Below are 130,957 nucleotides of genomic sequence, written 5' to 3'. Positions count from 1 at the left end.
GGCAGCTGCAGGTCATTATTTTTGGGCCTATTTTCTCCACTTCTCATGGGAACAGTGCAGTGGCAAGGCAGGCTGTTCCCAGGAGATGGGAGACATTCAGAGGATGGTTGATGGGCCTCAGGCTGGGGCCCAGAATCTGGCAGGGCAACACTGAGTCTCTTTCCCGGTATCCTTGTGCCATATAAAGGTAACGCTTGAACTGGTAGCATCAAGGTGTCTCCTCCAGACCCGTTACTTGCTGGGTCTTCTTGGGGCGTTGATCTTGGCTGCTGCAGTTCTTGGTGCTTCTTTCTCCACTTGGAATATAGTAAAATGAGTGGTGAAAAATGGCCATTGACATGGATGGGTTCCCTCAAATGGGCACATCAATGCAGGAGAATTCTGTGCATTGCCCTGTGGAAGGCAGGAACTTGTGGAATTCAATGGCTGTTCTCTGCTATCCTTTGTTGCCTGCCAGCTCTAGAAGGACATCAGAAGAGCCCTGCTAGACCAGGCCAAGGACCCATCTAGTCCAGCTTCCTGTAGACCTGTATCCTGCGACCACATTTTTGCACCTGGCATTTAGAGATATGATTTGCATTTGCTTCTGCCCCGGTTGAGCAGGTGCCATGAAGCTCTTCCAGCTGTGTGCACCGCATGCTCCGCACCATCTGTGGGCAGGTGCATACTATCAGTGGCGTAGCTAGAGGGGGTGCAAAACACGATGTTTTGCAGACGCCTGAACACGCCGTGCAAGCAGCTTCTCTGCCTTCCCCTTTGGAGCCATTCTGGGTGGTGGTAGCAAAACAGAGGAGTAAGTTCAGAAGGCCTCCCTGGAACGCTCCCAGAAAGTGTATACCTGTTTTGCTCCACCCAGGTGCCTGCAAAGCTTAGTACTCCCCCCCCCTTCTAGCTATGCAACTGTCACTGGGGGCTCTTCCAGGGAGGGTGTTGAGTCTGGCATTGGGTTCAGGCACTCACACGACCGGGTCACCCCTCCTGGGCTGTGGGGACCCTTCTACCTGCCTTGTTCCAGCAGGGTCCTCAGAAGCCCCCCACGTCTGAGCCTCCTCCAGGCTGCAGCTGGTGCTCGGGAGTCTGCGAGGAGGAGGAGGCACTGTCCTCACCAAGGACCCCATGGCACCTGGCCTCTCTCCATCTAAAGGGCCCGAGGAACACCCTACCACTGCGAATGGCCAGCGGGACCGGGAGCCCTGCCAGTTATGTCATCCGCCTGCTGCCTCTGGATGCGCTCAGCTCTGTGGCTCTTTCATCCCATGGAGGTCAGCCCTCGAGGTCCCCCCCAATGCTACAGAGCAGGGGGGCAACAGCAATGCTCCAGATGGAGAAGTTCATCGTGCTGGAACAGCAGTAGTGGGCCCTGCCCCAGCTATGCTATTGTGGAACAGGAATGCTCATTCCCCCCCCCCAGTGCTGCTGCGTTTTTGTCCCTCCCAGGACAGAGGGACCACCCTGGTCTAGCAAGAGAGCAACTATGATGCCACCTGCCTTTGCTCAGTTTTCCAGTTACAGAACTCCTATCTCTGTGCGTTAGAACATAAGAACATAAGAACAGCCCCACTGGATCAGGCCATAGGCCCATCTAGTCCAGCTTCCTGTATCTCACAGCGGCCCACCAAATGCCCCAGGGAGCACACCAGATAACAAGAGACCACATCCTGGTGCCCTCCCCTACATCTGACATTCTGACTTAACCCATTCCTAAAATCAGGAGGTTGCGCATACACATCATGGCTTGTACCCCATAATGGATTTTTCCTCCAGAAACTTGTCCAATCCCCTTTTAAAGGCGTCTAGGCTAGACGCCATCACCACATCCTGTGGCAAGGAGTTCCACAGACCGACCACACGCTGAGTAAAGAAATATTTTCTTTTGTCTGTCCTAACCTGCCCAACACTCAATTTTAGTGGATGTCCCCTGGTTCTGGTATCATGTGAGAGTGTAAAGAGCATCTCCCTATCCACTCTGTCCATTCCCTGCATAACTTTGTATGTCTCAATCATGTCCCCCCTCAAGCGTCTCTTTTCTAGGCTGAAGAGGCCCAAACGCCGTAGCCTTTCCTCATAAGGAAGGTGCCCCAGCCCCGTAATCATCTTAGTCACTCTCTTTTGCACCTTTTCCATTTCCACTATGTCTTTTTTGAGATGCGGCGACCAGAACTGGACACAATACTCCAGGTGTGGCCTTACCATCGATTTGTACAACGGCATTATAATACTAGCCGTTTTGTTCTCAATACCCTTCCTAATGATCCCAAGCATAGAATTGGCCTTCTTCACTGCCGCCGCACATTGGGTTGACACTTTCATCGACCTGTCCACCACCACCCCAAGATCTCTCTCCTGATCTGTCACAGACAGCTCAGAACCCATCAGCCTATATCTAAAGTTTTGATTTTTTGCCCCAATGTGCATGACTTTACACTTACTGACATTGAAGCGCATCTGCCATTTTGCTGCCCATTCTGCCAGTCTGGAGAGATCCTTCTGGAGCTCCTCACAATCACTTCTGGTCTTTACCACTCGGAAAAGTTTGGTGTCGTCTGCAAACTTAGCCACTTCACTGCTCAACCCTGTCTCCAGGTCATTTATGAAGAGGTTGAAAAGCACCGGTCCCAGGACAGATCCTTGGGGCACACCGCTTTTCACCTCTCTCCATTGTGAAAATTGCCCATTGACACCCACTCTCTGCTTCCTGGCCTCCAACCAGTTCTCAATCCACGAGCGGACCTGTCCTCTAATTCCCTGATTGTGGAGTTTTTTCAGTAGCCTTTGGTGAGGGACCGTGTCAAACGCCTTCTGAAAGTCCAGATATATAATGTCCACGGGTTCTCCCGCATCCACATGCCTGTTGACCTTTTCAAAGAATTCTATAAGGTTTGTGAGGCAAGACTTACCCTTACAGAAGCCATGCTGACTCTCCCTCAGCAAGGCCTGTTCGTCTATGTGTTTTGAGATCCTATCTTTGATGAGGCATTCCACCATCTTACCCGGTATGGATGTTAGGCTGACCGGCCTATAGTTTCCCGGGTCCCCCCTCTTTCCCTTTTTAAAAATAGGCGTGACATTTGCTATCCTCCAATCTTCTGGCACCGTGGCCGTTTTGAGGGACAAGTTGCATACCTTAGTCAAGAGATCTGCAACTTCATTCTTCAATTCCTTAATAACCCTTGGGTGGATGCCATCAGGGCCCGGTGACTTATTGATCTTTAATTTATCAATGAGGTCTGAAACATCTTCTCTTTTAACCTCTATCTGACTTAACTCCTCGGTTAGGAGGGGCCGTTCAGGCAGCGGTATCTGCCCGAGGTCTTCTGCCGTGAAGCCAGATGCAAAGAACTCATTTAATTTCTCTGCCATCTCTAAGTCTCCTTTTATCTCCCCTTTCCCTCCCTCACCATCCAGAGGGCCAACCGCTTCTCTGGCGGGTTTCCTGCTTCTAACATATTTGAAGAAGCTTTTATTGTTCCCCTTAATGTTGCTGGCCATGGGTTCCTCATAGTCTCGCTTGGCCTCCCATATCACCTTCTTACATTTCTTTTGCCACAGTTTATGTTCCTTTTTATTCTCCTCATTAGGGCAAGACTTCCATTTACGGAAGGAAGCTTCCTTGCCCTTCACAGCCTCTCTAACTTGGCTGGTTAGCCATGCGGGCACCCTCCTGGATTTAGTGGAACCCTTCTTTCTTTGCGGTATACACCTCTGCTGGGCCTCTATTACTGTTGTTTTAAGCAGCCTCCATGCACTCTGGAGAGATTGGACTCTTTTTACCCTCCCTTTCAACCTCCTTCTAACCAGCCTCCTCATTTGAGGGAAGTCCGCCCGTCGGAAGTCAAGGGTTTTTGTTAGAGATTTGCCTGGTATTCTTCCCCCAACGTGCAAGTCAAAACGGATCGCGTTGCAGTGGTTCCCAAACTTTTAGCACCAGGACCCACTTTTTAGAATGAGAATCTGTAAGGAACCACCAAAAATGATGTCATACTGGAAGTGACATCATCAAGCAGGACAATTTTTAACAATCCTAGGCTGCAATCCTACCCACACTTACCCAGGAGTAAGTCCCATTGACTATCATTGTTAAAAGCATATACAGAGTAGCCTGTTACTTTTACTGTTACTGTTACAGAGATCTGTACTTTTTACAGACCTGTAACATTTCCTCAGTTCAGTCACATGTCATAGTAGCAGCAAGTCAAATAGATGAAAAATAAAATATTGAAATGAATAGGCTTGCGACCTGAAATTGGCTCACGACCCACCTAGTGGGTCCTGACCCACAGTTTGAGAACACACTGCTTTAGGAAGAATGGCACCCACAACAGCCCCAGGCTTACTCCCAGGTAAGTGTGGGCTTACTCCCAGGTAAGTGGACAGGATTGTGGCCTGAGAATGAATGAGCAGTACAAGTTCTCTCTTGTGCGCATGCGCCGAGGCTGACGACTGACAGGCAGAGTCTCTCTTGTGCGCATGCGCCGAGGCTGCACTTGCTGTTGCGGTGAGAAGCGTCCCGGCGGCCGAAGTGGTCTTGTGACGTCATCCCCTGCGCCGCGTGCGGGCGCCTTTGTTTGTCGTGGCGTAATGGCCGACTTGATGGCCGGAATGCCCGTCGGTCGGAGGAAGGTCGGTGAGGGGCTGCTCGTCGGTGTGGGAGGGCCGGGAGAAGGCAGCCCTGCGTGGTGGTGGGGCCGCGGCCCCTTTGAGGTGGTAGACACGCCCTGTTGTGTTGGGAGCTCCCTGAGGTTCCTAGGGGGCCCTGGGAGATGCAGGGAGCTGGCTGGGTGGTCCTCTGGCCCCGCCCGCAAGGAGGGAAGCAACTCCTTACTCAGCTGTGGTTACTCTGTGGAACTCCCTGCCACTGGATGTGTGATGGTGCCTAGCCTGGTGCCTTTCAAAGGGGGTTGGGACAGTTTATGGCGGGAGGGTCCATCCCAGGTTACAAGTCTGTGGAACTCCCTTCAACTGGATGTGGTGATGGCGTCTGGCCTGGGTGCCTTTCACAGGGAGATTGGACACACTTATGGAGGAAAAGTCCATCGCAGGGTACAAGTCTGTGGAACCCCCTGCCACTGGATGTTGGACAGATTTCTGGAGGAAAAGCCCATCACGGTTACAAGCCACAAAGGCTATATACAACCTCCTGGTTTTAGATGGTTTCTCCTGGGGGCTGGAGAAAAGAATAGGCCCTCAGTTTGGCTGCACTTGTCGTAAGAGGCGACTAAACAGCCACCGGGTAGATGGGACTCGTCAGCCTGGGAAGGCAGCTCATCTGAGAGAAGGAAAACTCTGATCCCAAACCTCCCCTGCCTTGTGGCTACATCCAGTTATGGGAAAGGCTTCAGGAGTCAACCTCGAGGCAAAATCCAGAGCTGGAGTCCCTGAGGCAGTTCATGGCTGAACACAGTCATGTTCTGGCAACTCCTGTGACGCTGCTGGAACCAACCATATTGGCTTCTGCCTTTGGACCATTTCAGCAACATGGAGAGGGGGGATTTGCTGCATGGGAAACAGTCTATCCTCCATATCTACCTTAACCAGGCTTCGTGCACTGGAGAGGGCACTGTTCCGGAACCACTATTCAGAGCGCGATACCATAGTCTTCCGAGACTGAAGGATGCCAACACACACATGGTTTTAGATGGGGCCTGATCCTGTGGGGCTCTTCCTAAGTTCCTGTGTAATTAGTGTGTGGAACTCCTTGCCACAGGATGTGGTAATGCTGTCTAGGGAACAGCATTTAAAAGGGAACTATCTATCATTGCAGATTGCAAGCCGTGATGTGTCTGTGAAACCTCCTGATGTTAGAAATAGGTGCCCTCAGAATGCCAGGTGCAGGGGAGTAGCAACACGATGCAGGTCTCTTGCTTCTCTGTGTGCTTCCAGAGGCATCTGGTGGGCCACTGTGAGATGCAGGATGCTAGACTGAATGGGCCTTGGGCCCAGTCCTGCAGGGCTCTTCTGATATTCTTATGGGAGAAGAGGGGAGTGGAATGCTGAGAAAAGAGATTCAAGGGAAATAGGGGGGAACAGCTGGAGCCCCCTGAACAACAAGGGGGACTGTTCCACTTCTCCTTCCTGTATAAGGGAATTGGACAGATTGATGGAGGAAAGGTCCATCACAGGTTACAGGCAGTGATGGGTATGTGCAACCTCCTGATTTTAGAAATAGGCTACCTCTGAATGTCAGGTGTGAGGGCAAGAGAATGCAGGTGTCTTGTGTGCTCCCTGAAGCATCTGGTGGGCCAGTGTGAGGAAGCTGGGCTAGATGGTCCCCTTTTTGCCTGATCCATTCATCTAGCTGGATGAGGCTGCACCTCCAGTATCTGGCTTTGTTCTTTATAACATACCCTACTAATGTTAACTCTTTCCATCCTATTAGATCCTCTTTCTGCTGCGCAACACACTGCGAATGTTTGCTTCCCAGACAGATGGAGAAGCAAGAGTGGCACAGGTCCTAAAAGAGAAGTTTCCCCATGCTGCTGCTATCAAAGTAGTTGATATATCAGGTGATGGCTCTTCTTAAGTAATTTTTATTAAGAAGTGTTAAGCAATTGTTTTTACTTTTTACTGAAAATTGTTTTTACTTTTTATTAAAAAGTGCTAAGTAATTGTTATTTAAAAGTGTCTACAGTGCCTTTTTCTCTTTGAGGGACTTGAGGTGACTCACAGTATCAATTTAAAACAAATGATACCAAAATATACTAAAAACACTCAGCAGCAAACTGAGCAAAATCACAAGGAGAGATGCCTAATTAATAAAGCCAAGTTTGGTCCTTGGCTCTGTCAGAACAACTGCAACTTTGAGGGTCACACTGCATGTTACATTAAGGATACGATCCTACCCCCAATTAACAAGGAATGGACTCTTTTTGTGAAAAAGCATTGAGAGACTGGATTGGGTCCATGATTTTTCATTGAGATCAGGTGAAAGTACATGAATGACTGTTAAACTGAAGCAACTGAAAACACTTGTAACAAATGAATATCTAGATATATCAATTGGTGGCAAAATCCAGTTATCTCTTTTCAAGGTGGCTGTGGAGCAATGTATGAGATTCATATAGAATCTGAAGAGTTTAAGGAAAAGAGAACAGTACAGCAACATCAGATGGTCAATCAGGTAAGCAGGCTGACACATTCTGAGATAGAGACTTGCGTGCAAATCTTAGGTACCTCTGTTAAGGCTGCTGTTATCACTTATTCTAGGACTATGATAATTAGAAGTACTTATGGCAAAACCATGGAAGGAATTTCCACCCCCAGTTCCATTCTGGTCTTGCTCCAGGGAACAGAGCTGGATGATGGTCTTACAAATCTACTGCCATTCTTGTTAATTATTGATTAACAATCTACTACCATTCTTGTTAATTATTAACGGCTTGTTAATAAGCCAGCCTTATTTCTGCACTTTGTGAGTTTTTTTTTTAGTTTTTTTTTTGCTACAGTTGAGCCTGGAACCACTGGGCTCAGATTCTCTGCCAATGCTGGCTTTAATCCAAACACGCTGATGCAGAGGATCATCCTTGTGGCACTTGAGTGGAAGTAGGGCCAATTTCAGCCACAGGTACTGCTCCGTTGGCAGACAAGGGAACCAATAACCCTGGCAAAGGCTCTCCCAGCACTTTTGAGGCCAGTCTTAACACCATTCTCTCCAGGGCTCCACCATTCATCCATCTGGACAAGGCTCCAGTATCTGGAGCAAAACCTACCCAACCTGGTGTATCAAACCACCCATAGGGAACATAGCCTGCCTCAGCCAGCAAGGCCCTTCTCTGCTCAGAAGTACAGAGAATCAAAAAGGACAGAGGGGAGCTAGTGGACCACAGTGCTGGACCCGGTGGGCCTTTGCCCTGCTCCAGCAGTACTTTTTTTATGATGCCAGAACTGCATTTAATTAAAGCACCCCAGGATTTCTCAGGGCTCAGCAAGGAGGTGGCAGAAAAGATCTCGTTACCAAAGCGCTCTGCTTCTAGGCCAACCTTCACCACTACATCTATAGTAGGAGAAGATTCTAGATTTTTGTGTGCTATGGAATCTGCTTGATTGATCCAGTCTGTTCTTTCAGGGGTGTGTGTGTGTTTTGCATTGTTGCATTTTGTGCATTCTTCTTCTAGGCTCTAAGTGAGGAAATTAAAACAATGCACGGGCTACGGATATTCACTTCTGTTCCCAAGCGTGGAAGCTAGAACTGGCTGATAGCAGGCAAAACTTCAGAATTTCTGAAACCAATGAAGCTTGCAGAGGAGGATGCCTGCTGGTATGTGACGAAAGCTGGAAGCCCATCCTCTCCACCCTGGCCTCCTGGATCGTCCTGCAAACAAAATCCACATGCTGCAGGTGTGAAAACAAGGAAAGAGACCCATAAAGCTGGTTTCGGAAGCAGCGTTTATTTCAAGTGTAAAATTTGGCTCTCTTGATTTTATTGAAAATTCCTTCCCCTCTCCCCCCAGGAACCTGGAGTCAAGTTTATAATGTCTCTCTCTCTCTCTCTCATATAAAAACCCACCCATCTGCACGAGAGCCAAGATGCTAATAAAACTCCACTCACATGAAGTATGTTATGGATAAAAGAAATTACTGACAGGCTTGTCTTGCTCCCCATTGTAATGCAAAATCTATCACTGTTCTAGAAAAAATCATAGATAAAATGGAATGTGTGTTTCTGTGGCATTTGTTGCTAGGAGGCTTATGATAATGGAGGACAAAAATGAAAGACCTTTAAGCCTGAGATATGATATACTCCAACTGCCTTTCCCCCCCATAAATTTGTTTGAAAGAAACTGTTGTATATAGCCTGGTTTGTGAAGGTTTGTCTATTAATGTTAACTCTGAGTAGCAGGGCCTGCTTTTTCACCCGTGTTGCTCTGAAGGGGTGTCATCACTTGTTTCAGTTAAGCTTTGTTCCTGAAATGTTGAGTAAGGTGTACTTTTAATGAAGAGCGTTGTTGGAAGTAGTGAAAACAGAAATGTGAACTACAGATGGGAGAAATAAAAAATGAAAGGCTTGTTCCACTGTAATTTGAAAATTTGGTGTACTGCAGGTTTCTCTGGCTCTTCCGTCAGGAGGTCAGTATTGTACAGTCCTACCCTGGACTGCAGGAATGACTTATCCAACTGCAGATATAGTTTAGCTGTGAACTCTCATTGTGGTCTGTGGAGAAGAATATGACAGACACAGTGCACCCTAGCACAGGGGTGTCAAACATAAGGCCCGGGGGCCGGATGCGGCTCCCGGAAGCTTTTTAACCGGCTCTCAGCTGCTGAGGTGTTACAGCTGAAATGGCAGCCCACATGAAAATTGGGCTTTCCCAAATCTTGAAATACGATCAAGATTTGCATACTTTCTCTTCTATTATTTGTAGTTAATGAGTTTCTATGAGAACAGGTTCTGATTTCTGGCCATTAGCTGCTTAATGATGTCACTTTCTGCTTAATGACATCACTTCCGGTCCTTGGCTGGAGCCCTGAATGCTAACTTCAGCCCTCTATATGAGACGAGTTTGACACCTCACCTCTGTGACCCACTGCAGTGTAACCGCCAGTAAATGATGTGTGGCAAAGGTCCTTGCAGGTTGGGAGATAAGAATTCCTTGTAGCATAAATACTATAAGACTGTATATTTATGTATTTTGTTAGCCACTTTGTTACCCACAGTGTGGGAGAAAGGCAGGGATAATTGCATTAAATAAATAAATGCACTTAGCATGCAGACAACCGTCCTTTTGTCAAGAACTCAGAGGTGAGGATGTGGACTTTTCTAGCACACCATCCACTAGCTCCCTAATTAACATAATGTGCTGTTTTCAGAGTCTCTTGGTACAGTGGACTTAACAGCACAAGCCTATGCATGTCTGCTTGGAATTAAGCATCACTGAATTCAAGTGGAAAGTGTGTGTAGGTTTGCAGCTGTTGTTGGTGTCCTTTATTCTCTTCAACCAGTGTAGAGGGTTGCACTTTTTATTTTTCAGAAAGGGAGCTATCTTTTGAAAATTAGTCAAAGTTTATTAAATGGGATCAAATGTTGAATGCATTGTTTCTTTAGAATACAAGCATTTGAGAGCAAAAAAGGTCTTTAAAACAAAAATGCCATGTAGCTCTCAAGTCTTAATGGTTCAATTAGGTCATGAGAATGAACAGGCCCCCCACAAGCAGCCTTTGAAAATACTCACTTAAAACCTGTCTGTTAGTACTCTGTGGTTCTCAAAGTTTTAGCACCAGGACCCACTTTTTAGAATGAGAATCTGTCAGGACCCACTGGAAGAGATGCCATGACCAGAAGTGACATCATCAAGCAGGAAGTTTTTAACAATCCTAGCCTGCAATCCTACCCACACTTACCCAGTCTCATTGTACTATCATATTCTCATTGACTATCATTGTTCAAAGCATATACAACACTGAATAGAGTAAAGGATGGCAGCAGTAAGTGACAAATATTACAAAACTGCTGTTGAGGATGATGGGGGAGGTGCAGTAATGGTGCTTAGTGGTTTGTGCCCCTTGTCTAAACACATCTTGTTGCTGGAGTTGCAGTCATGCCAGCTGCATAAATTTTACTACCTTGAATGCTTAATGCTATAAAACAATTTTTTAAATATTAAATGGGGTCTTAAAGTATAGCAGTTTGCATCTTTTATCAGAGAAAAATAAGAGCCTCCTTCAAATGAAGTATATAATCCCACTTCTTTGCTGAAATGTTTAAGGGTTGTAGTGAAGCTTCTCAAAAGAGTATTTTGCTGAAATGGTACCTGAATATTCCTAATAGTAATCAGAGAGCCATGAACTCAGAATTTTATTCTGATGAGTCTTGCTCACTTCTACGATTGTGGAACCAGTGGGTACTGAGAAGACTGGTCTGCTGAGGGAAAAGCTGGGCTGCCCCTGCAGTGAAGGCACGGAAGGATGCAAGGGGCAGTGCACAACCTATGCCCACAAGGGGGAGGAGCCAAATTGGAGAGACTGCTTGGAGTTGGGCCAAGTCTGGCTCCCCTCGATGTTCAGATAAGATGAATGGCATAAGCAGAAAAGCCCCCTGACTTGCCCTCTCTTCTTCTGCCCCCTCAGTTGTGCTTTTCTCACTTTCCCCTTGCCATTGCATTACACTTCTTCCCCTCATGTGATGCTGTTCTCTGAAGGGAAGAAGATGGCTGGTGGTCAAGTCAAACTGGCCCTCTGGCAAAACACCTGTGAATAGAATAGTGGCAGTAACACCTGGTTAGCAGGGCTAACAACCAGAGGTGTAACATTCCTGGAACTCTTCAGTCTGTGGAAGAAGAAATTAAAATAGGCCAGTTTTGACAGGGATTTGTGCCAAGGCCAGTTCTGTGGTTATCCTCCATGTCTTGGATGCAAGGAGTAGCTGACAGGTCAGTTGATCAGTGTGCCACTCCTCTTGTCCTCAGATGAACTTGTTTAATGGGAGCTGTCCTGAAGCTGTTTTTAGGCTCTCATGCAAGCAAGGGAGAGGGACCAAGGACTTGGCGAAGAATCCAGTGTTCCCATAAGCACACTAACACCCTGTCATGTGTAACGTAATCCTTGGTAGCTTCTTAGAGGTCAGTGCCTGTGAGATTTTTAGTGGGTGCTGCTTTGTTTAGCAGGGCCCCTTTATTTGGTGGGGCAGTTCAGAGATACAGGTGTGTGTCTTGTTATGCCAATACAGTATCAAAAGAGGCTTCATACAATCAGAGACAACTTTTCTGTATAAATCTCCCTCCATCCCAATCCAGATACAATATATTTAGATCAGCCAGACAGGTTCTGAATAGGTGAAGACATCAGGCAAGAGTTGGCCAGTGATACTTTCTGGAATCTGCCCTCTCCAGGAGGGACTTAAACCACTACAAAACTGTGTCCCTCAATCCCATCCCTGTCAGGTGGTCCAGAAAGCTGCTGAGAAGACTGGCAGAACCAACAGGGACACCCCCCCCCCCAGTTTAGTGTAGGGTAATCACTAAGGTGACCAAAGCTGGGCCTTTCATAAGTAGCTTGAAAGGGGTGAAGGTAGTCAGTTTCATCTAGGAATCTCTGAAGTTAGGCAGCCTCGGCCAAGAATGGTAAGTGGAATACTGGTTGTCAGTTCTTCAACAGGGCAGTTTCAGTAGAGGGTGCATGGTGCCCTTGTCTCTGCCTCCCCCTTCTGCTGTTTCCCCCACAGGCTCTTTTCAGAACTTTATTTGGTCAAAGTTGTATAAGCCAGCATTTGTCAAACTGGGTCAGGACCCACTAGGTGGATCGTGAGCCAATTTCAGGTGGGTCCCCATTAATTTCAATATGTATTTTATTTTTAATACATTAGACTTGATGCTATTATGGTATGTGCATTTGGAGAAATGTTGCAGATGTTTACTTTTCACAGGTTACTACATATGTGCTTTAAACAATGATAGTCAATGGGGCTTACCCCTGGGTAAGTGTGGATAGAATTGCAGCCTTTGGAATGTTTTGGGAATTTTTTTAAAACAGACCAACATCTGCTTGGAATGGTTAGGAGGGTTCTTCCTTATTTTAAATACATTTTTAAACTAATGGAAAAGTTTTGATTTAATATTAAGGTAAAAAAGGTAACGGTTAAGGTTTCCCCTGAACCTTAATATGTCTGACTCTACTTAATATTACCTGTTATTAATATAGTAATATAATTAATATACTTAATTAATTTAAGTAAAAATCAGTATATAAATACTGTTAATAATTTGATGTCATATGAGGTGTTAAAAAGTTTCCTGCTTGGTGATGTTACTGCCGGGCATGACATCACATCCATGTGAATGACATCACTGCTGGTGGGTCCTGAACAGATGATCACGTTTCCTGGTGTTAAAATGGAGGAAAAGCTCATGACGGGTTACAAGTCATAGTAGGTATGTGCAAGTTCTTGGTTTTAGAGGCAAGTTGCCTCTGATTGCCAGATGAAGGGGAGGGCACCGGGATGCAGGTTGTGTCTGTTGTTTTGTGTATTCCCTGGGCATTTGGTGGGCCACTGTGAGATACAGGAAGCTGGACTAGATGGGCCTATGGCCTGATCCAGCGGGGCTGTTCTTATGTTCAGACAGGTGCCCTCTGCCTGAAAACACCCAATGAAGTGTTTGGGTGAAGTGCAATGAAGTGCACAGAGCAGGACTGTTTCAGTGCCAGGCAGCTCTTGCAGTCAGGATGTTCTTTCTCATGTATACCTAAAATCTGCAGAGCACGTGGGTTTTGAGTGCTTCCCACCTTGAAGGACTCCGGTGGGGAGGCTCTGCCTCACCTGCCCCCCCCCCCGTTTTATAGCTCAATCTTGTGCATGTCTACTCAGAAGTAACTCCTATTGCAACCAATGGGGCTTGCTCCCAAATAAATTGTAGCCTCTGTGGAACCTCCCTGTGCAGAAGCAGTCTATCTGCGACTGCAGGCTTGAAGATGGAGGGCTGCCTGGAGCCACCAAAGCAGCTTCAGCCCACCAAGGCTCGGCTGGCGCTCAGCCCCGCCCATCCTTTTCCATATAAGGACATCTTCCGGCTGCTCACCCCCCCACTCTGGGGTTGTTTTACCCCCTCCCTCGCAGCTGGACCAATCAACACACGCTTTCTCTCAGTCTCCACCAATCAGCGTTCCCTCCTGGTGCTTAGGCCCGCCCTCGCCGACACTCCCTGACGTCAATCTTGCCTCTACCTCGCCCGACCCCGCCCGCGCGGGGGCGTCACCCTCGGCCCATCTCCGCCCAATCACGTTCGCCCGGCGTGTCCCGCCAGCCAATGACGCGGCGGCCGGCTTGGGGCGAGGGGGCGGGGGTTGCTCGGAGCTTTCAAAAGGCCCTGCCGGCGCGGTCCCCTACCAGTCCCGCTTCACTCGCGCGCGCGTTGTCATGGCAGCTGCTCGTTCTGCGCTCTCGCCTCTCCGCGTCCTGAGCCGTGCCGTCCTGCCGCCCGGCGGGGGCTGCGGCTGTCGGCACCACCTCCCTGGCGGCGCCCGCCGGCTCCATCTCAGCGGGCTCAGGTACGGTGGGGGGGAGTAGAGCCCCCCTCGGCGGGAGCAGTCTACCTGTGGGGGGCGGCGGCGGAGGTGCCTCCGAGAGCTCGGCGGGGGCGCCCCAGGCCTCCCCCTGCTCCTCCGGCGCGGCGAGCGGCTCCCCCCGGGGCCAGCGGGAGGCTCGTCTCGGCCGCCCCCAGCGGTGGCTTCCGCGCCTGCAGGCTGATGAAATCTCCCGGGCTGCTTGCATGGGGTGCGCGCCTCTTCCGCAGGCTGATGTTCCACCCCTGGGGAGGGGGGCGCGACTAGGCTGGCTGGCTGAGGCTGGGCGTCGAGGACCGGAGGGGTCTGGGGCGGGGGGGGGCTTTGGGGGAGTGAGGGGGCTCCCCATCGGCTGGGGGGCCTGGAAAGAAAAGTGGGGCTGGGGCCATCAGCTGGGGAAATCTGTCCCTTGGGGGTTGAGCTTCAGTATTTGGGGGACACGACTAGGCTGGCTGGATGAGGCTGGGCATCGAGGAGACAGAGATGGGTCCTGAAGTCTGGGGGTGGGGAAGGGAGAGAGGCTTGCCATCTGTGGGAAGAGTCCTAGAAAGAAAAGTGGGGCTGGGGAAATCTGGAAATCCACTGCCTGGGCTTCAGGTGGAGATAGTTGGGACAGTGGAGGGTACAATGGATGGGCTGGCTGGGTGAACATTGAGGAGACCCAGAGGAGTCCTGATGTTTGGAGGCTGGGGATGGGGGGCTTTTGGGGAAGGGAGAGAGACTCCCCATCTGCTGGGGGGCCTGGAAAGAAAAATGGGACTGGAAGGGCACCAGCTGAGGAAATCTGGAAATCCACCCCTTGGGGGTTCAGCTGGAATATTTGAGAGGGGCAGGCTGGCTGGATGAGGCTAGGTGTTGATGGATCCTGAGGTCTGAAGGTACGGGCTTTGGGGAAGTGGGAGGGGCTTACCATCAGCTGGGTGGTGCCCTGGAAAGCAAAGTGGGGCTGGAGGGGCATTAGCTGGGGAAATCTGGAAATCCACCCTCTGGGGGTCAGGTATAGATATTTGGGGTGGGGGACATGACTAGGCTGTCTGGATGAGGCTGTGCATCAAGGAGACCCAGAGGGGTCCTGAGGTCTGGAGGCAGCTTTGGGGAAGTGAGAGGGTCTAGAAGAAAAGTGGGGCTGGGGAAGCCTGGGAAAGGCAGTCGGAGAAGCTGAGGAAGACCCTCCTGGAGGCAGGGATGGCAGGTGGTTGTTTTGAAACACACCAGAGCTGTTGCACAGAGCTGTTAGTGAGACCAAACCAGGAAGATCCATTCTGAAATGTTGTTGGTTCTTGAAAGGGAGAACCTCTATGATTGTAAAAATCCCCTTGAAGGATTGAGGAATGCCTGCCTATGTAAGTCCTTGAATAAAGTCAGAGGAGTAATCCGATGACCAGAAAGGCGGTATATAAATACCTAATGATGATGATGTTGATGATGATTGCACATCTGGCCACATTTCAGGTTCTTGAGCCTTGCCAGAACAGGGGCCACTTGAGTGCTGCACCTGGTGCTGCATGTCTGAGAGGGCAGATGAAACTGCTCTGGCTGCTAAATTATTGCTGTTTGTGTTAAGTGTGTGTTATCTTGCTCTTTGCTATTCAGTCCCAGAGCAACCCGCAGTACAGTGTTATAAAAGAGCAGCAGAGCTGGGCTTTCAGCTACTCCTCCGCCCAAACCTCTGGGTGACCTTCCCAGCAGTTCCATGTAGAAAATTGCAGTCCTTGTGCGAGTGGCTGTTTGCTTGGGCAAACTGTGAGAATGGGAATATTGTTGCTTAAGGGGGGGGCAGCAAGTGGGACATGCTGCTCCTGCCTTGGATTTTCAGGTTGGGAGCAAAGCAAGAACGCTGAAAGGAATGTGAAAGGAGGAGGCTGCAGAATGGGCTCTGCAGTGTGTTCCCTCTTATCTCCTCTTGCCCTGCTGTGCCCTTATCGCAGCAAGGAGCAACATCCTGCAGTTCTGAATCCAAGTTGCAGTTTTTTGCTTTCCAAAAAGCTTTGGAAATTTTAGTCGTGCAGTGAAATAAATAGGCAAAACTAGCAGCGTTTCATAGAAGTAGGTAGGAACCCATTGATTCTGCCAACAGCAGCAGCAAGATGTTTACCGCATAATACAGTGGCCAGTCTTGTGCATTGAAAAGCTCTGGTAAAGCCGCTGGGCTTGATTATATTCCATTGGATATGATCAAGGCAGCGCCTCAGTGATGGGCTTGAAATTATTCAATTGGATTGATAAAATTGGCCTTATGCCATCAAAATGGACACAGTCACTGATTGTGCCAATTTTCAAAAAAGGGGATAGGAATTCACCCTCAGATTATCACCCTATAAGCCTCCTTTCCCTACCTGGGAAACGATATGGTTCTCTTTTATTTAATAGATTGAGCTCTTGGATGGCAGATAATGACATCCTTGGGGATGAGCAAGCAGGCTTTCGAGCTGGTAAATCTGAATTGAAACTATAGATACTACTAACAATTGAAAAAAGGTTAAAACCAATGGCGGATTTTTTATATGAGATTTTAACCAAACGTAAAATGGAGGGAAATCCTATATAATCTACATTTATTTCTGTAATGATGACCTGCTTGAATGCAACTTCTTGTATAAGCTGCTCAGACAACTGTTAAGTTTTATGCCTAATAAAGGTCGATTGTGATTGTGATTGAAAAGCTCTGGTGTGCTTTGCTACGTAATACTTGATGGGTTTTTGCAGCTGCTTGCAACCTCTGGTGAACTCTCAAAAGCAGCACCCTCCCAAGAGTACTTCTCCCTATGGGCTGCTTCACCCACAGATGAGAGCCCTGTAGGGAGCTTACATTTTTTCCCACTGTGGCCCTGAATTAAGGCAGGAACTGGAAGCAACTGGGAAGCTCACAGCACTGTGGGGGGCTGTCTCTGCAGTGCATTTGGAAGATCTCAGGTTCGATCTTGGCAGCATCTCCAAACTGAGCAGAAAATTTCCTGCCTGAGACACTGTAGGAGCTGCTGCCACATGTGTGTTGATGATGCTGAGCTGGATGGACCAAGGGCCTGGCTTGGCAGTAGAAGGGCAGCGTCTGGTGTTTTCTGCAAAATTTCTAAGCATGTTCCTGTGTCTGGAAATTCAGTCTTGGCAGACCTGACTGACTGAGGCTCCCTGATGCATGGATCCAGATCCATATGAGTGCATATGAATGCCCATCAGCAGTCTAAGAAGTCAGCACTGCATTACCAGGTGGGGGTTATTGGGAGTGACAGACTCCTCTTTCATGTATGAAGGAGGCCCTTGCTTCCAGGCATGTTTGTCTTCTGCTGGGAAAACTCTGGATTGCACAAAGATAATGCTAAGTTAGGTATTAAAGAAACCAAATACCTTCATGCAGTTAAATTTAAATATTGTGCTTGTGTTGAGGTTATGTCAAGTTGTCCTGCTGGTGCTTCTGTGACAGTTGCATGAAGAACCTGGTCGCTGCCTCCAAGTGGAGGCAAAATGCCTCGTCTGCTGGGGAGGAGCAGGGGCTTGGCACTCTTCTGGGCTTTTGTTCCAAATGCAGGGCTGCTTTAAGTCAGTACATCGTGTCATTTCTCTTGGTGACCAAAAGTTTTTGACCTCATGGAGGATCCTTGCTGCAGGCTGGGGGACTGAGAACTTGCTTGGGACTACCCTGGGGCTACCCACCATCGTGTTTCCTTCCTAAACTCACAGGGTGCTACCCACTAGCTGCCTCTTCTTCTCAGCTACCTCGGGCAGCGCCATCTTGGTTTGTGTGAGATTTTGTGCAATCCAAGATGGTGGTGCCCAGGAGAACTGGAAAGAAGAAGGCCTCCATGAAAGAAGGGCACCATGACAACAGTAAGTTCAGGAACCGTTGCTTTAAACTATTGGCAGCCTTGTCTGGGAGCTGGCATGAGGAAGTGGTCTGGTCGCTACTGGTCAGGGAGACTGAATAAACTGGGACGGATTGTAATAGGCTGTCACCTGACTCTGGGAACAGGAAGTTCTGAAAACCTTTCTTTGCAGGAACGAAGCTGTGGTCATTTCGGGGAGGAAGCTGGCCCGGCAGATCCGACAAGAAGCCCGACATGAAGTGGAGCAGTGGGTGGCGGCTGGGAACAAGCGGCCCCACCTCAGCGTGGTCCTTGTGGGCGAAAATCCTGCAAGCCATTCCTATGTCCTGAACAAAACCAAGGCTGCCGCTGATGTTGGTATGTCCTTGTGCTTTTCTGCTCCCTGTGAGGGAGGGGGTCTTCTGAAGCACTGCACTCACCACCGCTGACTGCAGGAAAAAGGACTGGGGTATCTGAAGCAGTCATGGCTTGGCTTGCCTTGTGTCTCCTGACCAATTTCGGGGAAAGTGGTGTGGGAGCCTCTTCTGGCAGTGGCTACCGCTATCCCTGCCCTTTGCTAGACTACTTGGTCTGTCAGAGACTTCTTCCAGGCAGAGAGCAGATGGCCACCTGTCAGGGCTGCTGCAACAGTTGTCCGCCCTGAGCAGGGGGTTGGACAGAACTTCAAGGTCTCTTCCAGATCTTGCACTGATCTGGTGGACTGATTGTCCGGAAGTTTGCTTTGGAGTGACCAGTGTGTGCACTTGTGCTTTTAGCTGTTGCCAAGTTACGCCAGAGCTTAGGGCCCTGGTTGACTAGCACTGGCCAGGGACTTCTGCCCCTCTGGTCTGCTGAATTTCCTTTCTCACGAGCCGTCTGCCTTGGCTGCTTCACACATAATATTGTTGCCTCCCTGGTGTTTTTTGACTATTAGCCTGTTTTGCTTGTCTCATTCCTGCTTTGAGGCAGGGGCTGAGGCAGTGCTTCAGAAGTCTGAGTGGAAACATGCAACATGTATGGCTGTTGGTATTTGATACTGTTGGCTTCCACAGCAGCACCAGTGAGGTCAAGAAGTGAGCCCGGGAACTTGGAATGTGATGCTGGCTGCTTCTGCCCTACACGGTAGTTGTTCGGGGCTGTCTTAAGTTGCCTGGCTGTACATGGGTGGGGCTTCACTTGAGATGTAGCTTCTCTCTGATGAAGGTGGAAATGGATCTCCTGAAGACCCCAGGGAGGGGCATACCTGCTGGTCTCTGCAAACTTTGGTTTCAGAGATCAGGGTGCAGCTCCTGGGACTACTGCAGCTTCACTTGCAGATAGTAAGATAGTAAGGGGTAATTCTTTCCCCTCCTTATCCTTATTTCTTATATTTTTCAAGCCATCAGAAAAAACTGGCAGCTCAAAGAGTGTGTTCCATTTTAATAATAATAATAATAACAACAGGTATTTATATACCGCCTTTCTTGGTCTTTATTCAAGACTTTATTCAAGGCGGTTTACATAGGCAGGCTTTATTAAATCCCTTATTAAATAGGAATTTTTACAATTTCAAAGAAGGTTCTTTCTTTCAAGAACGACTACATTCAAGGTGTTTCATTCCGATCTGGCTTCACATTCTGGCCTCCATCCTCCCACGCTCAGAGCAGATGGAATTGCTCGGCTTCAGCTTGTCAGCTGCTCCAAGGTCGCACGGTTCCGGTGGCCTCGAACTGGCGACCTTGTGGATGTTATCTTCAGGCAGACGGAGGCTCTATCCTCTAGACCAGACCTCCTGCCCAGATTTTAGGTCTGCTTATGCTGCTGTTTGCAGGTTCTTGCCTCCTCCCTATTGAGCATCTTTTCAGTCCTTTTAACTGTCAGCCACTTTGCAATTTTACTTTTCATGGACTGCTCAGTATGCTTTTAGGCACTATGGAGTGTCTATGGATCTTCCAGAGGAGATGGACCTGGTGGCTTGTGCTCTGTGAATTCTGATGACTGAATACCAGACTCCTTTTGACCTTCTTGTGTCATTTGTTTCTCGCAGGAATCAGCAGCGAGACCATTCTGAAGCCAGCCTCCATAACCGAGGAGGAGTTACTCGATCTCATCGTGAAACTCAACAATGATGCTGATGTGGATGGCCTGCTGGTGCAGCTCCCCTTACCTGGTGAGTGTGGGCCTGAAGAGGGGCTCCAACGAGGCAGTGGGACCTTTAAAGTGTGTGACTCATACCAGAGGGGTGGAAGGGAGCCAGACTGTGCTCTTGCAGCCCAACTTTCTCCTTAAGGCAGAAGTTTTGTGTAACCTTAATTCCTGTACTTTAATCCACATGGCAGTGTATAGCCTGACAGTTCTGTTTGTCTATTGGGAGTTCACCAGTCAGATGGCTGAGTGGACTTGGAATTTTGGTCTCCCCTTCTGGGCCTGACACTCTAGTCCAGCAATTTTCAACTGGTGTACCATGAAAGGTTCACAGGTGTGTTGGTGAAGTTTGGGGTACAGTGGTTGGAAATAGCTGAAAAACTCTTCCTGGTTCTGTGCCTCTGTGTCTAGGGCAACAGTCTATAGTAACAAATTGTCTGTCCCTTGGAGAAAGCAGAGGAAGAGGAACAGACAATTTGTTACTACAGACAGTTGGTCTAGAAACAGCCGCTGAACCCAGAAGAGTCTCCCGGAAGTGACATCACAAGAGAACACCACAGAGGTGAGTGTTCCGTGAGAAAAATGTTGAAAATAGCTGTTCTAGGCCCTGCCCAGACTGGTGTGCCTGGCTTACTCCTATAGACATTGCTGCTGTTGCTGTTCTTGTGAATCCACACTTGTGTGTCTGGCACTAAAACCCGCACCTTCTTTCCCACAGAGCACATTGATGAGCGGAAGGTCTGCAATGCTGTGAACCCTGAAAAGGATGTGGACGGCTTCCATGTGGTGAACGTGGGCCGGATGTGCCTGGACCAATATTCCATGTTGCCAGCCACACCGTGGGGGGTGTGGGAAATCATCAAGAGAACTGGTAAGCATTGTATGCTGGTGCACGGATCTCCGGGGTCGCCGAGAAGAACAGAGCACCTCACTGTTTTGTATTCTGTGCTGCAGGAATCCCCACTCTGGGCAAGAACGTGGTTGTGGCCGGTCGGTCAAAGAACGTTGGGATGCCCATTGCGATGCTGCTGCACACTGATGGCACGCATGAGCGTCCCGGAGGTAAGGTGACCAGTGACCTCACCCTGGGTGGGTCTTGAATTGGAGGACATTGAAGTGCCTTGCTGCCAGAGATGGCTTTTTTGTTCAGTTTTTTCCTTGTGTGTCTGCAGTGGTGTAGCTAAGGTGGGGCAGGGGGTTTCATTGTCCTGGGAACTATGCCTTGAGGGTGTGCCAACTTGCACCCCATATGGCAGACCCGAGGGGGGGGAAAACAGCCTTTTGAGAGTCGAAGAGGCTGCTGCTTGAGTAAGCTGCCTTCAGGCACTGTACTAATGGCGTGGTCTGCTTTTTCAGGGGATGCCACTGTCACTATCTCTCACCGCTACACTCCCAAGGAGCAGCTCAAGCAGCACACGATCCTTGCCGACATCGTGGTTGCAGCTGCAGGTAAGGAGGCCCTGGATGTCTGAGAGCATCTTGAGGGTGTGCTTCTCGGATTCTGTGGAATAGTTACCCTGCACTGAGGAAGGCTGACCTTGGCACGACTGAGGTCAGCAGAACGCTCAGCTAAGAGCAGTAGGGAAATGGGAACTTTGCCCTTCTGAGCTGCTGCCACCTGTTAACTTCCTCATGTTAATGTCTGTTTTTATTAAATTGCAGGTATTCCTAATCTGATCACAGCTGACATGATCAAAGAAGGAGCTGCAGTTATTGATGTCGGCATAAACAGAGTCCAGGATCCTGTTACTGCCAAACCAAAACTTGTTGGAGATGTGGATTTTGAAGGTATGGGAGGGGGCATGCTATGTGCAAGACCTTAAAAAACTAAGATCCTCTTCTGGACACTGGCTGATTTTTGCCTGGTATCAATGCAGGCAAGAAAGTCCCAAGCCTAGCTGGAGGGGGACCTGCCGATTTGAACTGATAGTGTAACTTTTTCTATAAGGGAGCTCAATACCAAAGAGATCTTGTTACTTAATGTCTCACCAAAAAACTTCCTTGCAACCTAATCGCCCTCCTATGTTGTATGAAGCAGCTGTGGATTTTGAGTCGGGTATGCTGCTGTCAGCAGAGAGGGTTGCCTGGTTTAGAAGAGCTGGCAAGAGTTCATGTGGCTAAAAGCTGTTCTGCAGATCTCTGCTGCACGCACGCCTTCAGATTTCGTTACTGTCCTGTCAGCACAAGCCTCTCCCAGACTGTGAATGCCATCTAGATTAGCCTCTGTCTGAACTGCATTTGGGTTTACTACTTACAGTCTTTATTCCCATCCTCAACCTTGCTGATCCAAAAGTGGAAGACATATTTGAATCAGCAGATGCTGGCTTTGTGTGACTCCTGGCTCTTTTCCTCCAACAGGTGGCGCGGGGGTGGGGGGCTGGGCAGATGTTGCCATGCTGAGCAGATGGGTGTTAGTGGCTCCCAGCCCTTGGAACTGTTTGTGGACAGGGGTTGCTGGGAGGCACTAGGTGGGGGGGCAGTACTCCCCAATACCACAGCACTCTCTTTAGGCTTCCTGCTGGCACAGCTGCCTTGCCAGGTCTGCAGTCAGGGGAGAGGGGCATCTGCCCTGAATTCCTGCCATACCTTGTTTGTTCTGTTGGTGGAAGCTTGAAAACTGGCCAGAGGCACAGCGCTTTGATGTAGTCCTGCTGCTCTTGGTGGCAGTACAGCACTCTGGACCCATTGCTGTGTTTGGAATGGAGAAATCCCTAGGGCTTGATACTGATAGGGGACTCTGAAACATACTACTGGAGCTTGTTTCTGGAAATCCCTGAGGTTCTGTAGTCTGCAAAATGGCAAGGCAGATGGTTGCCTCTGGGCAGTCTGTCCATTGTACGTATCAATGATAAGGCCACACCTGGAGAATTGCATCCAGTTCTGGTTGCCACATCTCAAAAAGGACATAGTGGAAATTGGAAAGATGCAAAGGAGAGCGACTAAGATGATTACTGGGCTGGGGCACCGTCCTTATGAGGATAAGGATACAGAGTTTGGGGCTCTTCAGTCTGGAAAAAAGGCGGCTGAGGGAGGACATGATTGAGACGTACAAAATTATGCACAGGAAGAATAGAGTGGATAGAGAGATGCTTTGGGGACATTCACTAAAATTGAGCGTTGGGAGAGTTAGGACAGAAAATAAAATATTTGTTTACTCAGCTTGTAGTTAGTCTGTGGAACTCCTTGCCACAGGATGTGGTGATGGCATCTTACCTGGATGTCTTTAAGAGGGAATTGGACAAATTTCTGGAGGAAAAGTCCATCATGGGTTACAAGCCATGATGTGTATGTGCAATCTCCTGATTTTAGAAATGGGTTATGTCAGAATGCCAGATGCAGGGGAGGGCACCAGGATGCAGGTCTCTGGTTGTTTTGTGTGCTCCCTGGGGCATTTGGTGGGCCACTGTGAGATACAGGAAGCTGGACTAGATGGGCCTCTGGCCTGATCCATCGGGGCTGTTCTTATGTGTTTATGTCTCTTAGCGTGGCCATACCTCGTGTGGTTGTTGTGACGAGAACCTAAAAGGAAGGGGAAGAGCCTCGTGCACCATCCTGAACTCCCTGGAGGAAGGGCTGAATAGAAATGTGAAAAATCGTTTAGCGTTTCTCTCCCTGCCAACTGATGGGCCTGTCAGTCCATTCTGCAAACCTCTTGCATTGTGGTTTTGACCAGTTTGGTTGTGGAGATGTGGCAGGGGTACAGGGAGCCTGAAGGTTCAATGTGAAGGCAGGCTAGGCATGATTTTCTGTAGCTAGAGAAGATGCTTAGTGCCCGGCTTGGCTCTCATTCCACTCCAGGCAGGTATTTGGATTTGCTGCCCACTTTCTTCCATGCCTCTTGCTTAATTCAGGGCCCATGAGAGAGGGTAAAGGGGGTAATTTGTACCTGGGCCTGGGTTCAGAAAGGGGGCCCAGGAGCCGCAGGCCTTGACTACCCAGCTTGCTGGATTTTCTTTGTGTAACACGTTCCTTACTTCTGCCCTTTTCTTCCAGGAGTGAAGCAGAAAGCCAGCTACATCACTCCTGTCCCTGGTGGGGTGGGCCCCATGACTGTGGCCATGCTGATGAAGAACACCATCATCGCTGCCAAGAAGATGCTAAGGCCCCTGCAAGAATTGGAGGCCGTCAGCACTTAATACTGGACTTTTTTTCCCTCTCAAACAGCGACATTCCAAATCTTCCCCCCACACAGGCTGAGAGTGCAATTGAGGTATTTATTTCTCCACTCCAGAGTATTTATTTAACAAACTGTCAGGGGCACCTGTCCTCTTGACACAGTACGTTATATGATTCCTACCATAAGCTGCTGCCATTTCAATGCAGGAACCAGACATACCATTAGAGATGCAGAAAGCTGGTTGCGACACTTGGGACCCCACAGGCAGACCACCTCTCTGGGGGCCAGGAGTGGGTGGGCATAGTGCAGAACTGTCTTTGTGTATGCTCAGTGCAACTTCCACTAGCCAGCCTCCACCATGAGTCCAGTAGACAGGGATTGATACTGCAGCTGTTCTGGGCTCAAACACTGCTATTTTCTATAAGGCCTTAATTCTGTTATATTTTAATAGCTCTTGTAACAAAGGCATTTATAACTGGGTTGAGTGCTTGAATTGGACACATCTTAACACATGTTGAAAGGGGCTTGAAAATTAGACCATGTTTAGGTGTGGCTGGACACCACCTATCTCAGAAAGGTTCTCCATGCCTGTTCAGCATTGCCTGGTATTGACATGGGCTATTAGTTAATACTTCCAGTTGCATCTGAATAAAAGGTCACATATTGCTTGTATACTTTTTGAATTTTGTTGTGTGTAGGGGAAGGAGGGACAGGGCCAGTCTGCTGAAACCAGTGGGGTCATTGGTGCATTGGGGTCACTACCCCAATGTGCCAGAGCTCAAATTTTGGCAAGGCTCCCTTGTAGGCCTATGACATAAGAACATAAGAACAGCCCCACTGGATCAGGCCATAGGCCCATCTAGTCCAGCTTCCTGTATCTCACAGTGGCCCACCAAATGCCCCAGGGAGCACACCAGATAACAAGAGACCTCATCCTGGTGCTCTCCCCTACATCTGGCATTCTGACTTAACCCATTCCTAAAATCAGGAGGTTGCGCATACACATCATGGCTTGTACCCCATAATGGATTTTTCCTCCAGAAACTCGTCCAATCCCCTTTTAAAGGCGTCTAGGCTAGACGCCAGCACCACATCCTGTGGCAAGGAGTTCCACAGACCGACCACGCGCTGAGTAAAGAAATATTTTCTTTTGTCTGTCCTAACCCGCCCAACACTCAATTTTAGTGGATGTCCCCTGGTTCTGGTATTATGTGAGAGTGTAAAGAGCATCTCCCTATCCACTCTGTCCATCCCCTGCATAATTTTGTATGTCTCAATCATGTCCTCCCTCAAGCGTCTCTTTTCTAGGCTGAAGAGGCCCAAACGCCGTAGCCTTTCCTCATAAGGAAGGTGCCCCAGCCCCGTAATCATCTTAGTCGCTCTCTTTTGCACCTTTTCCATTTCCACTATGTCTTTTTTGAGATGCGGCGACCAGAACTGGACACAATACTCCAGGTGTGGCCTTACCATAGATTTGTACAACGGCATTATAATACTAACCGTTTTGTTCTCAATACCCTTCCTAATGATCCCAAGCATAGAATTGGCCTTCTTCACTGCCGCCGCACATTGGGTCGACACTTTCATCGACCTGTCCACCACCACCCCAAGATCTCTCTCCTGATCTGTCACAGACAGCTCAGAACCCATCAGCCTATATCTAAAGTTTTGATTTTTTGCCCCAATGTGCATGACTTTACACTTACTGACATTGAAGCGCATCTGCCATTTTGCTGCCCATTCTGCCAGTCTGGAGAGATCCTTCTGGAGCTCCTCACAATCACTTCTGGTCTTTACCACTCGGAAAAGTCATTTTGCAGTTTAAACAGAGAAGTACTGGAAAGCTGCAGCAAGGCTGATTTTGTGTACACAGCAGCTGATGAGCCTGAATGTTAGACATTGTTGGTGCAGAGCCAGGAAATGGAATCGGGGGGGGGGAGAGCTAGGTATGCTTCTTCCATGCCATCATTCAGCAATTCCTATCCAAGAGGAGTCAGCTCAAGGTTCACCACCTTCAGGTAGTGTCAGCCAGGCTTTCGTTTTCAGAACACTGCTTCCCCCAGACTCGGACTGTTTTTTCCTTTTTCAATGTGGTCAAGAGCCCATTCCCCTCCCCCCCAATACTGCAGAAAGGCATTAATGTGATTTCATATCTTTGAAAACCAATTTCTTGGCACATATGGGGGAAATATAGGCGTGAGTATTGGTTTCCCATCTCTTAAAAGTTGTTCCCAAAGTAAGCCTCTGTTAAGTTGTGATGCCTTAATAGCTTGGCAGACATTGTCCTGGAAGGAGAAGAGGAACACTCCACAAGCAGAACAGATTGGATAATTTATTAAATGGTTAGAGTACAAACTGTCTACTATAGTAACAAGTGGTTGGACTGCAAATCTGTTGAGATCTGTTGTGTGTGGCTAGAGCATTGCAGTGCACATGGCACTGAGAACTGCAGCCCCATGCCAGCTGCAAGCTGAGGCACACAGTTGTGTGTGGCATAAAATGTTTTGGCTTCCACAGAAAGTGTTTCGATTTGCGTATCCTAGTAAAACCATATTGAAAGAGTAGACTAAGACAACCTGATGATGTCTCTGTGGCAGGCTTTGGCTACTACTGCGGCCTGCTTTGGTACAAAATAAATGAGGAAAATATACAAGGCTGCATTCAAGTTCAAACCGTGATTACAACAAAGATTTAAGTGGTGGTTGCTCAGCCGCAATATTGTCCTAATTTCTTTGAATTCAAGAGTTAAGTAACTTGATAAACAGAAGAATAAATTCAAGTTTTTCTTTTGTTTTAACTTAACTTCCGTGTTTACAAAGTTACAAAGAGAGATCGCTGGGTGTATTATGCTAAGGTTCAGCCAGCTGCAATACTTAGTAGGCTTGAGCTGTACATTGAGTCTGGCTTAGGGAAAAAGGACATTTGCTTAAAAAAAGTCTGTTACTACCTTTGAGAAAAGGTTGAGGAAAAACACACAAGCCAGGTCTCTCAACCTTGCTGCAAGTGCCACTTTGTAGGTATCACCTTTGAGGACTACTGTGTGCAGAAGAAAGCATCTTCTCCAGTTTCCTCCTGAGCGCCAAAGCAACATGGGGCAGTGGACTCAAGGAGAGGGATGAGCTAGTTCTATATCAGAAGAGGAGGAAGGTAAGGTCCTCCATGGACGGTGAACCCAAGAAGCAAAGTCCACCTGATCCTGTGGGAGGGTCTGCGTCCTTGGTGCTTGACTGAGGCCCCTGGTGGTGCAGGGACACTGCAAGTGCAGGGAGGCAGCTGACTGGGTGCATGGAAGCCCAGGAGGTGGGGGGGAAGGGCAGATTATGGGCTAGCTAATAGGCTGTGCCTATTTTTGAAGGGGAATTGCCCTTTAACTCAGGGGGTGGGTCAGGTAAGAAGAAATCCCCATTAGCTAGAAGGGCAGTGCTGTTTAGCCACAAGTTTGGAGTGTGAAATGGCAGGCAGTCGTGCCCAAACCAGGCCTCCTCTCCCTCTCTGTCCCCAACAATGTGGCATGGTCCTACTTCCTGTGCTCACCCCCTCTCAGCCGAGCAGTAATTCCTTGCTCAAAATAGTAGGTGATTCCATAAAACAGTGAAAATTCAGAGCAGAGAAGGATGACAGAGCAACAAGAGCTGGAAGGACTAAGGTTTTGCATAGAGAAGCATTGACATAGGTTTCAAATATCAGAAAAAGGAGATTATGGCCCTTCTCTGGAACTCAGGGTGGGGGACAACAATTTCACACACCCCTTTCTAGAGCCCAGTCACTATTTCACACCAAAACCTCCTAGAAGGAAGCTGCTCTGGGCAAGGCACACCACATCCCAGCCACCCAGATGGTCAGAAGGTCTTTCTTGCTCACCTTCCTAAATCTGCTCTGCTGACTGCAGCTGGATCTTGTTCATTCCTGTTGTATTTTTCAAGCACCCACAAAACAAGCCTATGGGAAGCTTTCGACGGGCAGGAACAAGAGTCTGCCAGCCCCTTCTGGTTCTGTAGTCCTGTGTGTGGTAGAGAGGCACTTAACCTACAGCAGAGCCAGCCCCAAACCACCTGGTCATCACCTGCACAGCCCTCCCCACTGGGCAATACGCCAGCCTCTGCTCCTCCCATTCCCTGGATTAGAAGAGGAAGATGGAGACAGAGTGGAAGTCTGGAGGAGAGGGGATAGGTGGGCTAGACAGTCTCTGGCACTAGTACACTTCCCTTCTGTCCTTGCCTTCTCCCTCTTTTCCAATCTGGGGAGTGGGAGGACAAGGAAGAGAAGAGGAAGGTGGGTGGCTCCCGCCAGTCTGCTGCAGCAGAACTCTCACTTGGTCTCATGGTGGCACTGACCTCGTGTTGTACTCTCCAGGGAAAAAGACCAGTGGCGCCTTCGAGACATCCCACCAAAATCCATGTGAAAAAATAGCAAAGGTCCACCATAAAAGAAGTGGTTCTGGTGCCAGAAGCATCGCACTGGCCACTCCGCAAGATGTCCAAAGGTGGCGCAGTTCCTCCATCCAGAGCGACAGAGGTGCTTGCTGTCTCTGAATGTCTTTGTTCCTATAGGCTTCGCAGTCCTGAAGCACCACCTCCAGGTTGCCTGGGTGGATCTGAAGCAGTGAGGCTGCCTCAGTGTGCCTGACCAAAGAGGGTGGCCTCCAATGAGGTGTTTTCAGGTGCTAAATGCTGTCGTGGTGGCACAAGTTTCAGAGCCCAGCGATCCCCTTGGTTGGACACACAGAATTCTGTTACTTTACATATGTAAAAGCAGAAGGGAGAGCCCTCTGGAACTATAGTGTCGTCTCGCTGCCCATGTCCCGCGGGTGCTTTTCCGTGTCGGTGTCTTCATAGTCCGACTCCATCTCAATCTTCACCTGGGGCACAGCACACATGGGGTTTCGGGAGTAGTTAAACGCGGGCGAGGATGGGCAGGAAATCTTCAGGTGAAGCGTAATGCTGGAAGGAAGGACCGGAGCATGCATCAGTCTTTCACACTAGAACATGCTGGTAACAAGTTTGCAACGTTTGGCTTTCCTGCTTCTTGGACGACAACATTTCTTGGGAGTTGCAGGAGAAAATGCTCCGGTGTCAAAGGGAGCCATTCTGGATGTCACAAGCCTCTACCCTCTTGCTTCCCTGGCCTGGGCGCCAGCCCTCCAAACCTCCCTCATCCTTGCTGTGTGACACATGGCCTCGGCGAGCCCAGGCGGTCAGCGCTATCATTTCCTGTCTGGCATGTGGCAAACTGGGCAGGAGGTTTTCTCTCCCAAGCCAAGCTCCATGTGGGCCAGATAACTGACTGGTGGGCTTCATCTGGCCCACAGGTGACAGTGCCCTCTATTTGTCCCAACCCAGCATTAGAAAAAGACCAATATTGGCCATTGTGATTTCAATGATTTCAAAGCAGTTTACAGACCTATCACCATAGGGAAACATGCACATTTAATTGTCCGGTGCTCCCAATGGAGAGGGATCATGCTCTCGTTGGCATGTTAACCTTTTGAACGTGAAGGCACAGCATGGGGGGGAGGCAGGGTTGGAACTCATAGCCCCCCTCCCCCACATCTTTCAGTTCACCCTCAAACAGCAGTGAGATCATTGCTCTCAGTGTTGGGCAGGCAAGCAAGGCTTGTAAAACGCAGTTAATTTAAAAGGGCTCTTAAGCAATGACGCATTTAAATTATTTTGCATGAAGCAATGAATCATTTAAAGCAGTGGTTCTCCAACTTTTAGCACTGAGACCCACTTTTTAGAATGAGAATCTGTTGGGACCCGCCAGATGTGATGTAATGGCCAGCCATGACATCATCAAACAGGAACATTTTTAGCAATCCTGGGCTGCAATCCTATCCATGCTTACCCAGGAGTAAGTCGCATTTACTATCATTGTTAAAAGCATGCATGCTCTCAAATGCAGTCACATACAATGGTAGCATCAAGTCTAATATATTAAAAATAAAATATTGACATGAATGGGGACCCACCTGAAATTGGCTCGTGACCACCTAGTGGGTTCTGACCCTCAGTTTGAGAAACACTGATTTAGAGGAGTCACAGCAGGACCCATCTTCCTCCCTCCAACTCCGTCTCAGTGCTCACAAAGCCTCCTCTCCAGGGTGCCTAGATGGAATGGAGGACAGAGCGCCAATCCCTTTAACAATCATACATAAGCGGGAATCTTGGCAGGTGCAGCTCAACAGGGAAGGCTTGAAAAGCTGCACCTGCAAACATTCTCGATTCTATGCAATGGTAAGGGATTGGCACTCTGCCCTCCATTCTACTGGTCACCCTGCTCCTCTCCTGCCTGCTACTTTGAGCATTTCCACTCCTTGCCCTCGAAGCAAAACGTGCCCAGGCCAAAAGTTTTGATGGGTCAATGCAGTGGAATAGCTAGAGGGGGTGCAAAGCACTATGTTTTTCAGCCTCACCATAGCATGAAAGGGACCCCCTCCCCTTCAGAGCCATTCCAGGCGGGGGAGTAAAATGGAGGCAAATGCCTTGCTCTGAAAGGGAGGGGCCCCTTGCATGCTGCGGGAAGACTCTCTGCAAAACTCTAGCTATGCACCCCCCATTAGCTATGCCACTGAGTCAATGGAAGGATGAGCCATGCCCTTGTAATGTGCCAGTTGGTTTTGTTACCTGCGATCCAGATCCGAGCCATTTGGAGAGGCATCAGAACGCAAAGCTCCAGCTGGAAGACCTCTTTCCTGGAGGGAAACATAGAGGCACGTGACACCGTTTCAGGGCAAGGCAGGAGCAAACAGAAGGGGGAAGAAGGAAAGGCCAGAGAAGCCATGCCCCAAACATGCTGTTCGCACAAGTGTCACTGCCAGTCAATCCCAGGGTGCCTTTGTCCATTCTCTTTCTCGGAATGAACTCTCATTGCGAGGGGGGGGCTCTTGATGAAGTCCACAAGTCCCACCCCTCAACTTCATTGTTTGATCCAAGTCTCATTTCTCCTGCAGCCTTTGTCAGAAGCCTTTGTCAGGTGTGCCACCAAGGAGGCAAGGGGCTGTCCTCTCGCAATTCAAACACTGGGAATTTTTTTTGGGGGGGGGAAGGGCGTGATCTATGAGACCTGACAGCACTAGGAGCTCATCACATGGCTCTGGTCCAAGACATTCTGGAGCCTGAGATGGCAGATTCTGCGTCCCTCCCTCCCCATGGCCACTTGGCTAATTGACTGGTGACACCTACCAGAAGGTTCTCCTGTGCAAGCCCCCTTACCATGGGCAAGAGCAGAACTCTTGCTATGCACTTCCTGTCCATCCCAATGACATTTGCATAGTCAAGCTTCTTGGTGAGTCTTGCCCCAGGGTCCCATCCCGGTGTCTCCCACTCCACTGCCACCTGTAATGGTCCCCCAAACCTGCTGCCTCTCACCTTGCTCACAGCAGGGCTGCCTCTGATGACTCCGCTGAAGGGGAGCCTTCTTGCAGAAAAAAACGCAAGCACGGCAATCAGACATAGGCACAGCACGGAAGACAGGCAGGCATCACTTCTGCGCAATTCCTCCCCTGTTCACCTTGGGTCACCTGAGTACAGCTTCCTTCTCAGTGCATCTCGCAGGGTCAGCAACTAAAATTCTCCTCCTTGCAATTGTGCCCTTTCCAAAGGGTCAGTGGGGGATCACAGACAGTAAGTTGTAGGATGATGTGTGAGCAGAACCACCCTTAACAACTGCTTAAGAAGGTAAGGGCCTGGCTATATATTGGGTACGCTCAGATTCAGTACCCACATTCTCAGAAAGCACCTCAGTAGCAGTGCTGTGTGGGGAGGTCAATGGCTAGGGAGGTACTTGCTGTGGCGCTACAAGACATTCTGGGGCACAACCTGGAAGCAGCCAGGCACTCTGGAGTGCTACCTGGCCTCTATCAGAGGAGAGGCGGAGCTCATCGCTTCTGCACCTCTCATCTCTCCCTGTATTTGCTGCTGAGCACTGCTAACTTGGCAATTTTGACTATAAAAATGATTGGAATCTTACAGAAATGACATTTATAACATACATCAGTGGGAAATTCTTTATATATACAGGAACATTTGGGGGGGGGGGGTAAAATTGGCAGCCTGCAGCTACTGCCAAGGGGACAGAAAGGGCCATATCCACAACCCACCCAGTTCAGAAACCCTCTTGGGGGCACCCACCCTGCAGCGTCCAAATGAACAGGTGGAGCACACCTCTGCCATGTTCAGTTACAATGCGCTCCGACTTGCTTAAGGCATTGCCAGAGCAAGTCACATCACACCAGCCTAGTATGGCTTTATGAGGGATGCTGCATCTTGCAGTCCTGTGCCTGTTGTTTGCCATTCTGGAGACTAAGGGGCACACTCAGGCTAGAAGCACTTTATTAATCAAAAGGCAAGCTGAAGCCATGAGGAAAAGAGGGTTTCTCTTACGGGATGCTAGCACAGGGAGCAAATTAGTCTGCAGAACTCCTTGCTACATGACGTGGTGATAGCATCTGGCCTAGTTGCCTTTAAAAGGGGATTGGACAGATTTAAGAAGGAAACGTTCATCACAGTCCATGCAACCACCTGGTTTTAGAAACAGGCTACCTCAGAATGCCAGGCGCAAGGAAGTGGCAATAGGTTGCAGGTCTCTTGTTGTCTTGTGTGCACCCCAAGGTGGGCCATTGTGAGATACAGGAAGCTGGACCGGATGGGCCTTTGGTCTGATCCAGAAGGGCTCTTTTGACATACTTATGAAAGTTCTCACCCCATCCAAAGTCTCCGTGGGTTGTGGAATGTTCCAGCTCCCCCCAAATGAGCCTGCTCACTGTCCCTCTAGCTGCAGCTTTGACTCAAGAAATGCATCAGTCACAAGTTAGTTAGATTAGTAACAAGCACAAGGTGCAACCCGTTAGCATGTGAGCCTGGACAAAACCTGCTCAAAAGATGGGGGTAGGAGGGTTTGCCCTTTCACACGGTTCCCATTTGGATGTGATGGTTCTCACGCAAGAAGCAATTGATCAGTGGTACCCAAAGGCTTCCGAGTTGTGGAGAGTTAGCTGTTAGTTCAACATCTGCTCGAACCTGAGCGTATTACTTACGGGATGTGCAATGGACATTGTTTGGGGGCTCTGATGGGACGGGTTCCAGTGGGAGCGTGATAACAGAGGGAGTTGGGAACTTGGGCTGGGGAAAAAGTGGAAAGAGACAGGCAATGAACGTCTGTTGGCACAGACATCTCCAGGTTGATGAGATTGGTTGATGATCTCCTCCCTCTGAAGGAGCAGGTCCGCAGCTTGGGGGTTCCCCTGGATCCACAGCTGCTCCTGGAGTCCCAGGTGGCGGCGGTGGCCAGGGGAGCCTTTGCTCAGCTTCGGCTGATTCGCCAGCTGCGACCGTACCTAAGCTGCGCGGACCTGGCCACAGTAACCCATGCCCTAGTGACATCTAGATTAGATTATTGCTATGCGCTCTACATGGGGCTGCCTTTGAAGACGGTCCGGAAATTACAACTAGTACAGAACGCGGTTGCTCGTGTGGTTGCCGGGGCACGTGGGTTTGACTCTGTCGAGCCGTTGCTCCGGCGGTTACACTGGTTGCCGGTTCTGTTCCGGGCCAATTCAAGGTGCTAGTTTTAACTTTTAAAGCCCTTTACGGCTCGAGTCTGGGGTATTTGAGGGACCGCCTCCTTCCCTACAATCCGGCCCGTGCTCTTAGATCTTCTGGGGGGGCCCTTTTGACTGTGCCGCCACTAAGAGATGTGAGAGGGGTGGCGGCCAGGAAGAGGGCCTTCTTGGTGGTGGCCCCCGAACTGTGGAATACCCTCCCCTTAGAACTGAGAACTGCTCCCTCGTTGCTAACGTTTCGGCGTGGACTGAAGACCTTTTTATTTCAAAAAGCTTTTAATTGTTGACAGGCTGGCTGGCGTTCTTGCTTTTTATTTGAAAATCCACGGGGTTTGTTTTGTTTTCAGCTTTTTAATCATTGTAAATTGTTTTTAACTGTCTTTCATGCTGTATTTTTAAATTGTTTGTTAGCCGCCTTGTGTGCCCATTGGGCAAAAAGGCGGGGTACAAATTAATAAAATAATAATAATAATAATAATAATAATAATAATAATAATAATAATAATAATAATAATAATAATAATGAGAGACTCAGGCAGGGAGCACAATACGTTAGCCCCTTAGTGCAGAAGGCATCTCACCCTCTCCCACCTAGCCTCTGATTCGAACAGTATGCTGGACTGAAGGCAAGACAGTTCTAAAACACCTTCCACACCTAGTTACATATGACCATAATTCACAGTCACACAAGATGGGGAGAAGCTATTTTGTCTGGAATGTTTGGGCTACTTAAAAAAGCACCTGGACTCTCCTAAGGGAGAGGGATGGGCCAAACTGCTAAACAGTTCATTTGGTAAAGTGGCTGCTGGCTTGACCTCAGTACTGACATTAAAATAAAACCCATTTTCATCCCTTGGGGTATTTAGAAATTAAATAATGAAACTTCTGTTTTTAAGCAAATGATCTTTGCATACTGCAGGCTGATTACCCCTTATCTGGACGCTCAAAATTCAAACTATTCCAAAATCCGGACATTTTGGGGCCACTACTTTTTCCTCACACTTGACCAGCATCACGCTGCTACTCACCCAGCGAGGAAGCCAGCAGTTCTTTTTATGGTTTCCATTCCAGGCGCACTTTTGTGCCACCCAGTTAGGAAGCCGGTCGGACTTTTTTTGGTCAGCGTGCTCAGCATGACCCAGTGAGAAAGCCAGAAGGAGTTTTCATGCAGCTGGCCACAGCACATTGCAGTATGGGGCACATGCCAGCACTAAAGAGGCCAGTTTATTCCAGAATCTGGAAAAATCCAAGATCCAGAAAGCTTCTGGCCCCAAGTGTTCTGAATATGGCCTACTCGACCTGTACAGTGTATATGTATGTGCGCTGCATGTTCAATCGTGTACTCTGTGCTCAGGCACATATTATCCTCAAGTACCACATGAGGGTAGTACCACAGAGAAAGAACTCCTGGAATGAATGAAGGCAGTTGATTTCTAATACTGATTGTGGTATGAGAAACTACAGAGAGGCACTATGAAAAACAAATGATGGCAACAGAAGGATCTCTCCCCACACATATACCTGCCCTCCACAGCAGTCCTGATCAGGCTGCTATTGAAATCAAAGTCCACTACACTAGACATGTCAGGTGTAAACAGGCCCCAAATCCTGTAGCATGCATGGAAGAAGGAAGGAGAGATGCTAGACCCTGAGGGCTCTACCAAGCAGTGGTGTAGCTAAGGGAGTGCAGGGGGTAGCAGTTGCACTGGGCATCAAGCTTTAGGGGGGCAACAAGCTGAGCTTGACACTAGTGACCAAAATTGTGAAAATCTTGGTATGTATGAATAATACCATCATGTTATATATCACTGGAAAATTAATTTAATGCAGAATGCAATGAAACAAACTGCACTGGAATATCTGTTTTCTATCAAAAGTTAAGGCCAATTAACCAGAAAATGAAAACACAACAGACTCGTGGAACAAAAAGTGGATTTGCTTAACTCCAAACTGACCTATGAGACTGATTGTTCTGAGTGCCAATGAGATGTTATTATGATGCAGCATGGAACCAATAACTTTTTATTTATTTACTTAATTAAGTTTGATTTTGTCATGCATGGGGGGCTACAAAATCTTCTTTGACCCCAGGTTGCAGATAGATGCCTTAGCTATGCCACTGACTGGAGTGAGGCAGCGGAGCAAGTCGGTGGTGAACCGCTGGGGGGAGGAGGTGGATTCCTCCCAATTGTCACTTTTTAAAAAGCCTGAGTGTGATGTCACCTCCGGTAGTGACATCACTTCCGGGGCAACATTTTGAGCTTCTGGGGCTACATGATCATTAGCTACGCCACTGCTTCCAAGTCACTCCAACATCACCTGAAAAGAGACCATCACTCCCTGTGAGGCAGTGAAGACCACCAATAGCAGCTCAGCAGCACCTCCTTCATTGGACTGGAGGGCAGCAAGGTGCACAAACCACAACAGCTGCACACTCCTGTATCTTTGGCCCGTGGAGCTCAGGGCTAAACCAGGTGGGGCACTCAGAGCTCCACGATCAGTTCTCCTGAATTTTTTGAAAGGTAAAAGCTGCTGTATTGCTGGGGGAGATGAAATTGGGGTCATGGCACTGGGGAGGGGGGAGCTTTTAATTCTGATCTCTCAGCTGCTATTTATAGAGTACCTGCATGTTTCTCCCTGCAGGACAAATGGCAACATTCTATTTTTTTTTTTTAAACTGTTGTGGGGGAAGGGTTACCCCTCCTTTCATACAGCACCAAACCAAAAGCCCCTCCCTGTAGCTGGTTTTTCAAATGCCATGGGAGACCTGATTGCCTGTGGCCACATCTAGATGTCAGGCTAGAATGGGAGGCCTTGGGCTTTCTGACATGGCATTTGCCTGCCCTTCTTTCATGTGTGTGAAGCAGACACCCACGTGGAGGCGCCATCATTGCTATGGTGGCCCCACAGCACAAGGGAAATGTGTCCAGTACAAGCCCAATAAAGTTTGTCATGCCCTGATCAGGGAGAGCATGACTAAACGTGAGTGAAAGCAAGAAGTGTGAGCCCCTGGGCACTGCCCCCAACCTCACTGACACACCTCGTCACTGCTCTCCGCCTCCTCGCCCTTGTTGCCTTTCCGCTTCTTCTTCTTCTTGTCGTCTTCTTTCTTCTTGTCCTTCTCGGGGATGATGTTATCAATCCAGGCCAGGTCATGCTGAGAGAAGACAAAATCCAGCATCTTCCGGACCAAGATCAAAGCTAAAATCTGAAAGAAAGGCAAGATTCAGCCACCCAACGCTCCACTGTGGTGTAATGGGCTGGTCCAGAGTCTTTGGCCTTTCGCTGTCCAGAAGGAGCTTGGCCAGGCACCAAGCAAGGCCATCAAATGGTCATAGATGAGATAAGCCTGCAGCTGCCAGGCAATGTTTTTTGTGCTCTTTGACACACATTTGCAGAGCACAGAAGAGCCACATGCTCAAAGGACAATTATGCAGTAGATGTGGGTTAACAGGGAAGTAACAATGAGAGGGGACCTTGTGGGTAGAGACTAGGGTGGAGGCATACGGGCACCTGCTCCAGGTACTACGCCATGGGGGGCACAAAGCCACCAGCACCTCCAGGGACAACCCAGAAGTGACTGCCTTTCGTCACTTACAGTTCTCCGGGAGGCAGTGCTTGCAGTGCAGTGCCTTCAAAGGGGAGCCTCCACAGGAGAAAGAACAGGAGGTGCAAAGCCACCAGCAGCTCCTCCTCTGGGGAGAACCCAGAAGTGACGTCACATAATGTCATGATGTCACTGCCCTGGACACTGGGGCTTCTAGTTACGCCCCTGCTCATGGGCTGCAAGACTGAATTCTGCTCAGGTGGCATCAATCCAAATCCACGGCTGACTCCCCCGGCAACCCTGGGGGTGACAGAGAACAGCGAACGCTCAAGCTTCACTTGCCAGAATCACTAAAAGAGACAAGTTTGGGAGTTGCCACTGCCCTGCTAATTTGGAACTCATCAAAAGCTGGAGCAGGGAGATGTTCTGCTTTGGTCTGCGCTGGAAACAGGGAGACTTTCTCTCTCTGGTCAGAAGGTGGCGACTTTGCTATATGTTGATACTTGATGGCTTTTGTTACTGTACTTGATTTAGTAAGGGAAACTCAAAGCAGGTCTGTCTGGATAACAGATGGTGGAGGGGATAGCAGCCATGTTTAGTCTGTGGCAATCAAAACAACAAAGAGTACTGTAACAGCTTAAAGACAAACCAATTTATTTCTGCAGAATCCTTCATGGGCACCTACAGAACATTCATGCAGTAGCGTAGCTAGAGGGGGTGCAAAGCCCTAAGTTTTGCAAGGAGCCTCACTGCAGCATGCAAGTGGCCCCTCCCTCTCCCCTTCAGAGCCAGGTGTTCACCTCTCTTTTGCTCACACCACCTGGAATGGCTCCAAAGGGGTGGGGGAGGGGTGTCTTACATGCTGTGGTGAGTCTCCCTGCAAAATTTAGTGCGTTACACCCCCCTAGCTACACCACTGCATTCATGTACTTGCTGAACTGGACCACAACCCACAAAATAAATGGGCTAGTCCTTTACGCACTACAAGACTTTTGGCTGTCTTGGGATATCAGGTTTGTAAGAGGAGCTGTGCAGGCCAGAGCCAGAGCCTTCTTCCAGTGGGCTCCCAAACATGACACCTTGCTGTGCTTGGTCACTTACCATCACAGGAAAGATGATGGCCGCCACTGTGGACTTCAGGATCCAGAGCACAGCCAGGCAGATGATCTGAACGATGGTGAATAAATGGATCCGCCGCAAGGGCACGTGCCGCAGGAAGACGTAATCAGGCTGGTGCTTGGCGGGCATCAGAAAGAGCTTGCAGCGATCCCAGAACTGTTGGGGGAAAAACATGGCATCGATGTCAGATCTGGGGGCAGGAAAGAGGCAGAGTTTCTGAAACGAGGAGTGCTGACAGTTTTGTTCATGCCGCCGTCATGCAAAGGGCCCGGATAGTTCTGTTCTCTGGATTTACAGTTGGGAAATCAGCACAGGTGTTACCTAATCACCTGTCTTGGACCCCCTTTCTTTCCTCCCAAGGTAACCTGTAACAGCCATCAATACAGGACAGAGGGAGGGGGTGCAGAACGAAGACAGGCAAAGTATGAACTTAAGAGAAAAGCTCCAGACTTGCTGCCTTGCAAATTTTATTATTAAAAGACCCTTTGCTGACAGCTAACAAAACCACAGACAATAGCATCATCATAGCTAAAAACAAAAATAGCAGGACATGTTGAACAGGAAGACCGATACCAGACTACTTCCCTGTTGGAAGGTGGGGGGGGGGGGGGGCAAAAGCCATGAGGAGGACAGTGAAGAAGGGCGGGCGAGCGAGGGTATGAAAAGGTCAGTGGAACGTTACCAGGGAAAGTTAACACCCTTTTTAGGGGACTTTGTTTTGAATGACAACTGAAATGTATAAAAGGAGGGTCCCACCCTTCTGACATTGCCTTTGAATCTGAGTGTGCAAACTCTCAAAGGTCACAGACATGTCTGTTGAACAATAAAGAACCTTCAAAGCCTTCCACCTTTCAGTGTCTGCTTATTTGGCCTCAGCGGCACTGGACAGAATCCACCCTGTCTACCGAACTGGCGCTGCCCTTCTGGGCAGGGGTATGACACATGTATCTTTTTTGGCTGCCAAACACACCTGTGCAGTGCCATCACTTTGAATGCTGCACTGAGACCCTCGCAAATGAAGCTGGACTGCCGTGCCCTGCCCCACATGCTGTCTGAAACCTGTGGACACATGTTCACAGGCACCAGGGGCAACTTGGCTCTAGATCAGTCATTTTCAGCCACTGTGCCATGGCACACTGGTGTGCTGCACATGGTCTGCAGGTGTGCAGTGGGAGTTGCAGGGGGAAGACCATTTGTCAGTAGGGCCACTGGGGGATGTGAGCCTCTGCTGTCAGTGTGGTGTGCCTTGTCCATTGTCAAAAAACGGACGCTGTGCCTTGACAATTTTAGTGCTTTGTCAGTGTGCCATGAGCTGAAAAAGCTTGAAAATCACTGCTCTAGATGCTGCTCTGCCAAAGCCTCTCTTACCCTTATTAGCACCTCATAGAAATTCACTGGGTAGTAATTCAGGAGCATTCTAGCTCCTCCTTGAAATGACATACCCTTAAAAAAAAAAGCAATTTGCTTCAGGGGGAGTCCATCTGTGAAGAAATAGGACCAGCCCAGGTAGAGGCTAAGCTGTGGTTGAAAACCTCATCCCTCACAGTGTGCAATACAGCCTGAGAGGAAAGGAATGTCCATGGAGGAATTAATAAAGAAAAGCGCAAGAAGGTTGTGGAATCCCACTGCTGACCATTCAGTGCACTGTCTAAATGAGAGTTTAGATCAGTGATGTTCAACATTTTCCTTCTCTCAGCACACTATGTAAACTATGTACACTGAGCACACACTCAGCACTCTATGGCCTTCGCCTTTTGTCACGTCACTTCCAGGAGCCTCTTCCGGGTTCTGCGGCTCTGTTTCTAGGGCAACGGTTTGGGGTAATGAATTGTCTCTCTCTTTTCCTCTGGCAGAGAAAGTGGGACAGACAATTTGTTACTATGGACAATTGCTCTAGGAACAGAGTTGCCAAACCCAGAAAAGTTTTTCAGCTATTTTCAGCCACTGTGCTCCAAACTCATGCGGCACACCTGTGGACTTTTTGTGGCACACAAATATTCCATGGTACACAGGCTGAAAATAACTGGTTTAGATTTTTGGACAGCACTAGATTGCTAGAAACAAAGGAAATGCTCTCTCTGTGCAAATTCCTTCAGTTTTTTTAATGCAGAGAAAACTTTTGGTCCGAAGAGTTTTGGCCACCTGCTCAGCTCTTTAGCAAATAACAGCTGCTCCTTAGAAGAAGTACCGCAGCTCCAGAGAGTTACTGTACATCTTTTCAGCACTGTTCTGACAGCCTGGTTCTTGTTGATATTGTATTGGCAACCTTCAGTCTCGAAAGACTATGGTATCGCGCTCTGAAAGGTGGTTCTAGCACAGCGTCTAGTGTGACTGAAAAGGCCAATCCGGGAGTGACAATCCCTTCCACACCGGGAGCAAGTGCAGCCTGTCCCTGGTCTGTCTCCCTGGCTATGGGCCTTCCTTCTTTGCCTCTTAGCCTCAGACTGTTGGCAAAGTGTCTCTTCAAACTGGGAAAGGCCATGCTGCACAGCCTGCCTCCAGGCTTGTTGATAATAATGCTTAAAATGGCAAGCGGTGTATGCCATGCGAGGTCACATTCCACTGTGGTCACCTGTTTATTTCTGAGAAAACCGCGTGCCAGTTAAGTGACAACCTGGCCAATTACACAAGAACATGAATGGGAGAGAGAGAGAGAGAGAGAGAGAGAGAGAGAGAGAGAGAGAGAGAGAGTGATGGACAAAACTGGTGCTAACCTGGCAGGCCACTTACCTGGATGCCATTGAGCGAGGCCACTCCCATGTAGAGGAAGACTCCATACAGCACAGGCATGGGGATGTACTACAGAAAGAGAACAAAAGCAGGCAGGCAGCTCTTCAGGGGCTCCCCTTTGTTAAGCAGACAGGCAGGGCTGGCCCAGTCATGAGATGGCTGCTGTGGTTCATATCTGTGGCAGATGCCAGGGGGGAAGGAGGAAGCAGGTTCAGGGTGCCCATCTGCTGCCACCTCCCTCCAGCCTGCTGCAGAGGTGAGCTGCATTGATCTGCTCCGTGTTTGCTAGAAGCAAATGCGAATCAGACCACCTGCTTCCCTCCACAGGCTCCATCCTCACATGGGACTTAAAGCAGGAAGGACTGCTCCACTAACCCCACCCCTCACTCTACATTTGCACAAGGGACATATTTTCTTTAAATCTCATTTGAGGAGGCAACACTGTGAAGAGACATGGATCTTTTGACATTCCAGTTGGACAATGGACTTGATTGAGCCACCCCTGCGGAAAGGATGTGATTTTTTATTGGGCTGCTAACCAGTGAAGGCCAGTGTTGGGCACAGCCTGCCTTCTAGCCAGCAGGCCCATTAAGGTCGCAGCTCTACAAGTGCTTGCTTGAGAGCAAGTCCCACTGAACAAGACGGGATCTATTTCCAAGAAAACAAACTCAGGATTTACTCTGCGATTAATCTGATGGCAGCTCAAATGTCTACATGCAAGCGTTGAAACAGCTCTGCAGTTCTGGATCCTGGAGAGTGTTGCCAGGGCCCAGAGGTTACACTTAAGGTGTGCCTGTGGGCTTTTCAATTCCAAAACAGGGGCATGCAGTGGGTGGGGTGGGTGAGGCAGGGCCTCCACACTGGAGTCCTTCAAAAAGTGCTACCACCATGTGAGGTGTGCAAGCGGCCACAACCTGCGACCCAAATGCAAAGTGTGTGGGCTGTGGCTGCTTGGGTGCCTCACATGGCAGTGGTACTTTTCAAAGGACTCCAGTGGGGAAGCTCTGCCCCACCTGCCTCCCACCCACCATACGTCCCTGTTCTATAAGTGCTTGCCATGTGGTGTATGGGTAGAGTTCTGCATGAGCCACACATTAAAAGCCCCTTTGGACACAATCCCTTGGACACAGTTCTTTGGATCCTGACTGTTGTATTTCTATTTATAAAAGACAATCTGGTGCAGACCCAGAGTTCTGACTCAAACTGGGGATCATTGCTACCCCTACGTGGAAAAGGAGGAGGGCAGTCAGTGGTCCCTGGAAGGGGGAAAAGGAGGCTTTACCTTCAGAATAGGAGCCAAGAAGACAGAGATCCCCGTCAGGACAAAGACAATGATCCCCGTAACTCTCTGCTCCCTGTCAAAGGACAAAGACAGTGAAACGGGACCTTAAGGCTCCAAGAGCTTCCAGTTTTCTGCACACCCCGTGACTGAAAGGGTGGGAGGCAAGTTCAAAATGAGAGAGCACCACGTCAACTTCTGTGCAATTTTTGGGTCACTCTATGCACAGTGCTGCCCCTACCAGTGTGCAAAGGGTCTCCCATCAGTTTGCTGTCTGTGCACAACACTTTCCTGCCCCACCAGATTCGTCGCAGGTCAAAGAGACCTTGCATGTTTTTGTAGTGCTTCAAAAGACTGCAAAATCTCTTTGAAGTGAAATGAGGACCTGGTGGAAAGAGTCAAGGACCCTCTCAAGCCATTCTGATGTCATGGACGCTGGCCACTGTGAAGCCACATGCTCCCAAGCCAATGCCCTCCCCCCACAAGCAGCTTTGACCTATGTTGGGCCCCACTCATAAGCTCCCCCCCCCTTGCACAGGTCCAGTGGGGTGTGGCACTTGCCGGAGTCTGAGAGGTCACTTCCAGGCAGCACCACACTAAGGTGGCAGAAGAGATGCAGCCTGGACTGAGAGAGCGTTTGCACATGTGTCCGGCCCTGTTCCAGAGCCAAGGTTGGCCTTAGGGCGAGTTTGGACCCCACACTCAGTGGGGCTTCACACTGGGGCAGCGAGCAGAGCACCTGCAGCTGGAACCTGCTCTATAGCTGATACTCTGGCATGGAATCTTCCATGCTGAGGTGTTGTGTGGAGAGCACTACAAGTGGAGTGTGGCTGTTGGATGGCCCTCCCTGCTACCAGCCCCTGAGTCCCATTGGCTTGAAATTGCCCCTCCTTGCCCGGGAAGCACTTGGTAACATGTTATCATGTTACTGCCACCTACTTCTGGGTGCCACACTTTGCATGGGGTGCTATCAGCCCTGAGCTCATTCTGGTGGGAATCCTGCAGGGGAGGGGCCCCATTCATTGGGCCCTGCATCTCCTAAGGCAGGTCCTGCAGGTATGTGAATGCCTCTTAGATTGTTCAAGTCTGGAGTGGACACACATTGGATCCAAGGAGTAGCGTTTGTGTTCATGGGCGAGTGGGCTCTGCCTCCCTAGGAAGGTCCTCTGCACATTTTGGTATACTCATCTTTTCTTACTGTCTTGGCATTGCTGCCTCCTAATCTTCTGGAGCTGGCTCCAAGGGGACTCTCACCTCACTCCCAGGAACTGAGGCTGCTCTCCCGGTGCACTGGTCTCTGTCTCCATCTTCAGGCTGTCGATGTGTGCAATGGAAATGACTGTGGCTGCCACGTACCATGGCAGGCCCATGAAAGAGCAGACAGCCATGAGGATGCCCACCCAGAAGAGGTCCAGGTGGTACCCAGCCGCTTTCTGAAAGGTCAAGACAGGAGGAGATGAATTCCACCCTCGGGGCTAACGTGGGGGCAATAGCAGCAGAAACAGTGAAAACAGGGGTGGGATCCTGAGGTGAAGTGTCTGGGCCAACTCCTCTTCCCAACACGCTGGAGAAACCAACAGTTAACACATGGGGAATGCAACGTGCAAGATGGCCTAGGTGGGTTAGAATGTGAGTCTCCTGCATCAGTGTCCTCTTTCAGGCTACAAGTCCATTCTTGCTCTCTGAAAAGGTTTAATACAGGTCGAGTATCCCTTAACCAAAATCCCCAAATACTCCAAAATCTGAAACATTACCACGGTGCTTGGGCCACTCCCACCCCAAGACCCCCAGGGGAGTTTGCTTTCCCACACCTGGCTGAATGAAACAGCGCCTTGGGATGCAGCATCAGTCTAATGAAAGAAGAGCTGCTGGGGAGGGAAATGCTTGGCTGCTTTAGGAATGTGCAGGAAGACAACTGCAAAGATGGGTGGCAGAAAGCAAAGGTTTACATGTGTGGGTGCTGCCCCTTGGCAGTAAGCCTTGTGGACTTTGGTGGGGATTCCTTCTGAGGGAGGCACAAACTTGCAAAACTGCAACCTTACACAAGCTTCCAAAGTCCCCCCAAAATCTGAAAACCAAAACTCTTCCTGTCCCAAGCATTTCAGATAAGGGATATTCCACCTGTACTCTACTGGCAAATATGGGTATGGAAGGAAAAAGCAGGCCATACCCTCAGCTTGTGCTCCTTCCGGTTGACTATGACTGCTGTGATTTGCTGGTCCATGAAGATCAGGATGGTGACCAAGAGAGCTGGGAGTGCACTGGCCAAGTAGATCCACCAGGGGTTCTTCCCAAATGGGAAGACGAACCATCCTCGGTCTAGGCGAGTGGGCTGAAAGCACAGGTGAGGGGTGGAAGGTTACCTATCGCCACCTTGCAACTGCAGGGCAGAATAGAAAGGAAAGGAGTCCTGGTAGCAAGACATTGCTTGCCTGTGGGCTTGGAGCATCACCCACTGCATGCGCCACCCTGAGCAGGAAGATGGTTTCTCTCCCATTTCAGATCTTGACATCAAAAGTGCGACAGTCAAAGTGGGAGAAAGCCTCGGTACGACAATGGAAGGGCTCCCTCAGGTCAACTAAGCTTTGAGAACTGGGCAGAATTAAAATCACCCCTGCCTGCAGTGCAACCTAGATTGTGGGACACTGCACGCCCCTAAGCAGCAGTGATGTGCAGCGAGGTCCAGTGCTGGGGAGGCCACAGCATATGGAGCTCCCAGGTGACGTCACACCACCAGGCGTTCTAGAGGCTATCCGGAAGCCCCAGCGCCTGCACAGTCATAGTGGCTGAGCTCTCATTGCCGCAACTCTAGTATCTCAGAGAGACTCAGATGGTCTCGGAAAGTCTCTTGGGCTGCGAGAGTTCAGCCTCCCCCCCCCCACCCGTGATCATGCAACCACTCAGAAACTGGAAGGAATGCATAGGCTGAGCTGACAGGATAGGGGAGACCAAGCAGGCATCTTCCCAAGGGAGAGTAAAAATAAAAAAATAAAACTTTAAGCAAAACTGAAATAGGCAGGCTACTTCAGTTTAGCAAACTCCCTCTAGGTCATCACCCCTTCTGGCTCCTTCAAGCTGTGCAGGCTGATAGGGAGTGTGAAGTGTCTGGGGTGGCAGCAGGGATGTGGGAGGAATGGGGCAGGCCGGTCTTTTGGATTCCATCCAGCTGGACAAGCTGCAGTTCTCTTCTTTTACCTTAAAATCTGTAGGCACTTGCAGTTTTGGTGTGTTCAGTCCAAACAAAACATCAAGACCGACAAACATGAGGATGGACATGAAGATAGAGAAGTCGCTAATAAGTTTACGGAGCTAGAGAGAGAGAGAGAGAGAACGTACACAAAAAAGGCAGAGAGAGAGAGAGAGAGAGAGAGAGAGAGAGAGAGAGAGAGAGAGAGGCCGTGTTAAAATACTGATTGAAGAATGAACAGACATTGGTTAAGAAAATAGTTCAAACATGCAGAACTGCTAATCCAGCGTGGAGAAAAATAAGAGGAGTTTAAAAATGACTACACTGGGCCCTCAATATGCGTGGGGGTTTGGTTCCAGGACTCCCCACAGATACAGAAATCTGCAGGTGCTGGAGTCCCAGCTGCTGCAATTATATGTAGAGGAGTGGGTGATGGGCCTCCTTGCGTCTCAGAACACCTCCTGGATGCAACTGGAAACCAAGGATGTGAACCAGAAGTAGCTTCCAGTTATGTCCTGGAGGCCTCCTGAGGAGGTGGGAAGGCATCAGAGGTTGCTCAGATCTGAGCCTGCAGATAAAAGGACCCAATGTATTTGAATTTGAACACATCTTGCAACATACGGGATCTGAGTTCACTTAGTGGCCAACAAAAGTTGCCCCCCCCTCCCTTCAAGCATCATTTGTACTGCATGATTCAAGAGGTGCATCTCAAGGTCCTCTGGAATGCCCAAGAGAAGGCCAAGGCACAGCTTTCGGCTGGTACTTGGCTGGGCCCTCCAGCATCTCAGACACTCAGGACCCTGATGGCACAATACAGGTTGATACTATTATTCAAGTGGGTTCCCTTCCAAGCACCAAGGATGGCAAAAAAAACGCACTATAGCAAATCAATTTAAAAAACAAAATTTCTTTGCTCCAGTGATTTAAAAACAGCCTTGATGACCTTTGTGATGTAAGATAAGAATCATTAAGAAGACAATCCATCAAACAGTCGTCCTCTAAGAGCTTAGAAAGGAGCTTCACTCAGCCCCTCCCTTCACCAATACAAGGAGATCACCTTTCTTTCAGTGCTCAGGGGGAAGGGAGGGGTCGCCTGGAGAGAGAAGCATTGATGGATTGTCAGCCAATGGCCCCCCCCCCATTAAGGAGGCTGTTGTTAAAGGACTGTTCAGTTTTTTAAACTGATTTTAAAGGGTGCATTTTCCCCTTCTCCAGGGATCAGCACATTCCTTCTCATTTGCAGGGGCCATTCGTGTTGAGTCAAATCCGTGTATAAAAAATCCGTGTAGAAATAGGCTGGACCTGTACTTCATTTTGCACCCCTAAATATATAGGATAGCATGGACTTTATGGGATAGCATGGAGTACCTTGGTTGCTATCCCTGTGATTGCTATCCCTGTGGTTGCACCAGTCTGAACTGATTTATGAAGTGGTAATAAAACCCTGAGCTTTGACAGAGAAACTACTGCAAGAAGCAGGTCAGAGAAAGGAGCAAGAGGGCGTTAGGAAGAGAGAGGGTGTCGACCCCACAAGGGCATCCAAACCTTAATGATACTGGGCACATGCAACTTGGGTGTATCCAGTCCAAAACAGGCATCTATTCCACAGAAGAACAGGATGGAGAAGACAATGGAAAAATCAGCAATCAGGGCCCTGACCTAGAGGTAGACGAGGTGGGAAGGAAAAGGCAGGTTATGTGGGGTGATGGGGAGGGCTTGATCGCATTTTGATTGCAAAGGGAAATAGGGCCACTCAGGATGTCCCCCAAAGTTTGCTTTTCAGAAACTCAACGATATCAAAGTTCCCACAGGGCCTTTTCTGCAATCTTGTCATTGTGGTCTGCATTTCGGTGCTGCTCCTCACTATCCCAAAATAAACCTTTGCCTATTTCCAGGAAATAGAGGAGTGCTTCTTCTAAAATGGGAAGCTCAATTTTTTTTATTTAAAAAATTAATTATTAAAATGTTTCCCTTTGGTTTTCACACAGGCTCAGAGAAGTGCACTTCAAAATAAACAACGGGTTCAAAAAAAGCCCAAACAAATAAAAATGGAAACTACTGTCTCCACAGAAGACACTGGTATGCTTTGAGCAGCGATTTTCAACATTTTTCTGCTCACGGCACACTGACCTCCATGGTCTTCTCCATGATCTTTGCCTCTTGTGATGTCACTTCTGGGTTCTGGGAGACTCATCTCGGTTCTGTAGCTCTTTTTCTAGGGCAACTGACCGTAGTAACAAATTGTCTGTTTCTCTTCCTCCAACTTCCTCCAACTCTGGTAGAGTTGGGGAAGAGGAACAAACACTTCGAGCCCAATCCTATGCATGTCTACTCAGAAGTAAGTCCCATTATAGGCAATGGGGCTTACTTCCAGGAAAGCATGGATAGGACCAGAATCTGGAAGAGTGATTTTCAAGCACTGTGCTCCAAACTCCCACAGCAAACCTGTGGAGCTTTCATGGCACACGGGTTGAAAATCACTGGCCTAGAGTTTGCAATCATTAATATATCAATACCAGCACCCAGTACACATGAACCAGTTTGCAAAAGAGAAGAAGGGATGGAAGATCTTCACGCAGAAATTGTGAAGCAGCGCTGCTGCTCATGAGCTAGCCAATCCATATGCCCGCTTAACCCAGGGATTAAGGGTAACTGGGTAATTAAGGGACTGTAACTCTGTCTTTGGCTTTACAGTCTTTGGCCTTTCTCTGTCCCAATTCCAATTGCTCACAGCTGGGTGTGCATGTCAGGTGCCTAACCAGACTATCACATTTTGTAAGAGAAAACGATGTTTACCATTTCAAGTCTCTGTGCCTTTTCTTACCTTTGTGGGAAAGTAGCGGCTGAATTTGAACTTTTTCAAGGTCAGAGTCATGGAATAAGTCCCAAAGAAAAGAATGAAGGACATGAGGGCCAAATCAGGGACAAATTTACAGGATTTCCCCACCAGGCTTCCTCCATACTTCAAACATTCCTTCTTGCTCAGCTGGGTCCAGTCCAGAGCTGTGACATTAATAGGGTTGTACTTGGGGGTCGAAGAAGAAAACAAGATTAGTAGAATACTGATCAATCCCTGGTCTTCACTCGCTGTCAAATCAAATGTTGCATTCATCATCCAAAACTGAAAGGTAACTGAACCCTTCAATGCAGCAAAGGAATAGCTTGCTGGTGGGGGGTCAATCACAGGCCACCCTTAAAAAGTTCCCACTGGAGAAGCAGAACTTTAATGTCAGAGCCGAACACGAATGCAGCTTTGCACATTTGTGCAATGCTCTTTGTGAATGATCAGAATGCACATTCACTTCTTTCAACAAGTCTTGGACAACCTTTAAACTTATTGTGAGAGTAACTGAACCATGCATTGGTGGTGATCATTTCCCCCGATTTGCAGTTTCCAGTTCATGAAACCGGACTGCAAAACGTGCAGTGAGACGCGGCCTTTCAGAGACCAGGCAGAGACCAAAGTCTCGGTTCAGTCAATGCAACATCACCATGAGTTTGAATGGACAAATGTATGAGGAAAGAGTGGCCAAAATTCAGTTAGGTGAGTGGAGACAGTTAGGTGAGTGGAGACCAAGTATCTTCTCCTGGGGTAGAGAACCCACCTAAGGCTAGAGTGTTTCACCCTATAACGTGAAACCTTCTGACTCACAACCGGTCTCCACCTGAGCCATGGCCCTGTGCCCCAAATCCTCTCCTCTGTGAACCTCACCGGGCAGCCTTGAGCAAGTCACTATTTCTCAACCTTCACAGGGATATTTGTGAAGACAAAATCAGAATCTCCTCGGCGTCACTTTGTACTCCTTAGATTGGGGTGGCCAACCTTTCAGCTTTAGGGTTCCTGGACCTTTAACAGTTATGTTAAAGCAGGTGGCAACTTGTCATCTCACAAGCAGTGGTGGGGCCATCCCTGCTATATAGCTATATACATGCCATATACAAATAATATATATATTGTTTGTTCACCACAACAAATACCTTTGGGATCAATTGACTTGATTGGGGGAGGGGGAGAAAGAAAAATGAAAGCGGCCCAGCTACTTACCACAGAAATGTTAGTGTTGTTTGGTGCCAGTGGGACTGAAGCATTGAACAATGTTGTATTCACTGCAGAAAAGGAGTTTGTTAAGATTTAAAAAAATATATATTAAACAAGACAACGTCTTCCTCCAGGTGTGAAAAACTGCTTATACTATGGGTTATTGACACCGGTGTGCACCATTTGGGACACTGCAGTTTCACTGGCAAAAGCCAGTCCCAATCCCCACTCAGTTCCAGCACAATCTCACTGCCAGGCACTCAGCTTGCAAATATTATAAAATTCTGTCTCAATGTAGAAATGTAGCAGAAGGAAGTCTGAGATAACATGAGAATTTCTGAGCCATTGGTGAGTTAAGAAGGAAACATCTGCCTGCCTGAAATGAAGTTGGGGGAGCTGGAGTACAAACCCTGGTTCTAACTCCAGCAGAAACTTCTCCCTGATTAACATCATGCGCATGGCCCTCCAATGCAGTCTTTTTTTGGGGGGGCCGGGGTGCTTCAGATACTTGCCAGAAGCCCCCTGAATACTTTTCAGGATCACCATAACAGTTTGTCTCCTCTGATAGCGATGGAACGTCAGGGTTCCTAAAAGATTCCACGGCGAAGAGGCAAAGCTCCAGTTCAGATGCTCAGGCTAGGGGGTGGATTCTGCAGCCCACACCAGACTCGTTTCCATCTTGGAAGAGGCTGAGACAGACCCTAAACAGATCTCATAACTCTTTCCATCCGGACATCCTAACTGCCAACTACAATTGGTTACAATGGTATGCTAAAGAACAGGGCCAGCCTTAAGGCAATTGGGCCAAACTGGGCCCAGCCCCTGGAGGGGCCAAGCACTGGGGCAGTGAGTGGAGAACCGGCAAACAGCAGCTTGCTCTGTAGCTGACAATCCTGCATGGAATCCTGAGGAAAGCACAGTGAATGAAGCATTGTCACTGGATGGCCCTCCCTCTGCCCACCCCTGTGTCTGATTGGCTTGAAATCTACCTCGAAGCCGTTGGCGGTGATGCTGCTACCAGGTCTCTTGCTGCTGTCACTCATCCCAGTGAGTAGGGGGGCTGTGGACGGTGACCCCCCCTGGAAAATTATTTTGCACTGGGGACCACAACTCTTAAGGCCGGCTTTGCTAAAGAAGAAAAACTTCTGCACAAAGGTACAGAAGCCACTTACAAAGTTGTGCGAGGGAGATGCACAACCAGATGTTTCTCCTCTAAAACAAACCACCCGTCATCTCCCAGTCATTCGCCACATTCCCACTGTTACTCTTTACATGGCTAACAAAATTACTTTTGTGCTCACTGCTGCCTCCAAACAATCACGTCTTAGGTTAAAAAGACCACCGTTCAACACACACAAGAGAACACCCACCTGGTGCAGAGTTGCTTCTATGGGACAGGAGGAGGTGCTGCGACCCAGCTTGGCAGAACATTTGGCCTCCCAGTGGAGCAATGAACCACTGGCTCCCTCATAATCAAGGTCAGTAGCCCTCTTTGGTAGGAGGAAAAACAAAACACCCCCCCAAAAACCCCACCTCTTGGGTTTGGAATTTATGGATTCAAGACCATGGCTTTAAGGACAAGATGAATGAAAGAAAACATCCCTTCCCTTGAAAATACCAGCTCAGTGGGTGGCCTCTTCTCTAGGAGCTGTGCTTCATCTGCCATCATCTCCAGTTCTCACTGCAAGGAAGAGGATTCTGTCTACTCCTTTCCCGCCCAGGCTTTCCAGGAGAAAATACATTAAAAGAGCAAGAATTTCTGCTGCCATTCAAGGGAAAACAGAAATGCCAGACAGCAGCAGAATGAATACAGCAGCTAGCAAAAGCAAGCATCGGCGATAGCATTCCAGGGTCTCCGAAGAGGGGCTTTGCAAAGAGTCGTGACTTTGAAGATCCCAATTACGGCAGTTTTTTCTTCTCTATGCAAATGTCTTCTGTCTGTTTTCAAGCTTGGTCAAGCTTGAGGTGATCATAGGAAGCTCTGGGGAGATCCAAGAAAGGATCTTGCAACAGATCCTTCCTTAGGGTCATTCTAGATCAGGGGTCGGCAACCTTTATGGGCAAAGGGGCTGGAGGTCCAGCAGTGACATCATCATGCCATCATTAAACTTCCAGGTTGCTGAGCTCCTGGAAGCAGCTGCACAGAGCTGGGCTTGGGAGGAAAAGCTTTCCTCCCAGTTTGCTGTGTGCCAGGCAGGGCATGGCAGAATGGTCTGTCCAGGCTTGCAAGTCTGTGTGTTGCTGTGCGGCAAGTTGGGCAGAAGGCTCTGCCTCCCAAGCTGAGCTCCATGCGGGCTGGGTGAGTTGGGGGGCGCACCGGATTCGGCCTGCAGGCTGTAGGTTGCCAACCCCTGCTCTGTCTGTTACACAAAATGAATAATGTGGCCTAGCAGGTGTGCCTGTTTGAAAATAGCAGTGAGGGGAGGGGGCTGTGAAACCACTAGAATCAACCAGGTATGTGTGTTGGCTTCCTATGCAAGTTTTATCCCCACTAAAAACAGGCCATATGGTGGGGGGCGTAATTGGGATCCAAACCATGGGGGGGGGGAGGAATACTAAAGCCTCCTCCACCCCCTGCAGTTTTGCCACACTTCATAGCCCTTCTCTTGCACACTACTGATTAATCAAACAAACAACATTCCCACCAGGCCACATCACATGTTGACAGATACACCTCAGAAAGCCCTCCTTGTGGCTTCTCAGGTGCCCCTGGTTGCATCAAACAGCTAGTGATCCAAGAGCAGCCCTGCACCTCTCTGGCTCCTCTAAGTCTTGCAGAGAACCCCCCCACCCAATTTTATCACCTCACTATTTCCACACACCCTTGTCACACCAACCCTGGCCACCTGGCAAGGTGGCTCAAGATAGTCCGCACCCCCACCTGCCTGTCTCCTACCCACGACTACATACCCAACCATCCAGCATCCTGCCAGTTTTTCCTATGTGAGGGTCATAGACCCCAGGTCCTCAGAGGCCAATACCTAAGCCATTACTGCTCCACATTACAGAACAACAGTGCTGGCAAAGAGGATGCCTAAAATTACGTCCCACCTGATGCCAAACATGCATCTCAATATGTGTTGCCATCTCCCGAAGAGTAAAACCTGCAGAAAGTGAGACTTGATTTGATTCTCGCTGTGCCGCCCCTCAGCAAAGCTGCCAGCTCTTCTGAAGAGGACAAACGAGAATCTTGCTGCGCTAGACAACCTTTAAAGAATTAATGAAGGAGAAGTGATTGCTGGATTAGAATCAGCGTTTTGGTGCTACTAAATCGACATTTTGCTGCTGGGGGAGGCAAAGCTGAGCTCATGAGACATTTGCCTCCATTAATTCCCAATCTGCAACACATCACGCTCCTTTCTGCAACCTTTCGCTTTTCCCAAACCAGACATGTCTTTGGCGACCTTTTAAAAGCGATCGCTTGTATGACCCCATTGAAAAAAGACTGCAGCACTGGCTGTTTCTGAAAGGTTTTTAATGGGATGGGCCTGTGTGTGGACTGAAGGAGGGACTGAAGCTAAAAGCACAAAAAAGGTAAGAGTATCAAATATTAAATAATTTTAATATTTATAAAATGATACTCACTTGAGATTGAAAGCAGCCAGAGAGATGTGTGCAGCAGAGACAAATATGGTACAAATCAGTTACAGTAGTCAAAAAAAATCAAAATGAGCAAAAAATGAAAAAAAGAAGAAGAGGACCAAAAGGAGATGATCACACACACTCTCAAAATGTCAAGGAGAGAGATGGTTACCGTGGAAGTCCTTTGGGGGCCAAATTAAAGGGTCTTTCACAAGGCCTCTTAATCAGTCCAGGACCAGCTGACACTGGGAAGCTCCCAACAACATACACAGGGCCAGGAAGGGACTGCAGGCCAAACTGTGGTTGTGTGCTGAGCCCAGATCAATGGCTAGCAAGCTGACCTCAGAGTGGCTTCGGGCTCATTCTTGGACGCCCAAGATAAAGTGGTCTGGACTCTGCTGTCAGGTCAAATTCACCTCCCTCTCCTTGGCCAATCAAAGAACCAGATTCCACCCATGCTGCTTTCTGAGCAACTGGAAAGCTCTCTGAGAGAGCACAACCACTGAGAGCAAAATGCTATTTTGTGAGATTGATAGTTGGCACAGTGTCAGCCTGCTTTGGACAAGATGAGGCTCCTGTGAAAAACCTTTGCTCTCATCTCAATCCTTGCATCTGCTCCAGCTGACACACAGAGCTCTGGCACATGTAGACTGTCCCATTCATTTCAATGGCAGGAGCAGAACTGGGTGTGCTTGCAGACGCATGTACCCAAGAGTTGCTTTTTCCATTGAAGCGTCCAGTCTGGGAGAGCATCTGAAGTCTTAAGCTAGTGACAATTTGCCTGCAATTAGCAAGGCAAATGTTATGTCCCCTTGGAAGAGGAGCAGCACCTTTGGTGCATGAAAAATTAGAACAGCCAGTTTGGTGCTGCTCTTGGGTTTGCTTGTGGGAGGTCCGGGTTCCAATCTCAGCCATGTGCAGCTATGAAACTCCTTTGGAGACCTGGGGCAAGTAATGATCCCTGAGCTTACCCTATCTCCCATGATGCAATGGGGAAAAGCAGTGACACAAAAGAACTGCAAAGTGCTTTGTAAGCTGCTTAAGGGCGCAATCCTAACCAACTTCCCAGCATGAGGTAAGGGCAATTCAGCTTCGAGATAAGTGAACAAACATTTCCTTACTTTGAGGAGGCCTCCGTGACTGGCATCCAACTGCAGGATGCAGCACATGCCCCATTGGCACAATGCCCCAGTGCTGGAAAGTTGGTTAGGATTGGGGTCTAAGTACTATAGGTTTGAAGCAACTGAGATTGCTTTCAAATGCAATACTTAAATCAGTACCGTATTGTGTCTATATTGCCTGTATCTCCATTTAAAACAAAAATGACTCTCCCTTGCTCTTCAGTCAGTGGCCACATCATTCCCATGTGCATGCAAACTGAGCAAGAGGGGCTGAAAAGTGCTGAGAATAGTTGACCGGTGCAGCTGCGTCCTGTTAGTGACACCTGAGAGCTTCTCATGGGAAAAGGGCCACTTGGCTCTTGGGAGTCTTGAACTACTGATCACTGGGTGCCAGACATAGCCACAGAAGGCACAACGCACAACAGTAAAGGTGACTGAGGAAAGCAGAGCTCACAAAATGGCACAGGTGGAAAGAGGAATGGTTGGGTTGGTTATCATCAGTAACATCACAACACTAGCCAATAGGTGCTTGTACAACACACACCATACCAGACTGCAATGAACTCACATGATGGGGAAGGCGACATTTGCCCAGCGGGACACAGCTTGAGCGCTGGGAAAACGAGGTATTCTCAGCCCCTGCTAACTGGGCCAAATAGGGAGGCACTTTTCCAAGTGGGGCTCCCCACTTATTTTTAGCAGGAGGAGAGTAACTATCCCTCCCTATTATTATTAATAAACAAATTATGAACTGCAAAAGGCAGCCTTACTTGGAACTGCTCATATTCTGCAGAAATACTTCTAGATATCCTAGATATCTCAGGATATCTAGGACTCCATATCTAGAAACCATCAGCTATCACCAGGTGGTGGTGGTGGAGATGATGACGACTGATTAGAAGGAGTGGAAATAATAATAATATTCCCTCAAGCTACTTTGGGGGAAGGTGTCACCACCCCTCCCCCCAGAATCAGGCCCTTGAAAGAGTCTTTGGAGAGGTGGAAAGGGCTTCTCTCTGCTCCAGCTGTACTTGGAGAAGCTATATTTCCCATCTTGCTCCTCCTCTCCAAGCAGAAGAGCAGGAGCAAGAGATAGGAAGAAGACGGGGGGTCCAAGACTGGCAGTCCTCCTGGTTATCAGATAAAGATCTGCTCTTTGCTTTTTCCCTTTTGCCCAGCTGCAAGACCTCAGTATGGATAATTCTTGCTCCAAGGGTGGGGAGTCCTCAGATGGGGCAGTGGGTTGGGATCTTGGTGCCATTCATTCTAAACAGGGCAATTTCTTGCCTTTTCTTCGAAGTTAGTGGAACTTTTTGGAAAGAAAAGGGAGCCTGGGGAAGGGGAAGAGGATACTGATGAACTGGAAGCCAAATTTGTAATGGTTGCTAATAAGCAAACTGCAGGTGTTGGGGAGGAATGTCTGTTGATGGACAGATAAAAGTCCTCCAGTATCTGTACTTTCAATTGTCAGTCTTACTTGGACCAAAAACAAAATGCACACCCTCATCTTGAAGCCACTGCAGAAGATTCGCTTGGAGGTTCTCCTGCACAGGCCCCACTAAAAGGAATGGGAGCTGCACAAGAGCCCTCACTCCCAGGGCCACCCCCACTGGAGTGTAGACTGGAGAAGGTGGTCTCTGCAGCACACAGCAATCCCAGAGTGGGCAAACAGATCTCAGAATATCCAACTAGAAGAAGAGGCATCTCCACAACCACCCACCTGCATTCTCCGTACAAATGGCTTGATCCCGTCTCCCACACACACAACTGGGGAACAAGAGTCAGGACATGGAGACATTTCTGTGTCCTTTCCTTACTAAATATTCAGCTGCAACTAAGACCCATCTCCTTTCTGGGGGCGGGGAGGGGTCTTTAAATTTTGTATGCAAGGAAAATGGATTTCTTCATCATAGAGAAATCATCCAAATGTGATCATATTTTTCCAGTTCTGCGCCATCTGTTCTCCTTGGATAAATAGGGAGCAACCAGGAACTAGGCAGGAGACCAAGGTCCTGACCCTGATGATTTCTGGATTTCACACTCTGCCCCACATGTTTTCAAGCTTATCTTTACAACCAAGAGGGTTAGAAAGCTGCTTTAAACTCCCTCCCTCCCCAAACCCAGCCTGGTGGAAGCTAAGCACCAAACTAGGGGTGACATGGGACATGCAAATTTGAAATCCTCAACCTCTTGCCAAGCAACTGCTGGGGGCTGAGGACTGATCTGGGCTGTGGCAAGGGGAGATCTTTTCCCTTACCCACTTTGCACTTCTGCTATATTGCTTGCCTCCTGCACAGCACTCATCCCAAAATTCTTGTTTATTGGTCCAGAACTCATTGCAAAAGAGTGTGCAATTAATCTGTGGAACTCCTTGCCACAGGATGTGGTGATAAGCACCTGGCCTGGATGCCTTCAAAAGGACAGATTTCTAGAAGAAAAGCCCACCACAGATGACAAGCTATGAGAGTTACATGAAACTCCTGGTTTTAAAAGTAGGCACCAGAATGCAGGTATCTTGTTCTGCGCTCCCTGAGGCTTCTGGTTGGCCACTGTGAGATACTGAAAGCTGGTTTGGATGGGCCTTTGGTTCAGTTCAGTAGGGCTCTTCTGATGTTGTTAGAATCAACACCAAAAGAACTCCCAAGAAAGATGCAGAAGAGGGCTCTCCTCAGCCTCTGCCTGTTCATTTCCATCCAGAGTTCTTGGATGAATCATTTCTTTAAACACAGGACATCATCAGCACATGGTTCTGTGGTTTCTGCAATGCAGCCCATTTGCCACCCAAAAAACAGGACTTGTACTCACCTGGGTCTGGGGCGATGCACTCGCACTTGTACATGGTCACGTAGTCCGGCTTGAAGTCTGCGTTGATGGGGTAATACTTGAAGGCTCCAATCATCTTCTTGATGGCATCGTAGATGAAGATGAAGCTAATGAGAGTGGAGAAGCCCTCCTCCGTGAAGCGGGTGATGTATTTTATAATGAAGCTGGCATCTGTGGCCACCAGGATAAGGCACTGGAGAGCAGAATGCAAGCCAATCCAGAGGCGAAACTCCATGTAGTCTATGCCATTGCCTCTGAAACGGGGAACCGGAGAAGGTGCAATAAAAATTCAGCATCCATCCTCTTTGAGATGGACAAAAAGGGAAAAACTACTAAGTTATCAGTAGCATAACTGATCCCTGCTCATTGGGAACTCTTTTGTTTTTCAGGCCCAGGGGGCAGAACAGCCTTTTTTCACCAGTGGGAAATAGTCTCCCAGAAGTACGAAGAGACATCACAAATGGTGAAGACCATAGAGAAGACCATAGAAGTGTCAGTGGGATGACTGCACTGGTCTTGAGCTGCTCAGGCTCTTGCTTCCCCTTCCTCCCTTAGTGCTGAACACGACGAGCAACCCGCTGATGCAGCAGTGACCCTGGCACAACTTTGGGATAAGATTGCACTGTGGATGACTCAATGAAGATTTCTTGCTAAGGTGATGGCCTTAAACATTGCAGAGGAGGCACAGCTCTTTCAGCGCCTCTGGGGTAGGGGAAGGAAGGGAAGCTGTGCAGTGGTGCCACTGTATGTCTGTGGGTTGGGACCCACCAGGTGGGTCATGAGCCAATTTCAGGTGGGTCCCTATTCATTTCAATATTTTATTTTTAATAGACTTGATGCTACCATGGCATGTGACTGCTTTGGGGAAATGTTACAGACCTGTACTTTCAACGGGCTACTCTGTATCTGCTTTTAACAATGATAGAAAATGGGACTTACTCCTGGGTAAGAGTGGATAGGATGACAGTCTAGAATTGTTAAAGTTATTCCTGCTTGATGACGTCACTTCTGGTCATGACATCACTTCCAGTGGTCCTGACAGATTCTCATTCTAAGAAGTTGGTCCTGGTGCTAAAAGTTTGAGAACCACTGGTCTAGGCAATTCAGGGCAAGGGCAAGAACTCATCCACCTACTTGCTGAAGTCGTAGAGCAGCTTCTCAAAGATAAGGATGGGTCCCGTGCTGCTGAGGATAATGAGTGGCTGCCCAGCAAAGAAGCAGAACATGGAACCCGCCATCGCTGTGCCAAGGAAGCTCTCCATCACACCCTGATGGGGCAAGGAACATGTTACCATTCAATGCTTTTTCCTCATTGCCCAAAATGGCACTGTTTGGATGTCAGTGAAGATGACAGGTAGGCACACCAAGGGCCACAGGAGGAGCAACGTCACTGTTGACATTGGGGTGCAACTCCTGGACCACTTGGGTTGCATGATGCAGAGCCAGATCTGTCCTGAGGGCTCCTAAGCTCCATGGTTTCATCTGCCACCATGCACATATGAGAGATGAGCACACACCAAAGGCACCTACATCCACCTTCAGCCCTATAAAACTTCACCTACCTGATCCTTACAGAAAATATTGTTTTGCCTGCTGGCTAGACTTTTAAAAAAAAAAATAAGAACAGCCCCACTGGATCAGGCCAAAGGCCCATCTAAGTCCAGCTTCCTGTATCTCACAGCGGCCCACCAAATGCCCCAGGGAGCACACCAGATAACAAGAGACCTGCAAGGCATTCTGGGAATTGTAGTTAAGAACATAAGAACAGCCCCACTGGATCAGGCCAAAGGCCCATCTAAGTCCAGCTTCCTGCATCTCACAATGGTCCACCACATGCCTCAGGGAGCACACAAGACAATAAGAGACCTGTATCCAGGTGCCATCCCTTGCATCTGACATTCTGAGGTCAACAAATGTCTCTTGTTTTTGAGTAAGGAGCAGATATCGTGTTATGAGCAGTGGAAATTTTTGAATAAAGACAGAAGAAAGTTTTGTGTAGAGCAGTGAGACTACTTTGGGGTAAAATTTTCCCCTGTGTGCCTTCCCTTGTGAGGTGAGGGACAAACTTGAAAGCCTCCCAATACAACCCACCCTATAGTTTTGCCCCATTTCGCAGCCCCCCCCCCACTTGTTCTTTATAATCAAATAAATTGTGATAATTTTTGTTATAAGCTGGGGATGAAGGGCGTGTGTGTTTACCTGCTCAAATGCTTGGTTTGTGTTTTGGGGGAAGGAGGTTTCCCTTGATTTTTTTTAACACCTTGAAATTTGTATCAAGATGAAAGTTAGTTTTTGACTGATGCAAAAGCCAGCCAATCAGTGCTTAAAACACTGTTGTTCTCAGAAGCATGTGTGTGTGTGTGTGGGGGGGGGGGGATGATTTTATGTTTCTAAGGCACAGCCAGTCAGCACTGTGAAAATCTAGGTTCTACTCACAAAGGAAAAACACATCATGCACATATCCCCAGTGGGCTCAGAAGCAAAATAATGTACATTTGCACACAGCGAATCATATGTGGGAGGAGTTAGGCTTGCGCTCTAATTGAGAAAAATATGTGAGTCCTCTTTGTGCTCACTGAAGACCATGGCAGGATGCAACATAGGCAAGCTTCTCGCATTGGACAATTACAGTCAGTGAAAGTGCAGAACCCCAGATTGGTACGTCTTATACCTGTTCATCTGGTACAGAACGTCCTACCCCAAACCTTCCCAGTGTTGAGAGACTGGGAGCCAAAAGCCTCCTCCTTATGCTGCTTGTTTCTCAAGCTCCACTGGGGCCCAAACTTGCCTGGTAGTTCTCTGTAGCATCACCCAGTAACCCCCCAAAGGTGATGGCATTGGTGATGCAGCCCAGGTAGATGAAGAGGATGGCCGAGATGGACTGGATATGAAAGCCCTCATAGAAATCACTGGGGAACCAGGGCAGCTTCCTTTTGATATCTAAATACAGGCCACCGCAAAACCTGGAAGAAAAGGTTAGAGAGTAAGCAGGGGCAGGTTCCTCTGAAATCACTCTCCAGGTCATTATTTTTCCCACCACTGCCTTATTTGTAGCAGTGGAACCAGCAGAATTTCTGGGACTTCTGAGAAGAGAGCAGGTGCTGTGAATAAGTGTGTCCCACTTTCAGACTCCCAAATCCCTGAAATGATGCTGCCTGCTAATGGGGGGGGGGGGGAGAACTGAGAGAGCCCATTTGAACTCAGCCTTAGATGATATGATGCAAATCAAAGTACTTTGAATACAAAATACTTTGTAGTATCAAAATATGTTTTAGTGTCTATATTGCACAATTTACAGTGTACTCCTGTGTAGTGCAGGCCTGGATGTATGCAGGAGCAGGTAAGCTCTGCACTGGGCAGTAGAGGGATGGGGGAAGGTGGGGACGGGACATAACAAGGCAGGGGAAGGAGTGAGGGGGCAGAGGTGAGTGGAGCAGGCCCAGGAGGGAGCAGGATCAGCAGTGCAGGCTTATGCTGTATCCTATCCCCTTTCCTGGGTGAGATCTGCTGACGTGAATCTACTTGCACTTGCACCAGCAGGTGCGAGTCTGAGTAGACTCTTTGCTGTGGCTGTGGTTTCTCCAGGGCAAGGGGACAAATTTGAGGAGATTCACCTTGAAGAGACCTCCAGCCTGCAAAATTCCCCCAGTGGATGCAGCAAATGCTGTGCTGGTGCCTCTGCATCAGTGCAGGGGAATTTCATTAGGATTGGGCTGTTATTCTTCTTTCGTGGCCAAGGGGAAGGCACAAGGAACTACACAGAACACTGTGTACCCCATCCCCTGCTTTTGTCCGGCAAGGCACACACATTCATCTTATCTTATCTTGTCCTCCTAGAGTTTGCTCCACCATAGCAAAGGGCCTTTTTTGGAAGGGGTGGGAGCTTTCTGAGTTCTCTCCTATATAGAAAAAAATTCCCTGAATATAAAGATAACAAGTGGGGGGAGGAGTCCTATACTATGTGTTTCTTCCAAGCAGCAGATCCATTTTTATTCTTTGGAAAATATTGGCTATGTCTTCAACCAGTTGAAGTCCCTCCAAAAGCAGACTCTCTTCCTTCCCCTGTTACAAAAAATGCACAGGCAGGTTGCCTACTTTCCAGTCCAGAGAAGCTCCTCCCCAATTTCGTGTACAGCCGGCATCTCCTCATCTTCACCTCCGCCGCCGCCACCACCTCCACCAGCTCCGCCAGCCGTACCGTTCATCTGTCCTGCTTCGCTCAGCGAAAACACAGATTTCCTGGAGAAAAAAAGGGGTAGAGAGTGTTAATAGTAGGAGGGCCTGGAGTGGACTATTGCTTACCCCACTTTGTAGGTATCTGCTTTTTGTGCATTTCTCAAAAGCTGTCCAGAACACATCAGAACAACCCTTTGCTGGCTGCAGTGGGAAGGCCCAAGATAATTTGTCCAAGCCTCCTTGCTTAACCATACGTTTCATTTAAAATTTTTTTATTTTAAAATGTTTATCATCAGCCTTTCTGGCCAAGGTGAACCGAGGTGGCTTACACCAAAAGTAAGACAATAACACCTGACATGAAACACACACAAAAGGAGCAAATACACCAAAAGCAGCAGTCCCAAGAATGCAGAAAACTGGTGTCTGGGGCAAGCCACTAAACACAGCTGAAGCAACCAGCATTCACAAAGACAGTCCCCCTGACCTCGCTATAAATACCTGAAACAAACAGATCAGAACCTGACCTGCTGCACCTACCTCTTCTCAGCAGAGGGCACTTTCTTAGGAGGCTCTATCCGAATATTTGGGTCCCACTCTCCAGGCGGAAGCACAATCACTTCATCCAGAAACTCATCTATTCCTGCAATCAGATCGTCTCGGTCTCTGGCTTTGTAGGCAACGTCACTGAACAGCTAAAAGTGAGAAACAGAATTGAAAAAACGGGAAAACAAGTTGTCTGGTTAAGTTATTAGCCAAAAAACAGGAGTGAAGGATGAACGTACTTAGACTGGCATCCTGGTCGGTTGTCCATTCCTTGCAGTACAACTTTGATCTTGAAGGGGGGGGGGGTCTTGTGCACATACTTGTGGAGAGGGCTACAATGTATGTGAACAAGCAAAACTTGGTGGATATCCTTTGCAAAGGTAGGGCCCTGCTTACAGAGCACAGTGTGTGTCCATAATGCATTCTGGGATGTGTTGATGCACGGCCATTCTGGCCCTGAGAAGGCACTTCCAGAGAATACCACAGGGAGCATCTTAGAATGTACTTACACTTAGAATGTACTTACATCATCTACCATGAGGGTGGCGATGGCTCTACCAATTTCATTATAGGATTTGGCTTTTCCAGGAGGACCCAGAAGGATAAAGAGGAATCTGGAGAAAGGAAGAAGCAATTTTAGTCAGCACTGACCATTGTCAGTGAGCCCCTCCCCTGTATCTCAGCCAGATCAGAGGATTCTGTTTGCACAAAAAGAGAATGGTCATCTCTGGAGTTTCCACACTCCTAAGGGATGGAAAAAAGTATAAGCTTGACCCTTTGGATATAAGATTTCCCCTCTTGATAGCTAATGAAAGGAAAGTCATCCTGCTCTGATAGATCCCATGTCCCAGATCAGGCCCATTACAGGAAAATACAGTTTATTTTTGTTAATGGAACGTATGTCCATTTCAGTGTATTTAGAACCAGAGCCTCACTGAATGCTCACGGTCCAGTCCTACCTAGCCATTATGCATTCTGCCAGCATAACAAGCTTTATAGCAGTCGCAAATAGCACTGTGCCAGTGGGTATGGCCATGGCAACACTGCAAGTGGCATGCAGACAAGTCCACATGATGATGGACTGGGGACACCTGCCGGAGCAGGGAAGTTCCACAAAGCCATCACAACAAACACCCAGAGAGAGACTGCTCCTCACCAAAACATCAGAAGAACCTTGCTGAATCAGGCCCAGGGCCCACCTAGGCCAGTTTCCTGTATCTCACAGTTCTGCTGTCATAAAATGGTTTTGGTGGCCTTGTGAGGTGCACTGCCGCACTCAGCAGCAGCACTGGAGGCCTCCCACCAGAACTAAAAAGATGTGTGACAGTGGTGGGGGAGGAATGAAGGAGGGAGAGGGTGAAATGAGGGAGTGGGGAGGGTGGAGCAGGGGACATATCCCCTCATGATATTCTGACCCAGGCAGGTTACCCAGACTCCCTCACCACCACTGTTACACCTCAAATTTGAGGTGCAGATCTGAGGAGTCCCAAGGAGGTGGTAGTGAAGGCTTTCCCTAAGGTAAGTGAGTAAATGTACACTTACCCTGAGGAGACCCATTCCCACAGATACAGAGAGTGCTCTGTTGGCCCAGCTGCCAGGGCAGGGAGAGATTTGGGTAGGATTGGGCTGCTGTCCCCTTTTCCCAAGAGTATGGGTCTAGCTGGCTTGGCTTTAGGTCTCATGGGAGGTGGGTGAGGGAGATTTTTTCTTTAACAGCCAACTTACCTAGTTGGGACAGGCACTTCTGTCACCCCGCCGAGCATGGTCGACTGAATGAGCCGCACGAACGCCACAAAGGGCTTGTCCAGGAAGTCCACTTCTCCCACTAGCACGTTTGAGGCCTCGGCATCCTTTGGGATCTTCTTAATGAATTTGTTCTTGAGCTGGGGAAAAACGCAAGTGTTTTTCAAAAGATCAGAGAGTCTCTGCTTCTTTCGATACATTGCAACAATGCGCTTACAACTGTGGTCATTCATCTTGTGGTTGCTGCTGTCTCTCAGCCTGATCCACCTCGCAGGCCTGTTGCAAGGCTAAAAGTGAGGCAGAACTGTCTGTGCTGCCCTGAGTTCCTTGGAGAAAAGTTGGGGTCAGTGGCATAGCTAGAGGGGGTGCAAAGCACCAAGTTTTGCAGGGATCAGTGTGCAAGGGACTCCTCACCCCGCCCTACAGAGTCAGTCTGGGCGGTGGGAGCAAAACAGAGGCATATTCCTGCAAATGGCTGCAAAGGGGAATGGGCCACTTGCCCTGCTGCGCTGATGCTCTCTGCAAAACTTGGTGCTTTGCACCCCCTCTAGCTATGCCACTGGTTGGGGTAAACACATTCATGGAAATAATCCATAAGCAGCAATAGTTGGCTCTGTGATAAATTCACTTTTCTGCTTGATTCACTTAAATGCTTTTATTAGTTTCCACCGCAAATCTGCACAAGGGAGTTCCACGTTTGAACCTCTGCGGGTTTCAGGTTTTACACCTCAAAGATTGCCCTGGCCCCAAAGTTTCCACCCCCAAATCCTGTAGCACCAAAAGGAGCCCTTTCCAAAGGTGGGAGGCCCTCAGAAAAAGGCTCACACTCTTTGCTTCTTGCCTTCCCCAAGAATGTCTGCTTATCCCACACTGCAGGGTCAACGTTTTCTGTCCTCTCTCATTTACTGTTCATTACATGTGCTGACTTTCTTTAATCTGCTTAGCAGCCTGACTGCTTGTAAGCCTAGCAGCCCAATCCTACCTAAACCCCCGTGGCAGAGCAGTGGTGCCGGCACAGCTTCCACTGTACCCCACGGTGAATTTTGAACTGCTGGAGGTGTCCTTGGGTAAGCCCCAACAACCATAATGGCTCAACTTGGACCAGCGCTACGAATATTGCTGGTGCAAATCTGTGTTGATTTGTGCAGGTGGATCAGACCTGGCAAGGAGATTTGGATTTGGAATGTGCCAGTACCGCTGATCCCATTCCCATCCTGGACCCATCTGCTCATCCATCCCCTGTTGCCACCCTGTTCAACGCTGTCCTTGCCCTTCCCTCACCCCTGGTTTTGATAAACCAAATATACCATTTAGGACAAGAAGATGCAAAGAGTAGAGGTTCTTTTGCCGTTGTCAGTGGTACAGAAAGAAGATGATGGTACGTCCTCCTTTTGCCCAACCCATCAAGTCAGAGGCTTCGCTCTCCTTGTTTGAATCCAACCCCCTTGCCCCACCCTGATCTCTTCTTCAGAGCAGGAGCAACATGTAATGGAGGCAGGAAGCCTTGTTGCCTGGATCCCTCACCATCCCCTGGGGCAGTTTTATTATTATTAGCCGAACAGAGTTCAATAAACCACAGGCCGGGGTTTATGCTAATCTATATGCTGGCATGAGGAGAGGCATGTGAAGGGAGGCAAAGCACTCCCCTCCAACGAGCTGCCCCCTTTCTCCTAATCTTTTAAATCCAGACTGGGAAAAAAAGGCAACCAAGCTTTTGGAGTAAGCAGGGAGCAGGCGTAAGGAACAACCTCTAAGCTCCATGCAGAACTCCATGTCACAGTCCCTTTGTAGTGGCCCCCCTAGGCTGATTAAGCCAAGTGTTCTTTGGGAACTAAATGCTTTTCATGCCTTTGGGTTAACCCTCCCCACATCTTCTGCAAGGGCCACCCTCTTAGCTCGAAGCAGGGTAGGAACTTGCACGCAGAACGGTGTGCCAAATCCTGCCTGTGGAGAATGGGGGAGGCACCCCTGGTTGCCATAGGCTTGCCAGCCCTCCTCCCTCAGACAGCTTGGTGCTCAAACAAGCAGACATTCTCAGGCAAAGCTTTTTCCATGCTTCACCTGATGACTTTCTGCCTGAACTCTTCTTTATTTCAGAACTCAAATCGTGGCCTTTGACTTGCTTGCAGCAGTTCAAGGCAGTCAACGGTGAAACAAAATCAGCAAACACCTGCTGGAGATGCTCCAGGATGATTTCCTGCTTCAGGCAGGGGGCTGGACTAGATGACCTTTTATGTACCTTCCAACTCCATGATTTTGTGAAAACAAATGTTCTGGGTCAAGAGTTTTTAAAACTGTGGGTCAGGACCCAATTTCTGGTGGGTCCCTCAGCGCTCCTGAGCGCTCCTCCTGGGGGGGCGGGAGCGAGGTTCTGAGAGGCGCCCCTGGAGCGTTGGTGCTTGGGGCTTTTGCCCCGTCTGCCCCCCCAAGGTACACCAGTGCGTAATGGGGCCTCAGAGAGAAAATACGAGTGGTGGAAAGATCAGATAACTAATTGTCTCAAACCCTGAGGCTATTCAAATATCAGACAGCCGCTTACTGCCCAGCAAGCAGCTGAGCTCCTGCAGATTGCAAGCTTGTGAAAATACTGGGGGACAAATGTTTGACTGTCTTTTTCTGGTGTGTTTGTTTCCAAGTCCATCGATGACAGGTTGTGGGGGCTGGTGAAGGCTTCTGGGTCACAGAAATAAGCCCCTCAAGCCTTGACACTATTCATTAAGGCTGTCTAATTACAAGAAATGAAACAAGCATTTTTGCAAACAAACAAACAAACAAACAAACAAACAAACAAACAAACAAACAAACAAACAAACAAACAATTACTTGTAAATAAATAAATAAAAATATTATTTCCATCTATATCACCTTTTTAAAAAAAGTATCGCAAAGCTAGGTGGGTCCCAAAAGAGTGTCATCAGTCCCAGTGAGTCCCAGTGCTAAAAGGTTTGAGAACTGCTGTTCTAGGGTTTCTCTGAAAAAATGCTGCAACCATCAATATCATCACAAGTGAACACTCTCCTCCAATTACATGGATTGGTGTAACTGCACAAATTCAGCATTGAGTTAGGAGACAAGAGAAGGAGCACAAATCCCACAGTTCTGGGATGCTTCTGGCAGAGGCATTCCTGGGGATCCCTGCGCCCGGGGCAAACCCCAGTATTCCGCCCCCACACCCCGTTTCGCCCCCCCCTTCTCCACCCTCCCTGCGCACCTGACCTGGAAGTAATTGCAGTGACATCATTGTCACCGCAATTACTCCTGCACAGCTACCTCCTCCGTTCCCCCTTTGAAAACAAGCGGGAATGGAGGAGGCAGCCAAGGCCCCCATGTAGCCTTCCGTGCCAAGGGGGTCTCCATGGCAGCGGTCTCCATGGGGGCCGGGAAGCGGCACGTGTCTCCTCCAAAGTTGGAGGGGGTGCATGCCACTTCCCCTCCACCTCTGAGGGACGCCCTCAGAGGCAGAGCAGGGGTGACCCAGGCCGGGAAGCGGCACACGTCTCCTCTGAAGTCGGAAGGGGCGAGTGCCGCTTCCCCTCCACCTCTGAGGGATGCCCTCAGAGGCGGAGCAGGGGTGCCAAGAGCACTCCTGGCAGGCAGCATCTTGGCACCAACTGGGCCACTCCCCTCCCCTAATCCTTTATAGGAGGAGACGAGATGGTGCCCTAGAGTGTCAGTGCCTCTCTAGGGCGCTGCCTCCTATCCTACTATAAAGAAGGAGCAGAGGGGGGCAATTCAGTTGGCGCCGAGGTGCTGACGAAGAGGCAGCAAGCTGCCTCTTCTCAGCGCTCCTGGGCGCTCCTCCTGGGGGGGCAGGGGCGAGGTTCTGAGAGGCGCCCCTGGAGCGTTGGTGCTTGGGGTTTTTGCCCTGTCTGCCCCCCCAAGGCACACCAGTGCGTATTGGGGCCACTGGGGCAGGGAGTGACAAAACAGACATTCTGCCTGCACAAGGAGGAAGGTGTGACACCCCCACAGGATCACAGAAATGTGAGAAGTCTATTCTGAGCAGTGGCGTAGCTAGAGGGGGTGCAAACCACTAGGTTTTGCAGGAAGCCTCACCATGGTGTGCACATGGCCTTTCCCCGTCCCCTTTGGAGTCATCCCAGGTGGTGGGAGCAAATGGGAGGCATTTGTTGAAAAGCGGTACATAAATACTGTTAATTAATATTATTTACCTCCATTTTGCTCCCATCACTAGGAATGGTGAGGGGGAGGAGCCACTTGCACGCCGCGGTGAGGCTCCCTGTAAAACTTAGTGCTTTGCACCCCATCTAGCTACTCCACTGCTCAGAACAGACTTCTCAACTTTGGGTTGGTGGGCAGGCAACTATTTGGACAAAAACACTATTATAGAGGCACAGAGGGCAGACATCAACCAGTCACCCAAACGCCCTCATTTATTTCTTGTAACATAAATTCCAGGCAAAACTTGTGCTTATGTGTCTATACTGTACATTTAAACAATGCAAATGACAGTAGCCCAGTGGGAGTGCGCCCTCTAGCCCCACCTCTGCAGTGATGCACTCCTTAGTCATGTCCCCATAGCTGTCTCCATAGTTCAGCACTTTTCTGAGTATGGCAGCACTGGATTCATGGAACTGCATGTGTTTTAAAAGCTGGAATCACTCCAGTTTCCTGCACCCAGTACTCTTCTCCCGTTTTCTCCCACTGTGCCCATTCTGAATGTGCCTGAATAGGGCTACATACGCTTTACTGCATTTTTTTGGTTCTTAATTAAATATTTTGGTTCAACCATTTTGGCTACTGAACATTTTTGGGGAGAGATATTTACACAGCACATAACACTAACACGGCCTGCTTTTTTATTCTGGTGACCAAATTTAAGTCAAATACAGGTCCAGCCTATTTATACACGGATTTTTTATACACAGATTTGACTCAACACGAATGGCCCCTGCAAATGAGAAGGAATGTCTTGATCCTGGAGAAGGGGAAAAATGCATCCCTTTAAAATCAGTTTAAAAAACAGAACAGTCCTTTAACAACAGCCTCCTTAATGAGAGAGAGAGAGAGAGAGAGAGAGAGAGAGAGAGAGAGGGCACCTGGCTGACAATCCATCAATCCTTCCCTCTCCAGCAGACCCCTCCCTTCCCCCCCAGCACTGAAAGAAAGGTCATAGCTTTGTTTGTGGTTAGGATTGCACCCTTAATGACTCATCTGAGAGTCAAAAGGTTAGCAAGGCTGTTTTTCAATCACCAGAGCAAAGAAACTTTGTTTTTTAAATTGATTTGCTGTAGTGTGTTTTTTGCCATCCATGTGAGTGCTTGGAAAGGAACCCAAGCGAATAATTAGTCTACAGATAATTAGCTGCCAAATCTATTCGGAGCATCAGAAAACTGTTTGGAAAGTGGAAAGCGACCTGAATTCATTCTGCTAACTCAGATCAGCATGACCAAACGATCACTTCCGGTGAATATGCACACTGCTGCCTGCCCTGACATTTCAGTGGAGGTCAGGATCAAGACGCGTCCATTTTAGGAAGGACAGAGGGGTCAATGATGCACATAAATTGCACTGACCCAGTGAGAAGAGGCTCTGGTTGACAACTAACTGGAAGGTGATTGGCAACTAACTGGAAGTTTTGAAAACAATTTAAAATCAGTTTTGCTCATGAAACTACTTGCAACAGGCAGCAGCCCTGCAGAAAAGCTCTAGTTGGCTCATGTACCCTATAATTTTGGAACACCCATGAACACAAGGTCAGTTCTGCTAGATCAGACATCATTCCAGTTCCCTCCATTCCTCCAGATTTCCACTACACCTGCTATATCTACGAGCGTTCTCTTCTGCAACCAAGTACTTGAGACTTCAGATATTTGCAAATAAATTCAACACATTGTGTCCTCTTGCAAATTTTGTTATGGTAATTCTTCATAGCAACACTTGGTTCTCATTAAAAAAAAATGATTCTCAGGGACTTCCTACCTGATCTGTGCTTGGTGTGTCTGTGATGTCATTCATGCTCCTGCTTTGCGCATGGCCTAAAGGGGTAGATAGAAGGAATATGTGTCCAAGATGGGAAGAGCTTTGTTAATCGCAGGAGGAGGGAACATCAAGACCATGGGGAAAACTCAGCCTTCCCTTTACTATTCCACCATCTAACATACACCTGCAACTCCCCTCTGGCCTCTATTGATTTGGCAGCGCTGTGTTTTCGCTTGATCTTCTGCCTCCATCCATGAGCCATGCCAACTCTGTATCGGGGTGGGGAGCGGTTGCTTCAGGGGAGATGAGTACAGTCTCTTTATCTCCCAGGCAGAACTACTCAGACTGGGGAGAGGCATCCAATCAGCATTTGGGTCAATCAACACTGTGGCACTGAACATATAGATAACTCAAAGTTTGGACGAACTGCTCCTGAATCACACAAGTATGAGGATTGGGGGGGGGGTCCAAATCACACAAGGATGGGGGGGATCTAGGGGTATGGTATTGTCCAAACAGCCCATAGAGATTAAAAAGTAGCACTCACAGTGGCCCAAATACATACCCCCACACCTGCTAAACAGAATGTATTGCAAAATGAGAACTGTCCTTCAGAATTCTATCCAGTGACTCTGGACTGTATGTTGTCTAACTGGGGTATGATCTACTCAGCACAATTCCAATTCCAGTTCAACCCAGTATTTAAATCAGAGATTTTCAACATTTTTCTTCTCGTAGCACACTGACCTCTATGGTTTTTGCCACTTGTGATGTCACTTCAGGCTTCTGGGGACTCTTCCAGGTTCTGCAGCTCTGATTCTAGGGCAACTGTCTATAGCAGCTATTTTCAACTAGTGTGCCGTGGCACATTGGTGTGCCACAAATGGTCCACAGGTGTGCAGTGGTAGTTTGGAGGAAAGGTCATTTATTAGTAGGGCCATTGGGGGATGTGAGCCCCCCCCCCACCAGCAGCAGCATGATGTGCTTTGTCAGTTGTCAAAAAATTGGGGTGTGCCTTGACAATTTTTACACCATCTAAGTGTGCAATGAGATGAAAAAGGCTGAAAATCTCTGGTCTATAGTAATGAATTGTCTGTCCCTTTTCCTCCACCAGCATAGTAGAGCTGCAAAACCTGAAAGAGTTTTTCCGCTATGTTCAACCACTGTGCTCCGAACTTCAGCAGCACACTTGTGGACCTTTCGTGGCACACCAATGCGCTGCAGCACACCAGTTGAAAATCACTGATTGAATTGCTACCATGAAGCTGCCCAGATGAGTAAGAATGGTGGTAGGCTAAAAATGTGAGTGGATTTGGGAGTTGGGTGGATTCAATAACCAGAATGCAGTCCAGAGTTGCTGCACCACATTCTCCCCACGCCAGCTCAGCTCTGTGGACAGGCTGCGGGAACCACACAAGTCCTGGCCCAATTCAGCATCAGTAACTATGACTTTCCTCCCAAATGCAAGGAAGCGATACTGGTTGATTGGTTGGTTGGCAACCTTCAGTCTCGAAAGACTATGGTATAAGCCTACAGCACCCGGTATTCCCAGGCGGTCTCCCATTCAAGTACTAACCAGGCCTGTCACGGGTTGATCCCCAGTCCTGACAGGTAATTTGCTGGCTGTACAGTAACAGGCCTGAAGCCTTGGCCAGACCAGGACTGCACAGCATCCTGGGAGCCTCAAGCTGATGCAACATCGGGTGATGTGCATCATGTGACCTCATGTGAGTGTGTGCGTGTGTGGCAGCAACTGCACAGTCAGCATGACTGTGCAGTAATTCCTACGCACTGATTGGATGCAGGAAGTATAAATGTCCAGCAGAGGCAAGCAAGTGTGTGGGAGAAGCAGAGCATTGTGAGCCGGAGGCTACGTTGGTTGGAGAGTGGATCGTGTACCGTTTGTACTACTTGGACTCTGTAAATATCTGTACATAGTAAAGGAGGAGTGTGGTGGAGAACCTCTGCCTCTGAGTCTTCCTTGTCGCCGGGGGTGATAGTGCTTCGGCCTTGAGGCGCAGAAACAACAACAGCTGTGCAGCTGTCTGCCGTGCCAAGCCGTTGGCGGAGCTCCAGCAGCAGTCCGGAGTGGTTCCGGAGCGGCCTGGGCACAACGCAGCTCGCAACAAGGCCTGACCCTGCTTAGCTTCTGACATCAGACAAGATTGGGCATGTGCAGGGTAACAGTACTGGCACTGCAGAAAGATGCACCTGAGCACAGATTTAGGAAGAGGATGCAAGTGCCTTCTTCCAAACTTCCAAGTGACACAAGCAAACTCACATGGTTGCCATCATCAAGCACATCTGGCCGTTTGATTTTGATCCCACCTCTGTGAGAGAGGAAGGACAGGTCTGAAACTTACGCAGTCGTCCATAGCTAGCACTCTGTCTCATTCTGAGGTCTTCAGTAGAGCGGTGGATGCTGGCCCCTGCAGCTGGACTCCGGACTGGGCTACGATCTTGATGAACAGAAAGAAAAGGAGATTTTGAATCAGTGCTGCTGCAGTAGAATGACTTTGGTAGCTTGGAAGTATTGCTCTTTCTCTTCTAGGTGCGCCACTCAGGAAATGTCCCAGAATTCCCAAGGTTCAACCCTGCCCTTAGGAACAAGAGATGAAGCTGTTTTCATGGAGTCAGATCACCGTGGTCACCTACGATGACTAGCTGGAGGTTTCTGTTCAAAATTCAGGTAGAGAGGGGCCTTTCCCATCACCTTTTAAACTCAGCAATGAAGGGTCTGAACCTAGGATACAAAGCATGAACTCTACCTGTGAGCCATGTTCCTTCCTGAATTTGGAGAGAAAAATAATTCATAGATTTTAGAGAATAAATAACAGAGTTTGAACTGTCCCCTGCAAGAGACTGTGGATATTCTCCTGTGGCAGAAGAAGAGCAGGGCATGAATGCACCCCTGAGCAAACCAAGTCCAGGGCAACCCATTGCAAATGTGCTACTCCCTCCCTCCCCCCCAAATTGGGCAAAATGGCAATATGCACTCACTTGTATTTGAGACAGATTTGCCAATATCTGCCAATGACCGGTGGATGGGCTTCTTGGTCTGGTGACGGTGTTTTCTCAGGAGAACGTAGCTTATTTTCTCCCGCAGTTCTGGTTTCAGCAGACCATCTTCTATTTGCTTTTCAATGACGTCATCTGAGAGGTAGATAGCAGACGTGCTACTGGCGTGTAAGGACACTCCAGCACAACATGCTACCCATAGTTGCAATGTTCCCTGATGTCACAGAGGAAGGCAAAAATCCCTGTCCTCAAAGGGCTCACTATTTTAAAAGATGCTTGCGAGCCACTGACTCGGAGCAAAGCAAAGAAGTGACTCGACCAAGCTCAGAGTGACTGCTTCTTTGCTCTGATTTTTGCAGCAGCCAGGCTCAAAGTGGCTGAAGGGTGACCCCCTTAAGCTGCTCCTAGCCTGCCCAACTTGGCCAAGGTGCTTCTCTTTAAAACTCTGCACATGTGATAGTGCTGCGGCCACATGGCACTCCCAGGACAGGCTGCCTTGGCTGACCTATGCATGCTACATCACTGGTTTAGCACACGTTATACAGCTGAGAAGGACTTGTTGTTGGAGTCAGGCTGCATCACCAGCATTGCTGGGTTGTCAGACATCTCAGAATGAGCCACACAGTTCTAATGAAGGTGTAAGAAAACTCTCTTTCTAGCCTGATCACTAAGAATTTTTTTTTATCCTTTCATGTTCATTGCTGGATGATGCAACACAGATGAATTGCCTGTGTGAATGGGCAACCATAGATCTAACATCACAGATCAAGTTTTCATACAATTGCAGACACTCTGCAGTCATGTGCACTTATCAAGTGCAGAGTGGCACGTATGTGAACCATAGGAGCAAAAGGCCTGAGTGACGGTTTTTTTGGAGACCATTTTTTCCATGGTTCCATGACCATATTCCATGACCACTCTTTGCAGTCATTATTCCATTGCCACTCTTTCAACATCTAGACCACAGTGAAGAAGCTACCCTAACCTGGACAAAAATAACTCCTTAGCTTTTTACAGCCCCATCCTAACCAATTTTCCAGCATCAAAGCAGCCACAATGCAGGCATGAAGTAAGACAACAAACATTCCCTTATACTGAGGAGGCCTCTATAGCTGCCCCCCCCCTGTAGGGTTTAGTGTATGCTTTGTCGGCACAGCTGCATCAGTGTTGGAAAGTTAGGGGATGCCAGAAATTGTACACTTGCACACATAGAACTAACTAGGCAAAATGGATGGAAAGAACATACTTTATTTGAATGAGAAAGAATGATGATCTTCATTCATGCATTCAAAATGCCCAAAGAGTGGAGGATATATAGTCTTGCTTGCAGTGATATTCTATTAAATACAAAATTGTTTCTCAGAAACATCACACGTTTCCCAAGAGAAAAGAAGGAATCCGTGGATTATCCTGTCTGACCAGTGGTGGGATTCAAATAAATTAACAACAGGTTCTATGTCCTAATGAGCAATGAGCAACTCATCTTCAATTGTCTGCCACAAAGGAAGTTGAAAGACTACGGCTGCACTCCTATACTGTACAATACACACTTTCCTGGGAGTAAGTCCCATTGAACATAATGGGACTTACTTCTGAGTAGACAGTCATAGGATTGCACTGTAACTTTAACCAAGTTACTATAACTTTAACCCAAAGTCTAAATCCAAATTCTGTCTTCTATAGTCATACTTACAGGCCTCTGGCCACTAGTTTCCAAGGAGGATAAACATGCGGCTAAAATGCACACTTCAAATGGACATTTTTTCTTGAATTCTCAAGGCAGTTGTATAATGAAATAAGGAAGGCACCAAGAAGAGGCGGTGGGAGCTGCCAGGGCTCCAGGTTACCAACCTCTGGAGACACCACAGCAGCATAGCACCTTCACATCTGCACAAACCAACTTGCTACACTGGGCTTTGAGCTGGGCCACCTTCCTTCTCAGTGGGAACTTGATGATTTTTACCAGAGCAGTCAATTCTCTCAAGGATCTGGTTCACTTTTAGTGGTGAACATCTGGTCAGCAAAAGTGCACTGAGCACATAGTTTGACACCTCATCATCAGCCTTGGCACCTGCTGGGAGCGACCCCCTTTCCCCCGGGACGGGTTGGCCCCGCATGGCTGCTGCCCCCAGGAGGGTTAGGCCTGACATTTCAAGGCGCTGGCTCCCTGGCCAGCAAACGGTTCTTAGAACCAACAGCTGGATTAGGTAGGGGTTCTATAGAATAGGAGAGAGCTGGCTGAATCCCACCACTGTTTCTGACTCTCTGATGGAGGACAAAATGGAATCCTACAACTAAGAGGTTTCTGAAAGGAGTTGGCATAACCCCTTCTTAGAAACTCATGGGAATTCCACTGGTGCTCCACTCAGTTTTGTCACTGGCAATATTCTAATAGATTCTCTTCAGCGATTCTCACTTTTTTCTCCTTGATATAGGCCAAAGTTTATCTTTTCCTCGCTTAAACTGTGCTTGCAACTGCCCTTAATATACCTGCTCCAAGGGGATCTGCTGCTTAAAAGTCTGACATTTGGAAACTGCTAACTCCAGTTTAAACCTGCTTCCATCAGTGTCTTTTTCTATGACTTCCCAAACATCAATCAACAGACATAAGAATATAAGAGCCCTGCTATCAGGCCCAGTGTACATCTAGTTCAGCTTGCTGTATCTCACAGTGGCCCACCAGATGCCTCAGGAAGCACACAACACAATAAGAGACTTGCATCCTGGTGCTATCCCTTGCATCTGGCATTCAGAGGTAGCCTATTTCTAAAACCAGGAGGTTGCACATATCCATCATGGCTTGTAAACTATGATGGACTTTTCCTCCATCAGTCTGTCCAGCCCCCTTTTAAGGCACCTAGGCCAGATGCCATCACCACATCCTGTGGCAAAGAGTTCTACAGACATGTAGCTGTTGCCACCACAGCCTTGCTACCGGTTGAAATTGCTTCAGTGCGCCCCACTGTGCAGGAAGGTTCTGAATGGGTTCTGCCTATAGATCCCTGTTGTCCTTTTTGGGGTTCATACCTATGATTTGAGGCAAGGAGTAACCATCGAGGTCCAGCAATACAGTCCCCGTCTGTAGGCAGGTGCGGAGCTCAAACAGGCTATGTAGCGATAACGTTGACACATGTGGCTTGCTCCATCTCTCCCCTCCTTCTTCCACCTTCTCTTCAAACTTGATCCACCTTGAAGCAAAGAGAGGAGAAGACACAAATGAACGTATAGATGGCACAGCCACGCCCCAAGCCTCATGGTGGGGCAGGTTGCTTCAGTTTTGCCCAGAGGCTGCATTTCAGAAGAAACCTGGTTCACCAGCTGCCATGTCTCTGGGGCCAGCACAAACTTGCAAGATGACTTCTCCTCCCCAGATTCCTCTTGTTTTTTTTTGTTTTTTTTTTTTGGGGGGGGGGGAAGAGAGATGAAAGGCAAAGGAGTATTAGTGTCCTTCAGTGTTTTTTCATTCCATTTTAAGCTTCTCGTGTTGTTGGCTGCATGTTTATAGCCAGACATGGCAGCTGGACATGCAGGTGTTTTAATAACATGAGTGACAAAAGCTGAGCAGAATCTGCTCCCAGTGATCTAGTGTCAGTACTTCTCCTGTGCACTCAATGTATGTTAGCCACCCTGAAAGGCTAAAGATACTTTTATAATGATAAAATAACAGTAAAACAACAAAGCACATAATATGTGCATATGGTGGAACTGGACAAGGTGCAGAAGAGAGTGACCAAAATGATTAGTTGGCTGGGGCAACTCCCTTATGAGGAAAGGTTACATTGTCTGGAGTTATTTTGCATGAAATGGATAGAGCGGATACAGGGAAGTTCTTTTCCCTCTCACACCACACCAGGACCAGGGGACAGCCACTAAAATTGAGCGGTGGGAGAGTTAGAACAGACAAAAGGAAATATTTCATCACCTAGCATGTAATTAATCTGTGGAACTCCTTGCCACAGGATGCGATGGTGGCACCTGGCCTAAATGCCTTTTAAAGGGAAGTGGACAGGTTTATGGGGAAAATGTTCATCATATGTCATAAGTCAGGATGACTGTATGCAACCTTCATGCTTTACCAGTAGCCTCTCTTTGAATGCCAGATGCAAGGGAGTGGCTACAGGATACAGGTCTCTTGTGTGCTTCCTGAGGCATCTGGTGGGCCACTGTGAGATACAGGAAGCTGGACTAGGTGGGCCCTCAGCCTGATCCAGCAGGGCTCAACTTATGTACAGCATAAAACAAGAACATTCAGTGCCAGATTGTAAAAGGGAACAGGGAAAGCCTAGCAACTCAAATGCACATAAAAATATAATCCCACTTGGCCAGTCTCCCTAGGGAGAGGTTACATGGTCAAAGTGCCACCACTGAGAGGGAACTACTGTGGCTTACAGTTCTCCTCATTTCCACAGGTTGAGAGACTCTGAAATGGGATCATGAGAAGATCTCAGTAACTGGTACAAGATCTCAGAGACAGAGGAGCTCATTAATTGGACAAGTTCACATGGGAGAGGAACTTGACATGAAGTGCTGGAAGAGTGTTGTGCCTCCTGAAAGTCCTTCTTCTACAGGACAACTGAAGACACAGGGGACATGATCTGGTGGTTGAGCTGAAGACTGCCCAAAGAATGCTAAGGAGTAGTCCTGGCTGAAAAATTGGATGGGAGACTGGAAAAAGCTTACAAGCTGTCAGGAGAGGACAGAGCCAGGAGGAGTCGCTGTTGTGACCTGTGACTGTGAAAGGGTGATGGACTCACAAGCAATGCTGCAGGACTGCAGAGGAGTATGGAGAATCAGCTTCCAAGAAAGAAGGAAAAATAATTAACAGCTTGGCTGACCTGAAGCTGGAAGCTTGGAAGGCATACCGAGATGCTAGACATGATGACCAGAGATGCCAGACATGAAAGTGTGAAGGATGCCATCTAGAAGTGAAGGGCTCTACAAGTGTTCTTGCAAGAACTCATTTGAAATAAAGATGAGTTTAGTCTGCCTGTGTGAACCACCCTGAGTCTGCAAGACTCTCATAATGTGTCCCTCTCACAATGTGTTGTGCGAATCTGTGAGAAAAGCGGTAACAAATGCTGTAATTTTATTATTATTTTGCTGTCTTCCTCTGCAAGCTGCCCCTCTCGTCCATGCATGGCCTCCCAGACTGCTGTCTCCCTTGCAGTGACGGGGCTACACAAGAACAGGAGGCTGAGTGCCTTCTTTCCTGAACCCAAACCAACTAAATCTGTACCCGTTCAATGCCCTCTTTCAGTGTATTAAGGGTTTATTTGCAGGTGCCAGGCAATTGTGCAGCAAAGGAACTGACACACCCAGCTAACAGGGCTGCAAATTCCTGCTCCAGGAGAGGGGAAATCCTGAACTGGCAAGATTAGCAGGATTGAAATCTCGTATGAAAATGCTGGGGGGGGGGGGGGGAGGGAGAGAGAGAGAGAGAGAGAGAGGCTGACGGATGCCCCTTTGGGTCACAACAGAAGTGCCAATCTGTGCCAAGAACTGGTATTTAATTTGTAGACCTGGAAAGGCCAGCATTCTGAAGGGTATGGTGATTTGCTGGGTTTGTTTACTAGTGAGGCATGAACACTCTGATATGTTCAGAAACACTATCCCCCACACAAGGAAAAAGATAAGTATTGTATGACAGGGAAAACTCAGACCTGCAGGTCCAGCTTCAGCCAATAAGGACAAATGGGTTCTACCTGAATTTAAGCATTGGAAGCATAGTTTTTGTAAGAGCCAAGCAAAGCTGGAGGATGTCCTGTGTTGTGTTCCTCCTTAGCAACTAGTTCTGATTACACTGGGCTAGCTAAGCTCTAAGCAGAGCAGTGCAGTTGCTGCTGCACTACCCGTTCTATGCTTATTTCAGTGTTGCTCCAGGTACCATCTACATTGTCTACCCACTTGGTTGAAAGTGTTCCTTGGAGGAAACACTAAACATTTATAACTCTGCTGCCTTTCTGCTGGAAAACCACACTAGAGATCCCTCAGCAGAGGTGTACTCAGGGCTTTCAGTGCTCAGGGCAACGCTGCGATGTCAGGACACCATGCAGCATCATGGTGTCATAATAGCTTCCCCACTCAGGAAGCACTTGGAACATGAGCATGTGCTCAGCAGCTGGCTGGGCGATTTTGCCCAACCAGCTGCTGAGAGGGCACATGCACTCCAATTGCTTCCCAAGTGGAGAAGCCATTGGAACGCATGCTCTGGTGCCCCCTCCAGTTGGTGCCCAGGGCACGCATCATGTTTTGCCTCAGGGCTGATGCACCTCTATCCTTCAATCTAAACTAGCGATTTTCAACCAGTGTGGTGGGCTGAGGCACACTGGTGCGCTGCAAAAAGTATGCAAGTATGCCACAGGAGTTGGGAGCACAGTGGTTGAACATCACTGAAAAGCTCCAGGTTCTGAGGCTCTGTTTCTAGGGCAACTGTCTGCAGTAACAAACTGTCTGTCCCTCTTCCTCCTTCAGCTCTGCCATCCTCTGCTCTGCCAGCAATGGATAACAGACAGACAATTTGTTACTACAGACAATTGCCCTAAAAACAGAGGCGCAGAACCTGGAAGAGTCTCCTGCAAGCTGGAAATGACATCACAAGAGGAAAAGACCAGAGAGAAGACCAGAGAGGTCAGTGTGCATGAGAAGAAAAATATTGAAAAATTGCTGGTCTAACGGAGCAGCATTTTCTTGTGCAGCTGCCTGAAATGGAGAACTTTTGGGCTCTTAGAGAGGACTGTGTTTTCCAGGCAGAGGTCTGAAGGCTGAACGAACATAAGAACAGCCCCGCTGGATCAGGCCATAGGCCCATCTAGTCCAGCTTCCTGCATCTCACAGCGGCCCACAAGATGCAAGCCCACCAGGGAGCACACAGGACAACAGGAGACCTGCATTCTGGTCCCTCCCTTGCATCTGACCTAGCCCATTTCTAAAATCAGGAGGCTGCAAATACACATCATGGTTTGTAACCCATAATGGATTTTTCCTCCAGAAACTTGTCCAATCCCCTTTTAATGGTGTCCAAGCCAGACGCCATCACCACATCCTGTGGCAAGGAGTTCCACAGACCAACCACACGCTGAGTAAAGAAATATTTTCTTTTGTCTGTTCTAACTCTCCCAACACTCAATTTTAGTGGATGTCCCCTGGTTCTGGTGTTATGAGAGAGTGTAAAGAGCATCTCCCTATCCACTCTGTCCATCCCCTGCATAATTTTGTATGTCTCAATCATGTCCCCCCTCAGGCGTCTCTTTTCTAGGCTGAAGAGGCCCAAACGCCGTAGCCTTTTGTCATAAGGAAGGTGCCCCAGCCCAGCAATCATACTAGTCGCTCTCTTTTGCACCTTTTCCATTTCCACTATGTCCTTTTTGAGATGTGGTGACCAGAACTGGACACAATTCTCCAGGTGTGGCCTTACCATCGATTTGTACATTGAACAAGTATTATTACTATTAAGAAAATTTACATGTCACTTTTCAACGAGACAGTTTACCTAGCAAAATAAATCAAAACAAATAAATTGTTCCCCGTTCCCCAAAATCTCACCATCTAAACACTTGCAGGAGAAACACCAGTGACCCTATTCTGGAGTGAAGAAAGTCAGTGGCTCTTCCCCAGCTATATATCAGAGGAGTACCATTCTTTAAAGTGTCTCCTGGCCCAGCTGGCATGGGTCTCCTGTTTTCCATCACACACAGGATGTTTTCGGTTTTGAGGATGGGGTTCAGTAAAATAACAGGAACTCTTTCAGTGCTGGGGGGATTGGGGAGGTCTGCACTCTCCCCCCAGGTTACCCAAACTGCAGAATTTCCTAGTTGGAAATACCAAAACACCTCAACTTCTTAGAGGGAGGGAAATTCCAAATGTTTCAATTGCATGAACAGTGCGACACATCACAAAGGAAACTTGAAACACCCAATCCATGCACATCAATGCTCAGGGAGAAGTGTTGAATCTGCAGAGTGACATGATCGCCTGGGCTAGAGGGGAGAAACAGCTCAGTCTGGGTCACTCTCATTGCCATCAGCAAATAATTACCCTTTTGCTTTGTGCGCATGATGGGGGGGGAGGGAGAATAATGGGACAGAGTGAGATAGAGCAACAGGGTCACTGGATGTTGTGTTCTGACACACTTCATTTAGTGTGACGGGTTCAGTCATCAGGAACATGCCAGCAAGATGAAGTTCAGCAGAGACAAATGTAAAGTCCCGCATGCAGGTACAAAAAATCAGAAGCACAAGTACAGATTGTGGCAAAACCAGCTAGTGGCGTAGCTAGAAGGGGTGCAAAGTTTTGCAGAGAGCAGAAGCGTGCAAGCGGCCCTTCCCACTCCCCTTCAGAGCCATTCCAAGCGGGGGGAGCAAAACAGAGGCATTCTCCAACATTTTGCTCCCCAGCCTGGAGGGGAGCTCCAGAGGCTGCTTGCATGCTGTGGCGAGGCTCTCTGCAAAACTTAGCGCTTTGCACCCCCTCCAGCTACACCACTGATCAGAAGCACAAGTACAAACTGTAGCAAACCCAGCTTGACAGCAGTGCATCTGAAAAGGGTGCAGGTCTCTTAGTGGAGCAGAAGCTGAGCACAAGCCAGCAGTGTTTGAACCAGGAGTGGATGTGATGTTTGCTGCATTCACAGTGACACTGAGAAGTCCACTCGACTCTGGGTAGTCAGGCCTTTCTTGGGATACTGCATCTAGCTTTGGGCTGTGCATTTTAAGAACCTTGGAAAACTGGAGAAATGTCAGTGAAGGACAACAAAGATGGCGAGGGACCTGGAAATCAAGTCCTGCAAGGAATGGTTAAAAGAATTTGGTATGTTTAGACTGGAGAGGAGAAGAAGGATATATGAGAGCTGACTTCATGTCTCTGAAGAGCTGTTACAAGGAAGAAGGGACCGACTTGTTCTCTGTGCCTTATGAGGGCAGGGCTGAAACCACAGGGAAGTAAAAGGCTAGAATAAGGAACATTTCCCTAACTGGAAGAGCTGTCCGGTACTGGAAGAGTCGGCTTCATGCAGTTGTGAGCTCTCCCTCACTGGAAGTTTTCAAGCAAAGGTTGGACAGCCCACATGTCAGGCATGCTCTAGCCCAGCATTTCTCAACCAGTAGTACTTGTAGCACCAGTGGTACTTGAGGTGGTGTCCAACAGTCCATATGGGACCCCCAGACCCCACTGCCTGGCAGCAAGACCAGCAACGCAAGGTGACAAGCAGAAGTAGGAGACTTGGCTTGGCAAGCAGAGCTCCAGCACGTGCTTTTCACATGCTCGAAAAAGCTCTCTCGTCTGCCTTGAGCCTCTTACCAGTGTTTGTTGTGTTGCGTCTGGCCTCCCAATCTGGAAGCGACTGATGATGACATCACCGCCAGTTACTCCCAGTGGGACTTCAAATAGGTGGACCATGCAAACATTGAGAAACACTGCTCTAGCCAGCTGCACTAAATAAGGGGCTGAATAGATGACCCCCAAGACCAATTCCATGAGTCTGTGATTCTGTTTCCAAACGACAATTGAAAATTGGCCTCAGTCTGGGACTAATGAATCCTCTACAGTGGTGAGGGAGAGAAACTCTTCTCAGTTCACAAAACAGAAACATTTAAAGAGCTTATCCAGGACTCAAAAGGGTCAGCACTGCACACTGCTCACTTCTTAAAAGTCCCTCAATTTAAAACATTTATTATTATTTGCAGTGCTATAGAAGTGGAAGGCCTTCCATAGCAGGAAGGGAAAAAAGAAGCCTTGCCCCAATGTGCTTGCAATCTGGGGAAAGAATTGAGAAAAGAGCAAAGGTCATGGGAGAGGCACAATGTCTTCTTAGACTCGTTTGTGGCCAAGACAAAGAGGGTGGGCTTCAGTCAATGGGGTGACCAGAAGACGCAGGTGCAGGAAGAGTTTCTTAACCTCTGATATTGGCATAGAAAGTGAGATTTCAGCAGGGGTAGATTTTTCTCTCCCTTTGGGAGACACAGCATCAGCCACCGGTTTCTGATTCAGAATTGGATGTCTGGCAACCAGGGGAATCTTCCAATTATGACTTGGAAAACCTGGTTGTGGTGCATGTTTATGGATGAAGAAAAAGCCCTGGTCTGCACTGAACATCAGAAGAAGTGGCCACCCAGAGAGGCAGGACCACTGTCCCATCTACCCTCTCCCCAAGGGCCTCATGAAGGGGTCTTTGCCATCACCTGATATTCTTTTGGCTGGGGGGTGCCAGAGGTGGAACCAGAGGCCTTGCACATGTGCACATTCCCCAGTCTAGTAAGGCCCCCTTGCACAATCGTGGGCCACCTTCTCCAGAGCTGGACAATCAGTAACACACTGCTGTGAAGCCTGACTAGCTGAGGCTCAGGCAGAAAGAGGTCCCTTCCCCAGCCTTGGTTAAAAGGTTCAGATGCAAAAGCTCTGGGAATGCCAAGGCATTGAACCTGACACTCTCTGCGTGCAAAGCACCAGTGATGTATTCAAGTCTCTAACCCCAGGTCTCAAGTCAAGTCCTTGCTCAAATTCTTGAGCTGAGTGCGGGTCTCAAGTCATGATTCAAGTCTCTGAGCCCAATTAAAGAAAAAAGGGAGCTGGTAGTGGGATGTGTTTGTGGGGAGTTGGAAACACCCCCCTGATGGCAAGCACTTCCAGGTGACTGATCCCCACCACGCAGTTGATTGGTGACGATCAAAGTGACGCAGGCAGCCTGGAGCTACCAGCCACAGCATGATCACCTGGGCAAGGTGGGCCCTTCCTGTCTTGCTGGGATGATTGTGCTTGCTTCTGGATCTTCAAGGAGGTCTTGCGGTGCTATGTGGAAGCACCAGTAAAATAAATTAGCAAGGACACACACACAAAGAGCGATTTGGACATGAATATGGCTCTGAATCCCATCAAGTCCCAAGTCACTGCCTCTCAGTTCCAAGCTGAGTCCAAGTCAGTGATTGAAGGGTCTTAAGTCCAATTTCGGAGTGAGTCGCGGAACTCGAATCTACATCAATACAAAGAACATGTTTGTCCACTGGGCAAAGTCTTCCCTCCACAGGCCACGGGTGATTACAGAACCTGAGAGTGCTGAGTCTCACTTTGTCCATTCCTGCCCCTCCCTGCAGTGAGAGCACATTAGCCAAGGTCAGTGCGCAGCGCAAGCTGGATGCCACTGGTGCACATGGGCCAGAGACACACACAGAGTTAATAAAAAATCTATCTGATTAACTGCCTGACCTCGTGGCATTGATCCTACTGGAAATGGCATAAATACCCACAAATCCCTTTGTTCTGCACAATGGAGAGGCTCAGCAGGGCTCAGAAACCCTATTTAAGTCCCTGACTCTTCTCTCCCCCCCCACTCCGAATATGAATTTTAGTAAAAAATAATAATGAAAAATAACTGCTTAGTGCTTATAAAGCCAGGACCAGGAAGAGAAAATTCCATGTGGATTTGATTTTTTTTTTTTTAATATAAAAACCCAACAGTTTAGTAAGCTCATAATTCAATAAAAGGAGGACTTACATTTTCTCTAATACTTTGATTAAACTTTTGGGGTTTTTAAAAAAGGGTTTTATTTTATAGGATTGTAAAAAAATAAAAAAATAAAGGTCATTCTAACCCTTTCACTGCTTGCTGCAAACGAGGCTTTGTGAGAAGATTCTTGTGGATTCATAGAATGACTTTTTCTTTGTGGTCACCCGTGTGGTTTGATTCATCTGAAGGGCTGTCCCAGAGGAAATGGCCTCTGGTTCCCACCCTGCCAAGATTATGTTGGATTTGGATTGGAGGTGGGGGAGGACACCAGCAGCCTGTGGTGAGGTCCAATGCTGGGGAGGCACAGTGTGCGGAGCTCCCAGGTGACATCATGCCGGAAGCCTCAGCACCTGTGCGGTCATAGCCAAGGCTGGCCTACTGCTGCTGCAAGTTCTAATCTCTCGGAGCTTGTGACAGCGGCAGCTCAGCCTCCCTGTTTTCCAGCGCAACTGGGTGGAGTATGTGTACAATCAGAGAGGAGGCTGAGCTGACAAGACGGGGAGGCTCTGTCTGCCTCCCCTGACCGCATATTCCTGCAGGACACACACTCCAACCATCCTTGTGTGCCAGAGGCAGCCCTTGTTTTGTCTAGATTGTTGCATTTTGGGAGTGCCTTGTTCAAATGTGCTTAGTAAGGAACTGTAAACCTTAGTGTTCTTTAGGGCACACCACCCTCCCTTTTTCTTAGCAGTGATATCTTTAAGAAGAGGAGGATGCATCTTGCTTTTGGTGACAATTCATACGGACACACAGGGCCCCCACACAGTGCACAGCCTGCCATTTCACTCCCAGAGTCCTGTTTGCCACTGTTGATGACAGAGCACTGCACAACAAGTGCTTTTCACATCTGTCATTCACCAGAAGCACGAACATGCTCTTGGCCTGCAGGCCAACGGAGAAGATGTGGTTGAGACATACAATTTCATGCAGGGAATGGATAGAGTTCACACAGGGATGTTTGTCTCCCCTCTCACACAACACCAGAACAAGGGGACAGCCACTACCAAATGTGTAATTAACCTGTGCAACTCCTTGCCACAGGATGTGGTGATGGTGCCTGGCCTAGATGCCTTTAAAAGGGGATTGGACAGATTTGAGAACAAGCCGTTCTGGGTTTGTGCAGCCTTTTAGAAATAGGTTTTAGAAATAGGCTACCTCTGAATGCCAGATGCAAGGGAGTGGCACCTGAGTAGCCTGCAATAGGCAGGGCAGAGCCTTGAGCAAAGGGCAAGGGTTGTGGAAAGGGCCAGGCAGTGATTCAGTGCATGAGAAGAGGCTGATTGAAGCAGCTTCCTTGTGAATCTACAAAATACTTGATGGGCAGAGGAGGGTTGGAAGAAAGGGGTTGCTAGCTGGGATAACTGCGAGAGAAAAAGTGGTGTGTGTGTGTGTGTGTGTGTGTGTGTGTGTGTGTGAATTTGACCCTAATGAAAGTGCAGGAGGCCAGGGATAAGAACATCAGAAGAGTCTCCTTGGATCAGGCTAAAGGGGCTCATCTAGTTCAGCTTCCCGTATCTCACAAAGACCCACCAGATGCCTCAGGGAGCACACACGATATCTGCATCTCGCTGCCACTCCCCTGCATCCTAATCACCCTCACTCATTGTTGGCAACCTTCAGTCTCGAAAGACTCTGGTATCGGGCTCTGAAAGGTGGTTCTGGAACAGCGTGTGGCTGAAAAGGCCAATTCGGGAGTGACAATCCCTTCCACACTGGGAGCAAGTGCAGTCTGTCCCTGGTCTGTCTCTCTGGCTATGGGCCTTCCTTCTTTGCCTCTTTGCCTCAGTCTGTTGGCCAAGTGTCTCTTCAAACTGGGAAAGGCCATGCTGCACAGCCTGCCTCCAAGCGGGCCACTCAGAGGCCAGGGTTTCCCACTTGTTGAGGTCCACTCCTAAGGCCTTCAGATCCCTCTTGCAGATGTCCTTGTCCTCACACCCTCACACACCCCATCTAAGACACAGGACTGCACTTGGTTTTATCTCGCGCCATTTTAATAAACATAAGTGACCAATTTTTAATGCATGAAAACTACTGAACAGACGGTCCCTCCCTCGACAGTCTAGGGTAGGTGAAAAACTCCCATCCACAGCCAATTTGGATGACAAAAAAAAAAAATTCCTCCCCGGCTCTCATGATGAGCAACCAGCTAATCTCAGACTGTACGTACCCATCATGGCTTGTAAATTGTGATGGACTTTTCCTCCAGAAATCTGTTCAATCCCCTTTTAAAGATAAAACTTGGCAGGAAAATAGATGGCCTGAGTCAACATTTGATGCCCCCCTCCCCAAAGCAGTCAGCTTGCACTGAAGACATGGGGGGCAGGATGGCCGGTTTCAGTGGTCACCCCCTCCTTTTTTCTCTTTCCTGCCCATCTCCACCTTTGAACCCTATGCAAATATTAGAGGAAGTATAAGAAACATCCTGAGTTCATTTGAGAGATGCCTCATCCTGTCATTTGTCTCAGGACAGGATGTGCCATTCCTCCTGGCCAACCACAGCGAGCTGCTCCAGGTGCCAACCTGATGTGGCCAGCACCAGTGGCACCCTGTCACGCCCCTGATGGTCACGTTTCCACAATGGCCTGTTTTCAGAGCTCTGGTGCTTTGGCAGAGGAGTCCAGCAGCTGATCAGGCTGCTTCCAGATCAATTATGGCACAAAATGACCTTGATGCAATTTTGAAAGGGTCAGTAGACAGATGGCAAGTAAAAATAAAGGCACATGCTCCAACTGGAAGCCATCCTGGGCATCTCCTGGAAGGGAGGGGAAAGATGGGATGTAGAGAAGTGTTTCTCAAACTGTGGGTCAGGACTCACTAGATGGGTCGCGAGCACATTTCAGGTGGGTCCCCATTCGTTTCAATATTTTATTTTTTAAATATTTTAGATGATGCTACCACGGTATGTGTCTGCATTTGGGGAAATGTTAAAGATCTGTATTTTTAACAGGCTACTATGCATGTTCTTTTAACAATGATAGTAAATGGGACTTATTCCTAGGTAAGTGTGAGTAGGATTGCAGCCTAGGACTGTGAAAAGTCTGCTTGATAATGTCACTTCCGGTCATGATATCACTTCCAGTGAGTCCTGACATATTCTCATTCTAAAAAGTGGGTCCTAGTGCTAAATGTATGAGAACTACTGATGTAGATAATTCAAACAGCTAAAATGAACTGTCCATATTTACTAGGGATAATCCTGATTTCCTATCCCTGGTAAACTACTGTCACAATTTTATGACACATGCCCATCACATGCCCATCACGACTTGAATTGGCACATGACACATGCCCATCATGACTTGAAAAAATTTCAAGTCCTTTGAGTTGTGAGTCTGAGTCATTTTGAGTCACAAGTCCTTGATCAAAAATGCATGGAACAATGGACGGTGATGGTGGGGTGTGTAAGTGAACCGGAACACATATACACACACACACTAAAGAGATAGACTCAAGTCATTTCAAGTCCAGACTCTTTTTTTGAGTCACTGGTCCCAAGTTGCAAGTCAAGTCAAGGTCAGTGACATCCAAGACTCGAGTCAACTTGAGTCACCAAAAAACAGCTGCTTAGCGTGACTCAACCTGAGTCAATCAATCAAGTCAACCTGAGTTGAGTGCCCATCCCATTTGTGTCCAATCACTATGCAGGGTTCAGGTCCATCACCTCACTCTAGAAATTACATCTCTTCCACTTAAAGTGTGGAGAATACAGAGGTGGAAGTACAAGAGTACAAGAATTTCCAACCCAGAAAACAGCCGCTGCAACCTTAAACATAAGAACCCACATGACATCATAACGCATAGGTTCCCAAACCTTTTAGAGGCTCTAGAGCTGATTTATAAATGCCAAAGGGGTGTGGCTATAATGGGCAGCAGTGCCCCCCCTCTCAAGTAGCAGCTTGTTTAACTCCTTGATGCACACAGCCTAATCTGCCCTGTCAGTTTTGCAGCCCACCAAAAATTGGGTTAAGACCCACTGGCGGATTCCAGACCCACAGTTTGAGAACTGCTGAGAACACAATGTGGGATCGCTCTGTTCTGCAGTGTCCTAAAGACTCCACTGCCAGTGAGGGAAAGAGCGCATGACACTGCATTAGGAACAAAGAAAGAAACCACCAGGTTTTAGAGTGTTTCATGAACCACCAACGCATTGGTCTGAAAATGACAGTGCAAACCCCAGAAAGATGCCTGCGACTCCAGAGAAGTAAAGTCTCTGAACTTCCTTAAAATCGGGGCAAACTAAAATGCCCCCCTTCATCACTGAGACCTTCTGCAGGTAATAACCGTGTGTCCTCAGAAGGTCCATGTGCAAATTACTGCCAAGAACCAAAGTGGACTCCAGCGTTTCCTTACCTGGCAGACTCTTTCCACTCCATCTCCTCTCCATCATGCTGCAGGGTGTCCATCTCCGTGAACAGCGTGGGGTTGGGAGGGTCATCATCTTCTCCCAGAATGTACCGGAGGCGCTCAGCAGCAGGAGACACTGAGCCAAGGACAGAATCAGAGTTAACCCGGGGCAGTGGCTACTCACGGCTCCAAACCTTCAATCCAATGTGCTCCAGGAAACTCTCTGGAGACCATGTGAAAGAACACGGCTTCGAGAAAAGGAGAATGAGGGATGTCACCATTGGGAATGGCTAATTTGCTCAAGTGCTCACCATGACCCTTGTTGGGGCTGACCCAAGGTGCAGGCGTGCCAACAAAGCAGCAGTGGGTGACCAAAGAGGTGTTTCCTGGGAGATTTCACAGCAAGAATACACACACACATACACACTTTGAAAGTTTGTATATCTATATATAACTTCATTGCTTTGTATATATAACCATAGCAATAAACATGCTTCTCTCGTGGGTGGCTGCAGCCAGCGCTATCCAAATCGTGGCTGCAACCAGGGTCACCCCCACTGCTGCCGCCATCTTGGGGCTGCCTGTTGAACCCCCCCTGCAGCCTGGCACCCAGGATTGCGCCCCCAGCCACCCTAATCATACACCACTGCAAATCTGCATTACAAACTTAAAGCTGAGTTGCTCATCAGACTCTTTCCCCATGATATCTTGGGAACTGCAGTCCCAGTGGTTACGGTCCTAGCTTGTGGCTGCTTAAAGCAGTGGCATAGCTGGAGGGGGGCAGAACACTCAGTCTGGCAGGGAGCCTCCGCGAGGCAGGCAAGTGGCCCCTCCCTTCGGAGCCATTCCCCGTGGGGGGGAGCAAAACGGAGCCGCCTCGCCGAGGCTCCCTGCCAGACTGAGTGCTCCGCCCCCCTCCAGCTATGCCACTGGCTTAAAGAGCATTCTTGGCACCTTTGTAGGGAGCCCATTGGAATTAAGATGCATTAAAACTTTCTGCTTTGAGTGCAGATATGCATTTCATCTTTCCCCTGATTGCCTTCCTCTCCCTCCGGTTTTCCTTCCAGCTCACACTCCTTCCCTTCTTCTGTGCATTTATTTCTTCATAAGCATATTTCTTTCTTTGTTTTTAGCATGTGCACCTTGTCTTTCTGCCAAACATGCTCCGTGTGTGATTCACAAAAACCAAGCCATGAAAAAAATCACAACACAAAAAGCAGGGAAGGTGCTGCATGACTCACCACGTTCCTGCTCTTCCTCACAGGGCAGTTGGTGGTCCTCTAGCCACTGGGAGGCAAGAGCAGCCTAGTCAGTTCAACAAGCACCAGTAGACAGAAGTGGTTGGCTGGCTCTCCCTTCCTCTCCTCAGCTTTAGGTTCTCCTCTTAACGCTTGACAAAGCAAAATTAGCTGCCTTAATTGCTCGCAACAGTCAGCACTGCAAAATGTGACGCATACCAGCCAAGTTGTCCCAGTCAGCTACCTATGGGGCCCTTGCAGACAAGTCGAGCATCCAGAATCCCACACAAAGCTGAATGTGACCTAAAGCCTAGGACCGGGGTCTTCAAACCCCGGCCCGGGGGCCAGATGCAGCCCGCAACAAGCTTCTATCCGGCCTGCAGCCAGCCTCTTGTCCCCTGAAAGCCTCTGGCCCATTCAACTGTACATGACCAGAGCTGTGGTCTCGTTGTGTCTGGAGAGTGTTCTGACGGCCAGGGAGGTTGAATGAATGAGCCCATTCACTCATCTAAGTTCCATCTCTTATTTATTTATTTATTTAAATTTAATATTTAAATTCTTTTTCCAGCCCTCAACACCATGCCAGATATTTGATGCAGCCCTCTGGCCAAAAAGTTTGGAGACCCCTGGCCTAGGACATCCAGCCCAGCTCCTACTTCAAGGGCAGACCCCAATCCATCCAGACCTCCTGCATAACAGCTTCTGCAATCCAGGTCAGAGAATGCCACAGACACAGAGCAGACGCCCCACATCAGCGAGCCAAGGAGATGGCCCACTTGTGAAGAATGCTTGAATGATACATGTGAGAATCTCCCAGGTTGTTGCACTGCTGAACAGTCCATACCATCAGTAAGCTCTTCCTAACAGTTAATTGAAGGGCCCAGAAAGCGCATCTGAGATCACACAGAGATCTCAAAAATAAGCATGTTTACATTGTCACACAGCTCACCAGAGTCTCAATTGCTCTCAATAGTCAAAACTGCAAAATGTGGCACAGGCCAGCCAAAGTGTCCCAGGCAGCACCCCAGTGAAAAGGCTATCTGGCAGAAAATAAGCGGTTGGAAGGAAGAAGCAATTAAAAAACAATATGCCCTTTCAGGAGCCATTGGAGTGAAGATGATTAACAATTCATGTCAAACTTCCTTAACAAAGAAGGCTGGTAATATGGCAAAATGGGCAACACTCCACCCCCAGTGGTGAAATGGAGCTGTGTTACTAGTTTGAGAGGTCACACTCTATTCAGGGGTGGCCAAACTGTGGCTTGTGAGACACTTGTGGATCTTTGGCATATAAATATGTTGGCTGAGCTCCTTCTTGCATCATAATTAATATAAAAGGTAAATAACAATTTTTCAAGCTTTAGAATTCTCTACTGGGTGTAAACTGAGAGTCCACTGCATTACAACACAAGTTTAATGTTCATGGTCAGTAAATACACTTAAGAATGGTGATGCTTCTTAAATACTGTGGTTCTCAAACCTCTGAAGTTTATCATATACAGCTCTTATGTTAAACAAGTTTAGCCACCTCTGGGCTATGCTGTACATTTGAGAGCTTCTTTGAAGTGGGGGCACACATGACTGCTTGATGAGATTCAGGTTGGCCTGATAACATCAGCACTGAATAATCAGTTGCCCTGCATGTTACTTTAGGAGTCCGTTGTACGCCCCAGTACACCTGCCCTTAGCATGGGAGATCTTTGTGTGTGTACTGCATAGGCAAGATAAGTTTCCATACCCATTTCCCTGCCTTAGTCACATGGACAAGTGTGGGGAGGTGCAGGGATGTGAAAAAACCCCTCCCACCCCTTAAACATTTCATTTGTCTATAGAAACTTGTTTGGTTTCGCTTGAAACTTCTTCACTCTTTCTTCTTAGAAAGAACATTTGGATTTCATTGTGTGCGCAATTTTGGTGCCATGATTAAGGCAGTGGTCCCCAAACCAGGACCCACTTTTTAAAACAACACTTTGTTGGGACCCTCCTAGGTTTGCCTGACTTCAGCGGACAGGAGATCTAGATAGAAATATTTTATTTATTTATAAGTAATAACTAGAAAGAAGGACCCACAAGCATTTATCTCCCTATATTTACACATGCTTGCAAACTACAGGAGATCAGCTGTTCGCAGGGCAGTTAGCTGCTCCAGTATCTGATTTTTTAATAGCTTCAGGGCTTGAGGCAATAAGTTATCTGATCTTTTCATCACCGTTTGGTGACCTACCCAAAATCAGGTTGTGACGCACAGTTTAGGAACCACTGAATTAAGGGGTGCAGATGGGAAGCAGGACATCTTTTCTTTTCCATTTGTCAGCAGGACTTGAACCATTCCATTCCACTGGCATCCTTCAGTCTCAGAAGACTCTGGTATCACGCTCTGAAAAGTGGTTCTGGAATAGCGTCTAGTGTGGCTGTAAAGGCCAATTCGGGAGTGACAATCCCTTCCACACTGGGAGCAAATGTAGTCTGTCCCTGCTGTGTCTCCCTGGCTCTGGGCCTTCCTTCTTTGCCTTGGCCTGTTGGGTGAGTGTCTCTTCAAACTGGGAGAGGCCATGCTGCACAGCCTGCCTCCAAGCGAGATGCTCAGAGGCCAAGGTTTCCCACTTGTTGAGGTCCATCCCCAAGGCCTTCAGATCCCTCTTGCAGATGTCCTTGTATCGCAGCTGTGGTCTACCTGTAGGGCGCTTTCCCTGCATGAGTCCTCCATAGAGGAGATCCTCTGGGATCTGGCCATCGCCCAGTCTCATGACATGACCAAGCCAATGCAGGCCCGTCAATGTGCCCATTCCCAAAAGAGGCCCAAAAGTCTCTTTTGTTTTGTTTTGCCTTTCCTACTCTGCTGCAGTACCTGGGCTGGACATTCTTCACCCCGTCCACTGCAGTTTGTGTTGTGCTGGTGTTTGGAATGATGGCCTTTGCTTTAATCATTGTTGAAAATCGTGTTTTCAACTTTGTTTTTAAATCATGGAAACCCCCTCGGGTGCCCACGTCTGAGAAGGGAAAGGCAGGGTAGAAATGTTTCAAATGAGCTGTCATGTTGTAGATGGTGATGGAGCTCCATGCCTGCTCTTTTCCCAGTCTTGTGTGGGAGGTCTGGCACCCTGGGAGTGAGTTGGGGTGCCCCCTGGGCCAAGCTCCAATGAACCATCTCCAACATGATTCAGGGTATTGAATTTAAAGCACGGGGAGGTGGCCTTCTGTACCTGTGATCATGCCACAAATGGAAAGAGGGCTGGGATCCTGAGTCTCTGCTGCACCTTTATGCCCAAGGATTGAGGGAATACTCTAGATCCCTGCCCCCCCATGTCTACAAAGATTGGTTCCAGAGGTCTGGAGGACCCTCCAGAATGGCTTTTAAGGGGGGCAGTGGTATTGTAGACAGGTAATGTCATACCTGGGACTTTTCTACAAAATAAAAGGTTGCCTTAAAAAATCAACCCAAATCATGCAGGTGCTCTACAGCAATCAATTTTCAACATTTTTCTTCTCGCGGGACATTGACCTCTCTGGTCTCCTCTATGGTTGTCACCTCTTGTAATGTCACTTCCAGCTTCTGGAAGTCTCTTCTGGGTTTGGCAGCTCCATTTCTAGGGCAATTGTCTGTAGTAACTAATTGTCTGTCTCTCTTCCTCCACCAGTTCTGCCGTTATTACAAAAGTTACCCTAGAAACAAAGCTGCAGAATCCAGAAGAGCAACCACTGTGTTCCAAACACCTGTGGATCCCTTGATAATTGTTGCTCTACAGCTCTGGCTTCAGTTATTCTGCAGCCTAAATTCAAAACTTATGTTGGCCAGAATATGTATTCAACATCTGGGGTGCACTATACAACATCTGAGCACTGAATTGGCCAAGGTTATTTATGCCTCCTTGCCCAGGTGAGGTTGTAGTCAAATCCTTTTTTTGTTCCACTAAAGCCAGTGGTTTCCAAACTCCTCAGGAAACTGGGACCAGGGTAAGTTGTTGCAGGGAAGGGCCAAAGGCAGCAACGCAACGCAAACCCCAGCATCATGCTGCTGCCAGGGCTGACCGGAGGTTTCTTCCCTTCCAAATCACCAGGCTGGCTTCCAGGGAGGAGGGTGAAGGGGCCAGAGGCAGGGCTTCTCAGGCTGGGACGTTGCGACACCCCAGTTTGAGAACCTTGGCATTAAAGCCCAACTCCCTCTCCTATAAGAAACAAGCTGATAGAACAAAATGCCCCCCAGGTCTGCATCCAGGTGTGTGGCTCTGAAGTGCAGAAAGACGGAGGTCAGGTTTATTCACTCTCTAATTTTCTGTTTTTAAAAACTAAAACAGCACAGATTACTCTTCAGATTAAACTAAAAAAATCTGAGCTTGTTCACTGGCATGTTAGCCGCTTGTTCATATTTTAGCTGTGTGTTTGCAAAGCGATCCCCGGCTAGCTGCTGAAGGAAACAAAAAACAAAGGAGGACTTACATTTCTATTTAAATAGAGAAGTTTTTTTTCCCCTTTCCTTTTCTCCCTCCCCTCCACCTCGCCAGCTTAAGGCCTAAGCCGATCTGTCTATGCGCAACACGTAATCTGGACCACATTCTGCTTTGCTGGGATCCTTGAGGCACTCTTCATTAGATCTCAGGAAGCCTTATCATTCAATATTGTGTGAATGGATGATCTTAGGGTCATTTTACAGGCCTTTCTTCTCCAGAACCCTTTTTGGAGCGCAGCCACCAAGGCAAACAAAGGGTCATTTGCTAAAGCAATGCTGGGGTGGGGTGGGGGGGTCATCAAGTCATGGAGAGCAGGAAACAGCCAGAGAGAATTCCTGGCAACCATTCACCCAGGGGACCTCTCCCCTCAGCTAGACAAACAAGGTCAAGCAATCTTAGCTGTATGCCAGGTCAAAAGAACACCTGGATTAAAATTTTAAAAACCCAACTTAAATTCTGTCACCAAAAGAACTAGAAAGCAAATTGATCCATGTCTGATGAGCAAAGTTGAGACCCAGGGACTTCTCACATCTTAAAAGTACATTCTGAGAAAGAGATGTGAAGCCTTTTGGGGTTGCATTTCAATAGCGAGAATCATTATTGGTGGATCACACCTTTGCAAGCATTTAAATCTCAGACTGCATCTTCGAAGAGCCTTATATGAGAGAAGAGAAAATGCAAGCAGCATAAACCATCTCAGACATTTACGCTCAAGAATGACCCTCTAAGTCAAGACATCTTTCCAGAAACACAAAGAGTTCTCAGAGTACCAAACTGCCAACAACAGTATCCCTCCCAGGGCAATAATAGTGATAGGGGAGAGAGAAGGGAAATTTTTTGTCAGAAGCACAGCACAGGGGAAAAAACCCATTCCCCTAAACCTCAATGCCACACCTTTTCACACATAAACACTTTACGTCTGAGCAATTCACTCCTTCATTTCAGAAATATCAGCGATCTGGGGTGCACACTTTGAAGAGGAAGGATATGGCCGCAGAATACTAGAGTTGGAAGGAACTTTTGAGGTCATCTAGTCCAACCCCCAGTGCAGACAACTGCTACAGTACCTCTGACAAGTGGCTGTTTTGCTCATCTCCTGTCCACCAGCGCATCACTCATTCTCCAGAGGTTCTCAAAATATATAGACAGCAGTTCCAAAAATCATATCCAGAAGCTCCTCCAGAACCTTGGCGTGTGGTCTATCTGGTCCTGGAGACTTAAATTCCTTTAAACTAAGTGCTTCCTTTACAGTTCCTAAACTGGGATTTCCCCAGCTATTGCCAGGCTGGATCATCCTCCCCTTGTGGGACAAGACAGATGCAAAATAAAAATTGAACTGGTCTGCCTTCTCTCAGTTCCCACTTCCCTCCCTTCTCCACGCAGAAGGACTTCCCCTTCCTTGATCTTCCTCTTCTTTTGGACAGAGCCAAAAACAACTTTTCTGTTGTTTTTGACAACTCTTGCAAGGCTCAGCTTGTTCAGTGCTTTGGCGTTCTGGCTATACTTATGTTCCACTGACTGCCCCTTCACTCACTTCCTGTACTCTTACCTTTCCCTGCCCTCAATTTAAGAATTCCTAGTTGAGATGTTCATTTTCTCCCCAGGAGAAGGTAAGAACTGTGCTGAATAGTGTGAAGGCAAAACTGGGCGGGGGAAGGGCAAGGAAGGGGTGGAACAGGGCTGGGGAGGGTGGTGACGGGGAGGGTGGGAGGGGCCATGTCCGGGAGGGGGCGGGGCCAGCCACAGTGGCACGTGCTGTATTCTATTCCCCTTCCCAGGTCTGATTCACCAACACAGGTGCACGTGGACTTGCGCCAGCTATGTAGCTCACACAAGTCCAAGTAGACTGATTGCACTGACTAGGGCTTTCCCCTGGGCAAAGGGACAGATTTTCCCTTACCTTGTGGAGACCTCCAACCTGCACAACTCCCCAGCAAAATCCAGTTGGCTGCCTCTGCATTCATGAGGGGGATTTTCGCTGGATCAGGCTGCCTGGTGCTACCATTGCTTGTGCAAACAGAGAGATTCCCCCAACTGAAAAGTAGCCCTCAAATAACAGGGCAATCAGATCTCGAAATTGGATGCATCTCCAAGCCCGTGGCCATCCACCAAATATACAAACACATTAACAGGTTGGGAAGAGGAAGAAAGGTTGTGTTTTCCAGGTAAGAAGCACCCAAACTACATGAGGGGTCATTTTCCATGCCACATGCCAGCCTGTGGACATGTTTCAAGCTGCTGCCACACCATCATTTGCATTGGACAACTTAGGTTATTACAGTCCAAAATATCCAGCCATTTTAATAAACCTGACAATAATTAGGATTGTAATAACTAAGATTTTTCAAAGCTTAAAACATTTTTTCTGAATGGTGTCAATTTTTAATGTCTTGCACATTCATTATTACATAAGAAAATGAAGACAATTTTTTTTTTTTTAAATGGAAGAATGGAAAGAGTAGTGGATGAGCATTTCATCCTCGGTAGATGTACTTTACCGATCTCAAGGCTACTCTGCCTCAGTAAAATAGATACAAGGAACAGATGGCATGTGACTTCAGAACTGTATACAGTACTGGACGGAGCACTCAACAATATGGCCTCTCAGTCACTCCAAAGAATTCAGTGCCCTCCATTTAGTATTGCAGACCTTGCTTAATTATTTGATGCTGTTTCAAGTGTACGTTATGAGTGGCTGGTTTGCCTCATATTGCACGTATCACCGAGACATGCTCTCTAGATCTCATGATCATCTTCTTGACTGGCTTCTCTCTCCACTCTGCCTCAACTCAGCCCTTTTTATAGCTACCACCTTTTCTGCCTATTTCTTGCGACTGAGCAAGCAGGCAACAGTCTGTGACCTTCTGGGCCAAGATGTACTTGTTGGCCCTTGAAAATGCCAGGGGACTTTTAATTGTGATAGTCATCTGTATTCATACATCACGTAACGCTTTTGCAACAGCTACGAGCAGATCTGAGCAAGGATATTTGCTGCCCAGCAGCCATGTTTGTTGCACTCGGGCCATCTAACTAGATTTTTCAGCACAAAGGAGCACAGCACAGATGAAATCTCCTGTGGCTTGTTTCCTTCTGCCTGCTCTATCTAAAGAACATTCACCATTAAAGAACACAGGACATGGCACTCAGAGGCAGCATCCAGGAGGAACTTCTCAATTGGAATTGACAAGACGGCGCATTGGAAAGCAACACATGAATTTCTCTTTACTTCTTGCCTGGATACAAACTGTAAATTATGTTCTGGGGTAAATTCTTTCTTCCATATCTAAAGACATGCACTTGCCTGATTTTCTTTGCTTCAAACCAAATGATTGAATGAAATACTCCTTAAAATAATTCTAGACTGCTTTAGAAGATATTTGATCAGAGATAGAAACCAGCTGACAATTTAAATGCCTACAGCAAGAATTCTCATCTGCAAGAACATGGATTCAAAATGCCAATCAGTTTAACCCCTGGCCAGGAGTCTGAATGCCCAGGTTTCACTCCATGACTCATTCTCCATTTAAATCTTCTGCTTCTTTTTATCTCCCCTTCCAAGACTGCCTGGCTCATGGCAACAGCCCATCGCTTAGAAAAGACTCTCTTTGGAACATCTACAGTGACTAGTTTTCTACTGGATGACTCTTTCACCAGAAGACTGTGCCTCATTCACCAGTCATTATGACTTCTTTCTTCTTACAGATCAGAGATTTTCAACCCTTTTCATCTCATGGCACACTGCTAAGGCACTAAAATTTATAGGGGGCACCATCCATTTTTGGACAATTGACAAGGCACACTGCGCTGCTAGTGTGGGGGCTCACATCCCCCAATGACCCTACCAATAAATGACCCCCAAACTCCTGCAGCACACCCGATGAAAACGTAAAGGCTTTTTCTACCCCCAGAAGGTTGGAAGTATGCAGAACGGTCTCCTACCTGGAAATGTTTGGAGTCTTTCTCCCATTATTTTGTTGCGGGCTGAAGAAAGGATTCTGGCACCACACACAGTACCCCCTCCCCAAAACAAAGACCCCCCCAACCAAAACAGCAACAACAACAGAAGTGAAGAAAGACCCTTGCACTGATTTTATCCAGACTGGCCTTGTTAAATTCCACAGCGTAATGAGCAGATTATAGGGCATCGGAAGCCCTTGCTCTCGGCTCTCATGAAGTTGCCAAATCAACAAGATGCCTGGGCAAGAGGTGGGCCTGCTGGTGACTGTGAGTGTGAGGGAGAGCTGGTGTGTGTGCAACTGGGGAGTGGGAGGGAGACAGGCAGCAGCCACGATGCAAACAGCAGGACCTTGTCAGAAGGTATTTCTAATCCCTTCACAGCCAGAAAGATGACAGGTGCCAACACACAGGCTGCAAGGCACCTGACAATCCCTGCACAAGCACTGCTCCATGAATGAAATGAATCCATTCAGGTGCATCTCTGGGTTCAGGGGATTGTAATTCAAACCCACAGGCTCTGAGACCAGCCTTCTGTCTGCACCTGGGCCAGGACGGAGAATTGGCTATTTGTTTCCCTTTGGGGAGGAAAGGCATCCTCAGGGTATTTTCTGAAAGGGAAGGGGATTGCAAATTGGTTTCTAAGGGAGCCCCAAATTCCCCCTCCCCCCCAGTGGCTTAGCATTGTCTCTCAGCTTGTTGGAGAGTATAACTGCCAGTCATTGCTATAGGAAAGGAGACATGTTGGTTTCACCGGGGAGACACAGAGTGGTTGAGACAGTGGAGTAGCTAGAGGGGGTGCAAAGTACTAGGTTTTGCAGGGAACCTCACCGCGGCGTGCAAGCAGCCCCTCCTCAACTGAGCCATTCTGGGCATTTTCCTCTGTTTTGCTCCCACTGCCAGGAATGGCTCCTAAGGGAAGGGAGAGGGGCTGCTTGCTCGCTGCAGTGAGGCTCCCTGCAAAACTTAGTGCTTTGCACCCCCTCTAGCTATGCCACTGGGTTGAGAGCCCAGTCCTATCCAATCTTCTAGTGCTGATGCAACCATGTTAATGGGGTGGGCACTGCCTCCTGCAATGGGGGGGGGCAGTCATGGAGGCCAACTCAAGGTAAGGGAACATTTGTTCCCCTACCTCAGGGCTGCATTGAGGCTGCACCAATGCTGGAAAGTTGGATAGGATTGGGCCCTCAGGATCCACCATAAACAATGTTCAACAGAGGTCAGTGGACTTGCACCCCTTACTCTTTGTGCTCCTCTGCCACAGCCAAAGTGGAACTCCCCCATCACCCTTGGAGTGGGATGTGTATAGGAACTTGTATAGGAACTAGGAAGGGCTAGTCCCGTTTATATACACTGAAGGTCAGATAAGCCAAAAGTTATGGGAAGGCAATTATATAAGGCTAAAGGCCAACTGGAAGGCCATTGGCCTGTCTGGCTCAGTGCTGTTTACACTGACTGGTGCTGGATCCCCAGGGTTTGCAAGGAGGATCTGTCTCAGCCTCACTGAACCTAGGAACTCCTGCAAGCACAGTGCTACCACTGGGCTCCAGTCCCTGAACGGGAAGCGGGATTTCTGCAAACATTTTTGTCAACTGCAAAGGGCTTTGGTGATTTCCAAAGGAGTGCTGCCAAAGGACTCAAAGTGCGTAGCCGGCAGCGCTGCCCTGAATAACAGTAATTTGTGTTGCCTAGACAAGGCTTTGCACCAAACCAGCTTTGTTTTCCCAGACAGATTTCAGCACACAGTCAAACTTGAGTGGCTGCACAGTGTCATGAATGACGACATCATGGCGTCCTGGGCTGGGATTGCTGCAGCATGCTTGGGAAAAAGAGGTCCCGACCAAGAAAAAGATGGCCCCAAAGTGACAGAAGGGAGGAGGAACAAGGGCAGCAAATAAAGGTGGCAAAAAAGAGGCACACTCCTGCCATTAAGGGATCAAGGTCATTATGGGATCGAGAGATATTTTGGGCACCCCTAAAAGCACTATTTACACTTTGAACAAAAGAGGTAAACATTTGGAGTAGGCCTCATAGGATGTGGGTCTCAGCTATGAGTATATACTTTGTAATGAACAATTTGACCCATTGGTCTTTGGTGAAAGGCAAAAAGTAGACAGGATCACCGTGCACCAGGCATTGGTGGTGCAAGAACATACAAAACCAGGCTTCCTGCAGTGGAGTTGGAATTTGCTTTCTTGGAGATCTTCAGACAAAGCCTGGGTCAACAACTGCCAAAGACAACTCATGGATCTGTTTCCTACTAGGACAGTGGTTCTCAAACTTTTCTGGCTTGAAGCTCCCCTGATCCTTGTAGCAATTGGCCACAGCTCCCATTACACCTCACCTCAGTTACCCCCAAAATGGGATGAAGGTGTTATAATTATACACTAGAAACAAAAAAACAGCTGCCAGCACTCTGAGGCTGCAATCCTAACCACACTTACCTGAGAGTAAGCCCCACTGAACAAAATAGGACTTACTTCTGAGTAGACCTGGTTAGGATTGTGCCCTGAGTTTAGCACCAGCACACCTGGAGGGTTTTGCAAAGGGAGGGAGGATGAATTTGCTGGGGGAGGGGAAGACTTTGTTTTGTGTGTATCTGCTAATTGCAAACTTTTGCAAACTGAGACCTAGAGACTGTTTGGCTTCAGTCCTAACCTCACTCCTCACAAGGAATGGGTGTTTTTATTTTTTAATCAATTTTTGATTAAATCAATTTTTGGAGACAAAGCCATCAAGAGTGGCTTTTTTTCTTTTCTGAAGTGTGAGGAAAAAGAGAAAGGTGAGGATCATTGGTTAACCTGACACAGACCCCATGTAGGTCTACTCAGAAGTAAGTCCCATTTGAATCAATGGGGCTTACTTCCAGGAAAGTGTGGATTGCAGCCACACCGAGCAAGATTAGAACTCACCCCAAAGTAGATGGGGCATGCTCACATACATATACCCCAACATGCAGCTGCCACCCCTATTCCCCCAGGCAAGATGGAGGAATGCAGGCTGGGGCATTTGGACACCCCCCACTAAGAGCAGGCTGGCTCCCTCCTTCCCAAGGAGAGGAAAGTGCTGAGCTGCTTGTACTTACTCTTCCCTCCCGGTTTGAAGCCTGCCAGGAGCGCCACAGCACCGCTGCCACTGCCCAGCCAACCTTCTCTCCCACCCTCCCTCCACAGTGTTTCACACGCCCTCCCCACCAACTCACAGCCGAGGAAAAGCAGCAAGTAGGGAGGCAGCACGTGCAGCTGAGCAGAACAGCTATGGCCAACTCTCTCCCCAGATGCCCCTGGCAGCCAGCCATGCCTCCCTAGGGAGCCGGGATGCACAGATTGAATACCTCAGTACTAGGAGGTCAACACCCACCTACCACCATTTCTGCACCCCCTTCAACTCCTGAGGCCCTTCTAGGTGCCCCTTCAAACTGACGGCTGTTAGCTGTCCACTAGGAGCAGGGCCTTTTTAGTAGTGATGCCAATTTTTTGAAAAGTCCCACAAAGGAGGCCCTCCCAGCTCCAACACTGCGTGACTTTATACACCAAGGAAATAGTTGGCTTTTCAAAAAGGCCTTTGGAAGCATCAGACATTTATGTTCAGTTGCTTCCAGATGCCATAATCAGAATCATCTCCCCTCTTTTTATTAATTGTTCATTTTCTTCATTCATGCTGAGGTTTTATTACGTACACAATGAAGGAGACACCCCCGCCTCCAGATGCCCATGTTCCATCAACCCCATGCACCCCGCCTGTCAAATGACGGGCATTCTGCTAATGAGTTCATAAAACCCCTGCAAAGTCCTAAGAGCACTATGGAAAGCAGACAACTATTTTGGTATGCAAAATGCTAAGCTTTGTTAAGGAGCTTATGGACTAGGCTGTGGGCAAGAGAGGGTGGTGAACAGGTCTGCTGTGTTGGCCCAAAAGGTGGGTCCAGCCATTGCCAATCTCTTCTGGGGTGGTCAGGTTGCTCACCTTTGAGCTAGATTAGGAAGCCTACTCAGGCCTTTCACTCTAGTTTACATCTGCTGTGCTTGTGATCCCCTTGTTTCTGCCTTTGAAACAGATATTTTTCTCTTGCTAACTTTTATGTTAAGCCTTTGAAGAATGGTGGGCTGCTGGCTCTTTGGGCAGGGAAAATGTGCCACCTGGATCTTTTTTTTTTCTTTTTTCTCCAAAGCACAGCATAACCTGGATTTGATCTGAGAAGGAGAGAAGGCTGGTGGGCTGTGTCCACACTGATTTAATCTGGAATGGCCACTCTGTTCACTCCCCTTTGACAGCAGATCCAGACTGCGTAATTTCTAACCCGTTCTATTCATTTGTTTGTATCTATCATTTCAGCAATTTTCAATGTTTCTTTTTTTCTCATGGCACACTGATCTCTGTGGTCTCTCTCTCTTGTGATGTCCCTTCCAGTTTCCAGGGGACTCCTCCAGGTTAGGTGGCTTTGTTTTAAGGGCAGCTGTCTGTGGTAATGAATTGTCTGCCTCTTCCACTGCTGGTAGAAGAAATGGAACAGACAACTCATTACTACAGATTATTGCCCTAGAGACAGAGCCACAGAACCTGGAAGCGTTTTCAACAGTTGTGCTCTAAGCTCCCAAGGCATCCTTTGTGGCCCACGATGTATCACAGTACAATGGTTGAAAAGAGTTATAGTCCTTTACAATACCTGTATCCTCCTCTTCAGGCTCCCAGACCAGCTTACATTAAGGCCCATATCCTAACCAACTTTCCTGCAATGACACAGCAGTGCCAAAGGGCATGTGCTGCATCCTGCAGTTGGGTGACAGTCTTGGAGCTCCCTTATCTCAGAGCTGCATTGCCCTTAGCTTGGTATTGGAAGTTGGCTAGGATTGCGCCCAACATCACTCAATAGGAAATCATCAAAAAGGAAATGTCTCTTGGGCTACTTTTCTTCCTCCTCCACCAACGAGAGTTAGTACATCTGTAGCCCTTGTGTGGGGCATAGCAGGGACATGCCGTGACATTCTGTGCTGGAGAGGCACAGAATGTCACGTGACCCAGAAGTGCCATAAATGCCTTCTGGGTCACTAGGCATCCAAACACAACCAGAACCTTCTGTGTGCAGGAGCCTTTCTGAGGCTTGCAGAGGCTGCATGCTGCCTCTGGGGGTTTCAGGAAGCCCCCTCCCCTGGTGCTGTGTTGAAAGAACTTCCAGTTTTTGGCAAAAACCAGAAGTGCTTTTAAAACACCTGGGGGATGGATGGACAGGACTTTCTGAAGCCTGCAGAGGCAGCACACAGCCTCTGTGGGCCTCAGAAAGACTCCTGGATGTGACTGAGAAAATCTCTGGTTATGTCTGGGAGCTCAGGTTTGGATCTGCCTCACCTGCCTGCAGTGTCTGTACATTCCTGGGGCACAGCTCAAGTTCAGAAGGTAGCAGTGAAGCAAGATGGTGACGCTTCGCCTTGCAAACTTTTCCATGTTGTTCTCCCACCTTCCCCCCCCCCCCAACTTTATTTTTGTTGATTTATTTATTTGCAATGAAACGCCATTGCAGCACCAGCATGCCCAGGGAAGGAGGGCAGGGAAGCTCAATGGCTTCCAAGGGCTGCTGTGCCTTTAATTCAGGGGTCTCCAAACTTTTTGGCCAGAGGGCCACATCAAATATGTGGCGTGGTGTTGAGGACTGGAAAAAAATTTAAATATAAAATTTAAATAAATAAATTAGAGATGAAACTTAGATGAGTGAATAAATGAATGAATGGGCCAGCCTCTCAGAACACCCTCCAGACACAATCAGAGCACACTTCTGGTCATGTTCAGTTGAGTGGGCCAGAGGCTTTGAGGGGCAAGAGGCTGGCTGCAGGCCAGATAGAGGCTTGTTACGGGCTGCATCTGGCCCCCTGGCTGCGATTTGGAGACCCCTGCTTTAATTGAAAGCGTCCTGCTTGCTGGTAACATTCATTTTATTGCTTTTCAGGAATTAGCAGTGAACTGCTCCTCATTATTTTTTCTCCCCCCCCCCAGAAAATCCCAGAAACGAGAAATGCTGAGGGTGTCATGTCAGTATCACCTTCAGGTTTCTGACGCATTCCTTGCCCTACTCACTGGTCCTGCTGGTGTTGTCATTTCCGTTCTCATAGCCAATCCTTCCTCCTTCGTCTGTGTCCGATCGGTCCGGATGCTCATAACTCCTCTCGTTCTCCCCGTTTTTGTCTCTACTGGGCGAGGATCTCCTCCTGCGCCTCTTCCTCCTGTAGCCTCGTGGCACCGGCACCCCGATGTAGATGGAGTGGTAGTCAGCTGGGTGGGAGAGAAAATTAATGTGAACCAATACACAGAAAGGGGGTGACGGTGAAATCAAGGCTCCAAAGTCATCTATTGAGGCCCTCCTCTTATCCCAGGTTCCTATGCGACCTCCACCCCTTTCCTTAGAAGTAAGCTACACTGATTTCAGTGAAACTTTCTGCTGCATGGATGTGCAGTCTCATTCCTGAGCATACAGCTTGTATCTGTGAGTGCACAGCCTTGGGAAATTCAGTTTCCTGTAGGAGCGCAGCGATTTAGGCAGGATTGGGCCTAGTGCAGTGATTTTCAACCTTTTTCATCTCATGGCACACTGACAAAGCACTAACATTTTCAAGGCACACCATCAGTTTTTTGACAACTGACAAGGCACACCGCACTGACACCAGGGGCTCACATCCCCCAGTGGTCCTACTAACAAATGATCCTCCCCCAAACTCCTGCGACACACCTGCAGACCATCCACGGCGCATCAGTGTGCCATGGCACAGTGGTTGAAGATGGCTGGCCTAGTGTATTAAGCCAGTGTTCTTCAAACTTGGGGTTGTGCCTTCAATGGGGTCACGAAGTCTCAGTTCGTGGGGTCACGGTAACTTACAAGAAGAAAAAGTTTGAAGACCACTGGACTAGGGTAGCACCAGGTAAAGGGTGGAGACATCTGGTGTGCTTCTTCTGGTACCAGGAGATGGTGTCCCAGTCCTGCTCGGGTTCTTATCAATGGTGTTAAAATAGCTTTCACTAGTGCCAGGTTTCAGGGTAACTTTTATCTGCTCTCTCTAATAAGAATATTTGGCTACGGAATAATTGGGAGGACATAACAAGGGTGAGGAATGGGTGATGATGGGGGCAGGGGGTAGGCAGATAGGGTCCTCGGAGGAGGTGGGATCAATGGTGAATTTTCAGTCTCATATTTATTTATTCCTTGGGGTCATGGCACACAAAAGGTTGAAGACCACTGCATTAAGCAATATTCTACCGAAGAGAAAAGACTGTTTCCCAAGCCTTCTCTCTCACACATGGGGGAAGCATTTTGGATAAATATATTTGCATGAGAAACTAAGGGTGCATGTATGTTGGCGATATGATATGGTACAGCAAGGGCTGAACCACATGAAAAGGCAGAGGAGAATCAACCCAATGTAGATCTTTGCTACTGACAGCAGTAGCACCAGTGTCCAGCAGTAGCAGTAGCAGTAGCAGTAGCACCAGTGGAAGAGGCACCATCCAAACTAGTCAACCCCCCCCCCCCAATTCCTCTTACCTTCTTCATCGTCATATCTCATTCTGGAGGAGCCCAGGCCTCTGTCGCTCATTCCATCATCATCATCCATCATGGCCAAGCTGGGAGCACTTCGAGAGAATAAAAAGGAGGCACCATTGTAATGCTCTGTGTTTTTTAAAGGTCAAATATCACTCCCCGTTTGGTTCTGCTTTTTTCCATGCAAGAAAACGGGCAGTGTGGCCCAGCAAGGAGAGCCTTGGTCCCCAATTCCATGGGCCTAAGAGCACGTGGGAACTTATGCATGTGCAGAGACCCATCACTGGCTTCTGCCTTCATTTCAGCAAGAGCAGAAGGCCACGTGAAGATCCTTCCACCACTGTGGTCAGGTGTGGAAGCGTGCGTGTGTGAATTTCACTGGATGTTTGAAACAGGGCACACTGAGTACAATGACAGCTCTGTCTTGGCCAGCTTGGGAACAGCCTTAGTCTTCCAGTCTATAAAAGGGGCAAAAGCAATGCCCTGCTTAAGGCTGGCCAGCCCCACATTTGTGTTCTTAGGAGGGCTCTATATTTTAAACACAGACCAAGCCTATCCAGAATCCAAGTGCAGTTTTTTTACAGTTGTCCCCAGTATTGATAGCTCAAGCTAGAGATACCCCTGCTGGAGGAAGAGGGACAATTTGTCACTACAGATAGTTTCCCTAGAAACAGAGCAGCAGAACCCCTGAAGAGATTTTCAGCAATTTTCAACTGCTGTGCTCCAAATGTCCATGGAACACCTATGGATCTTTCATGGCACACCTGTTGAAAATCACTGATCTAGAGAATTGGCTAAATGGGGCATTGAGGAAGAATATAAGTGACAGTGCAATCCTATCTCTGCACTGGGCTGGCGCAGTGGTCACTGCGCTGGTTGAAGGTGTGGTGAATATGTTGTAAAGCATGTTTGTAACACCACACAAGTAGGGAGTGTCAGTGGGGAGGTTGCACTGTCCCCACTGGCGCTGTATTCATGAACCTGGCCACCGGCAAAGGTAAGTACACCGCTGAATGGTACAGGGGTGGGGGGAGGGTGGAATGGGATGCAGGTTGGGCCTGGGAGGGGGGCGAGATTGGCAGAACAGTCCTCTGCCATGTCCTAACCCCTTCCCAGGTCTTGCGGAGTTACACTGGGTTTCCTGGATTTGCACAAGTAAAGTAGCTAGCACAGAACCAAGGAGCCCCATAAGGCAGGCTGGGACTTAACCTGGCATAAGGGGAAAAATAAGTCAAAGAAGCAAGAGCAAAAAGATTGAAGAAAATCAAGTTAAACAAACAGCTGACTGATTCATTCACAAATCTTAGAAATCTCCCAGGGTGTTGAGGCCTCTTCCTCAGGGGAAGTAACAAAATTCACACACAGCTGCATACAGCTAATGATAATTAAGCTCAATCTAACAGAGCAATACAAACTGCTGCATTTAAATATGCAGACATTTAAAATTGCCATTATCATACACATATCATCTAAGACATGTCTTTCAAATGATTCATTGGGTATAATAATTCAAGGAAATTGTATAATATTGCAGTTTTTTTTAATCTAAAAAGCAAGTTAAATGTTGAAGAAAGTGTTTTATAAAGCCTGATGAATGTAGCATATAGCAACAGTCCCTAAATGGCTTAATTTATAATTGGTTGGTCTATACAATATGTCTGGCTAAACTGTAAGAACTGCAATCGGGGGTGACTGTAGATGGCAGGAGGAGGTATGGGAGCTCCTATGGCAGAATGCTCATCCACACACACAAAATCCTTGCACACAGAAAACTAGCAAGGCAGGGAAATGTCACAGCGAGAGCCCCTCTGGATGCCTAGTTTACTACGTGGAAGGAATTTTTTAATATGGAGGAACACAGTCTGAAGTGGTATAGCCCAGACACAGGTTTGCCACACTAGCTAGTCCACTAGCTAGTGCAGAATTGCTCAACAGTAGCATGTCACTCACAAAGAGGGTTGCCAGCCTTCCAGGACTGACTTGGAAGCTCCTGGATCCGGCACTGATCTCCAGGGGATTGCTGGAAAGCATTCCTGGAAATTTCAGCAGGTTTTCCTTGGCTCAAAGAGCTCACTACATGTTGGGAAAGAATATCTACAGCCAGAGATGACAACCTGATCGCTACTCAGGGAGATGTTTATTCCCCAGAAATCCTGCTGTTGTGTTATCTTTCTGTTGTGTCCAGAGCATCCTTCCTGCACCTGGAAGGATTTGGGATAGGGCTTTTTAATTTTAAAAAAATCACAAATAATCCCCTAATTACTCCATGTGCACTGATTGCCCTTCATAGGTGACTGAGGAGGAAATGGTTACTGCATATGGCAGCAAAATCAATCCTTCCCAAAGTGACTTTGAGGCTGGACCCACAGCCAAAGGTCAGCACGCTTGCAAAACAAAGGCTGGCACCAGCCAGTTCAAATATGACTTTCACATCCTGGACACCATTTGGAGAAAATGTGGCTGCACTTTGGCTGGCTAAAGAGTTAAGGAATCTGCTTAGATATTTGGCTGCCAACCAAAGAAAATAATTTTAGTTTGATTGATCACCTGGCTCCAAATTGATGGACCTTTCGTAGTCAATTGACTACGATTAGAAGAAGATTAATTGAGCAGCCCTGACTGAGGAAAAGTTGCCCTCACTTAGGAAACCTTGCAATGTTATTCAATGGGTACCTTTTCAGGAGAAAGACCCCAAGACTGTGTACAGTGGGGTTTATGGGTTTTACTTGATAGGAAGTGATGTGCTATTAAAAATCAGGGCAGCAGGTTATTTTGGATGAAGTCCTTTTGCATCAGTCAAATTGCTGCTTCTTCGATTACTCTGCCAATGTGAGTAATTGATTTATTAATTAAGGACCTCGCATCAATGATAATTAGAAATCCCATTGTTGCTTTGAAAGAGAAAAGTCAAAGCTGGGTAAGGATAAAAGATAATCAACAACTGGGGCTCTTCAGTCTAAAAAGAAGATACCTCAGAGGGGACATGATGGAGACATATAAAATTGTGCAAGGGACAGATATAGTGGATAGAGGGAAGTTCTTTTCTCTCTCACAAAATACCAGAACCAGGGGACGGCCACTAAAATTGACTGACAGGGGAGTCAGACAAAAGGAAATATTTCTTTAACCAGCTTGCAATTAATCTGTGGAACTCCTTGCCACAGGATGTGGTATGGCGACTGGCCTAGATGCCTTTAAAAGGGGATTGACAGCTTTATGGAGGAAAAGACGATCACAGGTTACAAGCCATGATGGGCACAGACAACCTCCTGGTTTTACAAGTAGGCTACTTCAGAATGCCAGGTGCAAGGGAGTGACCAAGGGATGCAGGTCTCTGGATGTTTCGAGTGATCCCTGAGGTATCTGCCGGGCCACTGTGAGATGCAGGATGATGAACTAGATGGACCTTTTGTCTGAACCCCTGGGGTTCTTCTTATGTTCTTAACTTCAAGCAACCAGTCCTCTGGAAATACAGACACCAAGCCGGATCTCCCTTTAGCTCTTTCAGCACTTTGATAATGAGGTGGTTGTTATTTTGAGGCTATTCTTATTTGACATACAATTACAGCAAACAAATGATTCTTATTTGAAATGAAAGGCATGTTGGTAAGGGCAGAACCTAAAGCTCCGTTCAGACTCAAACTGGGCTTAATCTTGATTTAGAAAAAGGGATCAGGTCATAGAGAGAACATAAGAACATAAGAACAGCCCCACTGGATCAGGCCATAGGCCCATCTAGTCCAGCTTCCTGTATCTCACAGCGGCCCACCAAATGCCCCAGGGAGCACACCAGATAACAAGAGACCTCATCCTGGTGCTCTCCCCTACATCTGGCATTCTGACTTAACCCATTCCTAAAATCAGGAGGTTGCGCATACACATCATGGCTTGTACCCCATAATGGATTTTTCCTCCAGAAACTCGTCCAATCCCCTTTTAAAGGCGTCTAGGCTAGACGCCAGCACCACATCCTGTGGCAAGGAGTTCCACAGACCGACCACGCGCTGAGTAAAGAAATATTTTCTTTTGTCTGTCCTAACCCGCCCAACACTCAATTTTAGTGGATGTCCCCTGGTTCTGGTATTATGTGAGAGTGTAAAGAACATCTCCCTATCCACTCTGTCCATCCCCTGCATAATTTTGTATGTCTCAATCATGTCCCCCCTCAAGCGTCTCTTTTCTAGGCTGAAGAGGCCCAAACGCCGTAGCCTTTCCTCATAAGGAAGGTGCCCCAGCCCCGTAATCATCTTAGTCGCCCCAGAGAAGATACTGGGGGCTCGATCACAAACCGTGGGGCTACACAAAGAGCTTTCAGAAAGGTTGAGAGGTCAGAAGAGCATGTGGAAGGAAGAGCAGTGCACACCTGCAAGGACAGCATCTGAAAGGCTAAAGCACATAGGGTCCAGATCTATCCAATTTTCCAGTGCAGTTGTGCCAGTGGGGTGTGCCCTGCATCCTGTGGTGGAGGGGCAGTCACTGGGGCCTTCTCAAGATATAGGAACATGTGGTCGCTTACCATGGGGCTGCATTATGGCTACACCGGACTACAACTACTGCAACTTTCCAGCACCAATGCAACTGCAATGCAGCCCCAAAATAAGGGAATAAATGTTCCCACACCTTGAGGAGACCCCTGTGACTGCCTCCCCACCACAGGATGCAGGCATGCCCCATTGGCACGGCTGCACAGCACTGGAAAATTGGATGGGATTGGGCCCTTAATCGGTTGAGGCTGCTGAGAGATGCCAAAGACCACAAAAAAGATTTTTTTTTTGTTATGTCCAAAAGAAGAGGAAGAGGTTGGAGAAGAGAGGGAAGTGGCAACAGATTATGGAGTGAAGCAGAGCTGCTCGGTCCTTATCTTGCACCTGTCTTCTGCCACAAGCGGAGGGTGGCTCAACTTAACAGCTGAGGCCTCTCGTTCTTCAGTAGCACAAGTCTAGCACCCCAGGCTCTCACCTGAGTCACCTGTCTCTACATCCAGCCCTGACAATCACCTGAGCTGGAAAGAGCTCTCTAGAGAACTGGAGATCCTACTAAGCCACTCTCTGACTTTTCAGGGATCACCATCCACACTCTTTCCAGGCTCCCTCCACAAGGAGTAGAGTAGTTATTTTCAACTCTTTCCATCTCATGACATGCTGACAAGGCACTAAAATTTTCTGGGCACACCATCAGTTTTTGGACAATTGATAATGCAGGCCATGCTGCTGGTTGGGGGCTGACATTCCCCAATGGTCCTACTAATAAATGACCCTCCCTCAAACTCCTGAGGGAAACCAGATGACCATTTGCAGCACACCAGAGGCAATTGGTGGACTAGACCTTTTCTAAAAAGAGACAGGCACCAAGGCTGTGAAGATCAACCCTGCTTGTGAGTAGCCCTGTTCAGAGAGCAGAAGATGGCAGAAGCGTGTTCTCCCTGGATGTCTGTTTGCAACATCTATATTTTGCCTTCCCTCCGGGAAACCTGCAGTAGTAGGTTCCCAGAAAGGCCGCCATCCAGGCACTGACCAGCTGCAGTTCTGCGACGGCATCAGAGAGCGTGCCTCCTGCCATCTCTGTAGCCAAACTGTGGGCTACGGGAAGCATCCCTCATGAGTCACTGTCTCCCAGCCCCTTCTGTCCCTCTTTGGTTAAGCAGGCTTTGCAAAAGCTTCAAGAAACCTGCACATTCTATTTGACCACAAACAAGAATGGGCCGGAGGAAGTGCACGGACCCACACTCCAGACAGGGCTGCACTGGGCCTGGGGTAAGATGCCCGATTCCCCCCACCCCACCATGCATTGGATGGAGTAACAGAAATGCATTGAAAGTGGATTAAAGCTATAATGGAAATGCGGCCCTTGATAGGCTGAGATTGAGGTACCCACATTTATTTTGTAATAAATTTATTTTATATTGTATAATTTTGTCAGCCCGGACCCCCTGGAAGCCTGGGCCGCAGGGATTTTGTCCCCCCGCTCCTCCTCAAACCTGATGCTCCCCCAACCCTCTTAAAAACCATTCCCCCCCCCCAGTCTTAGATGCCACTCATTGCAGCCCCAATCCCTGCCACCCATTTGCAAGAGTTCAAGCCAGTGCTGAGCACAGACTGCAAGGGCCAGGCAAGAGGCAATGATGAATTCTGTGCTTGGAACTCATGACTGTTTCTTCTTCACAAAGTGGTGGCAGGGGGTGAGGATGTGATTTGAATCCCAGTGAGCACGCAGGGCCTGACATCTCCTCCCCCCACAAATTCCCCAACTTAAAACCTGCCCACCCTTCAAGAGCTGGTGTTTACTATGGAGGGGAAAATTATCCCTAGACATTTTTCCATCTGGGGTATTTTTTGGGGAGGGGAACTTCAGCCAAGAATCAGCACAGGAACAAAGCACTAGCCCTTGCAAGATCGTTGGTGATCTTGTTTTGAGTTTGCCTGCACAGTGCTGCTGCTCTTAACCAACACCGTTCAAGTATTAGAGGACAGAAAATCTAAGCTGCCGGCCCTCAGCCCTTTTGAGCATGGCTGGATTTCTAGCATGCTGCTTGTCCTTACAGAGCATTTACTTGAAAGGCTTTCTGTCCCACTTTAGTTAAAGAAGTGAAGCGGCTTGCAACACACACAAAATACACAGGATGACAAGAGCAGCACATCAGAGTTGCAACAGCAGCAAGAGGTGCTTTTCAAGAGCACAGCATCAAAACGAGCCCAGCACTTTTGGAAGTGGCATCTTACCTTTGCGAGATTCCAGGAAAGACTTGGGTCTGTGTTCAGGGGCTGAGCAGCATCCAAGCAGCAGATGACCTGGGATTCTCTCGAGCCCAGAGAGCGAGGGATGGAAGCAGCTGAGCAATGCAAGGGTATGATCGACTCCCAGCGCCCAGGGCCGTGCAGCCTCCTGACTGGAACGTGCTCGAGGGTCGTGCCAATCAATTCTTTCTGAGTGTCGCAACGTCACATCATGGGACACAACGGTAGAGGGTGAACTGGCAAAGAGCAAGTCTCGCTTGGCCATTGCTGCAACACGAGAAGGTGTAGGCCTTGTCCTGGGAGATGACACGTGCCACTGAAGTCGATGCCCTGGGCCAGGAATCTTTGGCTACATGTACATAAAACATACGGTGTCATGACTAGTCAACCACTGCTTGGCTAGGGAACTGGCACGTTCCTAGCCCACAATGGCTCGTTAATGGGTCCTCTGTTTATAGGAGACACATACACTCAAGTCTCATTATTTGCCCACACCATTCCCATGGATTCGCTTATCCATGGGGAACAAGTGTGTGACTTACCTTCTGCCATTTGCTGTCTGTTCTTGGCTATCTGCAGCCATTCTGAAGTTATCCACAGTAGTCATTCTGTATGCATGGTGGTCATTTTGAAGCTATCCACAGCCATCCTGCAGCTATCCCTGGTGGCCATTCTGCAGCTATCCACTGCTGACCAGGTTAGCTACCCTGGTCCCCTAGGATCAATGATTTGGCTTCTGCTGGGTCTTCCAGGAACCAAACTCCAGTGGATAATGAGAATTGATGCTCTTCCACACATCCTCTTCAAACCCCTCCCCTTTCTAATCCAGGCCATGGGAATGGGAGGAGAAGAAGGGGCTGCAGAGGCCAGTGGAAGTTGGCCCCCCTCGCCAATCGCCTCAGGATCTTGGACACACTCTGAGTCCAGCTGCCTCACACTCTTGCTAATGATTGTTTTTGCTGCTCACCAACTGCACCTGGAGCAGGCCAAGTGGAAGCAGTCCAGAGGCAGGTTGATTGCATTCAAAGGAAGGAAGGTTTGGGGGGTGTGTGTATGTGACGTGATCATATCATTTCATCACCCCAAACTTCCAGAACACTGAGCTTCTCTAGGTAATCTGTGCACCGGGTGACACCCACCCCAGGGATGTCTGTGTGACCAGGATCTGTTTGACAAGTTGCTCAGAGTGAGGAGCCCAGTCTAAGACAGCAGTTGGGCAATTTCCTGCAGTACTGTCTCTGGCCATCATCTTGGCGGCACCGTAGCCCCGCAAAGGCCAGCCTAGCCAGTGGCGTAGCTGGAGGGGGGTGGAGCACTCAACCTGGCAGGGAGCCTCAGCAGGGTGGGCAAGAGGCTCCTCCCTTGGGAGCCATTCCCGGTGTGTGTGTGTGTGTGTGTGTGTGTGTGTGTGGGAAATAGAGCCATACAGCTCCGTTTTGCCCCCCCCCCGCTGGGTATGGCTCCGAAGGGAGGAGCCACTTGCCCACCCTGTTGAGGCTCCCTGCCAGGCTGAGTGCAATGCCCCCGAGCCCAGCAGCTCCTTCTGCTTGAGAGCTTCTTTAGAGGCACAGAGAGTAGGACCACTAGGCCTGACTGCCGTGGTTCAGACACACATGCACACTCTCTCCACGCCTTATATACTCTCTGCTGTCCAAAGCCAAACATAGGTTGCCCTTGAAACTTCTTTCCACTTGGGGAGTGTGTAACAACGTAAGAGAGGCATGCCAGCTCCGGTTCTTTTGGGAGCCAACAGGCTGAAAGGATACAGACGTGGGGGGCCGATTCCTCCACACCCAGTTTATCTCCAGACTAATGAGGCTGAGAGAGAACAGCAGAAGGTCACCCAGTGACCTGTGGGGCCTGCTGTGAATTGCAGTTCCTCCTGCCCTACTAACTGTTGTGCAGGCAAAGAAAGACTGAGAGGTAGAGATTTCTCATCTGCATGACCGGCAAAAGTCCCTCTTCTGACTGCACAGCTCCAACAAGCGCAAAAGCCCACCATGTCCTCCTTGGCCAGCCTAGCAGCAGTTTCTTTCTGGGATGTCTACACCACATTGACCCTCATCTGTCCATTCCTGTTTCCTGCCCGAGTGCTCTGATCTACTTCCCCTTTTTAGCAGCAGTATCAATATGTCTGCATCACAGCTGTCAATAGCCTTTCTGAGCAGCTGCTGGACAGAGAGAGAGAGAGAGAGAGAGAGAGAGAGATCCGGAAGGGAGGGGCAGCTCTGCCGCTCCTGTGACGGGGCTTCCCCAGCACTCCTTTGGGAGAAGGACCTCAAACGGAGCATATTGTTTGGCCTTCATATGCCCAAATCAGCAATGTATGAATCTGCCTTACCTACGAAGGCTGCTCTTTTGCCATCAGCAGCAACTTTGCAGTGCGCCAACCAGCTTTTCACAGCACAGAGACCAACATTTTCACCTGCTGATATTCCAGCAGCAATTTTCAGTGTTTTTCTTCTCATGGCACACTGACCTCTATGGTCTTTGCCTCTTGTGATGTCACTTCTGGCTTCCAGGAGACTCTTCCATGTTCTATGGCTCAGTTTCAAGGGCAACTGTGTGTAGTAAAGAATGGTCTGTCCCTCTTTGCTGATGGAGGAAGAGGAACAGACAATTTGTTACTACAGACAATGGCCCTAGAAACAGAGCTGCAGAACCCAGAAGAGTTTTTCAGCAATTTTCAACTGCTGTGCTCCAAACTCCTGTGGCAAAGAAGGTATTTCTTTACGCAGCATGTAATTAATTTGTGGAACTCCTTGCCACAGGATGTGGTGATGGCATCTGGCCTAGATGCCTTGAAAAAGGAATTGGACAGATTAATGAAGGATAAGTCCATCACGGGTTACCAGCCATGATAGGTATATGCAGCCTCCTGGTTCTAGAAATAGGCTACCTCTGAATGCTTAATGCAGGGGAATGGCAACAGGATGCAGGTATTTTGCTGTCTTGTGTGCTCCCAGAAGTCTCTGATGGGCCACTGTGAGATGCAGGAAGCTGGACTAGATGGACCTTGGCCTGATCCAGCAGGGCTCTGCTTATGCTCTTACATTCATATGGCACACCTACAGAGTTGCTTGGATATTTAAAGGACAAACTGAGCAAGAAAGTGTGGTGCTTGCAGACTGCTGCCAACGTCATGGTTGGAAGGGAATGGCATGAATCTATCCCTCCCCCATTAAAAGAGGGGCTCATGCCAGCTTGGAAGCTTCTGGAGATGGAAGGATTCACTAGTTATGTCCACTGAAGTGATTGTACCTGCAGACAATGCCAAATAAAAGGTCTTCAAATCTTATTAATGATCTGTGAAAAATCAGAGATGACACTACAGGTGGGGTCTCCATATTGGCAGATTTCTGTATTTGTGGATCTGGCTCAATGTGGGTCCCCACTGAGCCCATGTTGAGCCAGACCGGGGCCCCACCTGCACCTCCGAAGGCAACCAGAGCCATACTTCCAGAGGGCTTTCTGAAACCCACAGAGGCTACACGCTTCCTCCGGGGGCTTCCGTGGGCCTCAGAACGCCTTAAAAGGTATAAAAAAAATCTCACTTCGTTTCCTTTGGGCAATTGGAAGTGGCGTCTTTTTGCCTATCCGGGCTATTCTGAAGCCTGCAGAAGCCACAGGTGGATGTTCCTGGTCTCTGCAGGGCTTCCTGAATCCTGGATCACAGCACTGGTCACCTTCGGAGGGCATTAGGAGCCAAAATTGCAGATTCACTTAACCAAAATTTTAGGCATCCACGGGGGACCCGAGAACAGATCCCCATGGATACCAAGGCTCCACTTTTATAACTTTTGTCAGTGTTCTAATTTGTTTTTGTACATCCAATAAAACAGAAACACACCTCCATATGCTCCCCTCTTTCTGACCACAAGATGGTGTTACAATCACACACTTTTTCCTGTGCAACTTGGACAAGGAAGACTCTCTGTGCCCAGCCGCTTGCGCTTGGATATTCAGGCATTTTGTTTTCATCCAGTGCCTAGAGGTTAACAGGGAGGGGAAGCTCATTGACAGAGCCCATAACCTGCAGTGTGTTCGTTGTGCAGCCTTGTACACCCATTCCCCTCCGCCACTGGGCAAACAAACTGAAGTGCAATGCAAACAAGACCACAGTGCTGGTGCCTGGACCAGCCAAGGTCAGCTGAAGGGGTTGCCTCAGGTGGTGGATTAGAGGGGTTAGCAAAAGGGCTGTTTTTGTTTAGGGCAGGGGTCGGCAACCTTAAACACTCAAAGAGCCATTTGGACCCATTTTCCAGAGGGAAAAAAACCTCAGGAGCCACAAAACCCTTTTGACATCTAAAATGAAGATAATACTGCATATATAGTTTTTTCACCTTTATGCTCTTATAGGTCCCATTTTTATAATGTAGCCCCCTCCTGTAGCTTTTAGTTAGCTTTGTCATACGTTCTTGTCCTGTGTTTTCAGACGCCTGGTCCTCTATGGTGTTTTGCCTGATTCCAAGGCCATTCTCTGCCTGGAGAATTAGGCCCACTTTAAGCAAAGTAGCTCCCCTTCTTTCCCCCAACAAATGACCCTGGTTCTGCCCTGCAGTCCTGCTGGACCCCACCTCCAGTGTAGCTTGCCTGTTCAACCTGCAAAGGTCCTCTCTCTTGCCAGCAGCCTCCCACCACTACAGCAGACCCTGGGTCCTCAGCAGGTCTTGGGCACAGCAGCCACACACCAAACTCCAGTGTCTCCAGCAGTCCATTAGTCACAAAGTCAGTCAGAGCATCCAGGGCAGAGTCCAAAGTCAATAAGCCAAGTCATAGTCCAAGATCAGATTCCAAAGTAAGTCAGTCAAATCAGTCAGAGTATCCAAGTCAAAGTCAATAAGCCCAGTCAGTCTCCTCTCCAACCTGCACTCCTTCTCCAACCCACACCCCCTTCCTCAGGTGCTCCTTATATCCCTGAGGGCCCTATTGCCTTCAAGTGGCTGCAGCTGTGCAGCACACTCTGCTGGATGCCCAGGCCTTACCCTTAAAGGGGCCACTGCTGACAGCACATCTACCTCCTCGCCAGTTCTTCTGTGATTCCAATACATATGGCGGTTATGACATCTGCTTATCTTACATGGATACTAAAGAACTCCCCCCACCTTCCAGAGGCACCCTGCTGGAAGGAAAAAAGGACACAGACTCCAGAGGTGGGGAAAAGAAGAAGGGGGGGCAGCCACAGGCCAGCTTCTGCCCTGTCTGCCTGCCCTCCCTTACTCAGGCTGCAACCTTCTCCACACTATCCTGGGAGTACGCCCCATTGACTACAATGGGACTTCTGAGCAGACAAGTTGGTTTGAGCTCTCAGGCTGCAGTCCTCTCCACACTTTCCTGGGAGGAAGCCTAACTGACTACTTGTGAGTAGACAGGCATAGGAGAGGGCTGACGCTGCAGCCCTCCCACACCTTCGTGGGAGGAAGCCCCACTGACTATAGCGGGGCTTACTTGTGAGTAGACCTGCACAGGAGGAAGCTGAGGATACAGCCCTCCACACCCTCCTGGGAGTAGCCCAGGGACTACACCAGGGCTCACTCTGGAACAGACTCCCACTCACCAGTCCTTGCGCTTGGCCTTGAGCAGGCTTGAAGGCTGCCATCCCAGGCGCCCTTTCCTGGGAGTAAGCTTCATCCCCTGTAATGGGGCTTACAACTGAGTAGACATGCATAGGAGCAGGCTCCATGGCTGCAATCCCAGGTACCCTTTCCTGGGAATAAGCCTCATCCACTGTAATGGGGCTTACTACTGAGTAGACACACAGGATGTCTCCTCTACTGTGGAGGAAAAGCCTCTCCTGGTGCTGAGTGGGGACCTGCTCAGGGAAAGGCGGGCTGCAAGGGCTCGAAGTGGCTGAGGAGGAGGGCGGCTCAGGATTGGCTGGTGGTCAGCCAGTGAAGGGCCCTGAGCCATTCCAACAGAAAAAGCCAGGAGCCTGCTGGATGCTGATTGGCTGAGCCTGCTGGAGAGTTGGGGAAGGGGAAAACAGGGAGCTTAAGCCTGCAGAGTGGGCAAAATTGAAAAGGGAAACCAATTTGGGGCAGGTGGGGGTGAAGAGAGAGGAGGGCAGTGAGCTCAGGGGGAAAGAGGGAAGCAGCCTGCACTCCCAACACAGGTGCCTCCTGTTACCCTCTTTGCCACTTTCACCAGGAGGAGCCGCAGCAGACAGCTGAAAGAGCCGCATGTTGCTGACCCTTGGTTTAGGGGAATGACAGGGCCCAGTTGCAACATGGGACCTTAAGACTGGATGCAGACCAGCGTTCTGCTGGAATTCCTTTTTGCTTAAAGAGGAGACTGAGAGAAAAGTAACTTCCAAGAAAAAAAATTATGGTTTTATTACAGAAGAACAAAGGTAAAAATAATGCACATGGAGAAATTATAGGGATTTCTTCATCCGCCTAACAATGGAATACAGTGTACCTGACTTTCATGGTGGTTGCATGTGAAGTGTATTTGGTGCATTTGAAGAGATCAGAAAAGGGGGGGTTGCAGGGAAGGATTTCAGGGCTCCCTACTCTGCCAACTCTAGCTGCTAACTAAAGATGGGAGGGAAAGGGGAGGGGGTGAGAGAAGTGAAAGAGTTCAAAGCGCAAAGTACAGCTACCTGTCTGGGTGTCTGGTCCTTGAACAGCGGGTTGTGTGAGCAGCATGTGGACACTCAAGGAGTGAGCCAGTGTTTGGACACTCAGGAGAGTGACCCTTTGCTAGTCAAACCACCTTAATATTTAAGGATATTGAAAAGTTGCTTACGGGTAAGCAAAACGTTTGGGGGATACATGTGTGACTTGGAGTGCTCTTTCTTTCATGTGTGAACAGATAACTTGAACTCTAAATGGGTGGGAATCAGGATTAGGTATCAGCTCAGAATGCAAACGCCATCAGAGGGTTGATGGCTGGCATCCTGAAGGGGAACTTTACATTGACTAAACAGGGCTAGCAGTGTCAGCTAAAGTACAGATTAGCCCCCTAGTGCCAGATGATGTCCAGCAACTTAAAATGAGGTTTACATAAAACACAGGTATACAAAATACAGAAGTTACTGAAATTGTATTCGGGAAAGCATACTGCAGATACAGTGGAAACAGTTGCGGACCTGCCATAAGGTCTGTTGGGGCAAAAGCCCCGGCCACAAGCCACTAGGACCCCACGGAAGCCCCTAAGGCTCCCAATGGGGGTGGAAACTGTGCTTCTGGTCAGGGAACCACAGAGAGGCTTCCATAGGGTCCTAGTGGCTTGCACCAGGGTTTTTGCCCCATCAGACCTTATGGCAGGTCCACAACTTACGGCAGGTCTGCAATGGGTGGAGGCTGTGCGAGACTCTGTGAGCCTCAGCTGAGTGGGGTGGGTGGCCTTTTGTGCAGGGGGGCAGTAACAGCCTGTGGGGGGGAGGGGTGCCATCGTGGATCTTTGCTCCAGGCTCAGGGCTGGGGAGGTCCACCGCTGAATGGCAAAAGGCATGACAAAATTACCAAGTTGCATTATGCTAGAGACACAAAGATTGTCATTTTCCTACGAGGGTGTGTGTGTGTGGGGGGGGGGGATGCAAACAAGCAACTAAGAGATGGAAAAATCTGACCAAAATAGAAACCAGGCCCATATATCAGAGTTCCTCTTATGCTGGCATCCATATATGAAAGTATCTTGATAACTAAGTAGCATAACCAGAAATACAAGAAAATGGGGGGAGATTTTCTTGTAACGAAGGGAGAGGGTTCGCCTGCCCTCTTCTACTGCTTCTCCTCCTCCTATGCCTGAACTTGAAAAGGAAGAGGGGAAAGGAGCTGGGCTAGCCAATCCGGGAGAATGGTTGAGGCATCAGGTAGGTGACAGGTTGCCCACCTCTGTTCACCCATTAACCTCCACTGTTCCTCTCTCTTCTCCCCCACTCTCTAAATTGGAAAGGGAAGGGAGTGAAGCAGAAGAGGAAGTGTGGAGGAGAGGGGAGTGGTGGGCTAGAGCGTCTCTGATGCTCTTGCCCTCCACTCTCCTCCCTACTTCCTCTTTTGCTCTCCCCCTTTTCCATTTCCAATCCAAGGAGCAGAAGAAGTGGCCACATCACCCCCTAAGGGGCGCCAAGGGGCTGTGGGCTGGCCCTGGTCTGCATGTAGTGGAGACAGTGGCTTCAGCTTAGTTGGACAGGATCAGGGCTGCCAGGGACAGAAGAGCAGTGAGGACATGGCCACAGGAAATGCCAGGCTGTTCCTTCTGCTCCGACAGCCACCGCTTGTCCTTCTCAGCCTGCATTTGGGAAAGGCACTGCTATTTTTGGTATTGACTCTGCTGCACAAACAAGCCTTCGTTAGTCATCCTTTGATTGTCGTTCCAAGATCACAATGGGCTAATCTGAAACGCCCAGGGATGCGCCGGCTTGCCCGTCACAAACTCGTCTCTCCAAAAACAGTTTTCCCAGCAGCGCTGAAGCTGGTGGCTTCCCTGGTCTGCTCTCCCCCCTTTTTGAAGCAGCTCTTCATTGTGGCAGTTGTATAAGGAGGATGACAGCACCCATACAGCACCCAGCAGCAGTGCTATTGTGAGGCCAGCTAGGCAGCTGCCGAGGGTGCAGACCTCAGAGGGGCACCGTTTTATACAGATCCGTTTTTTTCCACCTACATGAAAAATGGAACTGATGATATTTTTTATTTTAAGATATATTCCATAACACTGTTGTGGTATTTTAATTATAAAGTCCTATGGAAAAAAAAATTAGTAGGCAAGTAGTTAGGGTGCAAAATAGCCTGGCATCAACCCTGACTACACCTGCAATGTACCCCAGCAGCAGCTGTAACCCAATGCCAGTTCTCAGATTAAATTCTGTGTTTTTTGGATGAGCCGAAAGCTCTTGTAAAAAGAGCTTTTGGTTCAAAATGGGGGAGGGGAGAGAAGTTGCCCCAAATGGCCTCTAGCTAATGTTTTTCTGCTGCCTATTTGTTGTTCATGTTGACAGCTGCCATTTTTTAAACACAGAATCCACCACAACGTTAAACGAGTGCTTCTCCATTGTGACCAGTGAGAGGGCAACAAACCCAGCTGGAAACAAAGAACCAGTTCAATGAACCAGAAGTTAAGACAACCCAGAGATTTTTGGTTTAGATCGAGTCTGAAAGGGAATGGAACCTCTATACACTTGATCAGGTAACTGGTTCAAAACTAATGGTATAGTAATTAGCAATGGCATAGCAAGAGGGAATGCAAAGCACTAAGTTTTTCAGGGAGCCTTGCCTCACTGCAGAGTGCAAGCAGTTCCTCCCCTCCAGAGCCATTCCAGAGGGGAGCATTTACAGATGCCCCTGTTTAGCTTCTACCACCTGGAATGGTTCCGGAGGGGCGGAGCTGCTTGCATGCTGCGGTGAGGAAAGGCTCCCTGCAAAACTTAGTGCTTTGTGCCCCCTCTAGCTATGCCACTGAATGAGACACCAAGCCTTCAGTTATTATATGATAGACTGCTTATTTTCCTGTGTTCCATCCTGTTGTATATATTCTGTTTGTAAAAAATCTTTAAGAATTCAAAAAACAAAAAACAATAGTTTTCTCAGCTTGGACAGAGCATGTGCTGTGCTTAGAGCAAATTGCAGGTTCAATCCCTGGCAGGGAAAAAAAATTCCTGAAACCGATGAGCCGCTGCTAGTCTGAGCCAACAATACTGAGCTGGAAGGACCAAAGGACACAGCAGGAAGCACGTCTGCTCAACCAGCATGGCAATGCCAGCTTTGAGGTGCTGGTGACCAGATTAGCTGGGTTGACAGGCTGCCTCACTGACTGATGTAGCAGTCCACAGGCAGATGATGACTCAGTCACAGGCCTGAGCATCATACTTGATTATAATGGCTGGTGGTGCATTTTTCATCGCAGCTGTGAAAAGTGTCACCTTTTCTACTTTCAGTGCTGAAACCTCACCTTTGGCAACTTGGCACCCATGGTAAGCCTTCATCACTTTGAACGTTAACACTGAGAGGAAACATTCAGGTATTTGGCTGCCATCCTCTTCCCTCTGGCACGAGTAGAAACTGGCAGCTTCCCAGACAGAAGTGCAGGTGATTATTTCTTGCTACTTATCCCTTGGGGGTCACTTTCCCTTGGGGTGTCAAGCACCTGTCACTCCTCAGCCAGGCATTAGTGGTGAAGCAGTGGTTCTGACCTCAAGTATCCTTGCAAAATGAGTTTGAAATGCACCCCCTTTCTGAATGATCCCAGGACTTCTTGCCTGGCTTCTCCGGGGTGTCCGAGGGAACCAGTGGCTGCTTCACAGCTGAGTGTTCCTTGTGAGCTTTCTCAAGGGGCCAAGTACAAACAGGGAGAAAACCAGCCCTGCACACTGCTTAGCAGTGGCAGCAAGAATCATAGACTTTACCTACCAAGCAAATCAGGTGGGAGTGGTCTTATCAAAACAGACAGTTGATGATTAAAAAAGTGGTTTGGGAGTTGGACTTGAACCTGGAAGATCCAGGTTCAAATTCCCACTCAGCCTTCAAACTTTCTGGGTGACCCTGGGCCAGTCACTCTCAGCCTCACCTACCTCACAGGGTTGTTGTGAGAACAAAAAGAGTGGAGGAGCTATGTACACCACCCTGAGCTCCTTGGAGGAAGGACATAAAAATGTGAATGAATGGAGGATGAATAAAAAAATAAGCACTGAATGAAAAGAATCAAGAAGAGCAGAAAAGGACTACTAGTCATAGTCTCTAAAACTGTGGTTCTCACACATTTAGCACTGGGACCCACTTTTTAGAATATGTCAGGACCCATCAGAGTTGATGTCATGACCAGAAGTCACATCATCAAGCAGGAAAATTTTTCACAATCCTAGGCTGCAATTCTACCCACACTTACCCAGGAGTAAGTCCCATTTACTATCATTGTTGAAAGACTATACAGAGTTACATGTTAAAAGTACAGGTCTGTGACACTTCCCCAAATGCAGTCACATACCATGGAAGCATCAAGTCTAATATATTGAAATAAAATATTGAAATGAATGGGGACCCACCTGAAATTGGCTGACAACCCACCTAGTGGGTCCTAACCCACAGTTTGAGAAACACTGCTCTAAAAAAGGAACCTATTGAAAGTGACAGAAAGTAAAGACTCCAAAAAGGCTGAGGTTCAAACATGCCCAGAAAACCAGAAAGGAAAACAGCTTCATGACATGGACAATATTTGAAAGACATGGATGGGTGGATATAAATTCTGCAAAAAAATAAATAATGTGATTGATAAACAAAATACCTGGAAATGGCTTCAGAATGGACACTTGAAGAAAGAAATGGACTGTCTTGTCCTGGCTGCTCAGGAAAAGGCATTTGCAACAAATAAAGCAAAGATTCAGCCTCTGTTTTGCCAGATTCAAGGCTAAGCTCCACCTAGAGATTTATGCCCACTGTATGCTAATTAGCTCCCCTTCTTTCCCCCAAAATGTCCCTAGTTCTGCCCTGCAGCACTGCTGGACTCCACCTCCAGGGTAGCTCACCTCTTCCACTGCAGAGGTCCTCCTTCCTCCCACCACTACAGCAGCACATTGGTCCTCTGCAGGTCTTGAGCATAGCAGCCAAACACCAATCTTAGTGTCTCTAGCAGTTTCAACTCCATTCACCCATTAATTCAGTCTCACACTTTCCTCCTCCTTCTACCCACATCAAACACTCCCTTCATCAGGTGCTTTTATGCTTGAGGGCCCTATTGCCTTTAAGTGGCTGCCCCTGTGCAGCACACACTCTGCTGAATGCCCAGGCCTTAACCCTTAAAGGGGCCACTGCTGACACCACCTCCTACCTCCTCGCCAGATCTTCCGAGATTCCAAAACAGCCTCTTCAGCCTAGAAAAGAGGCGCCTGAGGGGGGACATGATTGAAACATGCAAAATTATGCAGGGGATGGACAGAGTGGATGGAGAGATGCTCTTTACACATAACACCAGAACCAGGGACATCCACTAAAGTTGAATGTTGGAAGAGTCAGGACAAATAAAAGAAAATATTTCTTTACCCAGCGTGCAATTAGTCTGTGGAACTCTTTGCCACAGGAAGTAGTGATGGCATCCTGCCTAGATGCCTTTAAAAAGGGATTGGACAGCTTTATGGAGGAAAAGTCAATTACGGGTTCCAAGCGATAATAGGTATGTGCAAGCTCCTGGTTTTAGAGGCAGGCTGCCTCTGATTGCCAGATGCAAGGGAGGGCACTAGGACGAAGGTTGTGTCTTTTGTCTTGTGTGTTCCCTGAAGCATCTGGTAGGCCACTGTGAGATACAGGAAGCTGGACTAGATAGGCCTTTGGCCTGATCCAGCAGGGCTCATCTTATTTGAGAATTATTCGTAATTCAGAAGACCAATGGCAACAGCAAATGCCGACTTTGTAAAATGCAGCAGTGGGCCTTTTGGTCATTGCCTGCAGTAAGGTCACCCAAATTGACTATAATGAATGTCACGATGGAGTTGCAGCTGTGGTTCACCGGCATATTTGAACACAATACAATTTTACGTTCATGCTGAAATTTACAGGCTCATAAACCAGATAAAATCACTGACAACAACCAAGCAAAGATTCTTTGGGACTTCAGATTACAGGCAGATAAACATCTAGAACACAATACACCAGATATAACTGTAGTTGACCAAAAAAAATCAAGTTTGGATCATTGATATTGCAGTCCCAGGCAACAGTAGAATTGAAAATAAAGAACCTGAAAAGATCACAAGATATCGAGACCTGAGAGTAGAACTTGGGCATCTCTGGAAGAGGAAGATCAACATAGTGCCAGTTGTCACTGGGGCCCTCTGAGCATGTCTAGAAGTCTGAAGAAACACTTCATGGCCTGGAGCAAATTACTCCAGCTCTGCTCCAGAATGCAACATTGCTTGGGACAGCAAGATCCTGAATGGCGGGATATAACCAGTCCAGTAGAGGCTGTGATGAAGTAGAGTGTAATAAAATTGTAATAGTAATGTTATTATTTATAGCTTATAATCGAGATATTATAATGAATCCTCCTTGTAATTATGGTCTCTCTCTACATCAATCTGCTTGCACTCTATGCAACTTCAGGGTCCCCCTCATGTCCCACTGCCAAGTGAGGGACAGTTGGTGGGGACTCAGGATAGAGTCCTCTTGGTGGTGGCCCCCCTATTTTGGAATGTTGTCCTCTGAGAAAATGGCCCCAGTGCTGTCTGATTCTGAGCTGGTTGGCAACCTTCAGTCTCAAAAGACTATGGTATAAGCCTACAGCACCCAGTATTCCCAGGCGGTCTCCCATCCAAGTACTAACCAGGCCTGACCCTGCTTAGCTTCCGAGATCAGACAAGATTGGGCACGTGCAGGGTAACAGTTCTGAGCTGGCACTGAATATTTTCCTGTTTGGTTTGTCAGTTCCCTGACTTTCCCCTGCTTGACCTTCTCTTCCTGCTGCTCTGTATTGCTTGCTACTAATTGTCCTTTTGTGGGTTGGTGTTCTAATGCAGTGGTTCTCAAACTTTGAGGGAGCTTTACTCCCTCAGTAAGTTCTTGCAAGGGAGGGGCTAGGGCAGCGCTGCGATCCCCAGGATCGCATCGCTAAGGGGGGTGCTTTGCAGTCAAGAAGGCAGGGCTGTAGCAGGCCGCAGGAGGTGTGGGGAGCCCTGCGCAGCCCTGCACAGTGCTCCCCGAGGCTTGGAACATTCGCTAAAAGCGGGCGCAGAGCACCTCCTGCAAAACGGAATCACATCGCTGCCTCCCTCCCTTAAAGGGATGGGGGAAGCATTACATGAACTGGTGGGTCGTGACCCACCAGTTTGAGAACCACTGTTCTAATGTGTTTTATTGAATTGTGTTCTAAACTGCCATAAATCATCCTGGTGGGCTCAGCTTAGAAATGCTTCAAATAAACAGATGCACAAAGAAAAAAATGGAGGAGATGGGTCAGGAAAGAGAGAGGGGTAAGAGAGATTTTAGGTTCAATGTGCCGCAAATTAGGGAAGGCAGAGATGTGTCTGAAGGTGTGCTTTAACGAACTGGAGTGGGGGCAGACGTCTGGAAGTGGTGAATGGAAGGAGCAGTAGATGAGAAATGAAAGAAGAATGTAGTACAGTTTGATCAACCGTGAGCTCCCCTCCTTATTGGTGGCTGATGATTTCTGTACGGACAAGCCCTTTCTGTACTAACAAGTCCCTTGGGGGCACCGCTGGCCCACTGATGCTGCAGTCAGCTGTGGCATATATAAGAGCAGCAAGTCTGGGAGTTAATCATGCGAAGGGTTTGCAGCATCCGACGTTTGCAGTGCGATGCAGATTGTGCTCCGTTTACCGCTCTGAAGTAGGGGCGTTTGGGAGGAGTGGAGTTGGGCAACATCATGGCTGTCCAGTCTGGAGGCACATCACCCTCGGATGGTGCACCAGTGACATGCGGTGAAGTTAATGGCTGGTGAGGCACTAGCTGTGGTGTGCGCTGCCACAAGGCATTCTGGGAGCTATCTGGAAGCTGCAGCACCTGCACAATCACGGTGGGGGCTGAGCTCTCGCTGCTGCAGGTCTAGTTCACCCCTATATAGTAACAAGCATGCGCCGGTTACTACACAGGGAGAGACTGGTGCTGCGGCAGACGAGAGTTCCGCCTCGCCTGTGATTGTGCAACCTCTAGAACCTGGACAGAGTGCAGGCACAGCGTGATTCCCTGTGATTGCACATGCGCGCCACCCAGTGTCTGAGTGGTTGTGCAATTGCTAGAAAGGCTGAGCTCTCCTCTGCCACAACTCTAGTCTAACAGCAAGAACTGAGCCTCCCCTGAGATCGCACAACCACTCAGAGAGTGGATGAAGCACGTGCACAATCACAGGGGAGCTGAGGCTATTTTCCTTAGAACATGACAGGTGAGGCTCTGCCTCCCCTCACATGTCTCTGCCTCAGATCAAGTGGGAATCTTGCTAGCAGCCTCTTTCTCTAGGCCTCAGAATGGGAGGGAAGAGGAATTTACTGGTTCATGTTCTCTTCTCCTCACTGGGAGAGCCCACGCATTCCCCTTGGCTTCCCTCCTGGTGGTCCTCAATATTGCAAATTGAACATGAGGGGCTATGAACCCTCCACAAGGAGGAACATCCTGTGCAAGCACCAGAGCTTACAAGCCAATCATTGGGGCAACCAGGGGCAATTCATCTCAGTTCATCCCAGGAGCAATGCTGAAATCAACGCAACTCCCTCCTCTGTGAGCCACTGGTCACACCCCTGCCCAGTTGCAACTCTTGGTGGCAACTCCCAGAGTGAGCAGAGGTGAGATCCCAATCAGGGATGTCTGCATGAGGGGTGCAGGAAGAGTTCCATGGAATTCTACAGTGGGGTTTATCCCTCTCCTGGTTAGTGTAATTTTCATGTCACAGAAAGGGCATCGAGGCAAGGGATGCTACTGAATTGTACAAGGCAAGCTGGTGAATCAACATGTGGGCTAAGCCAGGATTTGGGTTGTAGGAGCAAGATCACCCCCCCCCCATTTAATGAGCTGCTTTAGAGGCGATGCCATCTTCCCCAAGAAGCCTCACCTTCAGCTCCACACATTGAAATCACTCTGGGATAGATAGATTCATATCCGGTAAGGTCTGAAAATGAGCGCTGAATGATTTATGCTGCTTGGCAGCATGCATTATACATCAAGGGGCCGAGGAATGCAAATCCACGGCATCAAAGCGGCGGTGTCAGTCTGACAAGGCTCTGCGCCGGCAGAAGAGCTGGAAGACAAAACACGGTGGAAATGTCCATGGGGGAAAAGGCCTCCAGCCAGCTCGGGCGGAGGCTCATAAAGAAACCATGAGGATATTTTGAAAGGGGCCTTTTTAATAAAAGAGAAAAGAAGAGTCAAGCTTGCTGAGGTGGGGGGGTGTGGGAGCCCAATCTTTTGTGCCTAACTCCTTAAAACAAGCACCACCTGCTCTGGGCGCATTTTGTTTAACGTGCGATGCGCTTTTCACAAAGCTCTTCTCGGCGAGGAGCATGGACATGCATGCAGAGGCATGGACTCAGCCAAAACACCTTGACTTTGGCATCTTCCCAATGGCTCCCAAGGGTGGGAGAAGAGCCACTTTGGTGGAAGGTATCCTTGTCGCCAAGGCTGAGGCTCCCTTCTTGCTTCCTTCCGTGCTGCAGTGAAGCTGTCCCAGTCCGGGAAGACACCAAATGGCCACCTTGCAGAGGCAGAGCAGTTCCCCCTCACCTTCCCATTTCAGTGGCTACAGTGGCAGTGGAAGCCGAGGATGGGCTTTGTTTGCCCTCTGGGACAGCGTCCAGCTGTGTGGTGTTGTCCCTGGTACCCCACAGAACATGGTGTGCAGAAGAAACTGCCGTGCATCGTGCATGGCACTACTTAGCAGTCTCAGAGGTGGGAATGCCATCTCCAGGGGGCTCACAGCTTCAGAAGAGCCCATCATTGGAGGTTCCACATACCCCAAACCCAGGAAGTCCACTGTGAGGTGACTCTTTACTTTCTTACCTCTATAAATGACTCAGACATGAGAAAGCATAAAGTCACAGCACAACTCTTGGCTTCTTCCCTAGACTCTGAGGCTGCGGCAACTTGCACAAGGGCCAGTGGTGTTGCTCCAGGGTGGTGGGCCCTCTTCCAGTGCAGGGGCTGCCAGCTGGGGCAACCCTCATTGGTCAGTGGGGAGGAGAGGAGGGGGATAAAGTGCCAGCAGCTGATGGGGGTGCTGCTCCTTAAAAGGATGGTGGTAAGAGTCCAAGCTTGTGGCTTGGAGCATGCCGCCATGCTGCTTAATTGCCAGAACTGGTGGGTGGGAATGAATGCACAGGGCTGGCCTTGCCATGCAGCAACTTGCAATGGTTGAATGGACAGCCCCCGTGCACATCAGTCTACTGCCCTTGCTGAGCTGCTACTCCACTGGGGGCCCCACTCCAGTGAAAGGAGGATCATGACAGCAGCAGCCCCCTTCCCCCCTCCCCCCAGTGCCGCTGGAGGGAGGAAGAAAAAGCTGCTACTCCCCTCCTTCCTCCTCTTACAGGCAGACCTTGCACTTTTGTCTGGTTCAAGACCAGAGCATGGGTGAAAGTCCAAAACGGATGAATGCCAAAGCAGAGCCTTATACAGCGTGCACATTTCTGTTGGTCGGCCAAATATGTAAGTAGCTCACTACATCACACATGCAAATGCACGCAGAACCTAAACAAAGATAAAAGAAAAATCAGCATAAGATTGTTGATCAATCAGTCAATACCTTTATTGGCATATAAACAAAAATACAACGATCAGGCGGGAGAAATTTTGATAATGTGAGATAAAAAGCTAGCAACTGCTATAGTAATGTTAGCCTGGTTGTCACCTAACAAAACGAAAAGGGGATCAATAAATGGCCTAGTAGGATGCTGTAGAAAAGGGTAAGATTATTGACAAAAGGTGTGGAAGGCTGGATGAAATTGGACAAAAAAAGGAAAGCGCGTGGATTGAATTTGAGATGTGGTTTTAACTATTTATTTATTTATACAGGTATTTCTATACTGCCTTTCTTGGTCATCAGATTTCTCCTCAGACTTTAATCCAGGGCGGTTTCCATAGGCAGGCTGTTCTAAACCCCCGCAGGGAGATTTCCAATTGTCTAGTTCTGGTCTTTCACAGAACTCCTCCTTCCAGCTGGATTCCTTCCCGGTCTGGCCTCTCTCTGGCCCTTCGCCTCCCACGCTCCACTCTGCCACCAAGGGTCAGCTCATCAGTATATCAGAGTGTCATCAGTTCTCGGGTACTTCCGGTTGTTTCGAACTGGCAGCCTCAGATCCTCAGGCATACTAGGCGGCAGCTCTACCAACTGAGCCAGATCTCTTGCCAGACCTCCTAACTAGAAATGGCTGAAAGAGCACTATGAGGAAAGTCAAGTGAATGAAAATCAACGTATGCCTGTACTGACAGCAAGTGAGATGTGCGGCCTCCCTGCTCCACACCACTTCCGTTTGAAGGGAGCATGACCAGGAGATGCTTGGTTCCCACATCCCCTGCTCCATTTCTAAGTGAAGTGGCAGGCAGCAGGGAGGCCCCCTGCTAGGTTTGTCATATGTACAGGGAATGGGGTGTGCCCACTCTTTCATCTGCCAGTGGGGTGCGTCTGCGCACATGCACAAGTGCGTGCACCTATTGAGGCTGCCTTCAAGGTGGTGGTGGCAGTATAGGTTGCCCCACAGAATGCATCTTCAGTTGCTCTGGCTGTTGTCCAAGCACAACTGCTGGGGGTCTTTGGTGTGTTTTGTAGGTTTCCTTCAAAATGTTGGAAAGTGAACCTTTGATTATTACAATATTTATTCAAATTTTCATACCACTTTTCCTCCAAGGAGCTCAGGGTTGTGTACATAGTTCCTCCCCCCCTTTTGTCTTCACAACAACCCTGGGAGGTAGATGAGGCTGAGAGAGAGTGACTGGCCCAAGGTCACCCAGGAAACTTCTTGGTTGAGCGGGGATTTGAACCTGAATCTTTCAGGTCTCAATCCAACTCTTGAACCACAACACCATCCTGGCTCTCAACTGGCACAGCAATTGTGTGCTGTGTGGTAGGTGAGAAGAGACATTTGGACATTTCATGTGGGGTGCCAAAATGTAGCTCTTCCCTGCAGCTTCCGGTTCTGCAGTTCTAGGAAGCATCCCATGCAAATCAGCAGGCAGAGACAAGATAATACAGAGTTTCCTTTCAAGATTTATTTGCAAAAAAGACATGTACAAAAAGGTGTGGAGTCCCCAAATCGAGAACATCCCCTTCTCCCTCTCTCCAGACACACACACAAGACCTGAAACATTACTGCTACCTCACACGCTCACACATACAGAAGTGCATCACGA

The 130,957-nt window shown here is 48.4% G+C and overlaps 4 protein-coding genes across 4 annotated transcripts in view; 2 read left to right on the top strand and 2 right to left on the bottom strand.

Moving 5' to 3' along the window:
* The first annotated feature begins 4,540 nt into the window (after window positions 1-4,540).
* On the top strand, window positions 4,541-9,700 carry BOLA3 (bolA family member 3). The gene is made up of 4 exons (XM_066639517.1): window positions 4,541-4,620; window positions 6,377-6,503; window positions 7,029-7,117; window positions 8,112-9,700. The coding sequence occupies exons 1-4, from the start codon at window positions 4,579-4,581 to the stop codon at window positions 8,181-8,183; spliced, it is 330 nt and encodes a 109-aa protein (XP_066495614.1). The 5' UTR covers window positions 4,541-4,578; the 3' UTR covers window positions 8,184-9,700.
* Window positions 9,701-13,826: 4,126 nt separating this feature from the next.
* On the top strand, window positions 13,827-24,702 carry MTHFD2 (methylenetetrahydrofolate dehydrogenase (NADP+ dependent) 2, methenyltetrahydrofolate cyclohydrolase). Its single transcript, XM_066639425.1, has 8 exons — window positions 13,827-13,974; window positions 17,983-18,167; window positions 19,816-19,938; window positions 20,632-20,784; window positions 20,868-20,975; window positions 21,270-21,362; window positions 21,576-21,701; window positions 23,907-24,702. Exons 1-8 carry the CDS (start codon window positions 13,844-13,846, stop codon window positions 24,047-24,049), a joined length of 1,062 nt encoding a protein of 353 aa, XP_066495522.1. The 5' UTR covers window positions 13,827-13,843; the 3' UTR covers window positions 24,050-24,702.
* Window positions 24,703-30,686: 5,984 nt separating this feature from the next.
* Window positions 30,687-105,520, bottom strand: SLC4A5 (solute carrier family 4 member 5). Its single transcript, XM_066639732.1, has 25 exons — window positions 105,448-105,520; window positions 103,989-104,183; window positions 88,287-88,416; window positions 75,467-75,627; window positions 72,422-72,574; window positions 71,785-71,880; window positions 69,422-69,477; window positions 63,461-63,618; window positions 62,262-62,349; window positions 61,730-61,884; window positions 61,112-61,255; window positions 59,805-59,979; window positions 58,151-58,284; window positions 56,999-57,270; window positions 49,497-49,558; window positions 48,276-48,476; window positions 46,997-47,110; window positions 44,435-44,596; window positions 43,519-43,697; window positions 42,268-42,340; window positions 40,986-41,054; window positions 38,238-38,411; window positions 36,630-36,797; window positions 33,061-33,149; window positions 30,687-30,738 (listed from the first exon to the last, which is right to left on the bottom strand). The coding sequence occupies exons 1-25, from the start codon at window positions 105,518-105,520 to the stop codon at window positions 30,687-30,689; spliced, it is 3,333 nt and encodes a 1,110-aa protein (XP_066495829.1).
* Window positions 105,521-130,842: 25,322 nt separating this feature from the next.
* LOC136662359 (tetraspanin-15-like) overlaps window positions 130,843-130,957 on the bottom strand; it is a 123,520-nt gene continuing 123,405 nt past the window's right edge. Inside the window, exon 8 of the mRNA XM_066639572.1 lies at window positions 130,843-130,957. This exon is cut by the window's right edge and continues 656 nt beyond it. The gene's annotated coding sequence lies outside the window, so the exon portion shown is untranslated.

This window comes from Tiliqua scincoides, chromosome 11 (genome assembly GCF_035046505.1).
Source record: "Tiliqua scincoides isolate rTilSci1 chromosome 11, rTilSci1.hap2, whole genome shotgun sequence".
NCBI classification, from domain to species: Eukaryota; Metazoa; Chordata; class Lepidosauria; order Squamata; family Scincidae; genus Tiliqua; species Tiliqua scincoides.
Note: the sequence above shows the minus strand (reverse complement) of the source record. Positions and strands in the feature narration are given on the sequence as shown.

Coding starts and splice junctions, on each gene's coding strand:
- BOLA3 (XM_066639517.1), top strand. CDS start 4,579: ATGGCCGACTTGATGGCCGGAATGCCCGTCGGTCGGAGGAAG. Junction 4,621..6,376: donor TGCCCGTCGGTCGGAGGAAG/GTCGGTGAGGGG, acceptor CCATCCTATTAG/ATCCTCTTTCTGCTGCGCAA. Junction 7,118..8,111: donor AACATCAGATGGTCAATCAG/GTAAGCAGGCTG, acceptor TTCTTCTTCTAG/GCTCTAAGTGAGGAAATTAA.
- MTHFD2 (XM_066639425.1), top strand. CDS start 13,844: ATGGCAGCTGCTCGTTCTGCGCTCTCGCCTCTCCGCGTCCTGAGCCGT. Junction 13,975..17,982: donor CTCCATCTCAGCGGGCTCAG/GTACGGTGGGGG, acceptor CTTTCTTTGCAG/GAACGAAGCTGTGGTCATTT. Junction 19,939..20,631: donor GGTGCAGCTCCCCTTACCTG/GTGAGTGTGGGC, acceptor TCTTTCCCACAG/AGCACATTGATGAGCGGAAG.
- SLC4A5 (XM_066639732.1), bottom strand. CDS start 105,520: ATGATGGATGATGATGATGGAATGAGCGACAGAGGCCTGGGCTCCTCC. Junction 44,597..46,996: donor ATGTGCCCAGTATCATTAAG/GTTTGGATGCCC, acceptor CTGTGCTTTCAG/CCCACTCGCCTAGACCGAGG. Junction 42,341..43,518: donor CCTCAGTTCCTGGGAGTGAG/GTGAGAGTCCCC, acceptor GTCCTTTGACAG/GGAGCAGAGAGTTACGGGGA.